The 102,627-nt window shown below is 33.3% G+C and overlaps 11 protein-coding genes across 22 annotated transcripts; 5 read left to right on the top strand and 6 right to left on the bottom strand.

Annotated features, from left to right (window-relative positions):
* Window positions 1-344: 344 nt before the first annotated feature.
* LOC108222386 (E3 ubiquitin-protein ligase PUB24) lies at window positions 345-1,947 on the bottom strand. The gene has a single exon (XM_017396303.2). It carries the CDS (start codon window positions 1,777-1,779, stop codon window positions 541-543), a length of 1,239 nt encoding a protein of 412 aa, XP_017251792.1. The 5' UTR covers window positions 1,780-1,947; the 3' UTR covers window positions 345-540.
* Window positions 1,948-12,498: 10,551 nt separating this feature from the next.
* On the top strand, window positions 12,499-19,701 carry LOC108223501 (transcription factor LHW). Its single transcript, XM_017397800.2, has 10 exons — window positions 12,499-13,193; window positions 14,068-14,286; window positions 14,402-14,483; window positions 15,129-15,170; window positions 15,250-15,309; window positions 16,365-18,137; window positions 18,223-18,324; window positions 18,508-18,648; window positions 18,803-18,928; window positions 19,229-19,701. The coding sequence occupies exons 1-10, from the start codon at window positions 13,099-13,101 to the stop codon at window positions 19,406-19,408; spliced, it is 2,820 nt and encodes a 939-aa protein (XP_017253289.1). The 5' UTR covers window positions 12,499-13,098; the 3' UTR covers window positions 19,409-19,701.
* Window positions 19,702-20,676: 975 nt separating this feature from the next.
* On the top strand, window positions 20,677-24,304 carry LOC108220008 (histone deacetylase 8). Its single transcript, XM_017393637.2, has 3 exons — window positions 20,677-21,054; window positions 22,029-22,609; window positions 23,735-24,304. The coding sequence occupies exons 1-3, from the start codon at window positions 20,781-20,783 to the stop codon at window positions 24,032-24,034; spliced, it is 1,155 nt and encodes a 384-aa protein (XP_017249126.1). The 5' UTR covers window positions 20,677-20,780; the 3' UTR covers window positions 24,035-24,304.
* A 3,592-nt stretch (window positions 24,305-27,896) lies between these two features.
* LOC108224129 (receptor protein kinase TMK1) lies at window positions 27,897-31,894 on the top strand. Its single transcript, XM_017398698.2, has 2 exons — window positions 27,897-30,623; window positions 31,009-31,894. The coding sequence occupies exons 1-2, from the start codon at window positions 28,202-28,204 to the stop codon at window positions 31,515-31,517; spliced, it is 2,931 nt and encodes a 976-aa protein (XP_017254187.1). The 5' UTR covers window positions 27,897-28,201; the 3' UTR covers window positions 31,518-31,894.
* A 274-nt stretch (window positions 31,895-32,168) lies between these two features.
* Window positions 32,169-39,728, bottom strand: LOC108219896 (uncharacterized). 3 transcript variants are annotated; one of them, XM_017393463.2, is made up of 5 exons: window positions 39,527-39,728; window positions 34,563-34,819; window positions 32,824-33,275; window positions 32,505-32,589; window positions 32,169-32,407 (listed from the first exon to the last, which is right to left on the bottom strand). In XM_017393463.2, exons 1-5 carry the CDS (start codon window positions 39,643-39,645, stop codon window positions 32,388-32,390), a joined length of 933 nt encoding a protein of 310 aa, XP_017248952.1. In that variant the 5' UTR covers window positions 39,646-39,728; the 3' UTR covers window positions 32,169-32,387. The 3 variants fall into 3 exon arrangements, with proteins under 3 accessions (XP_017248952.1, XP_017248954.1, XP_017248951.1); XM_017393465.2 differs by adding an exon at window positions 38,335-38,580 and having other exon boundaries at window positions 32,169-32,589; window positions 39,527-39,668; XM_017393462.2 differs by having other exon boundaries at window positions 32,169-32,589; window positions 39,527-39,727.
* Window positions 39,729-43,079: 3,351 nt separating this feature from the next.
* On the bottom strand, window positions 43,080-46,421 carry LOC108221601 (low-temperature-induced 65 kDa protein). The gene is made up of 5 exons (XM_017395468.2): window positions 46,236-46,421; window positions 45,927-46,124; window positions 45,191-45,655; window positions 43,540-44,694; window positions 43,080-43,467 (listed from the first exon to the last, which is right to left on the bottom strand). Exons 1-5 carry the CDS (start codon window positions 46,315-46,317, stop codon window positions 43,388-43,390), a joined length of 1,980 nt encoding a protein of 659 aa, XP_017250957.1. The 5' UTR covers window positions 46,318-46,421; the 3' UTR covers window positions 43,080-43,387.
* A 1,856-nt stretch (window positions 46,422-48,277) lies between these two features.
* LOC108220487 (protein SHORTAGE IN CHIASMATA 1) lies at window positions 48,278-60,980 on the top strand. Of its 4 annotated transcripts, none has more exons than XR_001806734.2 (10): window positions 48,278-48,688; window positions 50,485-50,556; window positions 50,676-50,762; window positions 50,861-50,932; window positions 52,280-54,279; window positions 54,467-54,674; window positions 56,112-56,618; window positions 57,639-59,324; window positions 59,405-59,595; window positions 60,143-60,980. XR_001806734.2 is itself a non-coding variant. In XM_017394269.2 (9 exons), exons 1-9 carry the CDS (start codon window positions 48,395-48,397, stop codon window positions 59,492-59,494), a joined length of 5,016 nt encoding a protein of 1,671 aa, XP_017249758.1. In that variant the 5' UTR covers window positions 48,278-48,394; the 3' UTR covers window positions 59,495-60,079. The 4 variants fall into 4 exon arrangements, 1 of the variants encoding a protein (XP_017249758.1); XR_001806735.2 differs by having other exon boundaries at window positions 60,186-60,979; XM_017394269.2 differs by lacking the exon at window positions 60,143-60,980 and having other exon boundaries at window positions 59,405-60,079.
* A 226-nt stretch (window positions 60,981-61,206) lies between these two features.
* Window positions 61,207-63,695, top strand: LOC108223454 (transmembrane ascorbate ferrireductase 1). Its single transcript, XM_017397732.2, has 4 exons — window positions 61,207-61,441; window positions 62,196-62,244; window positions 62,340-62,539; window positions 63,196-63,695. Exons 1-4 carry the CDS (start codon window positions 61,295-61,297, stop codon window positions 63,499-63,501), a joined length of 702 nt encoding a protein of 233 aa, XP_017253221.1. The 5' UTR covers window positions 61,207-61,294; the 3' UTR covers window positions 63,502-63,695.
* Window positions 63,696-63,838: 143 nt separating this feature from the next.
* Window positions 63,839-68,196, bottom strand: LOC108223453 (transcription factor MYB17). Of its 7 annotated transcripts, none has more exons than XM_017397726.2 (5): window positions 68,107-68,195; window positions 67,836-67,882; window positions 66,769-66,931; window positions 65,154-65,283; window positions 63,839-64,689 (listed from the first exon to the last, which is right to left on the bottom strand). In XM_017397726.2, the coding sequence occupies exons 3-5, from the start codon at window positions 66,896-66,898 to the stop codon at window positions 64,026-64,028; spliced, it is 924 nt and encodes a 307-aa protein (XP_017253215.1). In that variant the 5' UTR covers window positions 66,899-66,931; window positions 67,836-67,882; window positions 68,107-68,195; the 3' UTR covers window positions 63,839-64,025. The 7 variants fall into 7 exon arrangements, with proteins under 7 accessions (XP_017253215.1, XP_017253217.1, XP_017253220.1 ...); XM_017397728.2 differs by having other exon boundaries at window positions 67,459-67,882; window positions 68,107-68,180; XM_017397731.2 differs by lacking the exon at window positions 67,836-67,882 and having other exon boundaries at window positions 68,107-68,196.
* Window positions 68,197-77,725: 9,529 nt separating this feature from the next.
* LOC108222406 (transcription factor LAF1) lies at window positions 77,726-79,263 on the bottom strand. Its single transcript, XM_017396322.2, has 3 exons — window positions 78,997-79,263; window positions 78,671-78,800; window positions 77,726-78,453 (listed from the first exon to the last, which is right to left on the bottom strand). Exons 1-3 carry the CDS (start codon window positions 79,130-79,132, stop codon window positions 77,889-77,891), a joined length of 831 nt encoding a protein of 276 aa, XP_017251811.1. The 5' UTR covers window positions 79,133-79,263; the 3' UTR covers window positions 77,726-77,888.
* Window positions 79,264-91,454: 12,191 nt separating this feature from the next.
* Window positions 91,455-93,124, bottom strand: LOC108222131 (WD repeat-containing protein RUP2). The gene has a single exon (XM_064093053.1). The coding sequence runs from the start codon at window positions 92,879-92,881 to the stop codon at window positions 91,718-91,720; it is 1,164 nt and encodes a 387-aa protein (XP_063949123.1). The 5' UTR covers window positions 92,882-93,124; the 3' UTR covers window positions 91,455-91,717.
* Window positions 93,125-102,627: the final 9,503 nt, after the last annotated feature.

The following is a 102,627-nucleotide window of genomic DNA, read 5'->3' as shown; positions in this document are numbered from 1 at the left end:
TTTTTAATTTTGTTATATACATACAGTTTGTGTTATATGCACAATTAAGGTTGTGTTATATGATACTTTTTGTTGTTTGGTTTTTTGGAAAGTTTGGAATCCGATCCGGATTAATATTAATGGTTTGGTTTCCATCCGAAATTAATTCGGTTCGGTATTTGGAAATGAAATTTCACATTTTTAGAAATTTGGATATCCAAAATAATTTCGGTTCGGTAATCAAATTTCCGAATACTCACCCCTAGTCAATGGTTAATAAACATAAGCAACAATGCAACATGCAGGCTTCCAATCAACAAGTTAAAAAACAAATTAGGAGTGATCTCATTGTAATCGCAGGCCAATTTAAATATGCTAATCATTTTGGTGTCACACGAATAATTAAAAATAGAATGCAATACAAGGAATCCATTATTTTATATGACATGCTCAAAATATCCTTCTGCAACATCTCAGAACAATGTTCTTGTGAGCATTATAGAGTTTCAAATCATCATTTCAAGTTGCTTAATTAATTTAACAAGCAATTAACAGAACTAATTAAGCGAATTTAGTAAATAGATATACACCAATACAAGGAGAACTAGTCCAAGCATTGTTATGCAACCGAAGAATCTCCCTGGCTTTCCTCTTGACATAATCTTGACAGCTTGCTTGAATCACCATGCACAGCTTGGCAACACCTCCGACCATCAACATCTCCCCCAGGACCTCATCCGTGCCCGAATATCGCGCGATTAACGCTAATACCTGAACTGCTCTATCATCTGTCCCCGGAGAAACCCTCAGAATCCTCTTAGATACCAATGCAATACCTACCGCATGCTTCACCAGCTGAGCCCGGCCATCAGCACAAGCACAAAGATGAGCCAATAAGCAAAATATAAGCTCCGTCACGTGTTTTCCCGGCTGCCCTAGCTCGAGCTCGATTAGCTCATGAACAGCACCCGCTTCTATGATCTTGATTCGGTTTCGCCCCCAAGGACACAAATCTATTAGAATATGTAGCATTGTCTTTATTCCTTGCTCGGATATATGATCGTCTCTCAGCATTTTGACAGTAACGTAGAAGAAGTTATTATGTAATCTTTCGAGTAGACTCGAACTCGCGACGTCGATAATTGTTTTCAGCACCAAAACCGCGAATTGTTTGAGCACCACGGAGGTTTCAATTTCAATTTCATCATCTTTGTGATCAACTTGGAGAATCCATAATATTGACTCGATGAGATCAAAATTCTCTTTGACGACGCGAATATTGTCGAGAGACGGCTTCCATGTAAGATGAAGAACCCTAAACGCTTCTTCGAGCCCGAGCAATCGACTTTCCTCAAAGCATTTCACGATCACCGCAACCATGGCCTTTGCGGTGCCCGCTTCGGCCATGCATTTTCGATTCTTCTCGTTCTCATTCGCAAGAACATCGATCAATTTCAAAGCGCTTAGACTCAACTGCGGAATGTTGAGCTGGCGGTGTAGTTTAAGAACATGAGACATGCTTAAAGGAGATTTCGGAGTAGGGATCCGGTCAATACCGCAATCAGCATTGGCTGTGCACCACGCTTGGATGAGGCGACGGAGCGTGTGGTTGGGAGTCAAATCCGAGTCTCTCGGCAATGGCTGTTTCGTCGCAGGACAGACGACATCGTCAGCCGTCAGAAGCCACTGCTCTATGCTCTCCCGGTCATACGTTATGCCGGTGATGGCCGTCACCGGATCTTTCATAATTTGTAGTGAAATAGGACAAATGAAATACGACGGTATATCTATTTCTTCCATTTGAGTGTACAAGAAACGCAAGAATCCGAATAAAATCAAAATATTCGACTAGAATAAAAAGTAACAAAGTGAGAGTCGTGAGGGCAGGTAGAATAACTTAGAAGAGATCCAAAATTAAATGAATGTAGAGCATGGTATATATACAGCTGTAGGGTTTGAATGAATTTAATCAAATAAAAGGGCTGCGACTATTCTAGATACACAGTTAGGTTAAGTTTAATTGAATTTATGATGTACGTATATATAAAAAGTTGATACTTTCTTGTTTCGGTTTAGTGGTCATACTTAGCTTTGTAAAATGAGTGATTGTGGTGGGTCAAACACGAGAAGCCCATAATGATAATAATGAAATGGGTAAGCATTTGACTTTCTCCATCTGGCCGCCAAAGAGTGCTTGGAGGAGATGAAAGGAGTGATTCTCTATCGGAATATTTCGTGAGGGTTGAAAATTAATACGACGACTACTTGTTGGTATGTGGCTTTAAATAATGTGGGCGGTAAGCTCAATCTGTGAAATACTGTCGATGAGTCTGGTTTCTGATTCTGAGTAGCGTTGTAATTACGGTAAATATTTGAAGATTAATTAGAAAGACCAGATTATATACATTTTTTTTATGAATTACAAAATCGTCCGTCTTGATGATGTTTTAAGAAGAATATTATAGTGTGATAATATTTTACGACCTCGTTTTAACTTGAATTTTGACGGAACCGTTTGGTTGAGTTTAAAATTGTAACTTATAAATTAAAGTGATTTAATATGGTAAATTGACAAGTTAAAATATATGTTTTGGTGATCTTGACTTATCAATGATTTATGAGTTATTATAATATAATAGGAAAATAATTTATGTGTAACTTATGATTTATGAGCAACTTTTATCAAAAAAAAATTTAAAAATTAAGTAATTGAATAAATATCTCAAACTAACTTTTGATTTTAAGTTAGTTTCTGTCTTATTTCTAAGTTTAAGTCTTAAATCGAAAATGGCTAGGGGATTAAGTCGAGGGAAACATACTCAAGGTCGAAATCCATTTTTTTGGGTGTGGCCCTGATATCGGGATGTTTGGTTGACTTAAAGTCTTGGAATTGGTTTTATAAATTAGAATCAATTTATTTGTACTGTCAAAGTTAAGAGAGAGGCTAGCCACGATATTGAGTACTCGTCAAAATTAAGCAGAGTTTATTAAATTCAAGTTGGCGGGAGATTCCATTTTATACTAAAATAAATATTTGAATTGTTTTTCTTAATTTAGAAAAGTATATATTTCAAAAAGTATTAATATATTTCAAATAAAATTTTTAAAAGTTTCTCAAACTGACGTGTGAATGGATATATAATAACATTTCTAATAGTAATTTGAGTACTCATTCGTGTGCATCCAGTGAGAACCAATCTTATGGTGAGATATGAGATCTAATCTTAGCCACTCATTTAAATACATTATATTCATCTCTCCTCATTCATTTAATATTTTATCATCTTTTAATTCAACTACCTATCACCTTCAACCACCGCTGACCAGAGCCACCACCTCCGGCAAACATAAAATCACCACCAAAAAACTAAAAATCACCGTCAGAAAATCAAGAAAACAACGGCAGAAATTTAAAATCACCTCCGTTAAAACAAAATTCACCACCAGAAAATGAGAAATCAACACCAGAAAAAAAAATCACCACCGTAAAAACAAAAATCATCACACCACCACCATCTACAAACAACCACCATCACCCCTGTATCGGAAAAACCACCAACTACAAAACAAAATCACCATCGTATAAACAAAAATCACCACTAAAAAATGAGAAGTCAACGCCAGTAAATGAGAAATTAACACCAGAAAATGAAAATCACCATCGTAAAAACAAAAATCACTACATAAGCAACACCACCGCCACTCATCACACCACCACGATCAGCATCTTCAGCAAACACAGCAGCGTGGCGACGGCGGATGAAGGTAGGAGGTGGCAGATCCGCGCTTTTTGTAGTCTTTGGGACAAAACGCCGCGGCGAAGTCAATGCCACCGCCGGAGTCGCCAGAGTGTTTGTGTATCTTAAGCCTGTGTGTGCACAAACACCGGATAACCTTCTGTTCGAGAGGGAGGGGGGGGAGGAGGGGAGGGGGATGGAGAGGGGGAGAGAGATCTGAGGTGTTGCGGCAGTGGTGGCTGGGGGACTGCCGGCGCGGCGGAGCTGCCGCCGAGAGAAAAGGGGTGTTTTGTTAGAGCGGTGCGAGAAATGGGTGGGTGGGTGGCGAGAGAGTGGAGGTGGATTAAAATGAAACTTGACTTTAAATGTGTGGTTGGGATTTAATTTGGGGATAAAAATGTGTGGCTGAGATTAGATCTCATATCTCATATTAGTTGGGGTTCTCATTTGAGCACTTATATATATATATATATATATATATATATATATATATATATATATATATATATATATATATATATATATATATATATATATATAGGGTCCTACTCCAGTACAAACTCCTTACTGTACAAACGTACAAACCAGTGATTATGACAATAATATCTAGTGATTAACAGTTTTTAATTTAACAAATACATACATATATCCATCACCATCACCACCACAATCACCTCGAATCACCACCACCACCGCCCACTAGCGCCACACACACACACACACACTCTCTCTCTCTCTCTCTCTCAACCACCCACCACCACCACCAATGCCAGCAGCTCTCTCTCTCTGGTTGTTTGTCTTCACTGAGCAGTGCTATACACGCACACGATATCACCACTGCTTTTCTCCTCACCCTCAATCGTGTCTCTTTCCCTCAATCGTGTTTCTAGCACTGCAGCCGTGTTGGCGTCGCGGCTGCTGCTGGCCGCGCTGCATCACCACGCGGCTACTCCGCCCCGTAAGTGCTTCCCTCCCCTTATCTCTCCATCAGACCCGCCTGGTAGATTTAGTGATTCTATTCAAACATTTAGTGATTATGTTCAACACATTTAGTGATTGTTTGTATATTTGTACTGTAAGGAGTTTGTATTTGAGCACTTGCCTATATATATATATATATATATAAAATATATATGCGTCTAAAATTCAAAATAAGTCATTTATATATCATTATTATTTGTGAAAAGATGATTTTTAAACAAAATTTGGGTACTTGCCCTTTGGAACTACTCTTTCATAAAATATAATAAATGAATTATAATAGATGGGTCGCGCTCAAGAAAGAACCACTCCTTAAAATAGAACCATAGAACCACTAGGGTTCTGCTGCAGAATCCTAAATTTTAAATAGATTTTCAGGATCTAAATCTAAAATACATGTTTTTTTATGTTTTTTCATCGTTGTGTGTGTTCAAAAATAATTTAAAAATATAATCCATAGATATTGACATTTTTTTTGTGAAGTTCTGCTGCAGAACCCCAACTAATACTTAAGTTCTGCTGCAGAACCCTTACTTAATAAGGTAAGGGTTTCATGGTTCTCTCTAATGGTTCCCTCTGGAACATAACCCTAGATAAGTAAAACCGGACTTAAAAATTATTTAACTTTTCTGGACAATGCGACTTGTAAATTTTTTAAGTTTTTGAATACTGACAAATTGGTTGATATTTGAATTTGCAAGTTAAGGTTTTCCTTAAAAAAAAAAACAATTATTATAATATAAGAAACTTTTATTAATACATAAAATTTGTTGATAAAAGCTTTAGAAGATTTCATTGTCTTTAATTATATATTCAACTTCTTGATTGTCTCTCAACTTGTTTCGCAGATCACTAAGTAGGGTAGAACTTAGAAGCCAGTGTTTTTCTTGAAAAAAAGCCCAACTTCTGGTCGCCCACAAGTGAAATCCTTGAGGCTTATTTTATCAATCTTGTTAAGGGATTAGTTAGTTTTGAAGGCGACAGAGGTGATTATTAATATGTACAATTATTATTGGTGGTGAATTTTCTTTTTGAATAGAATAAAAATGAATAATACCCCAAATCACAGATTCAAAGTGGTCTCATATATCATACCAAATATTGCAGCTTTTTTCACACGATAAAAGTGCTACAATTCTACAAACGTATTTGTTAAGCATGAGTCATTGCGCTTTTGCACTTTTGTGTGCATGGGCTTTGTTGGTTTTGGAAAGAATATCATTATATATTCTCAAACTAAAGCCTTTTTCTTGTCACCAATATCACAAGTATCACCGTGCATATTAGCATAATTTGTTGCATTCAAAAATTGTACATGCAAATTAACTGGCGGGAACTATTTCAGAAATGGGATCATGTACTCACAAATGTATTTTTTTTCTATTTAAAAAGAAGTGGTAATATTTTAATGGGCCAATAATTTAAATCCCAAATTAAAGTACTACATGTCTTTATTTTCATTCAAAATTTTACTTTGAATCTTTTACGACTGACTTGTAAAATTGCTGACCACTGTTATTAAATAACAAATTTATTACAAAGTTCAGTTGTTAAACTACTCATGTCATGCCTGACAAAAACAATACCCTACTCATGTACCAGTTCATCTAATCTAAGCATTATGAAAAAAAATATTGAAACAAAAAGAATATAAGGATATTCACAATTCTAGTTATTCTTATCCATGAGCTACAAATTTCATGTATTTATATTTGGTTAGATACATGTATCAACAAATTTTCTAAATTGGGATACGTATTTCTTGATGTGGTCTCCTATATTTTCTTAAATATTTCTAAAAACAAAAATATAAATTTGGTACAATAATTTTTCAAAATGTGTCTTAGGAAAAATTTTCCATGCACTTTGTAAAAGATTGATTAAATCAAAGTTCATCTAAATGTGCGGAAGAACTAAAAAAGAGTAGACATCTCACAAAGTTGTTGTTTAGCTCGGTTTAAAAATGCTCGTGGATTTATAAATTAGAAATACCTCCTATTATCTATGCAGAAGGTTTGTAAGTTGATTTTTGATTTATAATCTAGAATCTGAGAAGTGAAAATTTTAGTTTTCCACTGACTTATTTTGTTTTTGAAGTTTGATTTTATAAAAGTATAAATGACCACTTTAAAAATTAAATTTATAATATTATATTATTATATTAATAGTTTTTATACGCAATAAGCTGTAAATACCAGAAAAAATATTAAAAACGCATAAATTAAAGTGACTTTTACTTTTAATTTTCTTTTCCTAGATTTTATAAATAAAATATATTAAACTTAATCATATATATTTTTTAATACATGCTTTAAAATTTAAATCTCCCCTGGAAACCAATGAATCCTCCGTGATTGTATGTGAAAATGATCCTACAGTTAGATGTGTGACATAGGTATGCTCAAAATTGGCACATAACGTAGACTTCCAGAGCAGCAGTAGTCCATGTTGGGTGAAAGCAAAGTGAAGAAGCATGGGAATGGTAAAATGGACAAAGTAGGGACTGGACCACAAAAGCAATAAGAATAAAGATGTGGGAAAACTAAATTTACTTCAGTTGATCAATTGTTACTCTTGCTTCCACAAAGGTATCTTGTGGGCATCAGTTCTCTCTTCTTCATGCTACTCATATTTATGTATGTATGGCAAATTTAGGGGCTCAAAGCACTTGTGCTGGGTGTCACTGTGGATAGAATTACAATGCACTTTGCACAATAATGTTTGTTTGGAATTTGTAGCATGCTATGGACTACTGTCTCCCTATTGGCCTCTTCCCATTGCGCCCTAAATAACTACACATGCACAATAGTGTTTTGTTGTGCTAAATTAGATACCTAACACCAAAATATGATGGTTGATGCTAAACAAAATTATATAATACGTAGTAGTAAATATTGGTTCTATACCTTATTCCACACTATTTATCTTTTGTTAAACAAAGCATTTCTTCTCTATCTAATCTTAAAACGATATTATGATGTTTTCTTATCATGAAATATAAAATATCATTATAATTATAAGTTTTTGTTTTCTTCTATTATATATATCTATACTATACTATAAAAAGCCAACATAGGTATAATTTGTAGTCGTACAAAATTTTGGTTTGGTACTCTACTCTAAAACTAAAAATCTACAAGTAGATATCTATTAAACAGTTTCATATACTAAAAACACTCCTTATGTATATTAATATCTTTTTAAATATAATTTATAATTAGTTAAAAAAAAGGTGAAACTACTGTTAATAACATATATTAATATTAAAAATTACTTATAGATAAACGTATAACTAATTATAAATATACAATTATGAATATCTTTTGTCTAAAATACATATAAATAATTAATAAAGACGCTACTTTTTAATTATAACGTATTATACTCGAAATTTAACACTTACGTATTCTATTTCATTACAAACACGAGCCATTACGTAACATATGAAGATATATGAAATATGAAAATTTTGATTTAAATTGAATAATAAACTGTCACATATTAATATAAAAAAATATTTATAGATAGATAATAATTTGTGAAAGCTAAATTTCCGTTAGAAGATATAACGAGTTGGTTAATATAATTAAACTAAAATCCAATTTAATACTAAAATACTAATAAAATGGTGTTAAGAATTAAATTATAATTAATAAATTACGAATCATATACCCGCCCGTGTTTTGCACGGGGTTAAAGGCTAGTATATATAAATATAATAAGATAGATATAATATAATATTAAACTTGTCCTTACAATATTTCTAACGGAAAAAAGGTCTTAACCGACAATCAATAATAACATTGTAGAAAATATAAAAATTATCATCTCTACTTAGTAATTTGGTTAAAATTTGACATTATGATAGGATTATTATCAAACAGGTCACTTGCTGCATCTAAATGTCAAAGATAAAAATACGAGATTCAAGTTCTAATACAAAGCGCACACACAGTGGCGGAAGGAGCCTTGTGACCGGGGGTCTGCTGCCCCCACTTAACTCAAATATAATTTTTTCTTATAGGTCTAATCTTGTGGATTAATGTTTGCCTCTGCTTTAAAAAATAAAACTGACCCAGACCCTCTACCTTTTTTTTTTTTTGACAAAATGCAAATTCATTCCATTAAATTAAAATAAGTATCTAGTCGGGACAAATCCCCAAACTAACAATGCAATCAGGTTGATAAACAATAAAACGAGCTAAACAAATAGCCGCATTGTTTCCTGACTGCTTAACACACTGAATCCAAGGATTCTTGAAACTGAAAATGAATACAAAGGTTTCTTGAGTAATCCAACCTACATCAATCCCGAAAATGGTAGCTTCACAATTGACCTTCACAGTAGTTCCATGGCTGTTGCGGTGTTCAGGCGACTCAGTTGTAAAAACTAAGCAATGAGGAACAAGAGTTCTCGAATAATGAACAACTATAATTTGTGAAAGGTGAGCACATGCGATCGCAATCGTTCCAAGCATACCCCAGCTATCTACATGCCGGGAGCCAGCTATAGACATGACGAAAGTATTAATGATGCGATAAGGCAGATCTCCTAAAACTCCATCACAATCATTCTCATTGATAACACAGAAAGACATAACAACGCAGAATCACCCAAGAATGGGGTACTAAATCAACACACGCCAAAAGGCGAGACAGGAAAACACAATCGGACCTTTGATTTCAAAAGATCTGATTTATTCAGAAAACAATCAAGTCCAAACTCAAATCCGAAACAGATCCGAGAATAAAACTCGATTGGAATCTTCGAGGTTTAAGCAACACTCGATTTTATTAAAAACAAAAAACTGGTAAATAGTGGAGAAGATGGGAGAGCGAAAATGATTTGGTGGATGAAGAGGATGAAGGTGAAGAATGGAGAAGGGACGGCTTAGTTTTGGGAGTCGACTCTCAAAACCCTAATTTGTGTTTTGGTAGCGTCACTAACACTACTCCTTTTACTTAATATAATTATTAAATATAAGAATTTACGTATACCCAGACCCTCTACTTTATTCTCATAAAACAGAAGTAATACATAGAATAGAAAATGTAATACACTCAGTGAAAAATGAACAATATACTGAAATATAGAGAGATCGATTAATTAGTAGTATAAATTTTCATGTAATGAAAGTTAAACCATTATAATATTATGTTTCCTCCGTCCCACCAGATAGTTTACGTTCACTATATGCACGTATTTTGAGCCTCCTATGAAGTATAGTTTCATAACATTTTTCTAATTTATTTTTTTTAATAAAGTTTTAAACATCAAACTTTTATTCATGAAAAAAAATTTAAAATGAAAAATTATAATACTAACTTTATAAGAGTTTTAAAAATGTGTTCTAAAAAATAACGTAAATAACGTGTCCGCATAAAAAGAGTATTTACATGACGCTCCTCTTTACATGAATTTCTAGTTCCGCCACTGCACACACAACAATATATTTGACGCGGAAAAACCACATCCCAACTTGTACTATTAATCAAAACCGTTATCAATAATACAATCAACCAAATTATTGGATACTCAAGCCTCACAGCACTCAAGCATCCGCTCGCAAGAAGAATAACGTGATTGTTTATGTAGATGCCGCATGATTTTATCTCCAAGCAGAACGAATTAATCAGAGATTTTTTTTGTATTTTGTTGACGTGACTGTTTATGTATATACCGTATTATTTATTATTAAATTAAGTCATTTATTAAAAAAAATTATAATCAGTGTCCTGCGGTAGATTAGATTAGTCATGCGTATAGGCAGATAGAATATCGACAAGCAGTAAGCCAGTAACCTAACCCTCTTAAATCGAGAGTTTGACTATATAAATTATTCTCAACTGCATTATAACGAAATTGGACATAAATTTGATATTTGTTAATGTTAAAAGCTTTTAGCTAAATATTACTTCTCCAATAAATGATGTGGTGAGGTGACGCTTAATGCCATGCGGTCTTGCTGGTTTTCATCCTATAATTTTGACAGGACAAACGAGTATCTGAGACGATTTTTATACGTGGGTAAAAAATCCAAAAAAACAAGATAATTCCGATCATTTTTACGAACAAAATCACTACTAAGAACGATAAATCTGTAATTTCGTGAAAGTGAGATAAAAAAAAAGTCCAAATCAAAAAAAGCTATGAATCCTTAGATTCGAAAAGACAAATTAATGCCAAATTTTTTTTAAAAAAAGACTAATCCTATCTAACAAGAAAGATTTTTAGAGAAATATAAATCTTAAAACAAGATTTATTGAGAAAAGGAAAAAACACGAAGGAAATAGAAGGTTGTGACTTTCCACTTGTACAGATCTGATGGAAGTCCCCGCGGTAGCTAATCAAAAGAGAAAAAAGAGCGGTCAAAGAGAGTCATATTCATGTAGAAATCGATAATGGATCGTAACTAATCATTTAATCTATAGAATCGTGATTTGTGAAAAATTTATTGAAAATCTTTTCGGCAAATCGGAGATTGCTAGACAGCCAAATTTAATAAAAAAAAATTTGATAAAATTATTTTAAATATTAATTTAGGACTTTTTTCATGAATAATACTGATTATATTATGCTTATTTTGATGACAAATTTATAATTTTCTTCTCAGACTTCAAATAATCTATTACCCTAAAGCAATGGAGCTACATAAGTAACAATTTTGCAAAAGAAATGAAAGGTAGAACCATTCACTTCTCAATCAAGTTTAAGAATACATTGATATATATTGAATATTCTTATTGAACTCAATGATCACAAATATATCATTGTATAGCACCTTTCAGTTTTAGAACATCATTAGCTAGGGTTTAAGAAATGATAATGCATCGAGTGATTTACTTAAAATTGGGTCGGCGCCAACCGCCGGACCTACGGAGAAGATAACGTTAAAAAGGACAAATATAAAAGTGAGTTTGCAAGAAGCGACAAATAAATGGTTAAATAGTAAATTTTCACGAGTGTATGGGTATTCTTAGAAATCAGGAACTGTTTAGTGCAAGAACTCCTGTAAGGGCTATCAGCTATCTATCATTTGCATGAAAGCATATTTAACATATTGGCTATATATGGTTTTGGTCTATGATTTGCATGTAAAATGGAATTTTAATTATCTTCTAATCATCTAAAAAAATTAGTATTAAGTATTGACTAATTATTTCTTCAGAAAAGTATTGACTAATCAATTTTGATTTTATTTCAGAATACAATATTCATTTTCTTTATTTTACACCCTGTGTCCCTGTCACTCTTATATTCTTTTTCTCTAATAAATTTTTAAATCAAAGTTATTATTATAATAAATAATATTAATTAAAATTTGTCATTATATAATATTCTAGTTCACTCAAAACTGCATTTCTTTGTTATATATTAAAAAAGCCTATTAGTATGATAGTGCAGATGGCATGAGAGGTAGCAGAATTCTCCTCTTCATTTCTATTTAAATGAAAAAAATATTATGATTTATCGTGTTCATTTGATACGCCTGGAATACTGTTGTCTAATTAAATTATGAGAAAAAAACTAATACTTCATTTTGTAGAATATAATATTTTTCAATAAATTTATATAGGTAATTCTTGATCTAAGGTTTTAATTAACTTGTCATCCCTCCTTTTTTCTTTTGAAACAATCGTCATTACTTTTTCTTATTTTGTTTTGATAAACAGTTAAAATATTATTATCATTTGTTCAGCATATTAAACGGGTGATATAAAATTGTTGAGCTTGAGATCATCAGAGTGGGAATATTATTATCATTTGTTCAGCATATTAAACGGGTGATATAAAATTGTTGAGCTTGAGATCATCAGAGTGAAGTAAAGATTAAAGAAAGAGTATGAGCAGACAGACACAGAGATTATTTTTATACAAAAGCTGTGAAGCCCACTTAACCATTCACCAACCCACCCAAAAAACTAACTCAAACCAAAATTTTCAGCTCAAATCTTGAATCTTTAGCTTCAATCTCACCAAAGATCCAAACTTTAATCTTTCTTTAGTGAGATCTTCAACACAAAATCTTACCCTTTTCTTGAGTACAACTTTTATTGCTAATAATGAAGAGCTTAATGACAAACTATGAGCTCAAAGCCTTTGGGTTTGTGTAGATTGTCCCAAGAGTATTTTTGAGAGTTTGTTTTTTAGTTTGCATATCTCTGTAGAATGGCTTGTAGAATGAGTATTTATGGGAGTTTGGATCCAGAGAGGAAGATGAGTGGTGGGCTGAGGACTAAACAAGCTGGGAGGGGGTCTTGCAGAGGTAGTTAGATTAGAGATTTTTATCAAGAAAAAAGAACAAGAGAACAATCGTGTCAGTGAATGTTCAAGAACTTCATTTCAAGGTGTTTTTGTAGCATATGGTAAAAAGATTGAAACTTTAAGGTCATAAGAGAAATGGGTTATCTTTTAAAAGAAGCTCTCAAAACTCTCTGTGGAGTTAACCAGTGGTCTTATGCTGTTTTTTGGAAGATTGGTTGCCAAAACCCTAAGTATGTTTCCTCTATATCATATATCCATATTAATGAATATCTACTTGCTTTGGATCAAGTTGAGAGGGTTATTCAAATATATACTTAGTTGTCACTTGTCATATATTGAACATTCAAGATGGTCTTTACTCTTTGATTGTTTGTGTTTTGAGTGTTTTTGTTGCAGTTGTATTGTTACATTCAATCTCATTTTTTCTTTTAGAAACTTTTGCTGACCCTTGTTTCTGTTTGATTTCTTAAAAACTGGAGACAATGCAGACATTATCTCCAGCTTTTTGAATATCTATGCAGATGAGCAGATCTTCTTTATTGTCTACTACTGTATACTATCTGTTCATCTTTCTTTGCGTTTACTTTGATTCACTTAAATTTATTGTCTACCTCTTGATGATGGTGTCTAGTTTCTGCAGAAGCTGAGGGAAGGAGAAAGTTTCACTAAATGTCATATTGCTCACCTTCTCAAGATTCAATTTTCTTTTTAAACATCTATATTTAATCAGAATGTGCATGTGTATATACCTCATGGTTAAGGGTCCTAAGGCTATAATGATTCTTAATACTTAAAATTAATTTCAGCTGTACAATCTGATTCTCCCTCTAGTTGAAACTGCTTTGTCTATCAGCACTTTACTGTGAAAAATAAATTTATATATATTGTCATATGAGTTCATTGTAATTCTGTTTGCCCTTCAAGTTTGGACAATGTTAAATTTGTTTAATTCCTCTAAAGCCGTGAAATCTTAATAATTTAGACCATTCTGTATATTTGGCTGTTCATCTGTTGGCCTAGACGGTATAAGTATACATTTTTATACTATAGATGATTAAGTTGGAGCTGCTTCTGGAATTTATATATCCGGTATTTCATTTCTAGGCTTTTAATCTGGGAAGAATGCTATTATGGTCCGGTTACATATTCTGGTGTACCACTCATGCCTGGGATTGAAATATCAAAATGTACTTTTCACGACTGGCATACTGGTCTTGCTGCTCCTGAAATGTACAATTCTCTTGGGTTCCAAGGGGGGGATAGAGTGCAATTACTTGTGAACAAGATGATGCTAGACAATCATGTTAATATTGTTGGAGAAGGGTATGATTTCAAATATCTTCTTTATGTTCTTGCTCTGTTTCCTTCAGTCCCTGCTTTCTTTTTGAAAGATGAAAAGCTCAAAAGGTGCTGTTTTTTCTACAATTTTCTTCTCCAGACTCGTTGGGCGGGCTGCATTCACCGGAAACTATCATTGGATTCATTCCCAGAATTATATAAAAGAATACCATCCACCAGAGGTATAACATTATACAATAATTTGGTCTTCTAATGACTAAATTTTCAATTAGGAAAGATGAGTTCGAAATTCAGAAGTACAGGAAGGAGATTTGACAGTATCTTTTTCTCATTGCATCCTCATTATCTGAACGTACATTTGATCAAAGATTCTTATAAGAGCAAGTCCAATGGTGATGTTAAAATAGATGTAGCTATTGTTATAATTTGAAACCAAAAAGTGATTTTTGGTGCTAAAATAGAACTTATGGTCCAATGGTAAATGCAAAATAGCACCAAACATATCCAAATAAAGCTATATTCTAATTACATAATCTTTAAGTACATAACTATATTTGTCACTATTACTTTATTAATACATTTTGTCACTTGCATGCTTATGTGGCAATTATAGCACCATCTATAGTTGGTTCTATATATAGAACCAAGTATAGCATTTTGCTATTTTACATTCAAGTTTAGCATCCCATTGGTGTTGAATTTTTTGCTTGGATGCTATATTATAGCAATAGCACCTACTTTAACACCACCGTTGGACTTGCTCTAAGATAGAATGTACAAGCTTTTTAGCTGTTTGTTCAGGTCTTGAATTCCTACTATAATGCATGTTTTAATCAACCCTCTATTCTTGTTCTGGATGATGTTAGGTACTAAATGAGATACATCAGCAGATCTCAGCTGGAATGCAGGTGGGTTTAATCTCTGTATCACATACCTATCACGTTCTTGTTTTCTTGTTCACAAATTATATCTGTTTTTAATATGCAGACTGTTGCAGTAATTCCTGTTCTTCCTCATGGTGTTGTTCAGCTTGGCTCGTCATCATCTGTAAGCACTAGCTTCTCTACCATGGGACATAGTGAATCCATGCTTGTTATATTAATATCCTGGTTTTGGTTTACATGGTTTCTAGTAGTGATTGAACTTAATAAGTAGTAGCCGATATCTCATTCATTCAATAATTTTACTCCATACATGCAATCAGTGAATTTTTATGCCATTCTTTATTTTCTTTTAGATTCTGTTTTAAGGTGGTACAGTTTAGTATTTAGTATTTTATATTTTAATACTCTTTGCTTTATGTTATATTGGATCACTATTAAAATGGATTATTATTACAACTGGCATTGCAAAACTCCACTTGGATTGTTGTAGCCTCTGTTTACTGTCAATATAATCTTTTCTGTGCAGTAAAATTTTATTAATATGATAGGTCTCAGTTTTGCTGCATAGTTTCATGTTCTGGGACCATTATATTTGTCCATTTAATTTAATATTATTTTGGCTTCATGTTATGTAACCACACAAACACTCCCACACCCACACATATTCTCTTTGTTTTATTTTATTCTAGATCATTGTTACAATTGTCATCCTGGAATTCATTTGAATTGTTTTAGCCTCCTTTCTAATGTCATTACACAAATTTCAGTGTTCTATAGATGTCAATTATGACAAGTGTTAGTTTTGTTGTGTGGCTTCATGTTATCTGACCATGATTATATTCTGAATATCTTTCTCTTTCCATAGATCTATCTGTTTTCTGTCCTTGATAGGTCAGAGGTGTAGTGTGTAGTTTTACTCTCTGTAACTGATTAGATAATCCCAACCAGATCTGCTCTTTTGAGGCTTTAATATCTATACTGAGGAGACATATTTAAGAGATCTTAGTTTTCATACTAAGTGAACCTTGATAGTCTGATACTAGAGTAACAAAGTCAGTTATTCTTTATTCACTTTGCAGGATCCCCTATCTGTACAATTTGCTTTAGAGATGTTATATTGATCCTCACTCCATTTATATTCATTTTTAAGTACTTCATTGTGCTAGAGCACTTCAAATTTTTCTTACTCTATTAAAGCGGGCATCTCAACTTGCACAGATAACAGAGAACATGCAGTTTGTAAATGACGTCAAGACTCTGATTCTGCAACTAGGATATATTCCTGGAGTTCTGTTTTCAGACAACTTTGCAACTACAGAACCTGCCTCGGAGCTTGAAGCAGTAGTTCTTAGTAATTCTGCTTCTACTAATCCTTCTGGAAAATCTAAGGCCCTGACTTCTTGCTCTACTGACAACTACAACCAGCAAAATGACTCTCGAGCTTTGAGTATAGTTGGTCAAACTCAGGATAATCCACTGTCTACTGCTCTAAACTTTAACCACCAACCCTCTGTTATATCCAATGCTGAAGCTCAAAATATTGCAGATAGAAAGCCGGCAATTGATCAAAGCAGCCAACTAGAAAATAGAATTACAGGAGCTGAAAGCATCAACTCTGATCCAAAATTTTGGTGGAATGAGAAGGCCCCTTCTTACCTTACGGAATCTATGGTAAATCAGCAACCCTCTCCTGGTCCATCAGCTACTATTTCTGGTAGTAGAAACTCGGAAAAAAAGTTGTTGGTAGATTACGCTGTTGGCTGTGGTAATGTATCTGATGCATCTCTCTTGAAGTGGACAACAGAAGGCTTGATTTCAAGTCCTCATGAATGTTCGGGCAATGCCCAACTACAAAAGTTAAGTAACCCGCATTATGTTTTGAGTGGTCTGTCAGAGATATCAAATGTGTCATCTCTTTCAAGTGTGCATGAATTTGTGAGAAGGCAAACTGAAAGTGAGTTTCAAAATGGCTATCAGTATACAAACCAGTTGTCTCCACTGAATATTGCAAAAGAATTGGCTCCCAACCACTCATCCCCTAGTAGTTCTGACACTAGAAATAAATTTCAAGACAAAACATGCTCTCAGTTTGACTTAGACAGGGGTAAAGAGGAAAAGAAAAATGATATGTTTCATGATAGTATTGACCCTTTTCCTCCAGCACACAATCATTTCACTCAGTCTAATGGTGGTTTTGGTTTTATTCATGATACTCAGAAGCAAAAATCTGGATATTATAGTATTGGGCATGCTCAGTTTGAGGATGCGCATGTCCAGTCGCATTCTGGGGATGACTTGTTTGATGTTTTTGGTATGAATTTTAAAAACCGTCTCCTCGATGAAAGTTGGAATAATCTCTTAAATGATGGGACTGGAACAAACTTGCAATATCTGGAGAAGAATAACCATACACTGTACAAACTTCAAAATGCAAGTTCTGTAAGGCAAGTACATAATGAAGGAACCTCAGATAGTGATGCTTTCTGTGTGACAAGCACAGATCATCTTCTAGATGCTGTGGTCTCCAGTGTTCAGCCTGCTACAAAGGAGGCTTCGGATGATAGTTTGTCTTGCAAGACTTCATTGACAAAGGTCAGTAGCGCTTATGCTCCTACTGCTTCAACTTCCTGTAAGCGAGCGATTACTTCTAACCTGATGCAGGAAGCATGCATTGATCTTGCCAAATCCTTACCAAAAGAAATGGCACTCAAATCTTGTTCATTCAATTATGAGCCGTGTAAAGAAGAGTCAGAGATCTTTTCCCAAAGCAAGTCCTTTTATGGATCCCAAAGTAATTCTTGGATTGAACAAGGTTCTGAAATAAAGCAGAGTACTAGTTCAACAGCAATTACCAAGAAGCCTGATGTAACCAGCAAATCAAATCGCAAAAGATCTAAACCTGGAGAGAATCCTAGACCCAGACCAAAAGACCGGCAGATGATTCAAGATCGCGTAAAAGAGTTGAGGGAAATAGTTCCAAATAGTGCAAAGGTACTTTTTTTTACATCCTTTTGTCTTGTTCAATTGATATGTTTAGTTATTAATGATATTTATTGCAAACTGTCTCCGCTAACAGTGTAGCATCGATGCATTACTGGAACGGACTATTAAACATATGATGTTCTTACAAGGTGTTACGAAGCATGCTGACAAACTAAAACAAACTGGGGAATCCAAGGTATACAATATATATACACTTTTCATATTAGAATTTTTCAATAGTGGATGATCAGTAATTCAGCCATTTAATTGCATATTAAAGTCTATAATGCAATTCAGTGTTTCATATGTTCTGCGGAAAATGGCTTTCTAAAACAATGAACGTTCAGAATAAGATTACATTTACTGTGTAAAACTGCAGATTCTGAACAAGGAAGGTGGATTACTATTGAAGGATAACTTTGAAGGTGGAGCAACGTGGGCATATGAAGTTGGTTCACAATCAATGGTCTGCCCTATCATAGTTGAAGATTTGAATACACCGCGCCAAATGCTTGTAGAGGTAGTAATTAGAATGTTACATCTCAAATAAATATCTGTTGGTATAAGCTAAAGCTAATAGATGCTACACTATAACATTATAATACTTTATTGCCAATCACTCACTTTTATGTATTAATGCTTGTTTCCTTTTTCTTACTTTTACAAATGGACAGATGCTCTGTGAAGAACGAGGTTTATTTTTGGAAATAGCTGATATCGTAAAAGGATTAGGATTGACCATTTTGAAGGGGGTGTTGGAAACTCGTAACAACAAGATATGGGCACAATTTGTCGTAGAGGTAAGCGATATCATCAGGAGTATTTTGGCCATCATATCTTTATGAGTTTTTTCAAGGAAGACTTAAATAGTTTAATTGTGGTCGATACTTTAAGAAGTATACAGTCAGATGCTTCCGAGTCATAAACCTCAAATATATATATATAAATTAAGAAAATTGATGGCTTTAAAACAAAGATTCTCAACTCCTCATTCCTCAAGTAGTTAGAAGTAATATTGAACGGTAATTGCTTCTCAAATAGCTCTCGAACTATTGTATATCTTTGCATACATATCTTTATTTTGCAAGTTCTGTGTACAGGCTAACAGAGATGTAACGAGGATGGAAATATTTCTCTCCCTCGTCCGCCTCTTGGGGCATACAGTCCAAAGCAGCGCAGTGTCAGCCAATGGTGCAGGTAATGACAGTGCAGCGCCTCACCAGCCTCTCCATCCTGGGGTTTCTATTGCTGCAACTGGTAGGCCATGTAGTTTTCAGTGAAATCACCTGATACATCAGTTTTAGGTCTGGATATGTTGAGAGCAACGGCAGGTTAGCGTTGCCATGACCAACATTGATCTGAAACTGATCTATTTATGGTTATAAATTTAGCTGATAGGCTTGTCATCTGTAAAGCAGAAGTGGACGTTTGCTTCTCTTGTCTAGTTCTGCTTTCTCTAGTTTAATATGCTTCTGTGATTTGGTAGCCACAGAATATTTCGGTTTGTTGCAAAATTGTTGTAGTTATGGTGGTTTTGTTGCTTAAACAGAAGATAAGGAACATGAGGAATCAATTGTGTGCTTAGATTACAAATGTGTAAAGGGAATGTGGGCATTGAATGACCAATAGGGTTGTTAGTGCCAATTACTTTCTTTTTACCATTTGAAGTGTATGACTTATAAGTTCTGCAATTATCCCTCAAGTCCTAAGTTAAACTTCTCATGAATTTCAGCAGAAAAAGTTGTCTGAAAAACACGTTCTTTTGCTGATGTCAGTAAATTCCAAGCATCTTTAAAAATAACTTGAACGCTCTTCAACTTGGTTGCCAAATGGTGTTTGTCAACAACTGAGGGCCATAATTTGCGACGAGATTTAGGGTCCTGGTCCTTGACAAACAATTGTATTATAATTCCAACTTTCAAATTGTCAATTCTAAATCGAATGATAATAGATGATGCCTCCCTTCTTATTTCTGATTAGACATTATCAAACCATGTTAGAATATAATATAAGATCCTGGAAAGAGCCATTCTCTAACACCTTGAGGTTTTAGAGTGACTGGTTCCTTGACATGGTATCAGAGCCAGGTTGGCAGAGGACTCAGGTTCGATCCCGGCACGAATGGCAAATTAATGCTCCAAAGATGAGCGTCCGTGATCCACTTTTCGACCCATAAATGGGCTCTCGAGTGAGGGGGAATGTTAGAATATAATATAAGATCCTGGAAAGGGTCATTCTCTAACACCTTGAGGAGTGACTGGTTCCTTGACAAAGCAACTACAAGCTATTACTTGAATTTCGAATGGAATGATGAATAGTACTTTGAAACAAATCTCAACAAACTAGCATGATCCGTGCACATCAAAATTTTAAATCTCAGTCATTCACCAACTCGCATATTTTTTGTTATTTAAATCCAAAATAATAATAATGCATATAATATAATAGATATTAATATGTAAAAATTAATTATAATAATTTTGATTAAAAAATTAAAACACTCTCCTACGCTTAAGCTTTCTGAAAAAAATAAAATTTCCATTATCACTGTCCTGCCTAATAGTTTGACTTATTGACTTGACAAGCAGCTCCGAGTTCTCCACACCAGTGACAAATTCTCAGTCCATAAACTTTATATCAGGATAAAAATCAATGTCGACTGCTACTGAAGCTCCATGTTCATCAGAAGATAGAAGAATCCATGTGTTTTGGCACGAGGGTATGCTCCAACATGACACAGGGAAAGGTGTGTTTGACTCTGGGATTGACCCTGGTTTTCTTGATGTTCTTGATAAGCACCCTGAAAATTCCGACAGAATCAAGAACATGCTTTCTATCTTAAAAAGGGGTCCCATTTCTCCTTTTCTTTCTTGGCATTCTGGGAGGCCTGCACTCATTAATGAATTGTATTCTTTTCATACTCGAGGTTATTTACTCACCACCCCTGTTTGTTTCACTATTTTCATGTTGGGTTTTCTTTATGTTGTTAAAAATTGAATCTTTTTTGTGATTACAATGTGCCCACTTGATTAAATTTTCTGTATTTGAGATTATATGCCACTCACTGGTGATTTTGGGCACATCTGAATTAGATTGGGTTAATTATCTAACTGGGCACTCACTTCACACCAATATATCATCCGGGGCACTCTCGAATTTTCGGTCTCATTTGAATCACCGTTTTCAGAAATTGTATCAGTCTTAAGAATGAAACGTTAAATTCGAAACCAAATCGACAGTTGAAGAACTGTCACTCATAGGGCTTTAACACAGTAGGATATAGAGATTATGTAGGTACAATTAATTGAATTTCCGCGTCCAAAAACTAGGTAAAATTGATGTGGAAGATATGGGTTATGAAGAACCTAATAATCCTTATATAGCCATTTTTTTGGACGCCGAAATTCAATTAATCATACCTACATTAGCCTACTGTGTTAAATCCCCATAAGTAACACTTCTTAAACTGTCGATTTGTTTTTGAATTTAACTTTTTACTTTTAAGACTGATACAGTTTCTGAAAACAGTGTTTCAAATGATACCGAAAATTCGAGAGTGTCCCGAATGATATATTGGTGTGAAGTGAGTGCCCAATCAGATAATTAACCCATTAAAGATTTGTGTATTAGGCAAAGTATCCTATTTTTAATTTGATTTTATATGACAGGAGTTAATGATGAATTAATGTCGAATAAAATTGATAGCTTTTATGTTTGAGGAACATTCGACATAAATTTGCATAATCTGTAATTGTTCCATCTTAAGTTGGAGGTTGTGGTTAATATTAAACAGTGGTTGATTGAAGTGCAATTAGTTTTGAAATCTTTTAAAAATGACTCTTGTTGATGGATGATTATGAAATTTGAAGGAGTATCTGATATGAGGATTCTGATTCCCAGAATATATTAATGAACTAATCGAAGCAGATAGATGTGGTGGGAGAGAGTTCTGTTCTGGTACATTTCTGAATCCCGGATCTTGGCATGCTTCTCTTCTAGCTGCTGGTACTGCACTGGCAGCAATGAAGCATATCCTTGACGGCTCTGGAAAAATTGCTTATACATTGGTTAGGCCACCTGGTCATCATGCTCAGCCCACTCAAGCTGATGGATACTGCTTCCTTAATAACGCTGGTCTTGCTGTACAGTTCGCTTTAGATACTGGTTGTAGGAAAGTGGTCGTTGTTGATATTGATGTTCATTATGGAAATGGAACTGCAGAGGGGTTTTATCGTTCTAATAAGGTTCTTACTGTTTCTCTTCATATGAATCATGGTTCATGGGGATCATCACATCCACAGAGTGGATCAGTGGAAGAAGTTGGTGAAGAGGAAGGGTTTGGTTATAATTTGAATATACCTCTGCCGAATGGAACAGGTGATAAAGGCTATAAATATGCTATGACAAAGATTGTTGCCCCTGCTGTTCAGAAGTTTGAGCCTGATATGGTAGTTTTGGTTGTTGGTCAAGATTCAAGTGCTGTAAGTACTAATTGTTTTTCTTATTTGTTTAGTTATGTTTTTGTTAGTACTAGTAATCTACTAAACTTGGATGCTCTTATTGAAGAAGTAGTATAATGCATGATCTCAATTTTAGCCATTGAAGAGATCTAGCAGAATCAGAAACATCAGAGTACTGAGAAAGAAATAAAAGGCCTTGGAAGAATAAAATTATTTACGTTCTTCTTTTCTATGATAGTCATTCTATCCAATGATCATAGAAAGGACTGTTGACCTGTTTTCCTCACTTCTTTTTAAGTAGTACTCTCCTCATTCTCTTTAGTTAGTACTTAAAACTTATTACTCTTCATTGAAATCTAAATATCTATACAATTCTTGCAGTCATATAGTTTCTAATTTGTGCTGATCCCTACCGTGAACCTGAGGGAAAATGGACGGATTCTAAGTATCCTCAAAAAAAATTTAGTCCCGGCACACACTTACCAGCGGTCTTATAGGTGTCAGTTTTTTTCTTACAAGACTTATATTACAGTCTCAATTATACTCTTCAGTTTCCTGTGTGCTAGAGTAACTTATGAATGACTGTATTCATAAATAGACGACTTACAAACTTTTGCCTTCAATGCCAAACCTCATGAATCTATCAACATATTTCTTCCTTGCCTAAACTTTACTTGAGAATAGTGTAATTTGAAAAAAAAAATAATTGGTACCATTGCGGTTGTACTTTTGCTAGAATTGAAGCTTGCAGGAAAAGAATAGTTTCTCAAATAGTCTTTTGGTAGAAGGTCCTTGGTTCAGTTCTTTCTAACATAAAAATATAGGACCTGTCAACTTTTTTATCGTTTCTTGTTTTAATGATTTATATTGTAAGTTTTTTTTTCTCTTACATTTATATCAGTTTATTCCTCTTTTTTTTCTTCACATCTTTACTTTTATGGGGTTTCTAGTTACAGATTATACTCCACTGTGTTATTAAAAATCAAGCTTATATTTTCTACATTTTGAAAATCTTATATATTTCACCAAGAATTTGGCCCCCTTCGCCAGAATTCCTGGCTCCATCTCGGAACCAGAGAGATGTGAAGGTTCTTCCGTTTCATATCAATAATTATATAGAAGTTGCTAACAACATCCGTGTTTCAGTTTGATCCAAACGGCAGGCAATGTTTGACAATGGAGGGTTACCGAGAAATAGGCAAGATAACCCGTAGCCTGGCTGACAAGCACAGCGACGGGCGTCTGCTAATAGTCCAAGAAGGTGGATACCATGTCACATATTCAGCTTACTGTCTGCATGCAACCCTTGAAGGTGTGCTTAATCTTCCACATCCCCTACTAACTGATCCTATTGCTTATTACCCTGAACAAGAGTCCTATTCAATTCAAGTAATCGATTCTATCGAGCAGTACCAGAAAGATGTCCCTATCCTAAAAGGGATATAATCAGATGTTACTTTCTTAGTTTCTTGTATTTCATCTGTTGCATTAAATCATATGCTTATGGTATTCGTATTACAGATGGTATTCTAGCTAATTTAGTGACTTGAATCATATAGCTTGTCAGAGTAATGTTTGCCAACAAAAGTTTCCCAAAGTAGCGGTAATGTTCATCATTTCTAATGTTCCCATGACTTTTTGGTCAAATGTTGCTGGGAAAGCAAAAGTTCTACTGTCATATTTATATAATACATTCTATTAAAGTCCCATTTCACATGCTTCTTGCCTTCTTGTGGACTCTTCTTTTGAAGCTTTTCATACCATTTATTCTTAGATGGATTTTGTTGGATCGTCCCCAAGTGGCAAAAACAATTTATGATATATGCCTGACAATTTGGTACGTAGCACGCTAACACGAAACGAAACGACACGAAAAAAATGGATATATGTTTTGATTTTTGATACACGAAACACGAATGTACACGAACATGAAGTTATACGATAGATTTCGTGTCGGATTTGAGTTTTCATTTTGAGTACACGAAAGTACACAAAATATTTGTACATAATTTTTATTATATAAATGTTATAATATATTGTATATATAATTGTGTAAAATATATATATTTATATGTAAATTTAAATATATATTAGAGATACATTAATAAATTTGTAGAGAATTGTATGCAAGTATAAATATATCATTCATATTTAGTAAAATCATACAGGAAAATATATATATTAAAACTATTTTTGATTAAAATTATACTAATATTTTAATATATATATATATATAATATACACGAAAAGTATATGAAAAATACACAAAACGTTTTGGATATGATACGGATTTCAAATTAGGTACACGAAATCAATAACGGACGGATACGGATTTCACGTTCTAATACATGAAAATACACGAAACAAAAATATACGAAACGAAATGATTGCCTAACTCTATATATCAAAATCATGTTTTATCATCTCTCTTTTTGTTAAAAAAGTTAAGCGCCCCATGTCTCACTCATCTCATTGGATGAGACTAATTTTCAGGTTATCACTTATCACCAGCAAATCGGAATCATTATGACTAATATCGTTAGAGTGCCACATTACTCAAACTATAAATTACAATATCTGGGAATATGTCACATTCTTCGAATTATAGTTACATCATATCTTTGAAATTATAAATTACGATATCATTTCTTATATATCGAAGATGCTGGAGCAGAGGTCATGTGTAGTAAACAATGAATGTGGCTAATGAGTTGTGTGACAAAGTATGCAATTGACAACTTGCTCCAAAGTGCTAGTCATTATAATCACATTTCTACCTTTCTTTTTCTTAATAAAGAGTTTAAAGCAACCTATTGGCACAGTTACTAATCTCTCGCACAACTGTAATTAATTAGTAATATTTTGGTCTTTAAATTGAAGAAAACACACCGCATTAGCACCACTAAACTTTATTTTACTTGCACCCGCGTCCAATTAAACTCCTTCAACATTTTTTATCCAAAACTTGTCATGGTTCTCTTTTTTCACGGGACAACATGTTCCTAACTCCCAGTATAGGAATATTATAATACATTTTGTTAAATAATATTAAATAATAATTTTTATACGCAGATACTAGAATATATATATATATATATATCTTCCAACGGAAATATGACTCCTTTCAAAATAATGTATCTCTAGAATTTTTATTTTTCAACCTTCTTTTTCTACATGTTAATATTTGTGTGTTAAAGATTAATTATCATTCTTAAATGAAACGGTGTGAATTCAAAACATAATATCACCCGAATTATCGTATCACATATTCACATTCTATTTTTCTATTTGTCACTTTTATTTTCGCACCGAGTTATGCTTGTGTTTACTTGAATGGCGCTGGAATTATGTTACTGGGGACAATCATGCTCATCATTTTATGTTTATATCCTTTCCTTTGTTCTTTTGTCGACGATTTATCTTTTGCCAGACAAAAGATAAGTATCGGTACCTTCGATTTCACCTTTATTCGATAGAGTTAGTAAAGAAAAACATTTATCTATATGTATGCATGTTAAAAAAATATATATTTTTTCCATCGAGATAGTTGTAAATTTCACTCATTTAGACTACTTGGTCGTGGAGTCGAGTAGTAATGAATTATGCTCATTTAAAAATAAATAGAAATTACAATTACCCTATTACTTTGGAAAATATCTATATTTGAACCTCGATCATAAATATATTAATATTGAGTATACATGAAATATATTAATACATATAAAAAAGACTTATAAATTTACCAAAATCCTAGATATGTACTTAAACTAACTTCTGATTTAAAAGTCAATTTCTGACTTAATTCTAATTTTTAACTCTAACTTATTATATAAGTAAATATTTTTTATTTTAAAATCGAAAAAAACTTAAAAGCCTTCCGATCCTTAAGCCTGCTGCATCACAAAAATATGGTTAGTATTTAATTATGGAGCATGGATCGGACTCCTTTTCTTTGTTGTCTTACCTTGTTGATAAAGCTTCGTGACAAGAGTAATAATTCTCGTGACAAATATTAATGATATAAATTCTGATCTGATTTAAAAATTGGTATATATAAGTGAAAGAAGGAACAACGCCATAATACCTTAACATGCGCCGATTTAGCGGGTAGTAGATTGGATGTGGGGCCACTCCTAAGATCTGTGCACATCACTGCTCCCCACCTGCAACAGTCATTGAATTATGGGCAATGCTAGAGACCCCAAATTTTTTCCCCAAAATTTGTTACCAAATGACGTGGCTAACAAGTGGCGAAATTTGATTGGGTGATTGATGAATCTGCAGGGGGGCCTCATTATTATGGGAATGAATGCACCCAATGAGATTTTGCCACGTCATTTGGGAAAAAATTTTGGGATAAATATTTGGGGTCCCTAGCATTTTCCTTGAATTATACTGTTTGTGTGTATAATTAAGTGAAAACACCTATTTGAGACAAGTTGAAAATTTTACGGTATTGAGAATCCTATAGTTTAATAGGCATGATAAATTATAAATAAATTTAGATTTTGTAAATATTATTATAAATAAATTTAAATTGTACTGGGATTTTTTTGAAATATTATCAAAATTTTAGTATATGAATTATTCTATTCATTTTAGCAAAAGGTCATGAGTATACTATGTTCATGTTTTTTATTTAAGGAGTTCTCTTTGTCCTGTTTGGAGAAAAAATGACTTTGTTTGGAAATATTATTATTTTGAGTATATTGTATTTTGTAACTCGGATTTTGCCTCAGTAGTAAATTAAATCTCATACTTTGAAACGTGACAGTTTGTAAATCTAAGTTTTATTTAATTTTTGATTTGTAACTCTGAGCTACATTTTGAAACTTTTAAAAATGTTCGTAATAAAAGAGAAGAAGAATGGCAAGTTTAAAGTTTCTTCATTCCTGAAATGCATACATAAATTTATGTATATGTTGACATGGACAAGTTGTACTGAATAAAAAAGTACCAGGCCCCTTGTCACGAAATTGATACTAGTTACGATCAAGACTAATAAATACACCTACAAGTACACACAATTTATTGTCCAGACAGACTATGAGGTCGTTTGAGTGAGCTTATAATAAGTGTTTTTTGTTTAAAATAAATAAATGGAGTAGAAGTTAGAAGCATGATAAGACTTATAAGTGATTAAAGTGTTTGAGAAATAAGTAAAAACCCTGAAACAAAGGTATAAGTGCTTCTTGACTTATTACACAAACGATACGAATAAGTGCTCTTAACTTATAATCCAGAAGCCGGACTTACACCCAGTAAACAAACACCCACTGTACTTGTATTGTATGTATAGAAATCTTGTACCGGGTTTGTATACAGACTCTAGAAAACCCCTAGTTTCTAGAAAATCTCCTCTCATTTGTTTTCTTGCATCAGGCCTTTTTCACGTTCTACTTCAGAATCACCACTACATTACTTCCATTTCACAATTATCTCTGTTGTTAAAACAAGAAAATTTTACTATTACTCTGAGGTTTGTTTTATCATTTGTTTTGATATATGCTATATGAGTATAATTTTCTTGATTTTAGTTATGTTTCTTTGTTAAATTCAAGAGCTGGGGAGTGTGAGATGTGATCTTGCAGTCATTTTATTCTGAGTCAAGTCATGGGTTGTGATCATTTTGAGTTTGGTATTAATATTTTGTTGTGGTTGTGTATTAGTTCACTTGTTTGTAGTCTCACCCACCCTGGTGATTTTGCAATTCTGGATGATTTTAGAAATGGGTTGGAAAATTCAGAGCTTCTGGAGTGGCCAAACAAGGGTGATGACCCTTGTGGCCCTCCTCTTTGGCCTCATGTCTTTTGTTCTGATGGTAGAGTTACACAAATTCAGGCTAAAAATTTGGGCTTGAAGGGGCCTTTACCTCAGAACTTCAATATGCTCATAAAACTTGAAAATTTGGGTCTGCAGAATAACAGACTAAATGGTACATTGCCTAGTTTTAGCGGGTTATCAGAATTGCAGTATGCATACTTGGATTTCAATGAGTTTGATGCGATCCCTTCGGATTTCTTTCATGGTCTAAGTAGTGTGAGGGTTCTTGCTTTAGACAGAAACCCGTTTAATGCGAGTTCAGGATGGTCTATATCTGATGAGCTTCAAGAGTCAGCTCAACTGACAAATTTTTCGTGTAGTGGTTGTAATGTGGTTGGACCTTTGCCAGATTTTTTCGGGACAATGCCATCTCTGTCTTTACTGAGGCTGGCAGAAAACAGAATATCTGGCAGTATACCGGAGAGCTTTCGTGAGTCCATGTTACAGATTCTTTGGCTGAATGGTCAAAGTGATGGAGGAATGACGGGCACAATTGATGTCATTGGTTCGATGACAGGACTGACTGAAGTATTGCTTCATGGTAATCAGTTTTCTGGGACTATCCCTGAAAGTATTGGGGATCTAACATCTTTGCAACAACTTAACCTTAATGGGAACAAATTTGTTGGCTTGATTCCGCCAGGTTTGGCAAATTTGAATTTACGGAAATTGGATTTGAGCAACAATATGCTTATGGGTCCGATCCCAAAGTTTAAAGCTTCTAACGTAACTTATTCTTCAAATTCGTTCTGTCAGTCTGATCCTGGTGAGAAATGTTCTCCTAGCGTAGATGCATTACTAGATTTTCTCAGTGCTTCTGGGTTCCCTCCAAATTTGGCTTCTCAATGGTCTGGTAATGATCCATGTCAACAGCCCTGGTTGGGTATCGTATGCAACTCAGAGTCCCAGGTTTCTCGAATAATTTTGCGTGGCTTCCATCTTAATGGCACATTAAGTCCTTCACTTGCAAATTTAGATTCTCTACTCGAGATTCACCTTGATAGGAACAATCTAAGTGGCACAGTCCCCTCAAATATAACGAAGTTAAAATCTTTGCGAGTGTTAGATTTAACCGGAAACAATTTTGCACCTCCATTGCCAAAGTTTCATGATAACGTGAAGATCATAATAGATGGCAATCCTCAATTAGTTGCTGCAAAAGGTGGGCAGCCACTTGTTGCTCCACTTGCCCCATCTCCGGCTACTAGTCCAAAGGTAAGTCCAAGATCACCATCAAGCAATTCCTCGGCAGGTAATGTTGATTCACAAAAACCAGACAGCCCACCTTCCCCATCCAAAGCTTCAACTTTTGATTCACCTGATTCTTTCACACAGAAGAACGAGTCAAGTAAAGGCAAGAAAGTCAAGTATGTCATTGTTGCTGCCTCAATTGTATCTTCTATGACTCTAATTGTTCTTACAGCTCTTTTATCTGTATATTGCTACAAGAAACGCAAAGACTCTAAGAAAGCTCCTGGTGCTTTTGTCGTACACCCAAGAGATATATCTGGCTCAAATAACATTGTCAAAATTACTGTTTCTAGCGACATGGATGGGTCTTATCAAACTGGGTCTAACTACGAGCACAGAGTAAACGGTGGATTACAAAATACCCATGTAATTGAGGACGGAAATGCAGTCATCTCCGTTCAGGTTCTTCGCAAGGTAACTGATAATTTTGCACCAAAAAATGAACTTGGGCGTGGAGGTTTTGGAGTAGTATACAAGGGAGAACTAGAAGATGGAACCAGATTGGCAGTTAAAAGAATGGAAGCAGGGGTAGTTAGTAACAAAGCAGTGGATGAATTTGAAGCTGAAATTGGTGTTCTTTCCAAGGTTCGACACCGGCATCTAGTTTCGCTTCTTGGGTACTCTGTTGAAGGCAATGAGAGGCTTTTGGTCTATGAATATATGCCTCAAGGGGCTCTAAGCATGCATCTCTTTCGTTGGAAGAAACTAAATCTAGAGCCCTTATCTTGGAAAAGAAGGCTTACTATTGCTTTAGATGTTGCCAGGGGAATGGAATATCTTCATAATTTGGCACACCAGAGCTTCATACATCGTGACCTGAAATCTTCAAATATACTTCTTGGGGATGACTTTAGAGCAAAAGTTTCTGACTTTGGATTAGTAAAACTGGCCCCTGATCGAGAGAGGTCTGTTGCAACTAGGCTTGCTGGAACATTTGGATACCTTGCACCGGAATATGCTGGTAAGTATATATACTATTCTTCCCTTTGTCCAGATGATTTTGTTTTAAATGCAGTTCTGTTGATGGAGCAAATATACATGTTTGCTTCCCAGTTTCCGTGGTGTTGTATACATTTACTAATGCTTTTGTGCCCTTAAAATAAACTATTTAGTAATCAAGTTTACATGAAATCCCTGTAAAAGCCTGCGTACTATGCATGGCCCGTGCTTGTATGGTATAACCAATGCCATCTTCTGAGTTACTGGTTTATGTAAAATAATTGTTTAAATCTGCCTAATGCATAGTCGTCGTGGTATTTAGGCAATTATCTCTTTTTATAGAAACATTGCAGTAGTATCATGTCTTATGCCTATTATATTTTTACTATTTTTCTTGTAATTTGTAGTGACAGGCAAGATCACAACTAAAGCTGATGTTTTCAGTTTTGGAGTTGTGTTAATGGAACTTTTAACTGGATTAATGGCACTTGATGAACAACGTAGCGAGGAAAGCAGGTATCTCGCTGAGTGGTTTTTACAGATAAAACCGGACAAGAAGAAGCTAAATGATGCTATTGATCCAACTATTGACGCAAAGGAAGAAATTTTCGATAGCATTTCCATTATAGCTGATCTGGCCGGACACTGCACTGCGAGGGATCCAAATCATCGGCCAGATATGGGACATGCAGTTAATGTGCTGGGTCAATTGATTGAGAAGTGGAAGCCTTTTGATAGTGAAACAGAGGACTATTCTGGCATAGATTACAATCTACCTCTGTCAGAAATGCTGGAGGGATGGAAGGAATCAGAAACCACTAATTCCAAAAACTCTGATTTACAGGATAGCACTGGAAGCATACCAAATAGACCAGCTGGATTTGCAGATTCCTTTACATCTTCCGATGCCCGATAGTGATAGTAAGAGTATTCTGAAAGAAATTTGTTTCTTGACTGCTTTCTTTGTAAATTCAGTCTTTCATATGAGTTTCAATGTTGGGTGCTGATACATGTACATAGTTGTACACTGTATCTGCATTCTAGTTTTGTGCGCAAAATATTGCCATCTTTCCAGCGTCTTAAATCACAATGTAGTATGTGCATGTCATGCACAAGGGCTTACAACTATAAATGTGCATGTATCACTGTTCTTGTTTTTTCCTTGAAAAAATTTGGTGACCTCGAGACCTATCTCGTAGTCTGCCTGGGCATTACATATCCAAGATAGTAGAGTTTGTGTGTTTCTAAGCGTGCAAGATATGAAAATTATGAATTTCAATCATGTTTTACCCATTCAAGTGGCGGCTTCTTTTCTTTGAGTTGCTGAAAGGTTTATATAAAGCTTGTTTCTGTTTCCTTGAATTGGAAAGGTTCTTGTGATAGTGAACACATTAAGGTTTAAGCTGTAGTTGATAACAGCTAGTCTTCTTTGTATAATAAAGTATGTACCCCATGGAACCAGCACTCACCTATGTGGTCTTATATGAAAATTCTTAGTACGAGTCGCTTTTCAATTTTAGATGCTGACCATCTGAATTATACAACAAATTTAAAAATAATAACCCAATGGAACAACAGCTCACTTTCGACTTTTGGATGTTCAACATCTTTATTATACAACAAGTTTAATAATAATATGAAGTAAAACTGAAAAAGGACTTCCAAAATTATAATCTGTAACAAAAGGCGTAATTTACATAATAAAGGTAGTTTCTTTGACCTGGTGACACTTAGTTCAGCCCCATAAGTTTCCTTGTCTTCCCCACAAACAAATCTTTGGACTTTATTAAACCGGGGATAAATCCGCTGAGGGTTAAAAATGGAAATTCAGCCACTCCATTACACCTACCTAGTGTAACAATAGCAATGGCCTTTGAAGTAGGCTCGTAAATCGACATTTTACCTTCATTTCCTCCAGACATTAATATCTTGATGTTATTCGCCACAACTGCAGAATGTTTTTGTGCCAGATACCCCTGTTTCATTTCCTACATTGAAATCACAGTTTCAGCTGACTGCAATATGCAACTATACAAGATATGTTACAGAATTTAGGCAGTTGAACCTCTTAGAGCGTTCAACTAATCACGTGTAATTGTACTGAATATTATTAATTAAACATATAAAAAATTTGGTCCAAAATAATTTTAAGATTAGAAGAGAATGATGTATGTAGGAACGGAAGTGGTATAGAATAGAAAAGATATCTGTGCAAGATGTACCTTAAGATCTGTAATATCACCAATTGCAAAGATATTCTTGCAGCCCTTAATTCTGAGGTTTGCATCTACTGCTAGCCTCCCAAATTCATCTAAACTGTCCCTCAATACAGTCTCTTTTAGCCATTCTGAGGCCAGTGGTTTCCCAATGCACAGGAAATGGCTATCTGCTTTGATTGTTTCTCCAGCTGAAGTTTTATAGTCTTTGCTTCCATCTGCAAGATTACTCAAATTGACTTTCTGATTAAATTTCACTTCCACATTTTTCGATGTCAACCAGTCTAGAGTCTTCTTGGCAGCTTTAGGTCCAAGCACTTCCAGCAATCTAGATCCATTATGCACCAGAGTAACCTTTTTCTCAGGAAAATCAACCGCAATTTCCCCAGCAAGTTCTACACCAGTAGGCCCACCTCCAACAATCAGTACGGACTGGGAAGATTTTATTTTTTCATTTTCTGCAATAACAGTATAACCTCAAGTTCAAATATAAATGCAAACGTATAACAACAAAGTGACTTATGTGAAAAGTTTAAGCTTCGTGCATATATTAATGTGTAAACCATCATGTTCCCACTTTTTACAATGATCATCAGTAAAACATTTCGCATCTGGCAGAATACAACACTGAACACTCCAATTCGTTCTTAAATTGAACATGCATCATTAATCTGACTAGTTTATGACCCATGTCAAGCACGTTTCAATATTTGCTTAAAAAATTAATATAGAAGTATAAGTTAAATAGCTTTAATTTAAAACTAATTTGTTATCAAATTTTTTTGACAATGTCTTGTCTTTTTTACTATATGTTGTAACATGCACAATAGTTGCAATGATAATAGTGACACTGACATCATTATCGGGGAAGTTTGCGTTTTCATGACAGTGTTACTCCCACCTTCTTCGTCTTTATCGCAATCTTGTGGAGGACGGGGCTTAAATTAAATTTTGTATTAATATGGATTTTGTTAATAATATCAACATGACTACTTATTTATTTGACAACTAAAACATTATCGGAATTTTACAAAGTTGTTTCATAAATTAAATTGTTTAAATTTTAGAATTTTAAAACGAATAGTTTTGTTGGCGATATAATTATGTTGGTCGGATAGTCATTACTAAGAAAATCCTAGTCAACATGGAAATTTTTTCATAGCAGTAATTATTATTAAATAAGAAACATATATGGACAACTTATTTATTTGATAACTAAAACATAATAGGAATTTTATAGAGTTAATTGTTTTATAAATTAAATTGTTTGAGTTTTAAAAATTAAAACGAATAATTTTGTTGGCGATATAATTCTATTAGTGGGATAGTCGTTATATTACAAATCCTGGTCTTTCCATAGTAGTATAATAATAATTATTATTAAATAAAAATTGATATGATGACCACCAAATTTTGGTATTTTGGTATTTGGTACTTCTGATGTTACACTAAAAAAAGGGTTACGGTTATTAACAAAGGGTATAGATTCTAGAGTCAGAAGAAATATGCAGGGTCATTTTAAACTTAACGATTACCAAGTTTTATTTTGGAAATAAAGAAAAGTAAAGCGAAGGAATAGGGGTTAGCACACTTGCTATGAAATGCCAAACACTGGACTAATGCCTATATGTTCTGAATTCTAATCAACGGAAACCCTACTCACCAAAGTTTGGATTGCTTCAGCAGTTCAAATATTTATTATTCTTACCAGTATGAAAGTAGGTCAGCGAGCCTATGAGTGTTACCTGACTGGTACTGTTTAAGTCTCTCTGTTCTACTTTCCGGGAACAGATCTTTGTGACCAGAAGCTATGACAAGATAGTCATAGGAAATTGAACGACCATCAGCAGTCATGACTTCATTTTCTTTTACATTGATAGCTTTGGATGTAACAATATTACCATTTGTGAGGTAATCCTTGTGGTAGATTACTGATCTCTCAGCAAATGATGGCTCTACCATTGCCCTCAAGTTTGCCCATGGAATCTCAAAATATTCTTTTCTGCATTCAATTTATCAAAATTTAGTAGGCTTAAGAAAACAGAGCTATAAGCTCACATATATAGATTTCATTTTGTTATCTACTCACTCAGCAATTATTTTTATAATATATTATCAGGAAATCATGTCAACACATGCAAAGTAGAACTTGTAAAATTCGTTATGTCCAGTTCAAGTAGGTACACCAAACCAATGCATTAATTAAAGAAAAAGAAAATTTAAGTCTTCAAATAGTTCGATCTCAAGTATGATCACGACCTACCATAACGATAAATAGGAACATCTGAAGTTTACAGAAATGTACTTTAGGCGCTTTATAGAATAGGAGGCTGCTTAGAACGTGAAACTTATCAATTATTTTAGAACCTCTTGATGCCTGAAGTTATACGGTATACATGATCGCGTTTAACTCAAAGAAGTATTGGGTGCTCACACTGGATGCTAACAAAAAATGCAAGGATATATGTACTAGCTACATATATGATGTGTATATTATCCCCAGACTAGCTCAAAGGAAAAGGACACATTGTGATGCCGGGCTAAAAAGGACTACAAATTGTGGTATAGAACCCATCGCCACAGAGAAGTAGAAATTCATCAACATAGAAAGATACACACATTATATACTAGCTACATATATAATGTGTGTATTATCCCACAGACTAGCTCAAAGGAAAAGACACATTGTGATGCTGGGCTAAAAAGGAATAAAAATTGTGGTATAGAACCTATCGCCACAGAGAAGTAGAAATTCATCAATATAGAAAGATACCTCCACTTACTCGGCAGTAAAACAATTTATATAATGATAAGAATCTAATTCTAATTATCTAGTCTATACAGAGTTGTTAAAATATGTTTCAAATTCCAGAATATTTCCGATAAATAATAAAAATAATTAATTCCAATTTTTTTATATCTAAAAAATAATATAATTCAAAAACTAGTTTCATTATTTTCTGCTCTGCATCACATTATTCATAATCAAGCAATAGTTTAAGGCCATTGTATATGAGGCAGCATCCTGAATAACAGTATGTCGGTAGTACATTAACATATAGTTTCTTCAGCGAATATCTCTATGCTTTTTTGTTTTAAGACAGAGTCACAATGTGCCTAACTTTATTGGCAATTTTGGCATTGCAACAAAACACAAAAGCAATCCTTGCCATCTCTTTTAGGTCCCATATACCAAAACTCCTATAATTTTAGTGGGCTCAAGTACCATGTACTACAGGGGAAGGTAAAATTTATAGCTTAACTACCCTACTATCTGCCTATCTGGATCAAGGTTTCTCTTTGCGTAGAAAGGTAACTTAGGTGGCTAGTGGGAGTAACAAAAACAGAGTGTAAAAATTCAATTGGCATAAATCTAATTGCTACTAAATTGATCGCAAGGCTAAGAAAACAAATAATAAAACAATACAAGTGCATTGCTAAATTCTTAATATTTACGTCATAACTCCGTTCATATTATTTTTCTTTGTTGAATCGAGAAATCCAACCACCATAGTACCTAAATTATAATATAATTCACATACATTCAAGCCTGGAATGAGATTTCAAGTTGGAATTTAATTTTATGGGGAATCACAAATTAAGTCAATGAGAAATTAATCTGGCGGAGCAATCAAGATTAACTTAAAACTGAATTTTGCACTAAAATGGAAAATTTCAAGACCTGCTAATTTATTTATTTTTATTTTGCTGAATCTTACTAAAATATATTATATCTAAAAAGCAATCAAAACTATCAAATACAAACCTCGTCAAATGGCTTCTAGTAACAAATCCCCGGCACTACAGATCATCCAATCACAATCACATCCCAACCTAACCAGAACAATCTAATCCGTTAAACTCATTACCATTCAATGGCTTCTATGTAAGTAGTAATATATCTGTGCCATTATATATCAGTCAATAAGAATCTCATCCTAACACACCCAAAACCAGATCTACACTGTTTAACTCATTCCAATCCAACGGCTTAATTGCACGATCTGCACCCCAAAACTTCCACAAATCAAATCTCACATCTACATTCATATATATACACACACACAATCACACCCTTTATCTCATCATCTCTCACAACTTTCATTATTCTGTAATCAGAAGAAACACTGTAGTGCATTCCTCTATGTAAGTGCTCATATGTGTTATCTAATTCAATCATATACAATTGTAAAAGATTCCATTAGATAACCCTTGGAACTTTTTCCTTGTGGTTGAGTCTTAGTTGATTACACAATCGACTATAATATCTCATCTTCAACCATGACGAAGGGCTCCAAGAGTTATCAAAGATGGACGAGACGAGTTCGAGCAATGAGAATGGATGACGAAAGAGTGTACAGATTTAATCAAGCTTTACTGCCACAGCCCAAAATTTATACAAGTGAAAAAGAGGCAAAATCGTGATACTTAGCTGAATGAGTGACGCCGGAAATGACTTAAATAGATTTAGAAGCCTAGAAACTGGCTGAACCAGTTGTTTGTCATTTATCTCAGAACATATTAATATTAAAATTGGCTTCTTATGAAAAAAATTGATATTTATTCAAAAGTGTACACAGACGCACACACACTAGCTTTTAACTCGTGCGAAGCAAGGGCTGAGATAAATTATTTTTGCTATTTTTTAATTTATTAAAATTATTATTCATCTTATTACTTTCATAATAGATTTTATTAATGTGTCTTGTATTGTCTGATAATAATATTTATGAAAATTAATATTATATATATTATCAACTCAATACTTTTTTAACCTAGTTATTTTATAGCGGTGCAGAATGATTATTATGTATGTTTTTTATTTATCAGTTTGGAAATTTTTTTAAAAACTCCATGATATAAAAAGTAGTCTTTTTGTTCAATTTTAATATGTATACGGTTAGGACAGAAAAATACGGGGACACGCCACGGTGGCGCACCCCGTACGTTTGAAGCCCCACCCTCGCGCATCCCCGCACCCGAACGTATCTAGTGCGCAGTTCGGTGGGGGGCTGCCGCACCCCTGCTTACCAGTCTTAAAGTAATCACTGACAAATTATCTTAAAGTTCAATGCTATATCAAAACCATATTGTTTCTGTAATTTTCTTTCGATTAAATTTTAACTTCCCAGATAATCACTAAGAATCTAGGATATATTCTAGGCGACTATCGATATTTAGAACCATCAAAATTAGCATAGGTGGTTAGGTAATGTATATGGTTGATGCAAATTGTATGTCATCATGATCTTGGTGGTCATTAATTCTAAGTTTGCTCAAGTTTCACTATGTTACAACTTACAGCTAGCAACTGTTCAAAAACTAGTAGTAGTAATCAAGGTGTACATACAATGATTGTCAATTATGTCAAACCCTAAAACCTTAAACATATACAAAATGATTAAACATATATCATCAAGTCCGTGAGGTAAACAATGGTATCAAATGCGATTTTTTTACTGTAAAGATGTTACTAGAACCATGTTTATATGAAGATTTTGTAAATCAGAAACTAACCTCAGAGCAAGTAACCAAAATCTGAATCGATAAATTCACAAATTACGACTCGCACAAAATCCAGATCTAAACCATTAAACTCATTCCCATCGGATGACATCTAGTAAGCAATCCCCGTAAACAAAAATCTACGATTAAACCACATCCAAATCCACCATAAAGCAGATATACACTGTTAAACTCATTCCTATCGCACGGCCTATCTCCGTGATCCAGACCCCCAAACTTACACCAATCAGATCTCACCTACACACATATATATACAAAACAGTAAAACACACTTGTATCTAATCAATATTTCTCACATCTCTATTCTATTTTCCTGCAATAATTAGATATAGTGCAGTCACACCAATCTACTATTTCTAATAAGTAAGTGATTGTATGTGTGTCCTAATTCAACCACATCGCTGTAGCTTTCTTCCTCTTCTTGTCTGTCCCGTAAATCAATTCACTAATGTAAAAAATTTCATCATATCATATATCACACAGTCGAGTTTAAATTCTCACTCCTCAACAATGACGAAGTGCTCCACATATATAACTTCAGTTTAAGCAACAAAAATGACAAATATAGAAGGATATACAATCTAGTTTTGCTATCATCTCTGTATTCGATTGGGATTTTAATGGATTGTTTTTAGTCTATGGATTTTAATGGATTGTATGAGATTTTGATTTTGTGCGGATTCTTGATAAAATGTCGCAGAGTTGATGGGATTTAGGTACAATGCTTCAAAATCCCATTGATTTTGATGGGATTTCAAAAAACTTAAAATACACTGAAGAATGCCACAAAATCCATCATTCTATGAAATGAAAAAAAATCCATCAGCATTTGAATACCATCAGATTTTAATGGATTTTAAACAATCCCAATTGAATACCATCGGATTTTAAAGCATAATTTAAAATCCCAATTGAATACCACCAGATTTTGTAGCATAATTTAAAATCCCAATTGAATACCTCAAGATTTTAATGTATTTCAAACAATCCCAATCGAATACCCTCGGATTTCATGAATGCAAAAAAATGTTTTAAAATCCCAATCCAATACACCCCTCTTAATCTTATTAATAAGCATATTTAAATGTATAACAAGTTGAAGCAACTTTACTGGAAAGTGAGAGATAATATGATAAACCCTAAAACCCCAAATATAAAGAGGTTAAAAAGAAATGAAACATACGGATCAATGAGAGTGAGTTGAGAAACGAATTGCAGAGACTTAGCAGCTAAAGAACCAGCCACACCACCGCCGATAACCACCACCTTTTTCCCATTTCCGGTTTCTTGTGTTCCGGCCATCTAATTAGCTGTATTAGCAGTGTCTGTATGTGTAAATATTCTCCCGGGATACTTTGAATTTATTAGATGGAATTTCTTGGAAGATAAGAAAAAAACTCCGTCCAACATTCTTCTTTACCTATATAATATTTAGAAAGAAATTTTTTTTAATTAATTCATGAGATTATACTGGAAGCAAAATTTAGGGGCTTTTTTATTTAAATATTTTCTCTTTTTTAATCAGTTCATTAACTACTGATAAAATCAGATATTATATAAAAAATAATTAATTATATAAATATTGTGCATTTAAAACGCAATAGAAATTTTTTGATTATAAAACTTATATTCTCTTGAAGATTTGTATTTAGATATATAGGTATCATGAATTTAAGACGTACTGAAAATTTTTGATCCTTAATATTTATATAATAATTTGATTATGTATTTCTAATATTAAATTTGTAATTCTCTTTTCTTTTTTTTTTAATATTTATATAATTTGGTTATCCTTAAGATTTATTTAAATTAAGTATGTATTTCTAATTTACAATTAAAAAAATAACTAAAAAAATGTGTCGCCTGAAACACTAACTAAAATTGAAGTGTGAGACTAATTAAAATTCAAGTGTAGCACTTTCGTACGTTACTTATTTCGTGTAACCCCTCCAGTCCTCCGACATCTATACTATTATATACTTATATATAATAAGCGTAAGGAAGATAATTTGGTCGCATGGTCCTCTGGTTCAAAAGCTTATCATCCATTGGATTTCATATTGAACAAATAAGCACCGTTAGATTGGAACAAAATTAAATTCTGTTCTATAAGGAAACTGATATTTACTTGCATGTTTATAATTCTTTTCTAAATCCAAAACAAATTCTGTCTTTCATGTCTTTTAGGTTTTTTTTAATCCAAAATAAATGTTTCCTACCAATTTTAATTGTATAATCGTATAAATCGCACCGTCACAAAATTATTTTTATCTAATATATTTTAAAATTAATATGCCCGATTTATGTGAGGAACGAATACTAAAACGTTTTCTTAATCCAAAACAAATTCTACTATCTTATTGCATGTTTATGATTCATCTTCTTAGTTCAAAATAAATTGTGTTTATCAATTTTAATCTCGAACCATAAAAATTTTTAGAAAAATATTTGAATCACAGTATAATAATTCTAATATAAAATATATTTATAAATATAATCTAATAGGAGTTGGCGTCACATATTCTACTTAAAAAAATTTAAAATTTGATAGAAAGAATTTAATACTTTGGCATGATACATATAATTTTAATTTATTATTTATAAATTTAATTTTTCACACCATTTAAAATATATTTTAAAAATTTATAAATAATTAAAAAGCTCCCGTGCCTTGCACGGGCTATAAGCTAGTACTATTAAAGCCAAAACATTAAAAATTTGGTCGGTCGGTACTTGGGCCTAATTATGGGCCTATCTATACAAACAATTATCCCTTTTTACTGAAACATATTATCTTTTCTATATTTTCTAATTAAAACATCTTATAAATTAATTAAATTTATAATATATATGATAAAATAACAAATATATCTATACTATACTATTAAAGCCGAAAGATTAAAAGTTTGGTCGGTCGGTACTTGGGCCAAAATACGGGCCTATCTATATAACTAATTATTCTTTTTAATTTGGACCAAATTACGGGCCTATCTATATAACCAATTAATAATTCTTTTAAAATCGTCGGTACTTGGGTCAAAATACGGGCCTATCTATATAACTAATTATTCTTTTTAATTTGGGCCAAATTACGGGCCTATCTATATAACCAATTAACAATTCTTTTAAAATCGAAACAATAAAAGTTTGGTAGGTCAGTACTTGGGCCAAAATACGGGCCTATCTATATAACCAATTATTCTGGACCTATCTATATAACCAATTATCTTTTTTAATTTGGGCTAAAGTACGGGCCTATCGATATAACCAATTAATCCTTTTAATTGAAATATATTACCTTTTTTATATTTTTGACTAAAAAACTTAATCTTCTAAAATAACATTAAGAAACATGGTAATTACTTTTTTTTAACTAAAATATATTATCTTTTCATAAATTTTCTAACTAAAAAATTAATCTTTTACAATTAATACGAACATGGGCGACATATTTATACGTAAAGATGTGAGCCAAAAGTCTAAACGTCAAATAATAAAAAATAGAGAGAGTATTATTATATTGTCGGGCGGTCGGTACTTGCACCGAAGTACGGGCCTATCTATATATAAAACCAATTATTCTTTTTAACTAAAATAAATTATCTTTATATATTTATTAGCTAAAAGAACTCAATCTTCTAAAATAATATCGAGCAACATAGTAATTGTCTTTTTAATCAAAACGGGTTATCATTTTTAGATTTTCTAACTAAAAAATCAAGTTTTTACAATTAACACGGACGTCATATATATTAAAAATATAATTATTAATAAATAACATGTGATATTATTAAACCAAAAATACATTAATAACATTATTTTTAAATACTCTAATGATCTCACATTAAAAAAAATATTACAAATCTATCATATACTATATATTATTACAATATTAATAAAGCCGAAATAAAAAGTTCACTTGGTCGGTCAGTTAGTAAAGTTGGTGAATGGGTTGGTATTCGACCCACGGAGCTCTTGAATTTATAACATGTTATACTATATTTTTTTTATCATTTATTAAACCAAAATATTAAATTCAAATTAGTATGATGGGTCGGACGGTCGGTATTTGGTTTCATGCGTCTCTTTAAACTATAATATGTTTTATACCATATTATGAATTATTAATAACGAAATATTAAAAAGGTTGATTGGTTAGTTTATATATGAGTTTATAGGCCTTCTTAAATTATAACATGCAAAAAAAAATATCTTAACATTCTCATTAAAATATATATGTTCGACCTAATATTTAATTAGCCATTTGACGGACTTAACTATGAAGAATTTATCCAACTGCTAAATAAAATATTTATTTAACCACATTATTCTATCATAATTTTATTTTTACAATAAAATTAGAAAAATTTAAGATATATAAAATAAAATAACAAATATGTTAACCGCCCGTGCATTGCACGGGTTACAAGCTAGTTTACTATTAAAGCCGAAACATTAAAAGTTTGGTCGGTCGGTACTTGGGCCTAATTATGAGCCTATCTATACTAACAATTATCCCTTTTAACTGAAACATATTATCTTTTCTATATTTTCTAATTAAAACATCTTATAAATTAATTAAATTTATAATATATATGATAGAATAACAAATATATTAACCGCCCGTGCATTGCACGGGTTATAAGCTAGTAAACTTATATAATCACAATCACTTAAATTGAAATTTAATTGTCCCAAAATTATAATAATTTATAATTAAAACACAGTAGTTTATAATAAAGAAAAATTATTTGAATTGACCTGATTGCATAAATACACAACATAACAAATTAACAGTACCAACAAATACAGTTCAGACCAACATACACTTTTAAAGGCCATTACCAGGACCCAGGACCTTGACCAAAAGGTGACACTGACACAGTTGGAGACACAGTCTCTCCCTCACACAAATACTGGAAAAATATTACAACAACAAAGCAAACAACTTCAAAGACACACAAACAAGTGGACCTGGCAATGCCACAAGGATTAAACAAAACAAACATATACAAGACTAACATCAGAATTCTGAAAGCCCTGCTTAATTACTGGACTCCTGAAGCCTCCTCTCCCCTGCAACACCCTCAGCATTCTTCCCCATAGCTCCTTCATTATCATCAGCTGTAAACAAACATACAACATAAGCATTTCATACACACTTGCATAAAAGAAAATGCACATTAAATTTATTACCTAAAGTTGTCCCCGGAGTGCTCTGAGCTCGACCACCTTGTCCGCCAAACCATGAACCTATTGCACCAGTAAGCTTATTTACCACACCTGCTCCAGTCCCTATATTTTCCAACCCGCTGCCTTCTTCACCGGTGCCCAACCGCTTCGCCACCTCCTCGGACTCTGTCACCTTCCCCATTGGCTTGTGTTGTTCGCTCTCTTCTGGCTCCCGTTTATGAACAGCATCGGAAACTATCTGTGAAATGCTACGTCCTCCTCCGCCACTAGGCACTTCCTCTGTCTTTTCCCCTTTAGGCTTACTGAAAGACTCCGTGATCATTGTTGAGAGCACCTTATCTTCTTCACCTGGCTTTAGCTTTTCCACCCAATACTCTTTCACGGATACTCCTTTATCCTGCCCTGCATTCCCACCGCTCTCCTGAGTGGTTTCAGCTCCAAGTCCAGACACTTTTGAAGTGGCATTCCCACCGCTCTCCTGAGTGGTTTCAGCTCCAAGTCCCGACAATTTTGAAGTTGCTGCACTACCAACTCCAACAACCTTTCCGTAGACAGGGGCCAATGTATCTGTTACAGTAGCTGCAATTTTGTGGGCATAATCACTAGCAGTCTCCGTCACAGACCCTGACTTGTTACCCTCCCCTGTCACAGACCCTGACTTGCCCTCCCCTGTCACAGACCCTGACTTGTTACCCTCCCCTGGCTGGCGCATTTGCCCAATCTTGGATGATATAACATTTTTAGCGGACTGAGCTGTATCAGCTATAGCAGAAGCAGCAGCAGCTGAAGCGGAGGTGATTTTCTCGGTGTAGGTGCTGCCCTTGTTTGATGGCTCATAGGTGTCTTCGGGCAAGTCCTGAGGGTTAGCAGCATCATAACTTTTTGGCACAGAATCAGATATGAATTTCCCAGAGTAGGAACTGCTCTTGCTTGCTGGGTCGTATATGTCTCCAGGCATGTCCTGAGGGTTAGCAGCATTGCCACTTTTCGGAACATAACTGGAGCTTTGCGAGGGCAATGGTTCAGGAGCAAACTGATTGTGGCTTCCTGTATATAGTCTTCCTCCCTCTCCTCGCTCTCTTTCTGGTTTTTCTTCAGAAATTCCCATTTCGTTGAACGATTGTATAACAGGGGTGATTCCCTCAGCTTCTTCACTACCTGCGGCATATTTGAACATAGTACAGTGAATGCAAAATTTTCCTAACTACTTAACAAAGCTAACTACTGGATCAATCTCAATTATTTTGTAATTAGTAAATTGTAAAAATCAAGGGGTCATTTGTATCGTTGCTCAGAATGGAAGTTGCGATGGGAATGAGGTTTATCATAATGAGAATGATATGAAGTCCCAATTAAATTGTTAATCCAAAGATTCCAAACACCAACATAAAGATAAAGGTTCAGATTCTCGTTAACATGATTCATTGACTATGAACCAAACAACTCCGAGTGTTGCACTAAATTAATTATACTTTGACACTACCTGATTCGCTAAACATTACTAGGCTAATCTCCGGGTCATATAAAGTATAAACATACGAGAAACTAAAAACCAAAACTTGAAGAACCAGTAACGTATAGCAATTATAAAAGCAAAACATGTGTAGAACCCCAAATTAATCACCCCTATGAGAAGTTAGGAAGTTGTTCATACCTCTACCAGCTGGATCAATAGTTTTGACCTGAACATTCGAAGGATGAGTTCGAATATCAGGACCTTGAGGATCGACATCGAAACAAGTACTCCCGATGCCACCACGAATTCCTTCCATAACATTTCGACCTCCAACCTGATCCGGATTCTCTCTTTCCTCACGAACATCTCTCCCGGTTCTCGTATTAATACCTTTATGAGGCAATTCATGATATACATCTTCACCAGTCCTAGTATCCACAAGTTTACAAGGCAACGGTGCATGCTTATGTTCTTCCAAAAGATGTTTTCCATGTTCTTCGTCCGCTTGCCATTGAACAAAAGGCCTCGTCTCCGGATCGACGAACGGAGAATCATAGCGAGGACCAACCATCGAAGGCCTATCCAAATTAGTCCCTCCTGCAGGTCCTGCAGCAGGTTGGCCACTACTCAAAGTTGCACTCCTAACCGCTGCCGACTCGTAAACTGCAAGCACATATCCATGATCAGTAACAATAGAGTAAAACCTCTATAAATGGAACGCTAAATTTTATCAATTTATCAAGGTTAAATATGTGCTATCGCTGTTATTTTGGACCGAAAATCTGTAGTTCAAATTTAATTTATCATAGATTATTAATTACTCTGTTATGTTGGACCGAAAATCTGTAGTTCAAATTTAATTTACCATGAATTATCAATTAATTGATCAACTATGCGAAAGATTAAAAAAGTTACTCTCATGAATTTTACTTACTTGGAGCGCCGTGGATTTCAGGATCTTTAACCATTTCATCGTCCTCGTCTTCTTCGTATTCGTCGTGGTCGTGGTCATGATCGTGCTCATGCTCATGGCCATGTTTAGTAAGTGTGTTCTTTATCTTCTTGGCCTTTGCTTTTACTTTCTTCAACACCGATGGCTTTTCGTGATGAGCCTCGCTATGGCCTTCTACACCTAATTTATGCCCAAACCAGTAAATAAATTGAAAACAAAACAAACTGAGGTTCTTTTGATAATGTATTACAAAAAATAAATCTAGCAGTGAGTAGAATATAGAATATGTACCTGACTGAAGTGCAGGAGGGTTGGTTGAGAGATCTGTGGGTTCATAATGATGGCCGTGAGTTCGTGGCAACTGTGACTCCATGGCTATTAGAGAAACAATGTTTAGCTCGTGAGAATATGTATATTTTTGTGTTTGAAGATATCTGTGTGAGATGATATGAATGAGGTCTGGTTTATAGAAGGCAGGGCAGGCAAGGAGATAGCATAAAATATAAATTTGCAAGGCGGGGTACGTTGAGAGAGGGACACGTATCAAGTTCTTGACGCGTGTCTTGAGAGTTTTATAGACGTGGCTTCTTTTCCAGGTGTGTTCAATGGGATATGATTGGATCCGTTATGGGCTATTTGAGCAAACCAAAATGGCAATGCTCATACTTTTTTTTTTTTTTGAAAATGGCAATGCTCATACTTTTATCTAGCAAAAAAAAAGAAAAAAAAAAGCTCATACTTGAAGTGGCGATAAAAAAAAAACTGTTTTTCATATCTTTATAATTGTGGACCCTTTTACATATATAACTACCGCATCAATCAAAATCTCTCGAATATATAAAATTTCGCGCTCAACATGTGCCCACGGGCACACACTCGACAACTCTAAAAAAATGAATAATCAAAATGCTCATGTTTGAAGTGGCAAAAACGCATAAAACCGCATCAAATTAACTAATAAAATTCGAACCAAAACAAAACCGCATCAATATTTTAGTTTTAATTTTGGTTTCATAAATTTTTAAAATCCAAACGAACCGCAACGTAACAATATTTATATTTATATATTTATTTTATATATTTAAATATGATATATCAATTGTATGGAATTTTTGAAGGAATCAATTATATTTATTATAACGGTTTTTCTCTGGTGTGCCCATGGGCACACAATAAGCGCTAACATCTATGAGTTTGGTGCATTCTTATTGGTCATGTAATTATAAATATGGATGGGCCCCCTGCATTTACATCAATTCAACCAATCAAAACCCTCCAAACTCATCAAATTTTGTGCATATTGTGTGCCCTTGGGCACACATTAGAAAGACCCTTATTATAATTTATCATGTCTATTCTTTTGCCATCTTTATGCTGTTAAATACCAACTTATCCAAGTGTTCAAGTTTTTTCGAGCATGTTAATTAATTTGCGGAATGTAGTTCTCTGGTGGATTATAAATGTTTGATGTCTCGCTGGTCTTGTTGAACAACTTCTATTGCATTATGTTGTGTGCCCATGGGCACATGCTAAGCGCGGAAAATGTTGTGCTTGGATCATTTTGATTGGCTCATATCTCATGATAATGGTGGACCCCTGCAAATACACCAACCACACCAATCAAAATCTCTCAAATCCAAAAATTTCCGCGCTTAGTATGTGCCCATGGGCACACACTAGCCAAACCGTTTCTTCAAAGTTTAAGTCAAATATCTCTACTGAATTATTTTTAGCATATTTATTATAAAATTGTTAAAAATACCGTTATTCCTAAGAGTTTATCGAATTTTTCACCGTTTGAAAATCGAACCGTATCACATAAAAATCGGAAATATTCATTTTATAAACCGAACTACGCCATAAGATTTGTTTCAATTTTGATTTTTAATTTTAGAATCCGCACTCTATGATTCCGGTCGCGGTTTTAATTGCAAACTGCACCATACACATCCCTAATTAAAGGTATTGTTTTTTTGGAAAGAGAGCGTGTTCGAGTTCTTTATATTAAGAATAGGCTGGATCAAACCAGATTTGTGATTTTGATATATATAAAATATTTTCTTTTTTTTTCTCAAAAAAAAATATTTTCTTTTATAATTATATATGAGGATATAATTAATTATATGTTTCAATTAAATAACAGGTCTTTATGATATTTAAATAATCGTTCAACTAGATCATTTGTTATATATAAATTAAAAATCAAATTACTGAAAAGAGAAATAAGAAAAAACAATATACAATGATTTTCTTTTGAAAATACAATGTTAATAGCATATAATTTCAGAAAATCAAAGTGTAATTGAAACATATTTTTAAGTGTAAATAAAACCCCTCCCCAGTCCCAGTTCCGCTCCTCCACTGCTCTGCGCATCAAAATGGAATAAAAGGCGCCAATTGTTTGGCAAATATTTTCAAAAAGTTGATCTAAAACACACACACAGAGCGAAATGCGAACACGTTTTCTCGGCCTCGATTTCTTCAACTCCTCAGCCTTAATCGAAACCCTAGATGATTTCCTCCGCTTTCCGGTGCCGGAAATTCAACCTCCGCCGTCGACTTCGACTTCAGGCGGTGAGAATCTCTTCAATTGTATAAACACAGATGATGCGTCTATTCTCAGCCTCTCCTCTCAGCTCCAGTCCGTACAGATCGACACCGCTCTCTCCAAGTTCTTCGATGACGTGCTTCCTCACCGCATTGAGGTGGATCAGTCCTGTTTTTCGCGAGATTGTTCTGATGAGGTGAACTATGTTCTCAATCACTTGTAGCTTTCGATAATTACTTATTCAGATAATTTACTCTCCAGTTTTGTGCATATGACGCTGTATGATAGAGGCTTGATTTGTGTGATATTGATATAGGTGTTGAGTTCTTTTGTTGTGTTTGATTATATGATTTTTGAGTCATCGATTTAATGTTTGTGCTGAGTGAGAGCTTTTCGAACATTAGGTTAAGGTTATATATCTGGTTTATTTATTATATGTTAATGTAACATGATGATGGTGGTGATCGGTGGTTATAGTGGTTTGTTAGTCAAATGTCGTGGTTATGTTCAGATTTTAGTTCCGTTGTTGGAGTGTTTGGATGTGTACAGTGGTTTTGGAGGCATAATCAGAGTTGGTGAATGTATAGAACAGAGATGCGAAGCCATTGGTGCCTTTGTAAGTATCATTTGTAAGGGTATACATCTATTTGTGTTAAACTTTATAGGATGCTAGTAGGGGTGTGCATGGTGCGGTTTGGTGCGGTTCCGAACATTAACTGTAACCAAACCGTTAAATGCGGTTCGGTTCGGTTCGGTTAATTATCATTAACCGTAACCACACCAATTAAAATGGTTTTTCGGTTGCGGTTAACCATTAGTCGGTTGCGGTTTTCTTTTGGTTTTTCTACTTTTGTCCATAATAATTTTTTTTAAAAAAAATATAAAATTTTCATAAACATGTACAGTATGTTCGGTTAAACATTACATACTTTCATCTAAAAAAACTTTATACACAATAATAACTAAAACATACATATTTCAACAAGAAATTAGATGATGTCAAGTCAATATAATTATCCAAAATTAACTAATCATAAAATTCAAATAAAAAGTCTTCAAAAAGTACATAAATAAAAAAAGTAGAATAGGTTTCATAATAAAATTTGATTAGCAGATTAACAACATAAATATTTCTGCTCTGTGGCAAACTACAGTAGTCCTAGTCTTCGAGTAAACGCTCCTCCAAATATTTGGGTGCCCTTCAGTTATTTAAGTGACTCAACAAGTGAGTGTCTCTGGACAGGAAGCCTCGATATAAAATAAGATGTGAAGTGTAAAAATGATTGAGGTGCTTTATTACTATTATTAATATATATATATATATATATATATATATTATTAATATATATATATATATATATATATATTTTTTGGTTCGGTTAATTTCGGTGCGGTTTTAGCATAAAACCGAAAATAAAACCGCACCATTAATTTCGGTTTTTTATTTCGGTTATTTTCGGTTTTATTTTCGGTTTGGTTTTTCTCGGTGTGGTTTTTCGGTTTTTTCAGGTTTTTTTGCAGTTTTGGTTTTTTCTGCTCACCCCTAGATGCTAGTGTAAATTTTCCACAATTAATAGTTTGATTCAGCTGGCTACGTGACAAAGCCAAAGCCATCTAATGAGTTCTGGTGTTGAAATGTTCATAACTTAAGTATACTGGTGAGACCTGTTTGATTTCATGCAGTTAAATGTAGATTGACATAGCATGTATGACTTATATAAATGGCTTGGTTGCCACATTTTACATGATATGTTGCTTTACTTACAAATGGAATTGTTTGCTCCTAAACTAATGAACAGAAAGAGTTCCAGACTACAGATGTTGATGTTCAGTACATTCTTTTTCCGAATTATTACTCAATCACATAATCAACCTTAGCATGCTAAGTAATTTAAAGTCACTTAGATCCCCTGCAAATTGGTCGATATAAATTAGTTTGTTGAGGAATGTATCTGATACACACGTGACACTGAAAACTCAATTCTTTTGCAGAAGAAAACAAAAGCTCTTCCTGAAGAGGTGGATACGGAAAAGCAGATTAATGCTGGGTCTGATACTTTGGAGGTTGAGTTCTTGAAGTATCTTAACTTTTTACACAGTGCGTCATAGTTTCCTTTCAAATTTATTGTTTTGTTGTGTTGCTATTGATGCTCATCAATTATATCTTATGCAATTATCTGCAGGAAGAAAGTGGGACTACTGTGGATGGCAACGGGGATGACATTTTTAAAATCCTACTGTTTGAAATGCCAGTGCTAGATATATCATTGGTAAACCCGATGTTTTGATCAGCATCTGCCTACACTCTTATCTCTTTATATGTGAAGTTCCTCACATACTTTGCTGTGCGATCTCTTGCTTGTCGCAGGAAAATGTTTGTACTTCACAAGAACAAGAGCTAAAGATTTTCTCAGAAGTATCAGATGTTGAAACTAGTGAGGTAATTAATTGTTTTCAGTTCATATGATGTCTACCTAAGAGCATCTCTAAAAAATGAGCTAAATGATGTCCTAAGGTATAATTTATGGAATATGGTGCAAAAAGTCACTCCAACGCTATCCTGGCCGTTCACTAAAAAGTTAGATACCTTCTTCATCCCTTTTAAAGAATGTGTAACCATTCCTCATATTGTGTCAAGAATAAAATAATCACTTCCCTCCTTTTTCACACACTTTCCCATATTTTTCGCATTATTTCCCAACTTATAGATTTTGAATTTATAATAATAATAATAATAATATAATAATAATAATAATAATAAAACAACAACAACAACAACAACAACAACAACAACAACAACAACAACAACAACAATAATAATAATAATAATAGGGAACATAAATAAGGATTATTGTTGGAATTGTCATTCAATATAATTCTAGTTTACTAAAAAATTGCATTTTTTTATTATATTTAAGGAACTCACTAAGATGCTGTTGGAGATGCTCTCTGTTACTTTACATACATTTAATTTAATAAGAAAAGAAAACCCTTTTTTTCTCTCTCTCTGGTACCATGAGAATTGATCTACTAGCAAAGAAATCTTGGGTGGACTTGTGGAAGTCACATGTAGGTTGCCACAGGGCAATACAAGGTTAAAAACTTGGCAATATATATTTATATGAACAAATGCAACTAAAAAAGGGGTTCTAACCTTCACATAACATGATAATGTAACTAGGCTGAACTTTCTTTGAGCTTTGCTAGAAGTTTGGTCTTTTAGGTGCTGCTTCATAAAGTCTGCAGTTTACTTTGATATTTTTTGTTTTATATAAGATAACGTGTTAAATTTTGAATCTTGTCCTACACCGCATCTTTTTGTGTTTAGAACATTTATCTGATTATCTACCTTGCTGCCATACTCCCCTTAAGTGATCTATATCTGAATTGCTACAGCTGTATTACATGTATGATGTACCAGAGTTAACAATTCTGAATATACATAATTTTAGATGACATACACCTGCTTCATTAATGCTCTGGTTGTTTTTTGTTATTTCAATTCAAGTCTCACATTGATCAAGAATAAAAATTAAGCTAATCTATATATATATATTTTTTCACCCTCCGCTTGATGTCACTCACTTTCTTACACAAGAATATGGAACTTATAACAATGTTAGTTGTTATATTGTTATAGTAAACTTATTACAATGTTGGTTGCTACAAGTCTTGCATGCAAGTCCCACATAGAGTACATTTTGCATGATTTATTTCAAGAATGTTTCGCTTCTGTACTATACCCCATAATTTTAGATTTACTATAATTGAAGTGTTTTTCTTACAGGATCTAGTTCCCATGCTCAAGATGCAAGATTTGTGCAAGATTCAGGAATCTCTTTTTGCAGTCGAAAATATTTCTGTGGATTACCAGACAGATGAAAGCGACTGTCTGTTGGAAGACAGCACTTCGTGTAAAGGACAAAATCATTCTTGCTGCGGTGAGTTTCCTCTTTTAGAAGTGGATGTCTCAAGTTTGGGAATATTCAGCAGCATATCCATGGATAATGAAATTAAACTATTTGAAAGCATTGAGCCTCAATTTTGGTGGGCAAAAGACGAGACTCCGTTTGAGGGAAAGGAGCTGCTGCAGTTCATGGAGTTGGACATATTTGAGTATCTTTCGTGCAGTTCTTTATCAAACCAGAGGCTTGAAATCGATACTGTCTGTTCAGATTTTATTAAAGAAATTGACCTTCGCAGTGTTATAGAACATGAAGTTATGGTAGAAAAGGTGGAAAAATATCTAGGGAGACCGGAGAATTCCTATTTTCCCTTGAGGACCCCAATTCTATTCGAGGAGCCCCAATTTTTCGACCTACTGTCATTTCATTTTTTCGAATTCATTTCCGAAATTGAAGCTTTAAGTGAAGTAAAAACTATTCAACAGCTGTTCTGTGAAGCTTCGAAAGTCAATAACTTTAATGACTTGATTGTTTCTCACGAGCTCACTCTTGTAGATGACTCTTTCAAATCATTGCCTGTGCCTATGCTTTCATATTCAGAAGAGAATAGTTTGGTTCAGGAGTATCTTGAAGAAATACTAGCTGAATTGAAGCCACTACCATCCTTGGCATCTGATGCCATTTACTTAGACTGGCATATTATAGAGGAGGGAAAATGCAGTAGCAGTAGATATTCTTCCTGTCTGAAAGTTCTGGAAGAAGTAGATGGTTGTGCTGATGATATAAATATGAAACCATATGATGCTGGGTTACTTGTCCTAGATTCAATTTTTTCTGATGATAATCAACACGTACAATACAGGAAAGAAGACAAAGAAATGTTGAAGATACCTTCTTTTAACACGCCATTTGCTCGTGTGTGTCAAGGTGAAACCTCAAGCGGAGCACTGAATGATGGATGTCAGAAAAGGGTGAAGGGAGAATCACCACGCAACCTTGAGTCTGACAGCGTTTCCAGACTGATTAAATCCATTTCAGAGTGTGATAATCTTGAAAGTTTCTTGACTTCTTCAAAATCCACTTTAACAAAAAACCCTTTAACAAGTAATACGGTGCCTGGGGGTTCAGCAAGTGATTCAATTGCAGATGATACCTGTACTACGGTGCCTGGGGGTTCAGCAAGTGATTCAATTGCAGCATCTGAGCATTGGAATATCGAGATTCATCAAATTAGGCTGTCTGATAATATTTTGGCTCTCCTTCATGACTTGAGTAAAACTTATCTGGGAATCTTGGATAATGATATAGTGCTAGGAAAGAGAAAGTACTCTTGTCTAGCTGCAGATGACTACACTTTGCCCACCATTTCAAACAAAAAGTTAATGGACTGGATAAAAGAAATAGGTACTGGAACGTCTTTGTCCAACAATGATGATAATATGGAGCCCCTTATCACATTGTATGCAATTAAACAGATGGCGTGGTACCTATGTTACTATGGTATACACGCCACTTATCTGTACATCGATAATTTACACCAAAAATTGCAGTGCTCGAAATTCAGATTAAGTTTTCTACGGGGTCTGGTGTTAGATGCACATGAGAAGGTGAAAAAAGAAATTATAAGATTTCATCCATCACTTCTCGTTATCCATGGGATCTTGAAATCCAGTTTCAGAAAAAATTATAAAATTTTGATTGTGGCAGAGCGAGTTTTCTGGTGGACTTTGGAAATGTTGTTAAATTCAATGGGAATATCAAGCATCAATGCACAGTCATTTCACACTCACACAAATGAACTTGGTAGTTCTTATAATATCACGTTTGTAGATACCATAATGGAGGCAGTGGTTCATTCCGATAGCTGTTTGATATCCCTTGAGTGAGTAATCCAATGCTTGCATAACTTATTAATTGGTACTAGACGTTCAAGTCCGTTTGCTTTGGAAATTTAGTTATGTGATTTTCTTCTTTGAGTATTTTATTGTTCTCAGTTTGATATTTCAATGTTCTATTTGGTAATTATGAGTTCTAAAGCAGTGACCATATATTTTATTTTTCCACTATAGGCATATTTCCCCATCATTTCCCTTTGGAAAATTCAATATTATTTTGGAATATGGAGGTTCATATGGGTCCTGCAGACTATCCACCATTTCACCTGGCGCCAGCGGTTTTCCTATACTTCATTTTCTCAGGATGGACGTGGAGAGCTCAAATGCTGCAAAAGCCTTTTGCGAAAATGTGGACACACCAAGTCGTATTGGAATAAGAAGGGCAAGTCTATCTTTACACATGTTCCATCTCATGTGGTAGCATGTTATATATGCCAGTGCCATGATACATTATGTCATATATTATTATCATTCTTCGACTTCACACATGGCCTGTGTATTAGGTAGATCAATGACTTATCTTCATATTTAGCCTTTTTCACTGCATCAAGGTTAAATGTGTGAACAAAGAGGCAAAAGGTAAACAAAATAGAGTGTGGGAGTGTAGCATATATCATAAAGTCCGTGAATCACCTTAATTTATTATTGTCAATGATGTATAGTTGCTCATTGTATATAACTCATCATCGTTTTTCTATGAAGATAGAGACATGTTTAAAAATAGCTATATGATCTGCCACCCCAGATTAGGTGGGCATGACATAAGACACAATTGGCACATGCTTTCGACATTAGTAGTTACAGTTATTATGCTCTAGCATATGCATTCTTTTAAAGACTGTTTAGAGTCCATCTACCTCTACTTATATCATTATGCCACTATTTGCTATTTGTAACTACTCCCTAAATTCTGTTGTGGGCACTTAGTGCTATAAAGAAGTTGCATTGACAATTTGTTAATGCTCAAGGCTGAGCTGGCAGCTGATGTGGCAGCCAGCTGGAAACTTAACTACTTTTCCCGCTCAAAGTTGTTAGAGTTGTTGCTTGTTATGAGTGTATATATAGTCTCTATTTGTGTAGTTGAAGGTGTGAACAGCTTGTAATATTCTCTCTCCAGAAAACAATGCTAAACACTTCTCTCTGTAGCAGACTTTGATCATATATCAAACTGTGCGTGTGAGCAATGGTGTTTTACAGAAGATTAATGAAGCTGATAGTGTTGATTGATTTACTGGAGTCTAGTGATGGAGCTTGAGTTGTAACACAATTGACAAAAATAGTTGCTATTTAGAATTGTTCTGAGAGGAACAACTGAAGCTGCATATGCTCCCTTAAGATTAATTCCTCACCTAAGATTTTATCATAACTAGCATATAAAGCAAAGATAAATGGCATAAATACCTTTAGAAAGTATTTAACATCTTAAGTCATTAACATATTTGAGGTTTTTAAAGGATGCCTCAGTTTGGTGAAAAAAATGATGTCTCTATGTTCACACTTCCATAAATGATAAAACAAGTAGTGTTAAGTTGGTTTATCTCTTCCACTGATAACCATGGGGGGCCTCTAGGTTCTTTCATATGACTAGAGCAAGTAACCTATATTATAAGTTTAAAGGGTTCGATACCTCAGTATAAAGATCACCTTTCTCACTTGGCCCCATTTTAATATAAACCGCTGACCGGTTCAGTTAGATGGATGTCATATGCAAGATGTCTGCTAGTATTATTTAATACCTTTTTTCTGACTTTTTTACTAAGAATTTGCGTCATTTTGTAATAAAGTGATTTACTGAAGCTAATCTCAATGGTCATACTAGGATGGACCTCAATGTGATCGGATCATAGGTGAGAACATTCAGAAGCTGGAAGAACTGCTCAATTTTGTACCAGCTAATGAGTACAACATGGGATCTCCAAGAGCTGCAAATTGTTTCAAACCTTTATCTATACCTCCGTCACTTCCATGTCCGCAATTAGATAAGGAAACTACTCAAGTTTTTCCAAGTATCTCATCTTTTCCTGACAAAGTTGTAGTTGTAAACACACAAAGTGTTGATAATGAAATGATAATTTCGAGGAGGAGCACATACCAGAAAATTCTTGCAATGGAGAAAGAAGGGACACAGGTTGTTGAGCGTGATTTACATCACCCTGTGGATGTTATTGTCAATGCTTCTGTTTGCCTTGTGTGGTATGATTGCAGAAACATTCGGAAGAAAGCTTCTGCTTCAAATGAGGCTTCTTCGTCCTTACCTTCATGTATTGAGGATATTGCAGCAAATGGTCTGACTGCTCTTAGTTTTGCATTCAGTGGCTGCATTATGGTATTTCTTTTTCTTATCAAGCTGAGATTATTTGGGAAGCACTAGTGATTGGCATGACGTGATATTGACTTAAATCTCTAACTCTAATAATATTCTGACTGTTTGTAGGTAAATTGTAGAAATATAAATGCTAAAGTCCTAATATATAACCTGTGCTCCTAAATTGGTGTATATATTCCAATTAGAAACTCAATGAAGTGATAGCTCTTATATTTCATAGTGAAACATGTCGAGCGATATGCTTATTTATGTATAGCGTCGTTTGCCGAAAAATAGAATTCTATATTACACTTTTGTCGATTATTTTAAGTAGGTTAAATCTATATTTTTATCTGGTGATAACTAGTTATATTCAGGTGCAATATGAGATATTACATCTCATAAGGTTCTCAGGATGCTTCTGTTTTTCTTTCTTGAGAATTGAGATAACCTATTTTTTGATGTTTAGAGCTGTTGATCTGATGCTTGACAAATTCTGAGAACATTACACCTGTCAATAATATAAGTGGTGGCATTGGTGTTTATCATGATATTATTTTTGTGGCCTCTGTGTTTTAGCTGTAATGAAGCTTTCAGTGAGCTTGGAGGGTATCCATTACTGACAAGTTATAATTAGGAGATTTGTGTAATTGAAAAGCACAATGCTGAATGTCTTCAAATGGGGTGTAAAGAATACTAGTTCTTTATAGAGAAAAGTAGTCAGTGGAAACCGAGTCGCTACGTGTGTTAATCAACAAGTTTTGATCCATATGGCATTACACCTGTACACTGTACTACTAGCTGATATTCGTTCTGCTATTTCTTGAGGACAAGCCACTCTTCTGAACTTACACATCCATTGTTGACTTGCTAAAAGAAAATTTGGAGAACAATATTTCAGGTTGATATCACCTAGAAAGTTATATTATTTAAGTCATACGACTAGCTACATTTACTTTACCACATTAGGTAGAATCTGATTTAATTTATAATAGTGGTTTGCCAAGTAATTTGTGTTCATTTAATATGGCTTTGTACCAGGTCTTTGAAGGACAAAGCAGTTTCCTTGGTGGAGTAATGGAATCATCAGATGAACTATATGCTGCAGCAGCTAGCCTGGGGATGGATTTGCAGCTCTTCTTCTCATACTCATCTGAGATGACCGATGAGATTATTTTGAGTTGCATTATCCATGCATCAAAGTTCACCAGAGGCCTTTATACTACAATGCCTGAATCAGAAACTTTGGCAGAATCATTTTTGACCACATTTCCTTCAATGAATCCACTTTCAGCTCATGCAATACTGTCTTCTGTTGGTGTGCTTATTGAATTTCTAGAATCGTCGCACGCAGATAGGGTTCGTGCTGTTCAAAAGTACCAGGTCTCTGATGAAAGCATTGCTTTGCTGAATGCATGTTTCAGGTATGGTGAGCGTGAAGATTGTAAATCTGGAACAACAGAATGCTCGTCCTCTGTATCATCTGCTCCTGATTCTGACAATTGTCCAACTAAAAGTGCTTCTGAAATGAGGAAAAGGAAATACATCCAGAGTGCTCTAAATGTTGACCTACCCGTGGATGACTTGTTTCACCTTGATACATCAAAGCTATTTGCAGAAGCCAGAGAGACTCCAAAAAGAATGTCTAAGCCAGATAATACCTGGTTATCAGAAGCTCCTGATGCTTTCAAAGAAGCCGCAAAGTCTTTGTCATTTGAAAATGAGTTGTTTCCTCGAAATCCAGGATCAAATATAAATTTTAAACCAACTTCCTCTCGGATGTCTACGCCATGTGGTTCTTATATGTCAAGAAGTCGTGTAATGTCTGAGGAGAGAGATAATGATGCGTTACCTGTTGATGATGCATTGTTCTGCCAAAACCAGGGACTGGAAAGTAGTGCAACAAATAAATTTGATAGGTGGAACAGCATGAACTCAGAAAATTTTGTTCAGAACTTCATAGGTGAGGTTATCAACATTGATGATGAACACCCGGAAGTTGAGGACTCCTCAGCAGCAATCTTCCCAGGTCTCTCATATTCTAACTCTGACATGGAAAGGGACCCCCCTCCAGTGTTTCCTAGAACTGCAAGAAAATTGTCATTCGACAATAATTGTTTACCTACCTTTTCAAGAGCTGCTGAGATCGACTATGACACAGATGGCTTTGTTTCCACAAGCAGTGATAGTCAAAATTTAGGAGGACAACAATACTTAAAGAAACAAGTCTTTCAAAATTCAGACAAAGAGATGAACGTTGAGGAAACAATGCTTCTGGATCACCATAAGTATCTACTGAAGGAGGATACATTGCCAAAATCAGTTGGAAGTTCTTACAAGCATTCACTCATGGAGAATAATATGCCGCATTATGGAGGTACACCACTATCAAATGCCATCCAATTTGCTCAACCGCACCAAGGATCTCCCTGGACAATAGAATTTCTTAACAGAGTCCGGGAGAAGAGCAGATTGCGTCAAAAATCTCTCCCTCGTGATCTATGTGGTCCTTCATTTGGATACAAAGGAAACATATCCAAGGTGATCAAACGAAGAAGTCCTTCTATCCTAGAATTTTTCAAGTATGAGAAGGGGAGCAACCCTAGTAAAAGAATGGAACAAAAGAGGCAAGATCGTTCTGCACAACCATCAAGTTCATACAAAAATGAAAAAAGTGTACCCTCCTTTCTTCCAGCAATGACACCCATCGATAAGAGAGCAAGACAGGTGCATTGTTATTATACTTTTAGCTGTGAATAATAGTATGTTTAAAATTAGTTATTAAACCAGACGTTAATCGACTGCAGACTCTATCTTTTGCAACACCTGGAAGCAGTGGACAGAGTAAGCTGGTGTGGGGTGAAAAGAGTACTCATGCACTCAAAAGACAGTTCTAGCTTCACAAATGATGTAACTTTAGGTGCAAGTAAGCTATTAACACAAGATTAGGTCTTTGTCTCAGCTCTATGAAGGCATCTTTTGGGTGGCGAGTGTACAGGTATATATGTATATTATTTTTGATGAATTTAATTAGAATCAAAACTCATCCTCGTCATTATGGGACTCCTGCTGTAAAGAGTAAAAAGAGTAGCTAGACATAGTGTTCCTCTGCATACATGAAGTATTTGAAGTCTTGTGTTTGCTAACCTTACTGAAGGCCGAGTTCACTTTTCAACTAAATCCTATTCCTTGCTGTTTCATATCTTCTCTTCTATCATCTAGATTACTAGATTAGCTTTTTGAGTGTTTTCTGCATACCGTCGTCTTAACTCTTAATTTGTCAAGAGACTTTTCTGTCATTTCATAATGGCCAAGTGCTTCTCGTATCTGTTAGAAAATAATCTTAAACTTGTGTTTTTATTTATTATTTAAAATAATGCTTATTTTGTCTGGGGAAGTATACATCATTGTAAACCCATGAGTATCTACTTCGTAAACTTAGCGCTCTATTTATAATCTTAACAATAGATGAGCTGACAGCATGAGGAAAAGTTCTATTTAGGTAGTACTAGTGTTTACTCGTACTCTAATTCTTGTTTTCTTAGGATATGTTATCTTGTATTAATGGCCCCGACGCTTCCGGTACAGTTTTTGTGACGAAAGTGATCAGCTCACCTCCTGGTCTCTAAGCACTTATGGAAACAATAACTTGGCACGATATCTGGATTATATCTATTTCTGAATAGAAATAATTTTAAGAGCTGGACCATCATAGCAACCATGCAATCTACCTAACACTGCCTTCAAATAAGTGACGCAGCATTTACTCATCTGTTCGTCTGGTTGACTGGTTGGTGAATATTGGTGGTTGAATGTTAAACTTAGCTCACTCGTCCATCTCGATCAACATATGTAGGTTTTGTTCTGTTCTTTTTGATGAACTCAGTTTTAGATTCGTTATTTCTGATAAAGTTACTAATAAACTGTCTAGTTTAGTTATTTTTGATGAAAAATATACTATATATCTCTTTGTACGTTGGGAATAGAATTTGTTAAACTTAATTTTTGAAGGAATTTGCTGGTGGATTATAAATGTTCATCATTCCGCCTTCACGTATTGTTTGAAAATACCACGTGAATGAAGTAATTGCATGTTCTGTTCTGCCTCTTCTTTATAAATCAAGTAACTCTTTAAGATAATATTAACAAATTATTTGATGGATAATAATGAATGTGTATATTGATGGTCAAATGTCAACTGATGAAATATTATAAATTAATGCCAGTTCTGAATTTTTAATACCCTACAAAATAGTAGTAATTGAATATCGAATGATTGATCGTGATCATTCCGAAATTAAGAACATTTTCTTAGTTTTCTCTGAAAAAAATTACTGTCGCATAACATTCAAGACATAAAATTTCATTATCAGCAAATAAAGTTTCTATAATGTTAAAGCATTGAATTTGTGGCCGTGGGGCTCAATATGGTTGGGAAAAAAAATTAATTGTGTTTTACATGTACTGTAATAATTAATGGTCAAGTCCGAGCGGCTTAAAAAGAGACACGAAACATTAAGAGCGTGGGCGCAAGTCTCTCCAATCCTAACATGCCACGTCACGTATCATCCTTAACAGGATTAAAAGAACCAACAGCAAATATGAAACATTATCGGAAACCCAATTATATAGGAGTACTACTTACAAACACATAATAACTAGAACATAACACGAACCCAGAAGAAGAAGAAAATAAAATGGGGGGAATCCAACTCAACGCAGTCCCCTTCACATTCGCAACCCACGTGTTGGGCGCAATCGCAGCGGTGATGGTTCTTGTCTGGTCAATACACTTCAGAGGAGGATTGGTTTTTGAATCTTCCAATAAAAATCTCATCTTTAATGTAATTTCTTACCCTCTCTTTCACTTCCCCAACTTTCTTTACTTATTATTTTGTTAATTTACGGTGACAACAATTGTTCTGCACTCTTGAAATTTTGAAACTCGCGTGTGCCTAAGTTTATGTGTCTGAATTTAGAAGGCTTTTGTGTTGTGGTTGTTTATGGATTAGATATTGACTTTATTTTTTGTGTACTTGTTGTTTGATTGAGATATAGCAAGTTTTTATGTCAATATTGCAAGTATGTTGATTAGCTAAACTTTGTATACCATATATGTTGCAACAATCCTTGTTAAATTTTAATACTTGAGAACTGAACTTTTTGGGAAATTTGGAGGAATCATTGATGATGAGTTAGAAATGTTTACCTGTGTGGTCTAAATGAAAGTTGAGTTTGTAAATGTACCATGGTTTGTATTTATGATGGATCAAGTAGACGTTTTTGCCTTCTGAACGAGGCAGCGGTCATCAGGGTTTCAATGTTTGCCGTCCAAATGAGACAGCACTTGCACTCCATGGTTTCGAACCTCCACTATCAAACTCAAGACCTTTGGTTTTATTGGAGCTTTGGTTGGAGTGGTTAATATGTAGATCATGCCTATGTCTTAACAGGGTCAAAAACATATGTCCTGTGGCCTGTATATTATCAGTCAATCTTGCGTGTCTAATGTGTACTGTTGGATTGCATTCTAATTTTAACGCAGCAGGCAATAGGGTTTCATCAGGCATTCACAACTGATTTACATTCTTTTTGCAGCTTCATCCTGTTTTGCTTTTAATTGGCTTAATTATCATTGGCGGTGAAGGTGAGTAATTTAGCGTTATGAAATATTTTTGATAGATAGTTATAGTATTAGTAGCTGATCTGAGTAACTTTTTACCTGTTGTTTCTTAAATATAGCAATCATAAGCTACAAATCTCTCCCATTAAAGAAGAAAGACAAGAAACTGGTACATCTAGTTCTGCATGGAATTGCGCTGGTACTAGCCATATTCGGGGTTTACATGGCATTTAAATTTCACAATGAGAGTAATATTGCCAATCTATACAGTTTACATTCCTGGATTGGGATTGGGGTTGTTGTCCTTTATGGCATACAGGTACTTCTCATATAATCTATCTTCACCTTCAGTTTGTTAGAAATATACTCGTAGCATTTTCATACTTCTGATATAGAAGTAACTGCTTCTTCTTGTTACGGCACTTATCTACCTGAAATCGAGCACCTCGATTGCAATTTATCATATTATTTTAAACTCAAACTAGGCTGATGACTTAGCTTTCTGACCTTGCATTTTCCCATCAAAATATGCAATCGTGGACGCATTGTAGGCTGAGGGATATAACAATCTGCGATGAAATTTCAGAATTTTTGTCCTAATAGTATGATATAACCTACACACATCTTATGTCGTAGCTTTGTTGGTAAGAAATATCTGGAACATGGGTTTGAATCTGTTCATTTTTTCTTGAATTTATGGAATTTAGTTGTATCCTATTAATAAGTTATGCTGGCTCAGCTTGTATGTAACTTTGGGTGTATAGGACTGATCTACTTTGAATCTTGCTTAAGCTATATTTTTCCTAATTTTTAAAATTCAAGTTACTTTTTTTCTACCAAGTGCCCAGTAGATGTAAATCATGGCTCCTCCTCCCCTGATGGCATGGCTTAGCTGCTAATAAATAGAATCTCTCACACTTAGATCCAGTGGACAACTCTTATAATCATTATCTGATAATTTTGGATGATTTGCAGTGGATTTATGGTTTTGTGGTATTCTTCTATCCTGGCGGTACTCCTTTGATCAGAAAGGAGTCGCTCCCATGGCACATTCTATTTGGCTTATTTGTGTACATCCTAGCTGTTGGCACTGCCTGTCTAGGATTTCTTGAAAAGCTTACGTTCCTTCAGAGCTCCGGGCTTGAGAAGTACGGTTCAGAGGCATTCCTTGTCAACTTTACAGCAATAGCCACCATTTTGTTCGGAACCTTTGTTGTGTTGTCAGCTCTATCTCAAGGCCCGCGTGAGGATGAATACAGCTACACAGCTATATCAAGCTAAAGTTGGAATTGCTCCCATGAAATAGAACTTTTATAATCTGTATTGGCCTACCACCTGTAAAGTTATTCACTGTTATTTAGCACACTGTTGCCCAGGTGTTAGCGACGAATTTTATTACCTGCATCTGTATGGACCTTTAATATATGTGCATTACAAATGAAGAATAGAGAATGTATCTTTAGTTATCACTTTAATTATCATATGGTCTCCTTTCATGATCAACTTTGTAAGTGTAGGTCGAACTTTGATATGATCCAATTACATATTGTTTGTATTGCATTAAGTACTATCTTAGCATTGAACATGTACATTTAGATGACTGTAGTATAAAGCTAGATAACAAAATAGTCTAGTTACTGTATATATTAAATATCAATCTTGCAGACCATTACAGGTTTCTTCTAAAGGTCTAATTTTTAGAGTTGTCTGGCTTTTAATGTGACCATTGCAAAACAAAACCTGGCATTTCAAGGATCCCATGAGAAGTAGCCACACAACTAAGTCATCAACTACAAGTTACGCCCTCACATTAGACTTTGGAGGTAAAGGGAGACATCATAATTGTCCTCTTGAAGAAAATCCATGTAGTTTCCACCTGGGATGTCCAACAGCAGGTCCAGTGCCGCGTCTGAGCAACTATTAAGTTCATATGAACCTGAGGAAATTGATCCGACTATGTCGTTTTCATTATCCGGTGTGATGAGCTGCATCTCCTTTCCATTGTCAGCCATGTCACGCAAGGGAAGGGTCGCCCCTGCACCTTCAGCCTGAGTAGTGATCACGGAGACTGATTCAACTTTTGATGGTGAGCACATCTCCTGTTTTGGCTGTTGAAAAGTCATTTCTGGTTCTTTCTTTATCTTTCTAAATGATTCCCCTACTTCAGAGTTCCATAATTTTAGGAAGTAATCAGACTGGTGTTCAACTTTCGGTGGGGGGACGGCCAGTGACGAACTCAAGGAAAACCGAGTCTCAGCCTCAACTCTGGCACTTTCCCACTGCACCATGTGACTGGTTGATGGGGACTCAGTTTTTAAGTCCATTTTTTTGGAGGAACTGAGTGATGGCTGGCCGGTTAGAAGGTTTGTGTTCTGTGTCTTGTTTAGCTTCTTCCTTAGATGGGTATTCCAGAAATTTTTTATCTCATTGTCTGTTCTTCCTTCCAAATGAGATGCTATAGAAGCCCACCTACAAGATATTCTTAGTGGCTTAGTTTGTGCAGCAAGTAAGTGTTCAAGATTTCAATATTAAAATTAAACAATACTAGGAAAAACTTGCAAGTGCCAAACTTCTAGTCATGTGTACTACTTATATGCTAGCAGGAACGAGTAAACTCCTTTTTGATTGAAATTCATATTATGAGTAGAAGAATCTATAGATGCTTACATTTAACTATAAATAATAACCCTGCAACTGTAATAAGTTGATACCACTATTAGTAATATTTGTTATACAATAACTAGTACAACAGAAACTGAGTATTGTATTAGCTAGGGTATATTATCTCCTGAAGGCAGCATGTATCACATATTATAAATGGGACAAACCAAATGCTATTACAAAATTTAGGTACATGATTACACTGTCCATAATATATTTCTATTCTGCTGGTAAAAGGAATCCAAAGAAAAAGAAATGAACTGAGCAATCACCTGTTACCAAGTTCTCCATGCAACCGGATGATTGTATTCTCTTCTTCAGGAGTGAATGGACCGCGTTTAATGTCAGACCGTAGATAGTTTGTCCACCGAAGCCGGCAGCTTTTCCCACAGCGAAGGAGACCTAGTTCATGTTACAGGTTGGAATACTGTAAGCCAGCTATAACCTTCCTTATGATAACATCATTGATATTGCATCACGCAAGTAAAGTAGGAGCCTATACATTAGCAAATGAATTGAAAATTCACCAACTGAAACCTGCACAGGTACCGAAAGAAACTCTCCTTCTTCGGGTTCATGGCTGTCAAAAATTTGGTGTACAAAAAAATGTGTATTTCAATCTACTGTTCTCTTTGTCATCCAGCCATTTAATGTAATTTTGACACTAGCAGAGGTAAATTCATCCTCTAAAGGCCTACTTAAGAATATTGCATTTAATTGATACGAAATGGCTACTGATTATCGAGCATGCTGTTGTGAAGTTCTCAGTGGAGAAAAGATTATTTACATATCATAAGCACACATACACTAAGTTAGGAGGCCAAACATGATGGTTTAGTACGTTATAGACTTGTAGTATCAGGTATATGGGAAGGTTGGTAAATATTGCAAGAAAAAACTCAAAGCCACGTAATGTAGATAACTAGTTGAGCCCAGGAAAATAAATCAGAAAAATAAATTATAAAAAAGGACTTATAGCTGTGACCAAGGTTTTAGCAGATAAACCACCATTACGTAGACAATATTAATTAGTCAAGACTTTTGAACTTCAAATGACAATTTTGTTTGTTACTAATTTAAGCATATGACTTGAGAGGAAAAAACAAATTTGGTAGCTTCGAGTTGTATATTATATTATCTGCAACTTCCACAATGAAGGAGAAACTTATATGAAAAAATCACATGATCTGGAAAATGTTGAACGCATATGCAGGATGTTCTGTAGAGTGTAGATCACAAGGCATCACAAGAGTTGGAAATTAATGTTTTTAGCAATCTTAAAGGAATGTAAAGGGCATTATGCTGCTGAAACCCCCGAATAACAGAAAAAAAAAAATAGATGGTATATATAAAATTTATAGCAGTGTCAAAGATCATAATAGATAAACACCATATGACTTGCTATACTAAATGTTAGTCTGACTTCATTATTCTCCAAACAACTGCTTTGTTTCTTACTGGTTCAAGCATATGGCTATGGAGTAAAAAGCAAATTAAGCATATGACTTTGTAGGAAATAAGCATGTTTGACTTGGTAGGAAATAAGCACATTAAGCGTAAATTTTGGAGGAGATGAGCACATCAATTGTATGACTTTGGAGGAAAAAGCAAAGACGTTACGCGTCACTTCTTCTTAGCAATGTTTTGTCTGATATCATTTGTAACTCCCACAAGGAAGAAGAAACTTCCGTAGAAAAACACATATTTCCAAACAGCTTACCGTTATCTCTCATGAAACAGTAATCAAAACAGGATTTTCCATTGACTAAAGAAGTAGAAGATACCAGTTCAGTTTTCCATTGACTAAAATAGATTATCAGACAAATAGAAAATATTGGTCCTTACCATACTTTGAAAACCAATGAACATAGAACTCTATACAATTACCTGCATTTTTTGGAACAGATCGCCAGGTACCATGTCCATTTTTGGAGATATAATCAACAAGAATCTTGTCCTCTTCAGCAGTCCAAGCACCTTTCTTTACTCCTTTCTCACAACAAGGCAGCCTTCCCATACTTCACATTCAAAGATCCCGAACCAAATTAAACTGCAAAACAAACACTATCACTAGCATGAAACTTAATAAGAGTGAACAGGGAGAGTGACATTGTTAATAGGATAAATCTGAGTGTTCAATAAAAATGCCAGGTTACGATATAAATGCTTCTGGATTACATGTACAAAATATATAGAGAAAAGTAGTCATTGTAGCTGACATCGGAATACTCAAGGACCATATAAATGACTTCTCCTTCCATATCTGACTATTTGTATGTGCATTTAGTTTTTGTACTACAAGCAGTCTTTGCCACCAGACTTTAATGTGTATCAAGAGACCACAGTTCAGAGCTTAAATGCAGATTTTAAGCCAGATTCACTCAATTCATGAATCACCATCTTAGCCTAATATTTATTCCAACAAATTAACTTCCAAAAAAACTCCTAAAGTTGTACAGATTTTATCACATTAAGTAAACTGTGTGCAAAGGCAAGTCATAGCATTGTCAATTCTAAAATTTAATGAAGAGTCCAAACACACACACACATATTTCCAAATATTCAAAATTTGGGTACCTGGGAATACATATCTAGAATTTACTCATCTTGTTGCACAAGTACAAACTTCTGTAGCTTGGACCACATGTGAACATACCTTTACCCTTTGCAAATATAAAATACTATTACATATTATCACCCCAAAACTAAACAAAAAAAAAGATGAACAAAGACCTGATCAAGCAAGAAGTATCCAGCAGGGAAAATGAATAAATGCATATAAAACATTTTCTAACTAAAATTCCACTATTTCAGACCAAGAACATATAAACACATCAACAGTAAAACCAAACCAAACAATTATCCGGTCCGAGAAGAGAGTAAAATGTACGCAGACCTCGACGTATTCATCACACATATCTAAACATTGAAGTACTCTTACATGTATATCTCACCTGACACAGTGACACTTTTACCATAAGACACAAGGTGGTGCTGGTGCCTACATGTAAAAAACACACAAAAGCAAACATATAACCAAAAGGGTCTTGGAAGCATTACCAGAAACCAAAGATTTGGGGAATTTACGAGACATTGATATTGAAGATGCTGAAAGAACTAGTACTAGTGAAGCATAAAAAAATAAAACAAAATAAAAAAACAAAGATTTTGATGATCAAAAAGCGGTGATGCATAAAAAAGAGTGTGTCTTGTGGGGGGTCTTACCTTTTCTCTCTCTGTCTCTTTACGTTTAGGGAGAAATGGCTGCTTAAATTGAGTACTACTTGGGAGTTTGTACAAGTAGTGTTCTTTCACTTGTGCACTCAAAGAAAGACAAAATGTGTGACCCCATCTCCTCACTCTGTTTATTTTTTTATTATTTTTATATGTTTAAAAAATAGCGGAGGTTACGATGGATTTTTATTTTAATTATTGTAAATTCGGATATGCGTTGGTCAGATATTATATTTAATTAGAAAATTAATATTATAATAATTTTAAATTTTAACTTTTAATATTTAGATTTATAGATTTTAGTTGGGGAGATAGAAGGTACATGGTCAAACAAAATCTATTTGATCAAGTATATTTTATAATAAAATGATGCACAATCTATCTGAACCATAGAGTCCATTTATCTGATCATGAATGGGATGAATTTATTTTAAAATAAATATACCAAGACATTTTCATATATAAAAGTAGGGTCTTATATTGTATATTCATAAGCATATATTAATAACTAACTTTTTTATTGATATAGATAAATTTCTCCATGAAAATTTTCATGTATATACATAATTATAGATTACACATACCACATTAGACATCTCCAACCATGATCCAAAAATTCAAATTTGGAGGAGTTTTGTCCCAAATCATTCCGATGGTGAACTTAAAAGTGATTCAAATTTGGACGTACTCGTATTGTTCATCCAAATCTTTTTAATATTAAAATATTATTATTTTTATTATTTAGATGATTTTGTTAATGTTATCAAAGATGATTAATTAAGATTAAAATATAATTAAATGATATTAAAATATTTCATAAATTAGAATGAAGAAATGTCATAATGACCATACATATTTATATTAAAATATTATTTTTAAATTGATGATGAAAATATCATTCTGATATTCATTTTAAGAACGAGTAATCGGATTTTTTCATAATTGTTTATGTGTAGAGGAATTTGTAGTGTTGTATAAGAAGTATATCTAATAAACAAAAGTTGAATTTTATGAATGATTATCAATTCTCAGAATGTGTATAGGAGGATATTGAGAATTCGTATTACTTTTTTTCTTCTTAAAAAGACTAATTTGTTGAGTGGGTTCAACCCAAGTCCCACATCGGAAAGATAAAGAAGGTTTATCTTGAATATAAGCAGCCAAAGAACTCCATTAGTATGAGGCCTTTTGGGAGGAGCCCGAAAGCAAATCCGTGCGGGCTTGGCCACGGCCCAGAGCGGACAATATCATACATTAATAGGTGTTAATATCATATTAATGCGGAGTTAATAGGTGTTGCGCGGCCCAACATAATTTACATGCGGTATCCATGTCAAAAATGTGTATCTTAAGATAGTCCCCTAAAGATGACACTAATTAAAATAGTAATAATTTTAATTTCACCCAGTCTAAACTAAATAATTTTAATTAAGAAGTTTAAACCCAAATAAACACAACACACACCTATGAAAATTTAAAAAGAAATAAATAACTTATCTATAAATAAGTTAAAAATTACATGAAGAATGACATATTGGAGGTATCCGAAGAATGAGCAAGCATGGTGCACTCTGGCCTCTGCATTGGATGGACGCAGCAGATGCCATTCGACAGAGCTCAGGTAAGTTGATGTGATCTGGACAAGTGTACAGTTGTTAGAAGCTCCAAACTTCTTTGCTTTTTTATTACGTAGAGCTGAAGCTAGACTGCTCTGGCTCCATTTTCAAAGTACACAATCTTTGCCTAGCCAGACCCCTGTAGCCTGTAGCTTTGACTCAAACAAGGGAATTATAATTATGCCTACGTAAATTGAAGCATAATGTTGCAAAGGATAAAAGGAGATTAGTGTAGCCAAATTGTATGAGAATCGGGTCTGGCCATAAAACGTGTATTGGCTGTAAAATTCTGAATTATTTTATCCTTTCCCTCTATATATTCTCCAAACTATGATAGATCACGATTTTAACATTATAGTCAGTTTCAATGTGTTTATTATCGGCGCAACAAATATTTCAAGAAAACGTAGCCATGATTTAGCCCCCCAAATTGCTTTCTGTTACATATTTCTAGGACCGTAAACGAATCAAGTCGAGCTGAGTTTTACCGATTTCAAGTTAGAGTCGAGTTTTTTCTCGTCCAGGCAAGCCAAACTCAATAAGTTTATCAATCTTTTCTCTCGGTTCGAATTTGAGTTCGTTAAAAATTGAGTCGGGTTCGAGTTTTTAACGAACCGATCTGAGTCGAGCCGAACCAAGTCGTTATCGAGTTGGGCATAAAATTTCTTTTTTTTTTTTTAAATTTCAATAATTGGCTTTGTCTATTTAGTACACAATTTAAATTTTAAAAAATTTGATTACAAAATTGAAAATAAAAAAGCTAAAACCAAAGTCTAATACTAAACTTTTTTTTTTAATGTATATTTTTTATCTAGTCAAGTCGAACACGAGTCCAAATATTTTACGAGTCGAGTCGAACAACTAAAAGCTCGATTCGACTCGTTAAGTTTTTTTCCAGCATCATTGGTTGTTCGAACTCGAGCTCGTTAACGAGGTGAGTCAAGTTTTTACCGAGTCGTCGAGTCGGCTTAACGACCAGCTCGGTTCGTTTACAGCCCTGCATATTTCAACACAAGGCTTACAAAAAAATTATATTGAGCATTGTATTGCAGTTAAAATTGATATTCTTAATTATGAAATGATTCCATTTTACATTTTGTTAAAAAATAATAACTGATATTTTTTGTTTATTTAGTGTTATTGTAAAGAAAAATAATAAATAATTTTAAATTTGTTTAAAAAAATCACAAATGTCGCTTTATCATGTTTGCAAATCACTTTTGTAATCACCTTGACAACAAGTAAAAGAATTAATTAATGCTATAGTGGCCGCATTTGGGCAACCTTGTTTTTCAAATTTTAAGGGCTTAAATTTTTTTTTTTAAAGATATACATTTATACTATTTTTAGTTATAAATATTAAAAAGATGTTGTATAGTCGTTATTTAACAGAATAATTAGGATCGGGTTAATTATCAAGTTGGTCACTGAAGTGGATTTAATGTATCAAGTTGATCACTGAACTCAAAACGGTATCAAGATGGTCACTAAAGTCACCATATATATCAAACAAGTACCTTGAAATATGAGTTCAAGTAGTAAAAATATTATTTATAAAGTTTTACACATTATCTTTAAATGTTACCACAACCAACTAAAAAGTTATGACTTCTAGTAATTAAAATAATATATTTATATTTTATCAAGTTTATTTATTATTTTTATTTTATTATATAGTTATTTCTTTTGTTTTAATTAAAAATAAATAATAAATAAACTTGATAAAATTTAAATATATTATCATAAATATTAGAAGTCATAACATTTTACTTGGTTTTGGTAACATTCAAAAATAATGCGTAAAACTTTATAAATAATATTTTTACTACTTGAACTCATATTTGAAGGTACTTGTTTGATATTTATGGCCACTTCAGTGACCATCTTGATACCGTTTTGAGTTCAGTGACCAATTTGATACATCAAGCCCACTTCAGTGACCAACTAGATAATTAACCCAATTAGGATTTATTTCAAAAAGTAATAAAATTATATATATATATATATATATATATATATATATATATATATATATATATATATATATATATATATATATATATATAGGGTCTTACTCCAGTACAAACTCCTTACCGTACAAACGTACAAACAAGTGATTATGATAATAATATTTAATGATTAGCATATTTTAATTTAACAAATACATACATACATCCATCACCACCGCCACCACAAATCACCTCCAATCACCACCACCACGACCACCCCACCCACCACCCACCACCCACCACCCACCACCCACCACCCACCACGACTGCCCAGCGCCACTCTCTCTCTCTCTCCACCATCCACCACCAACCACCACTACCCAGCGCCTCTCTCTCTCACCACCACCCACCACCACCATTGCTGCCAGCGCTTTCTCTCTGTGGTTGTTCCCTCACCGATTAGTGCTATACACACACATTCACCACTGCTTTTCTCATCTCCCTCAATCGTGTCTCTATCCCTCAATCGTGTTTCTAGCACTGCCCTCGCGCCGGCGTCGCGGCTGCCACCGGCCGCGCTGCACCACCACTCGGCTATGCCGTCCCGTAAGTGCTCCCCTCCCCTTATCTCTCCATCAGACCCTCCTGGTAGATTTAGTGATTCTGTTCAATCATTTAGTGATTCTGTTCTAGTCATTTAGTGATTGTTTGTACGTTTGTATACTAAGGAGTTTGTATTTGAGCACTTACCTCTATATATATATATATATATATATATATATATATATATATATATATATATATATATATATATTTTTTTTTTTTTCAAGAAATAAACTCTTATTTCTAGAAAATAGGAGTAGCCAAGCGGGACATTATCTTCATCTCAATACGATCACATCACCTATGAATTTTTTTCTTAATAAATAGTTAAATTGTTTTAACCTCTCTTAAATTTAAAATTATTGTTTTAAAAAAGTTATGAGATATGTAATTTTAATCAAAATTATATTAACTGCGAAAACAATGTTTACATGTAAAATATAAATAATATAAAAATAAACAAAAATATAGTATCAATATACTTATATAAAGGAGAAGCGAGGGGCGTGTAGGTGGCGCCTTTCACATCGCTCCGTTCTATTTTTCTAATTTTCTGGAATTTTTGGATGAAAAAAATCAAAAATTAGAACTACCCTTTTTAGTTTCGAGTATATTAGAAGCAAGTTTCAGAATTTGATTTTGTTTCATATTATTTATGGAATATAGTAGCTTAAAAGTTTTAATCTGATTTTGTTTCAAATTATTTAATTATGAAAAAGATTAGCACACAAGTCTTTCTGCACCTATAAATACCCCTATAGATCGTAGGGTCTCCGTTCTTTTTTTTTTTAATTTTTTGAAATTTTTAGGGTCTCCGTTCTATTTTTTTAATTTTCTGGAATTTTTGGATGAAAAATATTAAAAATTAGAACTACCTTTTTTAGTTTCGGGTATTAGAAGCAAGTTTCAGGATCATATTTTGTTTCATATTATTTATGGAATATAGTAATTTGAAAGTTTTAATCTAATTTTGTTTCAGATTATTTAATTATGGAAAAGAGTAGCACACAAGTCTCTCTGCACCTATAAATACCCCTATGGATCGTACGGTTTTAGTAGATCGTAAGGTTTTGGATCATCTAAACACAACCTCCTCTCTCTCAATACCACAACCCTACCTCTCTATGGTGATAGTTCTTTTGTTTGATTTCTAACTCGGTGGTTCCGTTATTCTGCAACGATAAGTGAAGGTTGTTTATATAGTATTAAACAAATAAAGGTTGTTGCAAGCAAAGGTAGTTATAGATCGCTATGTGGGAGTCGACAAATTGAAACTGGGAAAAAGAATATAGTCTTGACATGATATGATATTGATGGATGATATCAATAAATTAACTATTAGTGATGTATGTTTGTTGGTTATTCGTTTATAATATTTGTTTTGTTCATCGGACATGTTTGTTGTTGTTAATTTTTATATGATTTACTTTGTGTACAGGAAAATATGGCGGAGAAGCGAGGGGTGTGTATGCCTCTCACATCGCTCCGTTCTATTTTTCTAATTTTCTGGAATTTTAGGATGAAAAATATCAAAAATTAGAACTACATTTTTTAGTTTCGGGTATATTAGAAGCAAGTTTCAGAATCTGATTTTGTTTCGGATTATTTACGGAATTTAGTAGCTTGAAATTTTTAATCTGATTTTTTTTCAGATTATTTAATTATGAAAAAAAGTAGCACATAAGTCATTTTGTACTTATAAATACCCCATATAGATCGTAAAGTTTTGGATCATCTAAACACAACCTCCTCTCTCAATACTACAACCTCACGGATTTAAGTTAAATGTTTTTGTGCACAATCAATCCAAAAAAAATTAACGGAAGGTGACAATGTAAGAACATGATTACTTTTCATGATTGGTTTAAAAAAAAACACAAATAAAATTAAGATTCATCGTGCTTTAAATTCTTAATTACCTGTATAAATTTATTTTCATTTTTTCATCATGAATTATAGTCCAATTTTACAATTTTATATATTAGTATTGGTATCAGTAATGGTGAACCAAATAGACCGAAAACCGAAGTTTGAATTTTTTTTGGACCGAACCGGACCGAAATTTTATAATGGACCGAACCGGACCGAACCAAAATAATTTGGTTCGGTTCGGTCCGAACCAAAAGAATCGAAATTATTTTTAAATAAAAAGTTATATTATAAATAAAACTAAAATCCATCATTTATTCTAAAATTTTCATATTAATTAATCACCCCCAATTCATTAAAGATAGATATAATTAAATTTACAAATTACATATTATAATTATAACATATGAGATATATATAATATAAATATAAATTAAAAATATATATTTTTTGGACTATTCGGTCCGGACCGATATATTTTTTTACGGACCGAACTTTATTTCGGTCTATTCGGTCCGGACCGAATGGACCGAATTTTCAGAAAATTAGGACCGAACCGAACCGAATTTACACGGTTCGGTTCGGTTCGGTTTTTCGGTTCCGATTCGGTTTTGCTCACCATCAAAATTTTTAAAATATAAAATTTATTTTATCCTACAAATATTAATTTTGAAACGTTAATATAGTTTTTATAGACAACCACAAAAATATTTTATTTACAAATATTTATATTGAATCATTAATATAATTTTTATAGGCCGTCGCAACGCGCGGCTTCTCAACTAGTTTAATATAAAGTAATCAACCGTACTCAGTTATTCCGGGCTTTTTCCGGTGAAGCATTAAGAGCGAATAGCCGAATACAATACATTCAGCTCGCCATCCATAAATTTGTAAAAGTCGGATTTTCGGTTTCAATATTCATAAAAACGCTACATATAATTTATTTAAAGTTCGGGCTAGGGAATTGGGCCTGAAAGCGGTAACTTTCTTTTTGCGGGCTCATGCTCCATATCTCAACCGCGGACCGCGTATCACATACAGCGAGTATCTACGTCGTCTGAACTTCCGAACCAACCCCCACCCACGTGACACGTAATCTGTTTCTTTTCTCGTGCGATAATTATAAGATATTTGGATGATTTTAAAATAGATGTTTCTTGCTCTAAAAAAAATAACGCTTTTTGATTAAATTAAATAAATAAAACAGAACTAAGTTAAAATTTACAAGTGATTGAATTATTTGGGAAAGAAATGAAAATTTTGAGAGAAAAACTAATATTTATAATTTTAAAAAAGTATTTTTATTTTTTACACAAACGAATAAAAAAAAACAGAAACCAACCTTTTTTTAAACAGAAAATATTTACTGATCCCGATATCTTTTTAAGTGGATGATCTAAAAGTAGCGTTCATGACGCTTAAACATCGCCAATATTTTTTTCATATAAATAATAATCTAAATTATTTATATTTAATTTCCTTCTAAAATTTTAGTCTATCTCAATAATTTTTCCTTTCATTTTCAGGGCCGGCTCAAAGGATTTTGGGGCTTTAGGCGAAAATGGAAATGAGGCTTTAATTTTTTATAAATTAAATTTTATATTAATAAAAATATTGAAAACATTACAAAATAAATTTACCTAATAAATACAAGTACATATAAAATGAAAATCAATTCATTATTAAATATATGATAGAACACGTCTTCTTTTCGTAATATTTTTTCTTGGGACAGAAGTCATCTCAAAATATTTTTTTATGAGCAGCCAACACATTATTTCTATATACATAGCATTAAATAATTTTTATACATACACATGTAAGATGTTGTAAATTTAGATGCTAATATTATCTAACATCATTACATAAAAATTTGTGTTACTTTTATATTAGTATCTTCTATTATAAAAATATAAAATATATGTATGGTTTAGTATAAAGATATTTATTATTTTTGGGTAAGTAAAATATTTTTCAATAATAAAAATTCTAAATTTAATATTAATAATTTACATGGTTTTAATCTGTTCTTAATTACCAAATAATTTATTATTATTTGAAAATTTTAATGTACAACAGTGTGCTATTAACACTAAGGTACTGTTTGGGGTTGCTGTTGCAGACAGCAACAACAATTTTTTGCTGAAAAATAGGTGAAAAGCTGTTTGGTAAATCGAAAAGCAGTTTTTCCGAATAGCAGCTTATAGCTGAAAAGCTGCTGTTAGAAAAAGCAGGTCCTCCCATGCTTTTGGAAAAAGCTGTTTTTCAGCTTTTACAGAATGCTGTTATAGATTTCATTATAAAACCTCACCAAAAACATTATTATTTTTTATATTATAACTCAAATAAGTTAATATTTCTACAACAGCACTTATTTTACCAGCACTTATTTTGACAGCACATCAATTTTTAACAGCACTCCTAAACAAACCCTAACCGTTTGAAATTATAAATAATTATAAAAAAAAAGTTAGAAATCAAATGAATTCAAATAAAAATGAATTGATATAAAAATACATATAATGTTCAATATCTCATTTTATGATAACCGCGGTCTCTTCTTTTGACAATTGCAACTTGTATTTAGACTACATTTTCAAAAACAATTATTGATGGACATCTATTAAATTATAGATATAAATAGAACAACGTTATGTAGGCACAAAAAATAAATACAACTAATCATATTTATTTGTTTTTATAAAAACAAAATGATCATATATATAAATTATTATTTATATCACAATCTTTTATGGGAACTATATATTAATTTTCAGTTTATAAAAATAAGCATAACGTTATATATTCGGGGGCCTCAAAAATTTGGGGGCCTTAGACGGTCGTCTAAATGACCTGTATGAAGAGCCGGCCCTGTTCATTTTTCTAATTATATCAATATATTTTTTTCTAATTAAATGCGGTCTTTCGAAGCTTAGACCATTTGAATCCAACAAAATCTTTACCGAAAAATACCAAGACATGTCATAAATAAAAAATATAAATAACATAAATGATCATTTCTCTTAGTAAAAATTATAGTCAATATGAAACTGTTGGTTATAGTTGACCGCTCCTTAAAAATTACACATCATCAATTATCACATTAATATGATATATTTATTTATAATAACTTGAATTATATTAATATCACATTTTTTGAAACATAACCACTCTCAAGTCTCATCTACATGCAGTGTTATATTAAATGAAAATCAGATTTAATCGGTAAAATCACATAGTAAAAGTTAATTAGAAATTAATAAAATTTTTAATCAATTTGACGAGTTACGAAATATGGAATCGGTGACTAATCCCCAAATTTTAGAAAAGAGCCCGCATGTTCTACACTCTAGCATGTTCTACACTCTAGGATATACTTGCCGAGTAAATTAATATACAAAATTGATAAGATTAAATAGTCAAATAGACACTGAATACCCAAACTTCAGATACACCTTTCATTTGAGAGTTATACCGATGCATTGTTTCTTCAAATGGGAAGTGTAGTAGCCAATACTGTAATAAACTTTCCAGGTTACAATCTACAGCATAATTATAAAGTACACCGGCTTCGTACTAAAAAAGTAGCGTAGTTTATTAGTCAAGGAAAATGTACAGTTGGCAATACCAAGTTCCGGCATCATCTTATGTACCAATTCACAAATGTTTCGGAACCTCTAGCATTGTTGTCTTATATTTTTTCGAATATATCAGAACAACAATAAGTCACTTCTCAGATGAACATGAGATTATTCATACTGAAATCAAAACACATGTTATTTTCAGAGATAAATTCAAGAAGCTCATTGTCCAGGCTCTGATCTTCACACTTGAGCTCTGCCCGAGAAATCATATCGCACCCATACGAGTCATTGGTGAGACCTCCTCGGCTACTGTTGCTTTGGACAAATTGTTCAGTGGCAAGGGAATTGTGGAACTCAGTGTTGGAAACAATAGTGTCCTTAGCAAAAGTTGGCTGACTTGAATGGCTAAACTCCTGACTTTGGAATTGATCTAGGCAAAGCCAGTCGGCGAATAAGACCTTAGGTAAGTTGCTGTGACGTGCCACAAGATGATCAGCATCTGGTAATGTAGCTTCTGTGTTGTCAGATGAGTTTAAGGATGAAACAGATGAAGCAGCTTCGATTGTAGTTGTACTATTGCGTAAATTTGTGGCTGTTCTTGTTTGATCTTCAAAATTAACTATTTCAACCGTTCTCTTTTTGAGATAAGAATGCCAGTAGTTCTTGATCTCATTGTCAGTTCTACCAGGCAAATGTTGTGCTATCTGAGACCACCTGATAAAAACGCGAGGTCAAAACACTTCTTAAAAACGAAGGTGTGCTTCTCAGAGGTTGATAGTTTTCATTGCTTATTAAAATCTAATACAAGAGTACATTTGCAAAAACGAAGAATAAAGAACTAAGAAGTAGACCTTGAAGTTGTTTTCAAGGTGTGCCTAATGCCTATGATGAAAAACAGACTAAAAAGGACCAATCTAAATGAATTGCTTACTTGTTGCCCAACATCCCATGAAGAGTGAGGATAGTATCCTCTTCTTGTATAGTGAAGGTTCCTCTCTTCAATCCTGGCCTTAGATAGTTAATCCACCTTAATCTGCAACTCTTCCCGTTCCTTTTCAAACCTGTGCAATAAGATAAACGACAGAAATGCCAATTATTCAAGAGGATCATTTTTTGAAAAAGCGTGATTCAAATCTCTAAAACAGAGAGCAAAAACTCTGTAGTCGTTATTCCAAGTCCCACAACAGTTATATAATTTCTGAGTGATCTTTCTGCACAATGGATATTCAATACATCAAACAAGGTTAAGCAACTTACCAGCTTTCATAGGGAGAGAGCTCCAAGATCCATGACCGTGATTCATAATGTAGTTTCTAAGCTTCTCATCTTCAAGCGGTGACCATAGTCCCTTGTTGTGCTTAGCATCTGATGTTTCTACTGTCTTGCACCGCATTTTTACAAAGATGAGTTAGTTTATGAGATAATTGAATACCGTTAGCTAGCTAACAAATATGTGCTTATGAGCTATGACTTCAGATGCCTGGAATATAAAGGGAACATTACTTGTCCTTTGCTACCTTTGTTTATGAATAGACGTTTAAATAACTAATTTAAACTGCCAACTCTTATTTTAGTTAGACGTTTAAATAACTAATTCAACTATGATTAGCTAAGATGAACGGCAACTGTCTATGTATAATGTCAAAAGGAACTTTTAGACATTTTTAAATTCAGTTGAGAGATTGACTTTAAGCTCTTGCTAGTTGCTATCCCCTTCAGAGAATTCAAGGTTATAGACTAAACTACTGACCGCGAGCAATGCTTGTGACATGCCTCACTAACTAAATGTAATGATCTGAAAATGATAGAATGTGGAAATTACTTAAATATATGCAAATAACTTTTGATTTCTACACCGACGCTTGATTTATATAGACAAAGTTGTACTAATTAACATTTCCTGGTATAAAGAGACAATCAGAATTCACCTCCTATGGTACAGTACGTTAGAACTAAAAGAGCGTCGGAATGTACTCAGAATTCACCCGTTTATAGCACAGTACATAGAGAACCAGGCTTGAAATGTATAAAGCGTGAGAAAATTTGAGTAATCTTTGCAATTCTAAGAGTCCATCTTCCACACACCTGACTAACAGCTAATTAGGGGAAACTAATTCTTCCATCTAACATCTGCCAACAGAATCCTTAGCGTGACCCCATAAAATTAGCAGCTAGTATAAAATTTCAGCATGAGCCATGTGAAACACTAATAAAACAGGAATCATATCAAAACAGTGATCTGGTTTTACAAGATACTAATGGATAGACCTTCTATACCATCCTTATCAGCCCTGGTCCCTATTAGATGTTTAGCCCACCATTGCCTTTTTAGCCCACCTCTTTTCGAGGGTAAAAGGAATAAAACATGGGAGATACTAAATTTTACCGCGTCTGTTGCAGACCAGCATGTTCAAAGCGAGTGCATACTCGTTCAAGAAAATAACCTGGCCGGTTTAATCAGCCAATGAATTAGACCCAGTCATATTTGCTAAGAAGATTGAGAAACTTACAAAGCATTTACCCTATATAAATTTAACATAGCAGAAGGATTTTCACTTTTACACTCACAGCTATTATTAAGATCATCAGAAACTATTGAATGGAAATCCTTTTCCTGTTGATCAAGCTTTGTCAAATCCTAACTTGATGCGTATCTTATAATAGTATGGTAGAATTTCCTTTTCTCCCACAATTTCTTTCTGAGTTGAGGCAAGGAAACCTTCTTGAAAATTTGGCATTAGGTAGTCACATATTTCATCGAAAAGCATTTCTTAGTTGATAAAACAGTAAAGCGTTACACGAGCTATTGACATAATAGTGACGGTGTGAATCTGCATAAGAAATGAAACATCAGCTCTTTATTTTGGTTAGAGATGAACTCTGAATACTAATGTCAGATGCCAGAGAAATTGCAGTTAAATTACAAAAATGATATCTGGCCTTTAGAATTTTGAAATAACCTGGCTTTCAAAGGCACCAAGTTAACAGCTCTTACCTAAAGCTTTTACTCTGAAATCATCTTTATGAGTGATTAAGAAGTGATCAAGGATATAACACAACAGTTTTATTTTAGTTTTTAATTTTAAGTAAACCACATAGGGGTCTGACTTCCAATAAAAAGTATGCCGTTGATATATGCTTGTTCAGAGGAATTGAGTGAATATTATTAGTGAGATTCCGTGAAATGTTTATACTTATCATGAAAAAAACCTACTGAAGACTGCAGAGTAGAAACACTGAATTAAGCTTCTACTTCCTTAAAGTAATTACAGATCTGCAAGATGATTAACTTAGGCTTATGAAGTAATAAAACTAGTTGTGTGTAGAAGCTTAAATGATTTCTCTATGTAGCAGCCTGCAAGTAGGCAACAATACCACAACAATTTTATTACATCAATGATCAACCTCAGCTTTGTTAATTATATGAGCTCAAACACACCAACAAGTCTTATAATACTCTGATTGTAAAGGCCTTAGCATTCTTTACTAATCTTCTAGACATTGTGAAACTTCACCTTCACGTCATCCTGAAACGTAGCCTTAATCATTGAGATATTTATTCAATCGACCCTTTTCCCTTGTGGAAGAAGAATATTAGAGTGAAGACTTTCCACCTCCAAGAAGCATATGTAATATATTCTAACAGTTTAGCAGCACACATAAGAATAAGAATAAGAATAAGATATTCCTCGCAGCAGAGACCTGAGTTATTTTAGCAGCAGGCTTGTGTTATTACTGGTGGAGTAGCTTCAGAACCTTAAAAATACACCTTATAATACTCTTCACGCATTGCAAACAAAATGAATATATGGACGGACAGGGATCATTGGATGCACAAGAACTCGAATAGTTTAATTCATAGAAAAATCATAGAGTGATTCGAGCATTGATCTGCTTGTTTTGACCGTGTTACATGTTACAGATCGAATTCTTCTCAGTTTTATCAAATTCTTGTTGAAGTCTGCACATGGCTACTATTCTTATGTCGAATACAATGACAATGCAGCAGACAAGGCATTCTATATAGGCTTAACTGAACACGATTTTGTAAATCAAATGAGTTTCATACAAAGTTGACGAAATCAACAAACATAAGGTTAATCTTAATTTATATTCATTCACTTTGGAGATCAAGTAAACAATTGTGCTCCAACCTAACTATTATATCTGACCATTTCAGTTCAGCATGATAAGCATGGCTATATATGTCATGACTCATGTCCCCTGCTTACAGTCCATGAATAAATGAATCAAAAGCTAACTTCAGACGTAAAACAGTATCCGGTGTAATCTCGATAAAGTAATATTTTTCTCGGGCTCAATGTAACAAAAACGGTGTATTTTCAGCGACGAATAAATGAATAAGTCGATAAAGTAATATTTTTCTCAGGCTCGATGCAACAAAAACAGTGTATTTTCAGCCACAGATAAATGAATAATTTTTTTGTATCAGAGGGTATTCCATCATCTAGTTAAACTGTTTAAACCTTTAGTTGTCTCTGTATATATAAAAGATCGGTTTGGTTTGGTTTTGTCGGTATATTTTATTTTATTTTGTTGCTATCTCTACGCTTTACCGAAAATATTAATGTCAACAGATCTAGCTTCTGTTACTGTTCGAATCTCTTCGAATAAACAAAGCTATTATGTGCATTATATGTTTGCTCCTTCATTTACAATTCGTACGCAAATTGCACTCTAGTAAAAAATCTAGCCTTGCCAATTTGCCATTGACTAATAAGCCATGCGGGTCGACCAAACTTGAACAACACGGATACACCAATCTCCTTCCCTAGATTATTTTAATCCTCCAAAACTTGAATGATCCGGGAAAAAGCTTCTACGGTATGGTATGTTTTGTTGATTCCTAACTTTTGTTTCGTGATGTCTATTATTTTTTCACAAACAACTTATTCACTCATAAGTTATAATTAACTTTTAACTTATACTAGTTGATAACCCGTGCCAAGCACGGGTTTGACTAAAATTTTAAAATTTGTCATTTATTGAAAAAATAATGTTTTTTGTTAATTACATTATCATATTTTTATCATATCTATTTAAATTATTGTTTTTAAATGATATTTGAATTATTGTTATTTAATATAAGACTTTCAATATATTAAAATTTGATCCTATTTTAAATTTATGTCATAACAATATGGGTTCTTGTTCTATGAGATCCACAAAATAAGAGTAGTGCAGTTCAAAATTATTTAAATTTCAATTTTTTTAGTCTACATTATTTGTAAATATCTGAAAATTTGCAGGTTATGTTCTACAATATAATCGTTACAATCAAAAGATAAAACAATTATTTTATAAATCACTAAACACTATATATGTTCTAAAATATAACACATAAGTAGAATAATGATCTTAATGATTGTTAATGTTAAAAGATGTTAATGATTAATTGATAATTATATTTAAAACTACTTAAAGATGGCAAATTATATATAGAATTTGAATAATTAATGATATTATTTATGACTAAACTAAAATATTATGACTGGTACTTATTACGGCTTAAATGCGGACTTTATGGAACTTAACTTTAACGGTATGTTTTATTTTAGTAAAATTCTTATGTTGTTTGATGATTTTTAAATTGTTAAAATAATATTCAAGATCAACACATATAAGTTCGTTTATAGAGTCTTTAAAATTGAATAAAAATTTAAAATTTTAAGTCGCAATTATTTTATTCATTTAATAGGCAACCATTATATATAATTTTAGTTGGAGTTTTTGTAGATCTAACCCTAGTGTTGTAGTTGTTTGATAAACTAATATTGTAATTTGACAAAATTAATTAACTTTTCAAAACTAATTTGATATCAAATATTTTGACGTATGTCTTGTGTTTTGGTTCTTTTATTATACGTTGCAATATGGACAATGACTTCATTTTCTTTGAGTTTCTATTTGTCAAGTCAGGGTTACCACCGGCTTATTCGTCTTTATTGCAATCTTCTGAAGAGCACTGAATGACAATCATTATTATTAAAAAATATATGACCAAGTCTTTTGGTGCTTTGGTATCAATATTGAATCTTGTTTATTTTAATTCTGAAATATGATAGAAATTTTATAGATTTGTTTCGTAAATTAAATTGTATGAGTTTTAAAAATTAAAACGAATAATTTCGTTGACATTATTATTCTATTGGCAGGATATTATTTTATTATAAAATCTATAATAGTATAATTATTATTACTGCCGAATAAAAAAATTATATGATGATAATCAAATTAAAGTTATTTTATAAAATAAATTATTTGAGTTTTAAAATTTAAAATGAGTAGCTTTGTTGACTGAAATTTTGTTGGTGTGATAATCATTATATTACAAAAATTCTGATCAAACATGGAAGTATTCTCATAATTATATGATAATAATAATAATTATTATTAAGAATTATATGATAATAACCAAATTTTGGTTCTTTGATATTAAGTATTTTGATGATATTGATTCCGCTTATCGATAAAAACTATATATGGATATTATATTAGTATCAATATGAACTCCTTATTTGAACTCTGAAGCATGATAAAAGATTTACAGATTTGTTCCGTATATTAAATTATTTGAGTTTTAAAAAATTAAACCAATAATTTTGTTGATAATATATTTTTATTAGTGAGATAATTGTTATAATTTTTAAATAAAAAATAATATGATGATAGCCAAATTTTGATATGAATTTTATATTAGGGAGATAATTGTTAAATAAAAAATAATATGACGATAGCCAAATTTTGATATGAATTTTATAGAACTGCTTCATAAGTTAAATTGTTAGCGATTTAACTGTGCGGATAGGATAGATGTTATATTACAAAACCCTAAATACTATAGAAGTCTTTTTATAGAATTAAATATTAATTATAAAATCTTAACCAATATTGAAATATTAATAATAAAATCCGAATCAATATAGTAATAATCATTATAAAATCCTAAAAATGTATAATAGTAACTATAAAATCCTAACGATATGAAAATCTTTTCATAATTCTATAATGATTATTGTTATTAAATAAAAAATTTATATAACATTGTCCTAATCAATATTGAAATCTTTAATAATAAAATTCTAATCAATACAGAAGTCTTTCATTGTCCTAATGAATATCGAAGTTTTTAATGATAAAATTCTATTTAATATAGAAGTCTTTTGTAGTAGTATAATAATGATTATAAAATCCTAATCAATATGAAAGTGACCAAATTTTGGTACTTTTGGTACCGATGTTCCACCGAAAGGTGGTTTCGCTTATTAATAAAAGGTATTGATTTCATTTTTTCTTTATTTTAAACGAGAAGCATTTATTTTAAACTCATCCAAACAGTTGTATAATAGATTCTGTAAATGGTATATAAATAAGCCAATATAATTAAAAAGAAACAGAAGGAGAGTGGAGTCCAAATTAGACCCGAGATGGGCTTAGTCTCAGATGAGCTCCCGTAGGAATTAGGATTGAGGTGGAGCCAAGTTTGGACTTTTAAATTGGGTGAACAGGGCGAAATCTGTTTAGAGTCTTAATAGGAGTGGTCCGTCTGCATACAATTAGTTTTATTATATGATAAATGTTAATCATCTTCTTAAAAAAATGAAATTTGATTTTAATATTGAATATTATTATATATAAACTTTATGAAAAAGAAATTAACACTTGGACCGGAACGAGAAGTTGATTTCAAATTTAGTTCTACAGTATACTAATTTTGGATGAAGAAATTATCACTGAATTTAGAGGCAAAAAAAAAGTTCATATTTTAAATGATTCGGCAATATTAACTCGAAAGATCAGCACCAAAATGATTTCAACTTACTACTAAACCCGATTAAAGCTGTGACTATATTCAAATCATACAAAGTAATAAACTGTTCCCGGTTTCTGGTTCCTCCTGTTTATTTATTATACATCATTCTTCAGAGCACAGTAGCTTCGTGTTGATGTGTTTAAATATTTGACATTAGTGGGATCTGGCAAGGGCCATCAAAAGAAGCAAACCTTAAACATAAGACAACAGATCACTGTCTATATGATACGATAAAATAATTGCAAGATTAAACCAAACAACTGTCAGGACTTGTCACTAATTGCAAACATGTTAAGACCTAGAAACTACTTGTACAGAACATCCACAGTCATAATGCTAATCAAGTCTAAAAGGATACTAGGAATTTCACTAGGTAAAGTCCTCAAGTCCTCCATTATACTTCATGCCTGCAACATGTTAAAACTGAAATCTAGACACCTGCATAGGAATGGTGGATATAACAGACCCGTATCTCTGCAAGCAACAAGATTGAGCAAAAGTTAAGAATAATCATAAGAACATAGTTATGGAGGACAATAAAAACCAAGGGCTAAAGCTTTTAATGTGACATAGTTTCATTTGAAGACTTTGATATGATGAAAACATAATTAGATAGAGCGAAAATTTTGATATGGCATGGAGCAGAAAAATATTTGCCTGCACAAAACCAATATACCTGAATATTATCGTAGAGTTCAAATAGTGGAACTGCAAGGAGTTTCAAATTGTGCGGCACTGCAAAAAACTGTTTCTCGGGCAAATGAACAAGAAAAAGCTTCTTGCACTCCTGCATTGAAGAAGAGTTGGCCTCTAATAAATCTGCTATAGCCTATTGAGTGGAGAACAGACAGCAGGATATGTGAGATATGTACAGAGTTGTTCAATTACCTTTGGCTTTGTTATATGAGGAGGGCAGTATGGGTACAAATATGTCTCGAAATTTGGCCTCCACCAGACACCAACACATTCCCCTATCTGTTGTTGCATAATAAACATCAATGAAGCTTCAGAATCATATATATGAGCAAGTATATAAGAAGAGTAAACAAAAACGCAGATGCAAAAGTGGAACGGTTGGCATCTAATTAAAGTTTATATATTAGCTATTCATCCTACTAGTATAAGAGAAGCTTCTGGTTTCAGTTTATTAATGTTCAAACAGAAAACTGCCGTAATCGTGTAGTATACCTGCCAATCTGGCTGAACACCAGCTGATGGAGCTGCAAGTTTGCTGGAGAGTTTTCTTTTCAGGCCCTCAATTTCTTAAACATCATAAACAACCATTTTATTTTCAGTAAAATGCAAAAGAAAGACTTGATTCAATATCTGAAATAAAAAACAATACTCCCTCCGTCCCAAAAAACGTTTCCCGTTTGTAATGTCGGCACTGTTCATAACATGAGATAAATTACTAATTTACGTCTAATCTATAAGATAAAATATAGTCATGAGTGATCTTGTTGGATTCATATTTATGTGTACTTTAATACGGTGAAGGTTTTATATTTAATACAAATATAAAATTAAAGATATTACTGATCAAAACTGTGTATTGGCAAACGTGATAAGTACAAATGGGAAAAGTATTTAGGGACGGAGGGAGTATGAATTTTTACCATTCTCTCCTGGCTTAAGACGGCCACCAGGGAGTTTGTAGAAAGTGTTCCTCATTTGCAGAAGAAGAAGATGGGGATGATTATGTTCCTTCACCTGCAAAACCGAACATTTGTATTCTCATATTTCAAGACTTGTTTTGTTAATTTTACATATAATAACCATATCCGTGTACAGGATGAGATCATAAAACAAAACAGCTGCAATCACCAATATATGGCAAATTGTTACCGTAGAATCCTCTACTAGTAGTTTTGCCTTGTGACCATTTTCTTCTTAAGCAAAAACAGAGAACTGATCTTATTACCAACAGTAAACTATTCTATATGCGGGCCTTGTGTGAGTGTACAGATGCCATAGATAACATTTTATCGCCATTTTTATGTAACCACGAAATTCATTAAATCAATATAAAGAAAAGTGCATCAGACTGAGCATGCAACTCACAATTGCACTCACTCTACAATCACAAGGATTAGCATAATTACGGACTAACAACTTCAATAATCTTGGTGCACACTATACATTTATACCGCGAGTTCTGCAACAAAATCAAGTTCTATCTAAAATTCAGAAATGCCATATCACGTGTCAATGAAGGCCTTGTATAACTAATTTCTAATCAAGAACACTTGATCACCAACTTATAACTGCACCGCCGTAAACTAATCAGTTAACAAAAGTAACATCAAAAACAAACACATTGTGTGAGTAGATTAATTTCAAGAATTTGTGAGTGTAAATCAAGAAAAGAGCCGAGGGGGCATACCAATAGTATTCCTTCAACAGTAGTCCTCATTCCCTGCTTCATATAACTGTACCACGATATGAAGAAAATAAATTAAAACCACATTACAAGAAAAGTACGATCGCATTCTTTTAGTCCAGGGGTTTCACACAATTACATACAAAGCAATCAAGAATATTCAAGCAAGTGCATAAAATTTTCAGCAGGGTTTCACAAGATTCAACTAACGTCTTGCTGAATAAAGAAAAGGTGATAATAAAAATAGAGAGATATGCATGTATGAGAAAAATGGGTGGTAACTTACTTGGTTTTCATGCGAGTAAGACGATCAGGTACATTAGTGTCTTTATCCAACTTGGGCTCTTTGTTTGCAAATGTGTAGCCCGACAATGGGTATGTATTTACCACTGGGCACGCCATTTTTCTCTGTAGAAACAGTGGGGAGAGAGAGAGAGAGAGAGAGAGAGGGTTCTTGATATTGCAGGAGAGATGTTAAGAGCTGGCTGGAGAATAAGAGAAGACAATGGGATATGATGATGTATGATGTCTAGACTCTAGTACAGTCTAAAGCAGTTGCGTTTTTTTCTGTTTGTGCCTTGTGGAATCGGACTGTAGGAGTCGAATACATTTGTTACGTAGTGAACCAGACCTTTTATGAACTTTGCAGAATTTACGTGTTTTTGTTAACCGCGCTCGATCAAACCGATTGATTCTGAGTTTATTTTTTGTAAGGAAAAAAAAATTTGAGTTTCGATTTGAATATGTCAATATTTTTAGCACGGTAATCTGATTCTTTGATTAACTTTGCTTCTCTTATGAATTTAAATATATTGATGTATAAAATAATAATAATTCAAGTATACTTTATCTTATGTTTTTATGTGTTACATCCTGTTCTTGTGACGATATCTTTTTTCTCTCGTTTTGAGAGTCGACTCCCGTATTAGGGTTTCAGCCGTCACTTCTCCGCCTCCCAGATCTTCATCTTCTCATCAATTAACCCCTTCGTTCTCTCATCACCTCTATTATTTTACTAGTTTTTCAATAAAACCAAGATCTAATCTTGTTTGAGTACCTTGTTATCAAGGTTGTGTGCCCATTGTTTTGGGATGTCAGTGTGTGCCCATCTTTTTGGGATGTCAGTTTGTTATGTTTTCGTATTTTTATGTGTCTTGATGTGTCGTTCAATTATCAATCTGAAAAGGATTTATACAGTATTTTGGGAGATCGGTAAGACTCGCATCGATTTCGGAACGATGGTGGATACCGCAAGAGCTCACCTTTCACAACAAATAATTGTTCATGTTTTGGGGACGTTTGGTGCTCCAGGATCAGTTGATTTGACTGATAGTTCTGAACATTGGGCTACAGATGATGCTTACGTGAAGGTCAATTGCGAGACTACTAGTTTCATAACTGATGTAGGTTGGATTGCTCGAGATATCGTTGTAACACTTTTTAGATCAAAGAATATGAATATTCTATTTGTTAAGCGATCTGAAAACAAAACGACTATTTGTTTAGTTCGTTTTTTGTTTCACAATCAGATTGTAGTTGACAGTTCGGGGGTTTGTCCCGGCTGGGTTTGCGATTCGTATTAATAAATCCTTTGTTTGTCAAAAAAAAAAAAAAAGAAAGAAAAGTACTTGGATACAAGAGTGTTATTTTTTCTAATCAAATACTACCTTAAAACCTGTGTCGGGTGATTTATAACATTTGCAATTTTATTATTTATATTTTAAATATAATTGAAATACAAACCGATCACACTGACCGAATATTAAATGTTTTGACTTTTCTGAAGAAAAAAAATGTTTTAACTTAATTGATAATAAAAATTTAAACACATTATATATTAAGAAGGCTCGTAGAATTAATACCGACCGGCTGAGAAAAAAAATTATTATAATTTTATCCAACATTAAAGGTGATAATGTTTAAATGTGCGGGAAGTATTTACTTACTTTGGGTTAGATAATATACATCTCTCAAGGAAGGTAACCCTCTTTTTTTCACATATTGTATTCGGATATAAACCGATCCCGGTTATTTGAGGTCCGGATCTAAATCGAATATGATCCGCTTTGTATTTTCTATATTTTAACCGAGTAGTTTATGGTACAACAAATATGAGCCAAGATGATCCACTACCATTAAATATCATTATTATTTCAATTATCATTAAGTCTAAATAAACAAAATACTATAAAAAATAATAATTTTAAATTAAAAATTACAATTATATGTAGGTAAATATAATTTATTAAATATATATGAAGATAATAAGTATTATCATATTAAATAAATCATATTTATGAAGATTTACTTAAATAATATATTAAAATTTTATAAAATGATGACTACTTTCCTACAAATATGATGGATTAAAAATATAATATGCGTATGAGTTGGAATCAAATATAAATCATGAATCATATACAAGTTTTCGGGTGAGATCATATTATGAAAAATTATATGAGATCTAATTAGAGCGGGTATAAGGGTGTTTATATTTGAGATCATATATTATACGGGGCTTAATTTTTTCATCAGATTTGGATCGTTCCCAAACAAATATGAGACATATATGTATCATATTTTTAAACCGAATATAAATCGAGACACAATATAGTCTGTACCAAATTACGGCCTAATAATAATTCAGCACGGGGAGGGGGGTTATGAGCCCAAATATGAAATACATGCCCGTCAACACTCCCAGAGGCCCAGTATATAAGTCATAAACAGGCCAATTCCGTGATTCCTGTTAAATCATAATAATATTTTCGAAATGACGAGAATTTTTATTTAAGAACATTATATTTTAGTTTATAAGAATATATTTGCCATTTCCACACTCTTAATTTTTCACATATTTGTTTTACTCTTCATCGTCCCCTTTATGGATTGAAAGTTTTGGGATTAAATTTTAATCCCTCTACTTTCATTAAACTCCGGAAAGAATGCAACTCTACAGCGGGAAAAAAAATTAGACAGACGGCTGATGTGGGTGTATGCTGTACAGATTACAGACAAGTACAACTTCCTCATTAGTTGATTGAACACTTGAACCACTGATGACAAAATCATGGAAATTTAATCTTCCCAGCTGAGTCCAGTAATAAATTACAGTAACAGATAAGTTTCAAACTTCATTAAAAGATTCTTCGGTCACTTAATTTTAATTAGGTGCGTTTGGAGCGACACCTAACTGTCCTAAATGGCCTAAGCACATGGAAAGGCTGCAGATTTTGTAAAAACTGAAAAAGCATAGTAGTTTGTCTAGTGTGTGCTCATTGGCACATGCTAAGCATGAATTTTACATATTTGAAAGATTTTGATTGGTCTGTTATATATGTAAAGGGTCCAATCATTATTAAGATATAAGAACCAATAAAAATAAGTCAAATTTATAAAATTTGTAAGCATGTGCCCACAGACACATCCCAGAAAAAACCTGTAGTTTAATTAACTGGCACTGAATCTAAACTCTGAACATAGTTTAGTAAAAGCAAAAAATGAAGCTTTATATATGTTAATAAATATAAAAGTCTCTTTACCATTTGCCCCCGAACTAGTTTTGAGAAAGATTTACCAGAACTCGACTCGAACTCGATAACAAGAATATTTGAGTATTATATATTGCTTCTAAAATGAATCTTTCAATGAATTCAGAGTAGAATAAAATAAAAACAAGAGCAGTATACAGCTCCATCTTTTGTTAGTAATATCAATCGAAATTAGCAGAAAATAATGGCATCTCAAAAATTCCTTATACCTGGTCATAAAATTGGCATATTTCTCCTTTTGCCCACGAACACTTGCAAAACACCATCTGATCCACCAGCCACTAGTGTGCACTCGTCTTCACCCACTTGCCTCCAGCCCACGCTACTGACGAACCCATCGGTCCCACCCTCACATTTCACACCCTCCAGCTCATGCACCCATATTGGCTCGCCCCACCGTCTATCATAAACGAACACTTGATTATTCTCCGAACCGCAACATATTAATCCACCGCTTCTCCACACCGATAATCCGATAAATCTCCGGCAATTGACGTGGCCTCTGTAGGTACGGACGAGCCGCGAAGGCTCGTCCGTGTCCCACATTTTGAGGCACCCGTCTGTGCCGGACGTGACAAGGGTGTGGGGGTCCATGAAGCGCGCATAGGTCACGGTTTTATCGTGGCCCTGTAAGGTCATTACAGGGTGAGACATGATGCGAACATCGTAGCCGTAGATTACGTGGTCGGCGCATCCGACCACTATGCTGGATCCACCGAAGGGATTAAACTCGACACAACAAACGGGACTCCGTGTTACACTAGGATGTACCTTAGCCACACAATTCCCGCCTTCGCAACGCGGGTCCCACACTTGCATGGAACCATCGTCCGAACCGGACGCGCCTATTGTCGGATTCCAATGCGAATAATCCATGCTCCATACCCGCCTACCCCCGTGTTCGTCACGTTCGAACACCGGTATTTTTCTCTCGAGATCGTACTCCATAACGACTCCGTCGTAATCTCCCGACCCGATAATTCGAGAACCCGAACCCGGTTTCCATCTCAAACTACTCAATTTAGCGGGAGTGCATATGTAATAGTCACATGCACTAGCATGATCAAGAAATGTGACACCCTGGTCACTTCTTTCGTTACTCAACAAATTTTCCGAATTATAAATTCGAATTTTCCTCGCGATCCCTCCGGTAGCCAGGAACGTATCGGAGGGATCGAATTCTGTCACGCCGAGGGCATCGGACACGGGTCCGATAACCGAGCTAGAATTGGAAACCACAGTGGAGAGAGCGAAATCCCAGTCACACCTAGCTCGCTCTTGATCTTCTTGTAGTAGCAGTCCTTGGTTTTGGCCTTGCCTAATTGTTGAAGAGGTTGTTAATAAAGAATGGTGTTGTGAAGTAGATAAGTTTTTCATATGACAAGAGAGGGCGATTGGTGTATTTGGGTGCTAGTGGTGAACAAACCTGCTGTGCTTTCAGCCAATGAAATGTAATCTAAGGAGACCTAACTTATTCATAAATATTTAATCCTTTTCTATATACTCTTGCCACTGGCTAGGGTTTTGCTTTTTCTCTTTTTCCTTTCCCCGAGTACTCACATCTCTTTTCAGAGTTGTAATGAACAACTACTGTTTTTTGGGTGAAAAACCCTTGTGGTTCTTGTTAAATGGGTATAATTATAACAAGTAGTTAAGGGGCTACTCAAACATGTACTAACAAAGTCAATATTCTGTTTGGCTGATTATATTTTTTATTTCGAAGTCCCAAATGTGGTCTAGATATTGAGGCGTTTGGGTGAACTTAAAATAAATGCTTCTTGCTTAAAATATATAAGTGGAATAGAAGTTAGAAACAAGATAAGACTTATAAGTGATTAAAGTGTTTGGGAAATAAGTAGAAGTGCTGATACAAAAGCTAGCATTCCTAACTTTTTATAAGTGTTTTTTGACTTATTACACAAATGGTACGAATAAATGTTCTTAACTTATAATCCAGAAGCTGGGCTTATAAGTTTAACCAAACAGCCGCATTATAAAATTTGTGTATCAGCAAAAAGTTCGGTACAATGGCTGCCAAAAGATTTCTTATTCTTATATAGGTTGGCGTATCTCATTTTTAAGCATCCAAACTAATACTCCCACAGTTATTTTTTATACGTTGATTTGAATTAAAATTTTAATCAGATAATTAAAAATATTATTAATTTAATCAAAATTTCAATCAACAAAAAGGTTAATTAAAAAAAAGTATAATTGGTTTCAAAAAGAATATATAACTATTTTATCAAATGGTCAACTCACTTAAAAATGTGTTTTACAGGTCAAAACATGATCTAAAAACAAAGAGAATTACTATGTAATTCTTGAAATACCAAAGTTCTTCATCTATAAGAGAAAATTTTACATATCTCCGAAGGGATGTGGTAGCTTGATGTGATAATGGTCTTCGTTAGAACCGTATAATACTATAATCCATAAGATCAGAACCTCTTTAACCTCTTTTGATATGATTCGAATCGAAATTAGAAATGCTTAATGATTAGAATTTGACTATTTCGAAAAATCAAAATTTCTGTGTCCTCCATATCTCTTACTATATCCACCCTACTTTCGAGTTGTGATTTTCTTATAATAAAATAACTAAAATGCTATAATTAAAGGAACACTTCAATAGTAATCTAAATTCAATGATTCTCACTCACGCCATTATTTATCAAATTGGTAAGTCTAGTTTATTGTCCACATAAACTTTCGCTTCTTTCTATTTTCACATTCTAAATAATGTGAATGGAAATCTAGAGAATACTGAGTACTATAAAAAAAAAAATGAGCTAGAAACTAAATTTCTAGTTTACCAGATTTCTAGTTAAAACGTATTTAGAAGATTTGACAGATCCTATTCTTCTGTACCTACCTGAGCCGGACGAAAGGAACACTAAATTTCTTAAGGAGTACTTCCTAGTACTGGCAATTGTTGACGGGGGTAATTTTGTGTGTTGAGTAGTTGAAACTTGAATAAAGGATGTTGGCTCATAAACTGTCTTACTATTAACCATGGCAGCATGCAAATACTGAAACCTTTGAAGTCGTACTCTTAAGTTACTGGAGGAGCAGTATAATTATAATTATAATAAATGAAGGGGGTAGCAGGAGCTTGGCACAAAGAAAAAGGTAGTTGGATAAGTAGGCAACTCCAAGAAGTGATAGCGTGGATACAGAGTGTCGTCTAAACACTTGAATTACGTGGTTTAAACAAGGCCTTTTGTCTCCTTGGCTCTTGTTCTTTTACTCATTAATACCGACATTTCCTGTTTCCATCTCATTCTTCTCTTTTCTCCCATATCCAGTCACGTCGTCGTATATTTTTTACGGACGTAAGGTCTTTTCGTATTCCATTTTTACCAAGACGTCTCAGCTACTATTGCTTATTAAAACGCGAAGTATCAGATTTGTGTTTTCTTTCCGCTGACGGATTTAAAAAAGTCGCTTAATTTTTAATAACACTCTCAAACAGACTCTAAATCTTTTTCTTCGGCACGATAAATGAATAACTCTACTACTAAGTTACCCTCCACTATAGTAAATTCTAAAAGCATGTCCAAGATGTCCAATATCTATTTAATTACGTAAATAAATGATCACAAAAGCAGTTGCTTCGGCAAAACTGGAAACCCAAAATCTGAGCTACCTACACACCGAGGCTGATGGTGTAGCAGGTGCAAATACATACACGTATGTATAAATGTAAGTGGATATTTGTGCGCCAACGCCTCTTTAGCGCCTGTTTGGCTACGATCGCTTCCGGCTTTAATTATAACTAGCATAAAAGCCCGTGCGAGGCACGGGCCTCTAGTTCTAGTTTGTTTGTATTTTAAATAATATCCATGCGTCATTATATTATTTTGAATATAACTATGACATTTTATTCTATTCTTTGACATAATATGTAAATATCAAAATATAATATTTGCAATCTAATAACATTAATAGTAATAATAAGTACTATACTTTTAAAAAATTTATGGATCAAAAACTCCATTTGAACTGATTTTTCTATATTCAGATTCGTTAAGATATAGAGGCCACTACCATATTATCTACATGTTCAAAATTATATTTGAAATTAATATTGACTTTTTAGATTTTAAATATATTATGCCTCATTAAAAGTATCTGTAGTTTATTGTTGAAAATTATTAAATTATTTCATCTAATGCAACATGATTTTGATGAAAACTTGTTCTTAATATGTGAATTATGATATCCTAAATCATCATTAGATGAAGATGTGTGGTCCGCGTTGTTTTAATTTTATTTCTTCTTTTTTATCGTAGGTTTGCGTAATAGTTAAGTGATACATGATGTTGCACACACTTTGTACAAATAAAAATTGAAACATATGTTGTATGTAAAAAGACCCATACCTTATTTTATTATAAAAGCATCAATTGAACCAATAACCTTATAATTGTACCCACAAAAAATTCTGACACTTTTGATGTGGCTTACCCTTTTAATTTTTATATCATTTATAAAGTACTTCAATGTCTTAGATCTCAAATTGATTTTACTTTTAGATTTTAAATATCTTATAGCTCATTAATTGTAATTTATTATTGAAAATTATTAGATTATTTCATCGAATATAACATGATTTTGATGAAAACTTATTCTTGATATGTGAATTACGATATCCAAAATCATGATTAGATGAAGATGTGTGGTCCGCGTTGTTTTAAATTTATTTCTTCTTTCTTGAGTGTAGGTTTGCGTAATAGTTAACATGATGGGACAGATTATCAAACACATTTTGACACCTGTGATGTGGCTTACCCTTTTAATTTTCATATCAATTATATAGTAATTCAATGCCTTAGATCTCAAAATGCTGGAATTTCAAATAGCAAAAAGAGAGTAGATATCCATGAAGATCATAATAACATGAAATATTTAGTTTAATTAGTTGTGTAATTACTTTTATAGCTTTGTGCAAACTCATATTTTTAAATATTTTGATGCTCGCATTTCTTAGGGTGAGCAATGTAGTAAATCATATTCAATTGTGAAAGACCAAATCAAGTACTCGATATTCTGGAGTATGGGAAAACTATTCTTTTTTCTAGTCCCGTTTAGTCAAATATTAGTTTTCACCATATCGCGTCGAATATCCGGTTCAGAATTAATAATATCTTATTAGTTTAATTTGTAAATGATTAATTAATTTAATTGTAGTTTGAATTATTTTATTTAACTTATTTCTCTGCATTATTTTATTTTAACCAAGTAAAATTTATAACTCAATTATTTTTAGTAGGTCACATAAATGCTTTTTATTATAATTTGGTTGACTTTTGATTAACAATATAGAATTACCCTAAATTCACCTTTATATCACAAGTTATAATATTTCAAATTCATATATCATCAAAATTACATAATTTAGATATATTTTCTAACACCAAATTTGTTATCTTTGTCACTATTCTTATATTTATAATTTTTTAAAAAAAAATAATATGACATAGTCCATTTTGAAAGTCCATCAATTCTTCTTTTTAAAGATGCTTATTGAAATCTCATTTTTATTTGAATATGAATTATATTTATTTTTAGAAATCTGAATCACGGTTCGAGCCCGATTGTTCAGATTCTTTTTAAATTTTAAATTTATTTACGTAAATAATTAATTTACAGATATTAATCTATCATGTAAACACTAAACAACATATGAGACTTAACTGAAATAATAACCTATCTCAAATAAATAAGACATTGAAAATAATACAAATACAACATTTTAATGTATGTGATTAATGCTTTTGAATAAGAAACTAATTGATTGTGTAGCTCAAGTGGTTTAAGTGGTGTAGTTGTGTTGGAGAGGTCTTGGGTTCAATTCCTAAGTACAACATTTTTATATATATATGAGGAGAAGTTAGGTTCGGAGTTAGGCTCGGGTTCGGAGTTAGGTAATTTATTTGCTCAGGAGGGAGGCTTGACACGAACCTGTTGGGCTATTATATATATACTAGCATAAAACCCCGTGCGAGGCACGGGGCTCTAGTTTTTGCTGTATTTTAAATAATATTCATATGTCATTATATTGTTCTTGTACGGATCTTGAGTTTGTATTATGTTTTAAATAATATCCGTGTGTCATCATATTGTTTCGAGCGTAACTATTACGTTTTACTTTTTGACAAAATATGTAAACATGAAAAATGTAATATATGCAAGCTAATAGCATTAATAGTAATAATAAGTACTATTTCCTTCATTCCATTTTATATGACCCTTATTCTTTTTTGAGACATCTCTAAAATAATGAACTTACTATACTTACTATTTTTAAACACTACTTATCACTATTACACACACTACTTCTCTATTTTATACTCTTTTATATTAAATAAACACTATTACACTCACTACTTACCATCACTATCTCAAATCTATTATTAAATTTTGATATATTCCACCACTTTACCCATTTTCCAACTAAATTTCCTCTTTTTTACTACTTTTTTCTTAATCTCCGTGAAAGTCAAATAAGGTCACCTAAAATAGGACGAAGGGAGTATATTTTTAAAAAAAATTATAGATCAAAAACTACATTTGAACTGATATTTCTATATTCAAATTCGTTAGGATATAGAGACCATCATCATATTATCAATGTTCAAAATTATATTCGAAATTAATACTGAAATTTTAAATTTTAAATATATTATACCTCATTAAAAGAATCTGTAATTTATTGTTGAAATTATTAAATTATTTCAACTAATATACCATGATTTTGATAAAAACCTGTTTTTGATATGTGAATTACGATATCCTAAATCATGATTAAATGAAGATGTGTGGTCCGCGTTGCCCTACATTTATTTCTTCTTTTTTGAGCGTACGTTTGCATAATTATTAAAGTGATACATGATGGAGCAGATCATCAACACATTCTTTTTAGCATATGTTGCACACATTTTGTATAAATAAAAATTGAAACATGTGTTGTACGTAAAAAGACGTACCTTATTTTATTATAAAAGTATCAATTGAACTACTAACCATATAATTGCACCCCAAAAATTTCTGACACCTTTGATGTGTCTTATCCTTTTATTTTTCATATCAATTACTCCCTCCGTCCCATTTTATGTGACCCTTATTCCTTTTTGGGACGTCCCAAAAAGAATGAACCTACAATACTTACTATTTTTGAACACTACTTTTCATTATTACACCCACTACTTTCTTCCACTATCTCTTTTCTATAATAATATAAACACTATTACACCCACTATCTTCCTCCACTATCTCAAATCTATTACTATTAAATATTGGTAGGTCTCACCGCTTTACCCACTTTTCAACTAAACTTACTACATTTTTCTTAATCTCCGTGAAAGTCAAACCAGCTCACTCTTTTTGGGACGGAGGGAGTATATAGTACTTCAATGTACTCCCTCTGTCCCATTTTAACTGATGTTTGACTTTCTAGCACGTATATTGAGATGTAAAAAAAAATATCTACACTCAATAAAATAATTCAATTCTTATATCAAATAAAAATTTAGGTTCTAAACTTTTATTTGATATAAATTTTATAAAAAATTATGATGTTTAGATGTGATTTTTTTAACATCTTAAAATACGCGTAAAAAAGTCAAAAACAGTTAAAATGGGACGGAGGGAGTATTATATTTTTATTGTTAATTTAAAAATATTTGATGAATATTACTTTGATACATTATGTTATAACATTATCTCGTTATAAAATTTTAATTTTCTATAATTAGTTTTTTGAGCTTGTCTATTAAGACTTTTAATGATTTTTCATGTAATCGTTATAAAACAGATCTCAAACAAATGATTTTATGGAATTTCAAATAGCAAAAAGAGAGTAGATATGAGTTAGGCATCATGAAGTTCATAAAACCATAAAATATTTAGTTCAATTAGTCGTGTAGTTACTTTTTTAGCTTTGTGCAAACTCACATTTTTAATATTTTGATACTCGTATTTATTAGGAGTGATCAATGTGGCATATCATGTTCAATTGTTAAAGATCAAGTTATATATTCGATATTTTGAATCATGAAAAAACTATTCTTGTTCTAGTCCCGTTTAACCAGATATTAGTTTCACCGTATCGCATCAGATTATCCGGTTCAGAATTAATTATATTTTATTAGTTTAATTTGTAAATGATTAATTTAACTGTAGTTTGAATCATTTTATTTAACTGGTATGTTACATATTGGATGATGGCATATTAAAAATTATAGTTTTAAGACTTTAATATATATAACTTATTTCTCTGTGTTATTTTATTTAACAAAGTAAAATTTATAACTCAAATTTTTTTAGTAGTTCTCGTAAACGCGTTTTATTATTATGTGGTTGACTTTTGATTAACAATATAAAATTTCCTTAAATTCACCTTCATATCACAAGTTATAGTATTTCAAATACATATATCATCAAAATTATATCATTTAGATATATTTTCCAAATTTGATGTATTGTCACTATCCTTATATCTATAATTTTTTTTTAAAAAAATTTAGTTACACATCAAATTCTGAATTCATAAGTTTAAAATAAAAAAATATTCTACATAGGAATATTCTTTCAGTCACCTTATTTCGTGTTCTCCAAAATATTGTAATCTCTTTGTAAATTGTCTTTTATAATAAAAGAAATTAATATGACATAGCCCATGTTGAAAGCCCATCAATTTTTACTTTCAAAGATGCTCGCTTAAACCTCAGTTTTTGTACTTATTTCTCACATTCATGACTTAAAATTTCTATAATATTGTATCGGTGCTCGTTTAAACTATTAAGTTAGATTTGAATTCGAATACGAATTATATCTATTTTTTGAAATCCGAATCATGGCACGAACCCGATTATTCATATTTTTTTTAATTTTAAATTTATTTATGTAAATAATTAATTTATAGATATTAATCTATCATGTAAACAATATATGAGACTTAACTGAAATAATAACTCATCTCAAATAAATAAGATATTGAGACGAATATAAATACAAAAGTTTTAAAGTATGTGATTAATGCTTTTGAGTAATAAACTAATTGTTTGTGTAGCTCAAGTGGTTTGAGTGATGTATTTGTATTGGAGAGATACCGAGTTCGAGCCTCATGAATAATATCTTTTTTTTATATATATGAGAAGATATTAGGTTCGGAGTTAGGCTCAGGTTCGGAGCTAGGTAATTTATTTGCTCAGGAGGGAGGTTTGACACGAACCTGTTGGGCTACTATATATATAAGTAGATAAGTAGAAGTAGAAGAGCCGGCTTTTACTTTTTTCAATTAGTTTGTGTAAAATATCAGAAGTAATTATAAAAATTTGAGAATACTAATTTTTATTCCAAAATATCTGCCTTCTTTCTCAAATAATTTTTCATTTTTAAGTTTTAATTTACTTCATTCTTCTCGTTCACTTGCTTGCTACAAGGAAAAAAATACTTTTTTTTAAACAAATCCAAACTAACCTTAATCTTTAGCTCAATTTCTGCTTGTTTTTTAGGTTGCGGGGATAAAAGTATGGCATTGATGGAGGACTGGACATGCACCCACTTCTATTTATTCATATGTCAATCGCACGACTATATATTTCAGTCGAAATTTGAATCGGTAGTTTTTATATATAAAACGTTATTCTGCATTGGATTTTTCACTGCCATGTTCCGACTTCAGACTAGACTACAGATGTGATGCCTGTTTTGGGAATCCTGCTTTAAGAAATAAGAGCTTATTTTTTTTATAATTTTTTTGAATATAAGTATTAAGAAGGTGCTTCACATTCATCATTTGACAAAATAAGAATTTTTTTTAGAAAAAATAGAATTTTATGTACTTTTTCTTAAAAATAAACCGTCCTTTCTGAAAAATAAATTTACCGGGACAGACACGTTATAAAACAGCTGCTTATCCACTTGCTTTCTAACCCGTGTTGCTAGCATTTTTCTTTTGAAAATGTTCACCACTTATCGCTTGCATATGGGAACTTCCTGCGAGAAATATAGTTTAGTAATTTCAGGGAAGTAAAACAGCTTGGTGCTTGCTTAGTTGTATCCAGATATACTTTGGCCGTGTTTGAAATTTAGCGGTTTCGGAAAAAGTTAGAGGTTTGACCGTTTCAATCTGCTAATGATAATATTTGATAGTTAGCGGATTGAAATAGAGGTTTGGCCTCAAAAAACTAATTTTCAAAAAGCTACTTTGAGGAGTTTTTTTGGGTTAACGGTTTTGCTATGTGTCATAAAAAGCTAATGAAACAGCTATTTACCAAACAGTTTTGCACGAAACCGCTAATTCAATCCGCTAGTCAAAACATCTATTTCAATCAGCTAGTCAAAACATCTCATTCAATCCGCTAATTCTGAGAACTGTTTCCTCGTGTATAGTATCCATTTTCTTATACACCTTAAACTGGATTTTAAAAAACTCATAGAACTTAAAATCTGTCAGGAAAAAAAAACCTTAAACCACATAAGAACTAACCAAAAAATATAACAAATTATTTTACAGATAAGGAGAAGTGCTAGTTCAGAAAAAGAAAAGAAAAAGAATTCGTTGTAGCCAAATAAATTATGAAAGTAGACGTTCAGCGTTTGAGAATGACATTGATAACTCCCTTTCATCCAACAGGCTTCAAATATGCTGAAGTTACAAGTTGCACCTCGAATTAGTCCTGTATAACACCTACCCGGCTACCCAAATGAACATCAGCCAATCGGCTTACAACTTCCAGGATATGTGTGTGTGTCTTATATTTTGGAGATTTTAAAAGGACCACAACTTAACGTTAGGACAGTTATTGCTAATCATTTCAATTTTCCCCCCTTCTCTTAAGCTTGACTTATCTATGGAGGTGGCTAAACATTCAACTCATTCAAAAAGGACATGAATATTGACCAAGGATATGGTTCAAGGCCAGGACCACATATGTTTATAACCCAACTATATGTTCAACAAAACTGGCGATGTTATTGATTAAAGAAACTCAAGAAATGGGGCAAGGCATGGAAACTGAAAAGCGTTATACATCCGGGGGGGGCCTAACCTGACCAAAACAACCTAAACCGCATTTACAATCCACAGCTCCGACATAATTGCATATAAAATT

Source organism: Daucus carota, chromosome 5, assembly GCF_001625215.2.
Source record: "Daucus carota subsp. sativus chromosome 5, DH1 v3.0, whole genome shotgun sequence".
In the NCBI taxonomy this organism is placed as follows: Eukaryota; Viridiplantae; Streptophyta; class Magnoliopsida; order Apiales; family Apiaceae; genus Daucus; species Daucus carota.
Note: the sequence above shows the minus strand (reverse complement) of the source record. Positions and strands in the feature narration are given on the sequence as shown.

Coding starts and splice junctions, on each gene's coding strand:
- LOC108222386 (XM_017396303.2), bottom strand. CDS start 1,779: ATGGAAGAAATAGATATACCGTCGTATTTCATTTGTCCTATTTCACTA.
- LOC108223454 (XM_017397732.2), top strand. CDS start 61,295: ATGGGGGGAATCCAACTCAACGCAGTCCCCTTCACATTCGCAACCCAC. Junction 61,442..62,195: donor ATAAAAATCTCATCTTTAAT/GTAATTTCTTAC, acceptor TTCTTTTTGCAG/CTTCATCCTGTTTTGCTTTT. Junction 62,540..63,195: donor TTGTCCTTTATGGCATACAG/GTACTTCTCATA, acceptor GATGATTTGCAG/TGGATTTATGGTTTTGTGGT.
- LOC108223453 (XM_017397731.2), bottom strand. CDS start 66,898: ATGGGAAGGCTGCCTTGTTGTGAGAAAGGAGTAAAGAAAGGTGCTTGG. Junction 65,284..66,768: donor ATCTGTTCCAAAAAATGCAG/GTAATTGTATAG, acceptor AACATGAACTAG/GTCTCCTTCGCTGTGGGAAA. Junction 64,690..65,153: donor CATGGAGAACTTGGTAACAG/GTGATTGCTCAG, acceptor AATATCTTGTAG/GTGGGCTTCTATAGCATCTC.
- LOC108222131 (XM_064093053.1), bottom strand. CDS start 92,881: ATGAAAAACTTATCTACTTCACAACACCATTCTTTATTAACAACCTCT.
- LOC108223501 (XM_017397800.2), top strand. CDS start 13,099: ATGGGTTATCTTTTAAAAGAAGCTCTCAAAACTCTCTGTGGAGTTAAC. Junction 13,194..14,067: donor ATTGGTTGCCAAAACCCTAA/GTATGTTTCCTC, acceptor TTTCATTTCTAG/GCTTTTAATCTGGGAAGAAT. Junction 18,325..18,507: donor AACAAACTGGGGAATCCAAG/GTATACAATATA, acceptor GTAAAACTGCAG/ATTCTGAACAAGGAAGGTGG.
- LOC108220008 (XM_017393637.2), top strand. CDS start 20,781: ATGTCGACTGCTACTGAAGCTCCATGTTCATCAGAAGATAGAAGAATC. Junction 21,055..22,028: donor GTATTCTTTTCATACTCGAG/GTTATTTACTCA, acceptor TCTGATTCCCAG/AATATATTAATGAACTAATC. Junction 22,610..23,734: donor TTGGTCAAGATTCAAGTGCT/GTAAGTACTAAT, acceptor TCCGTGTTTCAG/TTTGATCCAAACGGCAGGCA.
- LOC108221601 (XM_017395468.2), bottom strand. CDS start 46,317: ATGGAGTCACAGTTGCCACGAACTCACGGCCATCATTATGAACCCACA. Junction 45,656..45,926: donor TGAAATCCACGGCGCTCCAA/GTAAGTAAAATT, acceptor ATGTGCTTGCAG/TTTACGAGTCGGCAGCGGTT. Junction 43,468..43,539: donor CACTCCGGGGACAACTTTAG/GTAATAAATTTA, acceptor GTTTGTTTACAG/CTGATGATAATGAAGGAGCT.
- LOC108222406 (XM_017396322.2), bottom strand. CDS start 79,132: ATGCGGTGCAAGACAGTAGAAACATCAGATGCTAAGCACAACAAGGGA. Junction 78,801..78,996: donor CTCTCTCCCTATGAAAGCTG/GTAAGTTGCTTA, acceptor CTTATTGCACAG/GTTTGAAAAGGAACGGGAAG. Junction 78,454..78,670: donor CATGGGATGTTGGGCAACAA/GTAAGCAATTCA, acceptor CGTTTTTATCAG/GTGGTCTCAGATAGCACAAC.
- LOC108220487 (XM_017394269.2), top strand. CDS start 48,395: ATGCGAACACGTTTTCTCGGCCTCGATTTCTTCAACTCCTCAGCCTTA. Junction 50,557..50,675: donor CTGGGTCTGATACTTTGGAG/GTTGAGTTCTTG, acceptor AATTATCTGCAG/GAAGAAAGTGGGACTACTGT. Junction 56,619..57,638: donor CATTCAGTGGCTGCATTATG/GTATTTCTTTTT, acceptor GCTTTGTACCAG/GTCTTTGAAGGACAAAGCAG.
- LOC108219896 (XM_017393462.2), bottom strand. CDS start 39,645: ATGGCCGGAACACAAGAAACCGGAAATGGGAAAAAGGTGGTGGTTATC. Junction 34,820..39,526: donor CAACTCACTCTCATTGATCC/GTATGTTTCATT, acceptor AATTGAATGCAG/AAAAGAATATTTTGAGATTC. Junction 33,276..34,562: donor ACTTAAACAGTACCAGTCAG/GTAACACTCATA, acceptor CTGTTATTGCAG/AAAATGAAAAAATAAAATCT.
- LOC108224129 (XM_017398698.2), top strand. CDS start 28,202: ATGGGTTGTGATCATTTTGAGTTTGGTATTAATATTTTGTTGTGGTTG. Junction 30,624..31,008: donor CCTTGCACCGGAATATGCTG/GTAAGTATATAT, acceptor TGTAATTTGTAG/TGACAGGCAAGATCACAACT.